Source organism: Cryptomeria japonica, chromosome 9 (genome assembly GCF_030272615.1).
Source record: "Cryptomeria japonica chromosome 9, Sugi_1.0, whole genome shotgun sequence".
Classification (NCBI taxonomy): Eukaryota; Viridiplantae; Streptophyta; class Pinopsida; order Cupressales; family Cupressaceae; genus Cryptomeria; species Cryptomeria japonica.
In genome coordinates this window covers 171,065,287-171,209,465 of record NC_081413.1, presented here as the reverse complement: position 1 = coordinate 171,209,465, position 144,179 = coordinate 171,065,287, and the positions used below count along the sequence as shown (strand labels likewise).

The 144,179-nt window shown below is 37.3% G+C and overlaps 2 protein-coding genes across 2 annotated transcripts; both read right to left on the bottom strand.

The window, feature by feature from the left end:
• Positions 1–27,835: 27,835 nt before the first annotated feature.
• On the bottom strand, positions 27,836–117,578 carry LOC131038005 (protein TIC 100). The gene is made up of 12 exons (XM_057970272.2): positions 117,360–117,578; positions 116,312–117,117; positions 115,099–115,170; positions 107,926–108,015; positions 107,624–107,791; positions 30,480–30,570; positions 30,177–30,239; positions 29,966–30,032; positions 29,755–29,858; positions 29,551–29,677; positions 28,755–29,428; positions 27,836–28,518 (listed from the first exon to the last, which is right to left on the bottom strand). Exons 2-12 carry the CDS (start codon positions 117,103–117,105, stop codon positions 28,066–28,068), a joined length of 2,703 nt encoding a protein of 900 aa, XP_057826255.2. The 5' UTR covers positions 117,106–117,117; positions 117,360–117,578; the 3' UTR covers positions 27,836–28,065.
• LOC131858069 (uncharacterized) lies at positions 53,902–56,945 on the bottom strand. Its single transcript, XM_059210995.1, has 2 exons — positions 56,674–56,945; positions 53,902–56,403 (listed from the first exon to the last, which is right to left on the bottom strand). Exon 2 carries the CDS (start codon positions 56,380–56,382, stop codon positions 54,064–54,066), a length of 2,319 nt encoding a protein of 772 aa, XP_059066978.1. The 5' UTR covers positions 56,383–56,403; positions 56,674–56,945; the 3' UTR covers positions 53,902–54,063.
• Positions 117,579–144,179: the final 26,601 nt, after the last annotated feature.

The window sequence follows — 144,179 nt, the reverse complement described above, 5'->3', positions numbered from 1 at the left end:
TGTAGATGAGTCTGCTTATATAGGCAAGGCTAGGGATATGTGAGCACACAAACATGACATGTGGCTCAATAAGAAACAAGGGTGGGTAGGAAATAGGTGTGGGTAGGTAGGCGAAACAATATAATAGTCCACATGAGGTGGATCACCCACTGAATGTGGAGTGTAACAACAAGATCAACACCATAAAAGGTGGAAATTCTCCTACACACACTATCCCAATGTGGCACAAACACCCAAGTGTCTCATACCCAAACTACTATGAAATGCATTTCCTAAGTAAACTTAAGTAAAGTGTAATAATATCCAATATGAATAATTATTTACACCAATAATTTGGAGATCGCTTGGTTATGTTGAAGACATGGTTTGGACACTTGGTTTTGGTATTTTGGGTATTGGTCTAATTGGGTTGACATATTTGTTGTTACCGGCAAATTGGTCTAGGTTATGGACCGACATGCATTATCTCTTCCAGATCAAAATGACACATTATGGAGATGATTAATTAATTGGATATTGTTGTAAATGTATTGAGCCGACATGATGCATCGCATCTTGACTTATTTGTAAATGGTTTAATTGTAATATTCTTGGCAAGCCGACCTACACATTTGGTCCTAGGTTTTTGTATATATGTAAGATCTCATTTGTGAGATAATGTAATAGGTTGAAGGAAGATAATAGTATATGGTATATGGTTTTGTAACATGGTATGTGTGAATATTGAAGATAAAATGAGCAGACCATAGAGAAGGTTCAAGGAAGGTTTGAAGGTGATTATCAGAGCTTAACCGATACTGAATCCAGCATTGGAAATGCTACTTTGAGCAGTACATTATCATTGGATTTAACCATCCAATTGTAGTCAGTGTGACTCTTATTTTATGATTGAGCAGTGAACTCTAGGTGGTTGGTCTTTCTGCATGTGCAGACCCCATTTGTATACACATACTATCTGCAGTAGTATCATTTGATTGTGGGTAAGGTTTCCCACTGTGGGTTTTCCCCTTACAGGGTTTCCACGTACAAATCTTTGTGTTATGTGTTGTGGATATTGTTTCTCTTTCTGTTTTATGCATTGAGTTTCACCGGTATTAATATTAACTGATTGGTTTACAGGTATTAAGTATCAAGTTTGATTAAGTTATATTTGGGTTGAAATTAATTGACAACTAATTCAACCCTCCCCCCCTCTCAGTTGCGTTCGGGTCCTAACAATTGGTATCAGAGCCAAATCCTCTTTTTGCAGAAGTTTAACAGCTTGACGAGATTCTATGGCAACTAACTTTTTTAGGAAGGACAGTCTGAAACTTGATGGAACTAACTATGGTATATGGAAGATCAGAATGCAGACACATTTGAATTGCATTGGAAGAGACATATAGGATGTTACAAAGAATGGCTATGTTGGTCCTACACCGAATCAACTTAATCCACCAACATTGGGTAATGATCAAGAGAATGATTGCAAAGCAAGAGAAGCACTTTTGAGCGCATTGTAAGATCAGCAAATCATGGGATTATCAGACTGATCTACTGCTAAAGATATTTGAGATAAATTGGAGGCATTGAATGAAGGAGACACCACTGTCAAAATTGCAAAACTGGAATGCTTCCAAGTCAGGTATGAAAATCTGAAAATGGAAGAAGATGAAAGATTTTTCGCTTTTATGGAAAGGGTAAATGAAATTGTTTTGGGAATACAATGTTGTGGAGGTTCCTTAAGTGAAGATGAGATTGTTTCTAAATTTTTAAGAGCATTTCTACCGGCATACAAAATGAAAGTAACTTCTATTAATGAGTTGAGAACAATGCCTAATACATCAGTATCTAGAGATACCTTGGCTGGAAAACTTTCAACATTTGAGCTTGAGGAATTTGGTCTTGTTGCTACAATTAAGACAGATTTAGCCTTCAAAGCATCATCATCTACAACATCATCATCATCATCTGACAAATCTGATTGGAAAGCACTTTATGCAAGAGAACTAGAAGATATCAGGAAGGAAAATGAAGAACTGGAAGAACTTGAAGCACTGCAAGGAAAATGCCTAAAGGTCCTATTGGAAATAAGTATGAAGATAAAGCACCATTTAAATGTTTTAACTGCAATAAAGTTGGTCATATGTCATCTAGATGTCCTGATAGACATGCAAGATTGAGAGAAAAAGCAAAAAGTACATACAAACCTAACCCTAAATATCAGAGATACAAATTTAAGAAGAATAGAGACAAATCATGTTACTATGTTGGTGAAGGAGTTACTGATGATTCTGATGAAGAATAGGAAAACAATTGATGGGTTTTTGTTGCAATAAAAGAAAATCAATCGACGCCTATTGTTCCATTGGTAGAGTAGGCCCTACCAGCTAAAATTGAAGAAAATGATGAATGGATTATAGATTCTGGATGTTCACATCATATGACTGGTGATAAAAGTAAATTCTTATCTTTTTTAGGAATACAATGGAGGTCTAGTAAGATTTGGGGATGGTAAAGCTTGTTTGATCAAAGGAAAAAGCATTATATCTTTTGATGGTAAGCACAATACTAACAATGTTTATTATGTTGAAAGTTTGAAGCATAATCTTTTGAGTGTTGGTCAATTAATTGAAAAGGGATTTTAGTTATAGTTCAAGAATGGTAAATGCAAAATCATGAATAGAACTAGTTTGGAGATTGCAACCGATAATCAGACTAGAGGTAATATCTTTCATTTGAATCACAATGAAAATACATGCTTGATTGAACATATTGATGAAAGTTGGTTATGGCATAAAAGACTTTGTCATGTGAATTTTGATTGCATTATAAAGATCAGTTCATCTAAGGCAGTAAGGGATTTATGTAAGATTGTAAAACCTCATAATCTGGTATGTAAGGAATGTCAAATGGGAAAGCAAGTTAGAACAACTTTTAAGAGTATTTCTGAGAAATCCAATAATGTTCTTGATTTAATCCATACTGACTTGTGTGGTCCGGAAAGAACAAGAAGTCTACAGGGAGATAGATACTTTATGCTAATCGTTGATGATTATTCTAGAATGTGTTGGGTTACTTTTCTCAGGGAGAAATCAAAAGCTTTTGGGAAATTCAAACTATTCAAGGCAATGGTAGAGAATGAAACCGGTAAGAAAATCAAATGTTTAAGATCAGATCAAGGAGGTGAATTTACTTTTTAGGAGTTTAATACATTTTGTGAAGTGAATGGAATCAAAAGACAACTATCAGCACCCTAGACACCTCAACAAAATGGAGTTGTGGAAAGGAAGAACAAAACTATTTTGGATGCAGCTAGAAGCATGATATTAGAAGCAAATCTACCTCATGTGTACTGGAGAGAAGCAGTGAATACAATGGTTTACACTTTTAACAGAGTTCACATCATAGGTGAAACTGGCAAGACCCCTTATGAACTATGGTTTGGTAATACTCCTACTCTTAAATACTTCAGAATATTTGGAAGCAAATGTTATATTAGGACAGATGAGTATATTGGTAAATTTGATCTTGGAAGTGATGAAGGAATATTTCTTGGTTATTCATCTAAGAGCAAGGCATGTAGATGTTTTAATAAAAGATTGCAAAAAATCATTGAGAGTGCAAATGTGAAGATAGATGAACAATTTAGAGGAAATTCAAGATCTATGGATTCTGAACCGACAATTGAGATGATCATAAATGAACCTATACAGAGTGCACCGATATAGAATATGGATCCAGTCACACCGGCATCATCAGAGAATTCCAGAGTGACTGAAGAACAGCAGCAAGTGAACACACCTAGGTATGTAAGACTGAATCACTCTAAAAGTCAGATAATTGGGTATAAGTATCAAGGTGTTATGACAAGAGGAAGACTGGAAAATGAAGAGGTATGTTTAATTTCTCAAATTGAACCAGCATCTGTTATTGAGGCATGTGAAGATAAACATTGGATTAAAGATATGGAAGATGAATTAGAACAAATTGAAAAGAACAATACATGGACATTGGTCCCCCAGCCTAAAGACAAAAATGTAATTGGAACTAAATGGGTATTCAGAAATAAACTTAATGAAGATGGTAAGGTAATCAGAAACAAAGCAAGATTAGTGTGTAAAGGATATTCACAGAAAGAGGGAATTGATTACAATGAAACCTTTGCACCGGTAGCTAGAATTGAGACAGTCGGACTATTTCTTGCATTTGCAGCTCACAAGAACTATAAAGTATATCAAATGGATGTAAAATGTGCATTTCTGAATGGTGATCTTGAAGAGGAAGTTTACATTGAACAACCTGATGTATTTTCATTGACAAATAATAAAGATATGGTTTGCAGATTAAGGAAAGCTTTGTATGCTAGATTGGACAACTATCTTTTGAAGCTTGGTTACACTAAAGGTAATGCTGACAGAAACTTATATTTCAAAGTGACTAATGAAGATATCTTGGTTATTGAAGTTTTTGTTGATGATATCATTTTTGGAGGATAAGATGGATTGTGTAAAGACTTTGCTAATAAGATGCAGGAAGAATTTGAAATGTCTATGATTGGAGAGATAAAATTATTTTTAGGATTGCAGATTTCACAGACCGATAAAGGTATATTCATATGTCAAACAAAGTACTTGAAGGAACTACTAAAGAAATTTGGTATGGAAAACTCTAAACTTGTAAGTACTCCTATGACTGCAACTGATAAATTGACATTGAAGGATGATTCAGCTCCTGTTAATCCGACAAGATATAAATCTATGATTGGAGGTTTACTGTATTTGACACAAACAAGACCTGATATAATGAATGCAGTATGTATTGTTTCAAGATTTCAGAGTAATCCTAGAGAAAATCATGAATCAGCAGTGAAAAGGATTTTTCGGTATCTACAAGGCACAACAAATCTTAGTTTATGGTATCCTAAAGATGAAAATTTTGATTTATGTGCATACACCGATGCAAATTGGGCAGGAGATGTAGATAACAAAAAGAGCACCACCGATGGGGCATTCTTTCTTAGTAGCAGATTAATTTCATGGTTGAGCAAGAAACAGAGTTGTGCATCATTATCAACAACAGAATCAGAATATGTTGCAGCAACAACTAATTGTACTCAGGTATTATGGATCAAGCAAATGTTGAAGGACATAAAGGTAAAATGCAAAGAACCGATAATTATCTATTGTGATAATTCAGCAGCAATTGATATATCAAAGAAGCTAGTATTTCACTCTAAGACTAAACATGTTTCTATCAAATATAATTTTCAGAAAGAGAATGTTGAAGCAAAAGAAGTGAGATTGGTTTATGTGAATACTAAAGAGCAGATTGCAGATATCTTTACTAAGCCTTTGCCTAAGGGAACCTTTGAATATCTCAAAGAGAGGCTTGGGATAATACCCTCACCAGTAGAGACTTAAGATAGTTGATGATTGGCATCAAACTGGTAGAATTAACAGAGAAAAAAATTTCTGGCTTTGATGGAGGAGAGCTACTTCTTAGGGGGAGTAGTTGGTTAAAACAATTGGTTATTGTAATTGGTTGTATGTTCTGGTATTTGTATTGCTTTGGCATTTGATGTCAAAGGGGTGTGTGGGGAAAAAAGAGAGACTAGGTTATCATGCCCTAATCCTACCTCTTGTCACACACTACGGAATACGAAAGAGCCTAGAGGTATCGCACAATTGGCTACTTCTTTTTGTGAAAGAGAGAGCCACGGGCTACCTATTAGGGTTTCTATTCCTTTGTTGTAATTGAAAGGTAAGATTATGCAAGTTCAATTCCTAACCCTAAAATGCAAGTATGAGCTAACAACAAGATTACAGAATTGAACTTAAACAATGGAAAGCTGTAAATACAAGGATGAAATAAGAATGCAGATGTGTACCCGGAGTCAAAATCAGACTGAAAATGTGCGGGACGAGGGCGCGGGCGCCACTGTCCTGAAAACTGCACCGGAAACTGTCGTTCTGCACTTTGAAACACTGTCGGGAAGCTGTCTGAAAGCTATCTGTCCGGAGGACCAGGGCGCCCAGCGCCTCTGTCCCAGGGACTAGGGCACCCAGTGCCCCTGTCCTGGCAGGACCAGGGCGCCCAGCACTCCTGTCCCAATCTTCTGCTCTGCAATTTGATACAGAGTGCTGTCTCGACCTGTTCTCTCCGGATCTGTATCCTGCGGCGTCATCCGAGTCCCGAAACCTGCACTTATATCTGAAAAAGGGGGTATGGGCGGCTATATAGGGTTTTGCCTTAGTCAAACCCCTGCTTCGGTGATTTCCACCTCCACGAATAGCCAAGTTGTTTTGTAAAATGTATTGTGCGTGCAGACCTAGTGTGTGTGCAAGGTCCTAAAATGCAAGAAAGCAAACTAGAGCAACCTAGAAAGTAAACCCTAATTGCTTGTAAATGATAATGTAAATGCTCTAAATCAAGATGCAAAGTGATCTAAAGCATGAATGAAAGATATATATTGAAGCTTTATGCAAAGACATGAAAACAACATGAAATCATACCCAACCCTCAAGGGAGAGGTACAAGCCAATCTTCAGTCGGTAATCTCCTATTGTTCTTCAATGTCTTCCAAGCCCTCAATGGATGAATGGAATTGATGAATGCTTGATAGAGGGATGTTGTAAGATGTTGAAGTCTTCAAAGATCTGCTCTTTCGCTGCATATGAGGTTCCTGGAAACAAAAATCCGATCCTTTCAAATGAAGAAAGAGAGCTCTTATGTATGAAACCCTAGGTCGCAATTTCATCTTTTGGCCGACCTAGAGATTGAATATCCCGCCAATTTCTTGGGGTTAAGCTTTATTTTATGATTGGATCACACTCCTAAAATTTCGGGAAAAATGTCCGGGACCGTGTGCACTCCGAGCGCCACGGTCCCGACAACTTTTCACCAAATTTTCAGGGCCGTCAGATATGATGATTTTAGAGAGAATCCCGAAGTTACAGGTGATTTCGAGATGTTTTGACCCCCGAAATCAAGCCCCCAAGCTCAGAATAGGGCCTAATTAGGGTTTTTGATTGAGTGATGTATTGGAGGAATAAAATGAAAGGGGCACGCTTTAATGAAAGGGCCCGACTTTGTGATGTGGAAAATGGTGAAATAGAACCTTTAGACCTAATTAATTCGATTAATTAAGTGCTAAAGGGGAAATCCAATGCAAAATGCAACTGCGCCAAGGCGGGTGCTAAACTAGGTGTTAAATTGTACTGCTTTAGCAAGTGCATACAATTTATGACGTTACAAGGGGGAGAGATATCTATGGAAAAAAATTATCCTATGGGGAGAGATTATTCATTGGGGGAGAGGCATATACTCTCTGCATTTGTATTTTGATTTTTGGTATTGATCTATTCTGAAGATTGTTGGTTTTTGGCATTTTGTTTTGGCACTTAGATGTTTTTCCATCTTGTGATGCCATCAATGCCAAAGGGGGAGATTGTTTGTATTATGGATATGTTGCATTTGTTTTGTCATTGATGTCAACACTTATCATTTTGGAGATCTTTGGTTATGTTGAACCGACACATTATGTTCACTGGCAAGTTCAGTGACTTATGCACAGTCATCGGTATATCGTTCACCGACAAGTTATACTGTACGTCAGCACTGAATATGACTTGTTATCATCTGGAGATCACTTGGTTATGTCGAAGACATGGTTTGGACACTTGGTTTTGGTATTTTGGTTATTGGTCTAATCGGGTTGACATATTTGTTGTTACCGGAAATTGGTCTAGGTTATGGACTGACATGCATTATCTATTCCAAATCAGCACGACACGTTATGGAGATGATTTATTAATTGGATGTTGTTGTAAATGTATTGAGCCGACATGATGCATCGCATCTTGACTTATTTGTAATTGGTTTAATTGTAATATTCTTGGCAAGCCGACTTACACATTTGGTCCTAGGTTTTGGTATATATGTAAGATCTCATTTGTGAGATAATGTAATAGGTAGAAGGAAGATAACGGTATATGGTATATGGTTTTGTAACATGGTATGTGCGAATATTGAAGATCATATGAGCAGACCATAGAGAAGGTTCAAGGAAGGTTTGAAGGTGATTATCAGAGCTTAACCGGTACTGAATCCAGCATTGGAGATGCTACTTTGAGCAGTACATTATCATTGGATTTAACCATCCAATTGTAGTCATTGTGACTCCTATTTTGTGATTGAGCAGTGAGCTCTAGGCGGTTGGCCTTTATGCATGTGCAGACCCCATTTGTATACACATACTATATGTAGTAGTATCATCTGATTGTGGGTAAGGTTTCCCACTGTGGTTTTTGCCCTTACAGGGTTTCCACGTACAAATCTTTGTGTTGTGTGTTGTGGATGTTGTTTCTCTTTCTGTTTTATGCATTGAGTTTCACTAGTATCAATATTAACTGCTAAATTTTTCGGATTTGCTTACATTTCTGGAAATTTATCAGGAATTATAAAGGGGATCTGTTCTTTGTAATTTTAATTTGGGTGCAAAATAATTCGTGAATAAACAGATCTTTAAAAATTAGGGTTTTGAAATGTTTTGATCATATCTCACAAATTGCTTGGATTTTTTGCAGGATTTTTTTTTTTGCAGGTGGGGAATGGTATCAAGAATTTCCAGTAAAAAATTCAGATTTTTTGGATCAAGTTTGAATTTTTTATGATTTTTCATAAAAAATTAATTTTGGGAGCAAATTAGCAAATTTTTTGGATTTTCTTACATTTCTAGAAATGGTTTGAAATTCTATAGGTGGTATGTTCTTTACGGATTTAATTTTGATGCAAAAGAACTTGTGGAAAATTAGATCTTTGGATTTGTCAAAAAACGTATTGTCGAAGGCCCTATTTCACAAAGTCATTTGGGATTTCTAAAAATCTACCTAACTTGTGTGCTTGCAGGAGGGGTATTATTTCACAACTACTAACAAGTTTGGTTCAGTACCTTTGGAAAAGATTTGTTTTTGAAATTGTTTGCTTTGTCTTCTTTAGTCTAGCAAAATACTTCAATTGGTGCTCTAAAATTAACAAGTGTCTTTTGTGTCTTGAGCAATAGGCTCTTTTTGTTTTACCTTTTAGAGGGCCTCCTCCCAGGTAGCCCATAAGGCCAAGTGAGAGGGAACGACCCAAGTGGTAACGGGCTAAAGCCAAGCTCTTCCAAGCCACTATAAATAAAAGTGTTTGTGACGAAAGTTGTGAGCAATGGGTGTTACATGCTACTATCACGATGTTATGACTCCCCATAAACCCTATAGAGTGCAACCTCTATAGGTTGGGAGGCCTTTCCATTTAACAGAGCATAACATGTTGTTGATTATAGCCACCCAAATAATTGCCCTTACTAGACACCTTTTGTGTTAGAATCCAAAAACCTTCTAGCTGTTGGTGCAGGAGGTCAGACCTCTGAAGCAACACACATTCTTACGGTTCTTAGTAGAAGTACAAAGTTTGCCACCGGGAGTTTTTCGTGGGGACTAGTGAGTGGATACCCCGGAGAAGTAAGTGCTGAGGGTAGAGCCAGTGGGGTCAAGCATCTAAGTATCTACTCTGAATTGTGTAGCTCGGGGTAATCCCCCGAGTGAGATTCAACAACTATTGTCCCGGCCAACCCTAGGATTTGTGCTTGCATGATCAAAACACTCAATTATTTTCAAACAAAACAAAGAAACATTGTGCCTGTCTTGTCTTCCAAGTGTATGCAAAACAAACAAGGACATTTTACAATCACACTTCAAAGTAAAACATTTTATCATTTGTGGACAAAAACACATTCACACATTGGGTCTTCACTATTTTGCTATGTTTTCTTGCCACTAAAAGTCAAAACATTGAGATTTGGTCACATTCAAAAACCTCACAATTGGACAGAATTGCAAAACATTTTCAAAATCACGTTTGGGTTTACTTAAACTGTGTATGTGTTCAGAACTAAGAAATTGCAAAAGATTTGTCAACAGAAAAAGGACTTAAGTTTTCAGATTCAAAGAGCTTCTAAGGTTGCTTCCTATAGGGCTTCATTCTTCAGTCAACCTATCTTGGTCGCACATAGTCAACCATTTTCCTTCATTTGCATTTCCCTCATACATATCTTCTAAATTTGAATCAAAAGGTTACTTTGCTTGACCTCGTCAAAATTTGCAAACATACTACAACACAACACTAGGTGATTCCCATATCAAGATCTATCATCTTAGGATCTTATTTGGTCTTCTTGAGTCAAGGTAAACTTACCTCATCAAGAGATCCATCATCTCTTTGGAAGCCACACCTTACTCTAAAAACATACATACTTTGGTATTACACTCTTGGACATTGCAAGTTTACCCTAGATTCATCTACACTTCAGACACCTCTTTGTATTCCATAGTCTTTGCATTTTCATACTACCTTTCATTTTGATCAAGACTTTAGTCCATGGTTGAAACCCGTTCACAAAGGTATAGAAGGGAAGTCAAAGAATCCTTAAGGTCTTTAAATGTGAGTACTTATGAGTTTGATGGAGATGAATTTTACAGTCCATTTGACAGTCGCAGTAATATACCAAACAATGACAATGACAACAATGAGAGCAACGATGGAAATGATAATGACAATGACAATGAATATGTGGATTCTGCAAAAGTTGAGGAAACTATCATGGATCCCCATTTTAACAAATTGGTTCAAGAGATCATGAAAAGAGATAGGCAATACTTATTCCAAGTCATGGCACAAAGTGGAACAAGACTACCCCATGATTTTGATATGTCAAAAATTTTGGAGGATGATCCAAATCAAGCAAATCAAGCTAATACAAGGCTTAGGAGGCCCAATAATGGTGGTAATAGGAGAGAGTGTCTCATGCTTGAGTCACCTTCCTCCCTATTTCAAAAACCTGAAGTTCCACACACATTCACTCATTCTCATGCCAATTATGATCGAACCTCTCATGAACAACCCCGCAGTCGTCCTTTCCCATGGAGGAGAACTACCACTATGCATGACCATGATGATACCCAAGATCATACCAATGCATACAATTACACTCAATCAAACATTCAAAATCATGACATGAGGAGACCCTGTGTCAGATTTGGGGGCAATACTCAAGATCACTCTTATGGCACCTCCTATCCTCATGGTCATGACATGTATCGACCTAGACCTAGTACTCCTCATTACAACACTATACCAAGTGGTCCATATACAAGCTATAATTTTGTTCCTCCTCCATACAAACACAGCTATGATCAATACCATCCATACATGCATTATATCCCTCCTCCGCCCAGTGCCTTAGGCATGGGACTAGCTCAAAGAGAAAAGAAACCACCCAAGAATGACTTGCAAAAACAAATCAAGGATTTGCAAAAGAAAATGGCATACATGAATACACCAAAGCAATAGTACACGATGAAAGATATATGTCCTTACCCATTTGATAGAACCATTCCAATGCCTCCACACTTTGTGACACCAAAATTTGATAAGTACAAAGGCAAAGGAGACCCTAAGGCACACATAAGACAATTTTTCACAGCTTGCATTGAGGTAGAAGGAGAAGAAACATACTTGATGAGATTGTTTCCACAAAGCTTAGGTGAACAAGCAATGGAATGGTTCTCCCAAATTCTACTTGTAATTAGGTCATGGGGTGATTTAGCATAGGCTTTCATACAACACTTCTCATATAACATTGAAACAGGTGTGTCAGTAACTACCTTGTGAAATACTAAGTAGAAAAATGGGGAATCCTTCTCTTCATTCTTACAACGATGGAGAGCAATTGCTTGTCGATGCTCTTGTGATATACCACAAAAACAAATGGTGGAGATGTTCACTCAAAACGTCAACAAGAATATTGGATATGAGCTAAGAAAAGCTTGTTTGTCTACCTTCAAAGAGGTCATTGAGAGAGGAATGGCAACAGAAAAAGTCCTTATTGAACAAGGTGTCATCAAGATATTTAAAGAAAACAAAGATCAATCAAATGGGAAAGACAAAACCCGCTTTTGGAACAAGAATAAGAACATAGTCAATGACAAGGTAGTAGATGCAAATGTTGTGAAACCTAAGATAACTTTCCTCGATGCAATTCTTCTAATATGAACAATCAAGTGAACACTCAAAGACCATCAAAGTGTCGAAGAAAATACACTCCATTGGGAGAGCCACTTAATACAACATTCAAGAAATCAGTTGCAAACAAGCTCATAACACTACCAAATAATCCACCTTATGAACCAAAAGTAAAACCTATGTGGTGGAATGATGATGAGTATTGTGAGTATCACAAGAGCAAAGGACACACAACTGGAAATTATCACAGATTGAAAGATGTTATACAAGATCTCATTGACAAGGGTGACATATAAGTTGATGGTCACACCTCCAATGAAGAGCATGAGATGTTCAAGGAGCCATTTCCTAAACATGACAAAGGAAAAGCCAAAACTACAGATAATCAAGCTAATTATACCAAGACGCCCTATGATTATGATTCTACTATTAATCACATTTCAATGGACAATCATGTTTCGGCCATTATCATAAAGGACAAAACTCTTGAAGGTTCTACCCAAAGGAGTAAAGTTGTTTTGAAAGGGATTGGACCATCTTTCTCATCTTCCAAAAATGAAACCTCTGAATGTAATGTCACAACCCGTCAAGGTAAAGTCACCTTGCAATGCATTCATACAAGACCACAGCCTCTTCATCTACGAAAAATGAGTATGACCTTGTAGATCAGTTAAGGAAGACACCCACCCTCATTTCTATCCTTGAGATTTTGCGCATATCCCCTTCACATAAGGCCATTCTTGACAAAACATTGAGAGAGACCTACGTACCGATTTATCTGAAAGTGGACTAGTTTCAATCCATGGTGAGATACCTTTATGTTCCACATAGCCTTGCAATTCATAGAAGTCGATGATGCATCCATAACCCAACCTCATAATGTACCTCTACATATTGAAGCCTTTCTCCATAAAAATTGAATAAAATGAGTCTTGAAAGATGGAGGAGCAGGTCTGAAAAATTTGTACATTGAATACTATTAAGAAATTGAGATATTCAGAAAAGGTTGTGAATTCTACACATGCGGTCACCATTAAAGCATATGATGACGAACAACGCTCATCCAAAGGAACAGTCACCTTACCTTTGAGAATTGGGCTAGTCATGAAGGATGTGGTTTGTCAAGTCCTTGATCTAGATCTCATATATAACATACTCTTGGTATGTCCATGGATTCACGAAATGAGAGCCATTCCCTCAACATATCACCAATGTATCAAGTTCCCACACAATGGAGTTGAAGTGACCGTCAAAGGCGATTTGAATCCATTCATAAATTGCAATAACCTACAACCTAGATCAGAAATAACAATCCTAGTCAATCGAGAAGCTATTCCATCTTCAGCATATGTTGATCCTGAATCATTGAAAGGTTCTACATTCAAACAAACAGAGATCAAAGAAAAATTCAAGGTTAAAGACATGAGATATGGTGAGTATATCTTTCATGTTGATCAACTCTCACTATCTCCTAAGACATTTGGTTAACATGAACAACCTACAAACAAACTACAATATCAAGGAATTGGGTATGAACCTTCTAGTGTTGTGGCTACTACGTTTGAATGCAATCTCCTCTAGTGGTGCAAGCAACTCTTGACATCAATAATCCTAAGAGTGGTTCCAGCGAAGAATCTATTCAATATATCACCATCCCTCTTGAGAAATCATATATCCTTGCCATTTCATCCACTCATTCCATTTCCACTCCTCTCCCAGACTTGGATCAACAAGAATTACAAAAGCCCTTACTTATTGGGGATCAAAAATCAAGCTTTGAAAATAAAAATCTAAAAGTCAAAAATAAAGAGAAGTCCTTCAGTCCAAATAAAAATCAAAAGCTACTAGACTCTGCAAAAATCAAAGTCAAGGATAAAAATCGTATGAAGAAAAAAGAACAAGAGTTGATCTCTCCTAATACCAAAATAACTGGGGGCAAAAGTTCTAAAATTTCAAGTCAAAAAGAATACTTGTTAATCCTAAGTCTCCATAATGTCATCATACTTTCACTTCTTTTCGCAATCATAAGCCTTCATAACTCATCCACTTGTTACACACATCCATTCCCTTTTGGTGATACATCACATCAATGTAACTTTAATGGAACTTTCTTGAGGGACTTTGTTATCAGGGATGCCCAAACTTCTTTAGGTGACACGTATATGGGCCTACGTAGTTCACACATTAGTAATTCTACCTTTGTTCTTTCATTAAGGAAGACAATCAAGGGAGAAACACATCATTCAGTCAAGTAACGTCAAAGCTACAATCATAAGGTGAAGCCTCGCACATTTGAGGTGGGTGGCTTAGTTCTTAGAGAAAATCCTAAGAATCAGCATGAGAGAGAGAAGAAAGGAAAATTTGAGCCCAATTGGCTTGGTCCTTATGTCATCACAGAAGTCTATGGATCAGGTGCATATCATTTCTCAACACCAGATGGAGAACCTCTGGAGGATCCTATCAACAACATGCACCTTCACAGGTTTTACACATAGTTTTTCAGAATATCCCAATATCAAAAATACAAAAAATAAAAAATATCAAAAATACAAAAAATAAAAAAAAATCATAAAAATAAAAAAATCGTTACTTGGTGAAAACCTAGCAAATAGGCACCTTCTGACACAAAAAAATTGAAAAATAAAAAAAAGTAAAGAGAAATAAATTCGTCCAACGGTGAAAACCACTTCGGTGGCGCCCTGGGCAAGTACCATGGTGAAAACTAGGCTACTGGTGCCATGTGTAGAGACATTGCTCCTCCCTCCTTCAAGATTCAATCTTATCCTTTCACTTTGCACACACTTGCATCTTATCCATCCATAATAAACTTACCCATTTGCATCATGTGATCTACCTAAGATTGGTTAACCGTTCATAATAAACCTCTCTTTTCACCCCTTTCTTCCATAATAAATCAGGTCCAATCTATAACTAGGGAAAAATCCTAAATCTAGTGATGGAAGTGGTACCCTGAGCATTGCATGTTTTGAGGAGCATCGTCTTTTTGTTCCTCCTTTTCATGCACAATCCGCAATAAGAAGTCATTTGCATCGCCAATCCACAATAAAGTTCCATTCTTCTTCGCAATAAAGTATCGATTTCATGGATTCAGTCAGTTTTAGATGAGACACAAACAACAGTGGGCTTTCAACAAATCAAATCTTTCAGTAGACTTTGGCAACAACATGGTTTCCAGCATGATCTGTCCTTTATCAGGATAACAACATTGTGACCAAATCAGACATGTTAACATATGTGGCAAGAAACACAAATAACTTGAAGACTTGATTGTGTGTTGGTGTCAAGTCTTGGTTTTCTTTTGATTTTATCTTTTTGGTGACATGTTTTTTAGCTTTTTTGAGATACCTCTGACTAGAGATTATATCTCCAAGATGTCTTTGACTAGAAAGGCGAGGATGGGATATGTTTACCTTTTTTTTCGTTTGTGGATTGTCTCTTAGTAATGCTATGCCTTGTCCAAGGATATGAGGACATTGTGAGTCTAGTGTGAACTGGGGCATTCCTTGTTTGCGACTGTTTGATCTCCATGCAAATGGGTACAATGAATTTCTGGGTTGAACCTATGCCTTGATTGTCATAACCTATTTGCCATAATAAAGCTCAATCATGATAAAGCACAATAATCTCTTTCACTTCCATATCTTCTACCTTCCATCCCCTTTTTTTGATTGACCTCCATCATCCTTTCCTGAGTTCGTGTAGCCCGCTATCACATGATTGAGTATAATGACATGCCAAAAAAATATGCATTTCATGTAGTTTTCACCCACATCATCACATGTTAGCATATCTCATTTCATACATACATATAGATATCACAATCGCATCGCATCTTGCATATATCATTGGTTAGTATCTGCATTCTCATATAAAACATAAAAGAAAAAAAATATATTGTATTTCATCATGTACATATTTGCATCCATATCATAAGCATCATAAGATCGTCATAAAGCATATAACATCACATAGTAAAATATGCATATAGCTACCGCAAGGATGGATCATCTCATATATAAAAAAATAATAAGTGTCATGATACAATGATGTCAAAATCTCATATGGCTACAAAATTACCCAAAGGTGTCTACATCATCATACAAAAATTGATACAAAATAGGATCCAAGAGATCTATGATGAATACCCTCCCTCAAAGCCAACTAGCATCGAAGGAATCTAAGCTCCCGAAGGACCAGTCCCTGGATCATCTCGTCTATCCCCTCTTGTAGACCCTGTGAGACCATCTTTTCACCAAAGTAGTCAATAGTCTTGTGTTTGCCCAAATCTCAGGCATATACCTAATGTGTCTCAATCCCATCGCCTTGATCATGGCGTGGTCCTCAGCAGTCAAATCTATTTGTAACCATTGTGTCACAGGGAATCGCTCTCTAGACTCAATCTAGGGTAAGTACTCTTGCATCCAATCAAATCAATCATGTCAATCCTAGTGGTACTCATGTCTATCGCATAATGCTACTTCCATCATAGTGCTTATGTTTATCACATGGCACTGCATCCTAGTGTATATGTTTGTCACATTGCAGTATATCCTATCTTGCTAGAGCACTCATCGGATTTTATCAATTCGATAGCTTATCCTATACTCAGATTAGCAAACCTACCTATTTTAGATGCCCTGTTTGAGTCTCTCAATAGTTTATTCAATTGGCAGCGTATGTTTATCATAGAATTGTCAATTCTAGCCTTGTTTTCAGTTTGTCTTCCCTAGGGCACCTGTTTGAGTGAATCCTCTCAACAGCTTGTCCAATTGATAGCGCATGTTCATCACAAAACTATCAATTTTGGCCTTTTAAGGCATAGACACGATTTTGTTGATTCCTCTTGAGTCAGTCTTTTTTCTGCATGACCTTGTCACCCTATCTTATCAGTCCTTTCTAGCCTTTCTTTCTTATCTAGCAATTGTCTGCCATCTTTTCAAACATTTTCATCCAATCTCTCGAGGGGGCATATCATTCCCGTCATGGGGCAACTTTGTATCAGTTTGTCTTATCTTCTTTGAGTCAACACGACAAGCTGCATTGTCTCAAAGAGGGGCAAAATGTAGACACCTAAAATTGTTCTGTCTAATTAAATAATTTTATTTATTTATTTAATTATTGCATCATGTCTTGTATTAATTAAATAGATTCTTATTTATTTAATTATTGTATCTTGTCTTCTATTAGTTAAATAAATTCTTATTTATTAAATTAATTCATTAATCCTCTTCTAAGCCTTTCCTCATTTAAATAAATACTTTTATTTATTTAAATTGTCCTTTTCCTAAATTAAATAAATATTTTATTTATTTACTTATCCCACATCCTTTATTAATTAAATAAATAAAGATTTATTTAATTAATTCATTAGCCTTTTCTACCCATGACACATGTCATTCATCTTTTAATTCTTCTCTTACCTACCCCCTTTATCATTTAATTATTTCCTCCACCTACCCTTTAATCCTAGCCGACCATTTATCTTTACAGCTCTTAATCTTATTCCTCCATTTCTTACTGTGTTCTCTATATAAGAGGATGTCATCTTCCTTTTCAACCCTAATCAATGCGTCTAATCAATCCAGCTAGATAACAACTGCTTCAATTAAGCCTTCTTGTGATCAAGCTATCAACCATAATCTGTTCTTTGTTGATCTCTTGTGCACACATAAAATCTGAGAGAAAATATATCAAACAAGATCAATGGAGATAGGAGACAATGGAGATTGAAACCCTACTTTACATGTGAATGGTAATATTATTTTATTTTGTTGATTTGCATGATCTTAGGTATCTCTATTGGTATTGGTGAATGTTTCATTGTAGGACCTAGATTGTTTGTGGTTGGATATTTATGGTTTTACAATAGTTTTCATCATCACTTTTCACCATATACAGAATCATATGAATGTGAAAAACAATCAATGCAAAGAAAGAAATTATCTCTCAGCAATCTCCCTCAAAATCACAAGGATCAGCTCCCCCTTAGACAAACAACTCAAATTACAAATCTCAAAATTCTCTAGGGTTTTTCACATGCTTCTCTGTGAAGTTCACCGGACTGATGAAAATCCATGCATCTTAGTTCCCATAAGGAGGGGCAATTACCCCTAACTTCTCTCTGAGATACTCTAAAGTATCTTTAGGCAAAGGCTTCGTAAAGATATCTGCAATCTGTTCCTTTGTAGATACATACTCCAGTCTGACTTCTTTCTCATTCACCTTCCCTCTCCAAAAATGAAACTTGATTGATATATGCTTTGTTTTGGAATGCAACACCAGATTCTTTGAAATATTGATAGCACTTGAATTATCACAATATATAGCAATAGGCTCATCATAAATAATTCCTATATCTTTCGAGATCTGATTCATCCAAATTACCTTAGTACAATTGCTAGCAGCAACAATGTATTTGACCTCTACAGTAGATAAAGAAATAACATTCTTCTTCTTACTTGTCCAAGAGACCAACTTCTTACCCAAAAAGAATACACCACCTATAGTACTCTTCTGGTCATCAACATCACCTGTCCAATCAGCATTTGTAAAAGCACTCAAGGTAAAGTCATCATTCTTAGGATACCACAAACCAAAATCAACTATCCCTTTCAAATATCTGAATATCCTTTTTATAGCAGTAACATGAGATTCCTTAGGATCGGCTTGAAATCTAGCAACATGACACACAACATTCATTATATTAGGTCTACTCTAAGTCAAATACAACAAACCACAAATCATAGATTTATATCTAGTCTGATTAGCTTTTGGAGAATCGTCATTCTTTGTCAACTTACATTCGGTTACCATATATGTACCAATTGGTTTTGAGTCCTCAAAACCAAATTTCTTCAACAATTCCTTCACATACTTAGACTGAGATATGAAAATACATTTATCCAACTGAGTAATTTGCAATCCCAGAAAGAATTTCATTTCACCAATCATAGACATCTCAAATTCATTATGCATCTCTTCAGCAAATTTCTTACATAGGCAATCATTTCCTCCAAAGATAATGTCATCAACAAAAACTTCAACAATCAAAATGTTATTTTGAATAATCTTGAAATAAAAATTATTGTCAGCAGTACCTTTATTGAATCCAAGCTTCATCAAATACTTATCCAATCTAGCATACCAGGCTCTAGGGGCTTGCTTCAATCCATACAATGCTTTCTTCAATCGACAAACCATGTCACTTTCATCTGTCAGCTAAAATCCATCTGGTTGCTCAATGTAGACTTCTTCTTCCAACTCACCATTAAGAAAGGCTGATTTGACATCCATCTAATAAATCGTGAAATCTTTGTGAGCGGCATAGGCAAGAAATAATCTAAAAGCTTCAATTCTAGCTACCGAAGAAAAGGTCTCCTCATAATCAATTCCTTCCATCTGTGAATAACCTTTACAAACAAGTCTAACTTTATTTCAAACAACTTCACCTTGTTCATTCAACTTATTTTGGAATACCCATTTAATTCCAATTACATTTTTATCCTTAGGTCTAGGAACAAAAATCCATGTATCATTTTTCTCAATCCGATTCAATTCTTCTTCCACAGCTTAAATCCAATTTTCATCTTTACATGTTTATCAACATTTTTAGGCTCAATCTTAGAAATCAAACAAATTTCTTCAGCAAGTCTTCTCCTAGTCATCACACCTTTATTCTTATGACCAATAATCTGATTTTTTGAATGATTCAACCTTACATACCTGGGAGTTTTAGAATTTCATTTAATTTCAAGCTCTTGAACTCTTTCTTCTGCATTAGCATGTACACCTTCATTCTTAGGCTTTTCCGGAGCAATCTGAACTTCTTTTCTTTTATCTAAACTAACATCCTAATCATCAAAATCATATCTGCAAGATCTAATATGTCTTACATTACCTTCATCAACCTTCACATTAGTACTTTCAACAATCTTCCTCAATCTTTTATTATAACACTGGTAGGCCTTACTCTTTGTAGAATAACCAAGAAAGATTCATTCATCACATCTAGCATCAAACTTTCCAAGATCTTCATCTCTTTTGATATAGCATTTATTACCAAAATTTTTGAAATATCTAACAATAGGAGCATGACCAAACTATAACTCATAAGGAGTCTTACCAGTATCACCTTTGACATTTACTCGGTTAAGAGTGTATATTGCGGTACTCACGGCTTCTCTCCAAAATACATGCGGAACATTTCCTTCAATCATCGTGGTTTTAGCAGCTTCTTGAGTTGTTCTATTCTTTCTCTCCACAACACCATTCTGTTGTGGTGTCCTAGGAGCATATAACTGTCTCTTAACTCCATGCTCTTCACAATATGCATTAAACTCACCGGAAGTGAATTCTCCACCTCTATCAAATCTCAAACACTTCAGCTTCAATCTAGTCTTAGTCTCAACTCTAGCTTTAAAAATCTTGAACTTCTCCAACTGTTCAGAATTCTCCCTTACGAAGGTAACCCACATCATCCTTGAATAATCATCAATCAGCAACATGAAATATATGTCACCCTACAAGCTTTTTACTCTAGAAGGACAACACAAATTAGTATGCACAAGATCCAACAATCCATTAGAATTATAATGTTTGCTCATATAAGTAACTCTTGTTGGCTTCCCTAATTGGCATTCATTGCATATCGGATTAGAAGGCTTTATTAGCTTCAATAGATCTCTCACTGCTTGAGTAGAACTTATCTTAACTATGAAATCAAAATTTACATGACACATCCTTTTATGCCATAACCAACTTTCATCAATCTGAGAAATCAAACAACTTTTACCACTAGTATTCAAGTGAAAGATATTACCCTTACTCTTTGTCCCTAATGCAATCTCAGTTTTGGAACTACTCAAGATCTCACATTTGTCATTCTTGAATTGCAAGTTATATCCCTTATCAACCATCTAACCAACACTCAAAAGATTATGCTTTAAACCTTCAACATACAACACACCATCAACATTGTACTTACCATTAAGAGAAATAGAACCTCTACCATGAATTACACAATCTTTGTTATCACCAAATCTTACTATACCACCATCATAATTTTCAAAGTTTACAAATTTACTCTTATCACCTGTCATATGATGAGAGCAACCACTGTTAATTACCCATTCATCTTTCTCCTCAACTTAAGCATCTAAAGATTTCTCCTCATTAATGCAGCTTGTAGAATCTGTAGTTACAAGATCATCTTCCTTGATAGTAATGAACACAAATTCATCTCCTGAATTTGCCTTATTTGACTCATCATCTGTCACACCTTCATCAACAACATAATAACACTTCTTCTGATATTTAGGCTTATATGGCTTAAATGGCTTCTTAGGATTTCTCTCTCTTTTTGGACACCTTGATGCAAAATGTCCTATCTTATTACATGAAAAACATTTAAAAGGTAACTTTCCTTCATACTTACCGACACCTTTAGGCAAACTTCTGGCAATAAGTGCTTCAAGCTCCTCAAGCTCTCTTTCTTCATCTTCCATTTCTTTCAACTCTTTCTCATATCTAGATACTCTTGTAGAAATTTCACCTGAATCATATCTCTGCTTCTCGGAAACAATAGCTTTGAATGCAAATTCAGTCTTAGGAAGAGAGTCTCCAAGCTCACTTAGCTCAAAAGCAACAACTTTACCAATCAGCATGTCTCTTATCACATTTGTCATAGTCTGGATCTCATCAATAGCAACAACTTTATGTTTGTAACCAGGAGGCAAGGATCTCAACACTTTAGCAACAATCTTTGATTCTTCTAATACTCCATCGACACATATGATTCCACATACAAGCTCATTCACTTTCTGCATAAAAGAAGTGATGTTCTCATCTTAACTCATCTTCAAGTTCTCATATTTACCCTTCAAGCTCTACAACTTAGCAATCTTCACATGACTATCACCTTCATGCAAGGTCTCCAATTTTATCGAGATCTCATGAGCAGTCTCTAAGTCCACCACATTCGTCATCTCAGAATCTAACAAGGCATTCAACAATGCTTCCTTAGCTCTAATATTGTATTATGCTTCCTTTATCTCATCTAAAGTAGTAGGACCCTTCTGAGAAACATTATATACATTCTTAGTAATCTTCCAATACTCTTCTCCAATGCATCTCAAATGACATTGCATCCGGACGCTTTTCCAGAGAGTAGTTCATTCCATCAAATCTCGGACTATCCTTCTTGAAAGCAAAGGTTGCCATCCTAGATCTCCTCAAGTGGTCAAGCTTCTTCCAAAGGATCTAGCTCTGATACCAATTGTTGGCAACAATGCAGCAAACTGAGAGGGGGGGTGAATCAGTTTGCTCAAAAACTTACTGCAACTTAAACCATAAATCAGATATGATATTTAACAATTAAAACATGAAACAACACCACATCAATAACACACATAACACCAAGATTTTTGACTTGGAAAGACTAGTTAAAGGAAAAACCACGGTGGGAACCTACCCACAATAAGATAATACCATGTTAGGAGTAAATAAAATATTACAATGGGGAATACACATGCATTCAAGCACACTGCCTAGAGCTCACTGCTCAAATATGAAACCCAGAAAGGCTACAACCTTTAGGGAAGGCTCACTGCCTTACAGGAAGTCTCACTGACTTAAAAAAGCATTCAGACAATAATCCGGATTACATGAACTATGAAAATAGCATCTCCATATGCCCGAGTACAGTTCCGGTTAAGCAGACAGTTAGCTTTGCAACACTTCTCTTCTCTCCTTCACACTTTTCAAAGATCAAATCACTTGTTCGCACATACAACTCTATCATACACACCCTCAAAGATCGCAGACATACATCTTACATTATTATTACATTTATTTATACAAGACATCAACCTATATTTCAAGGTCAGCTAAACCCTCAATATAATTTACAAAATAATAGCTTCACACGCTACAACAATACATGCGGATCAAAAAAATGTCGGCTAAGACATAGTCTGGACCCAAATCAATACGGCAAACACGCAACACCTCCAACAACTATGCCTCGATCATCTGCAACACGCTACAACTATCTAGAATGTCGCATAACACGAAGAACATCACCAGACAAAGAAAATCTTCAATAACGCGCACAATAATCAAAGCGGACCACCAATAGGCATAGAACACAATCTAGAGATATTCACAAGCAACGTGAATTGCACCACAACAACCGCAATAGTTCGAATTACAAAAATCATCATCATCTCACTATCGGAGCTCAAGAACACCATCATAAATGTCTATCAACCTGAAAGATTTGCTTGTGGATTTCCAAATCATGAACCAATCGAACGGAGGACACACGTCAACGTCTAGAACACATCCCATACATCCGCAACTAAAGATATTCTGGAGCAACTCGAAGCACAAACCAGAATGTCGAATAACATGAACAATTGAATATCAACCTCAATACTGGATCTCATAGCTCGATCAAAACATCATGCGGACCTCTGCAAATGGGAATGAACCATCTAAAGACAATATACCAGAAACCCTTTAATCTGCCTTAGCTCATCTGCAATACATAGGCTAAATCAACTCATTCAACCAAACTGCAACACTAGAATACACACAAGAATATGTTGACATCAATAACAACACATCAACCAATGTCCAACAGAGTCGGCTTCTAAAATCTCGGAGGTTGTTTCACATGTCGCATCTAGTCCCACCACACCTGTGAACTTCTCGAACTGCCCCTGAAAATTGGTCAAAGCCGATTTCAGGGATCAACAAAATCCATCCACCTAACTTTCATGTGTCCAAATTATTTACATTTATGCAAATTCCCTTCAACGGTTTTCTATAAATGTGCTTTAGCATAACTTTTGCACAAGGTTACAAGCCTATTAAAGTAAAAGCAAAATATTGAGTCAAAAATTGCATACCTTCTAGACAACTTTCACACTATAGGTTGCACTCACTTGAGTGTCCACTCCCATAACATGTCTTAGGTCACAATAAACCCTTTGCATTAGCCTTGTAGCCAATCCAAACAGTGTCAAATTGTGTTTAACCTTATATTTCTATCAAATCTTTCATTTTAAACATTGATCTTCATTATCTCACATTTCGGTCATAATTTGTAAAATATTAACTAGGGTTGTAGCACACTTATACTTGCATCCTTAAATAAGATAAAATAAGTAAAAATAAAAATATTTGTGTTAACATATTTTGATGACTTCCAAACAATTTGTTGGACATGAATTACTAACTTCCAAATGTGAATTCTCTTCTATTCTCATGTTGGCACCAATCTTTCTCCACTTTAAATTGTTTTTCCTCTCTTTAAACATGAAACTAAGTTTCTCTCAAATGGTTCTAAGAGCCATCTTCCATTTGGATAGATATCTTTGACTAGTAAACTAAGTAGAAGGATAAATAACTCAAAAATTTATGAGTGCTTCAAGTAAACTCTTTCACATTTGATTACTATGAAATTCTAGAATATATAATTGAAAAAAAATTACCCTATTTAAATTAAGTTGGGTATTTTTTTTCACCACATTGCAACTACCAAAGTCAAGTATATAGTTGGTAGCATGCTTGTAAGGAGACAATAGAATTACAAAGACTACATTCAAGAATTGGTTTCGATTGCAAGATAGTTAAGATCAAATATGATAGTTAGAGTGTTATTTGTTTGACCAAGAATCCTATTTATTATGCTCATACCAAGCACATTAATTTTCTCACAAGATGGTTGAGAGTGGTAAGGTCATGATCCAAAAAGTTGACGCTTTAGATATATTCTTGATTTACTTAGAAAACCTATGAACAAAAATAGGTTCTCTTAATGCGAGGTCATGGACCTTGTATACTATGCTTAAATTCATTTTATATATTGTCATTGCAAAGTATGATATCAAGAGGAATGTTATGATTAGGTGATTGTTAACCTTGCAACCCTTGGAATCATTGAAGAGCATTGTCATAGAATATTCATGATCATGATAGCATTATCAAAGCACTACATCACCATACAATCAACCCTTAATAAAATTTAATCTCGAGAAAATCGAGGCAAGCGGATTCAAACAATCCACTTTTTCAAATTCATTTCCATGAGTGCAAGTTCAACTTTGTATGCTTATTCATTTCTACAAGCACGAAATTAAAACTAAACAATGCACAATTATTGTGCATACTCTAAGACACTTGTTTGATTAAACCCTAAAGTTACAACATCATGGCAAATCATTTCATGGCACCTTTAACATCATTTTCTTCTCTCTAAATGCTAAGTATCACATTAAATTCTTTTAGATTTTGCAACTAATTCAACATTTATCATTTCCAATCCCAAATCATTTATCCACCCTAGTTATGCAATTACATTAATTATTTAATTACCTTAAATGTAATTGTGAGCATTCTAGATTTCCTCATACTATTTCATTTTTGACATCAATGCATTAGCATCCAATATTATTGAAAGCTTATATTAACTATTTCATATTTTAACTAATAATTTTTTTGCCAATATTTATTATTTCATGTTTTAACTAATAATTTTTTTTTAGTACAAAATTGGTTAAGTCAATTGGTTCTCATTGTGAACCTAGGTTCAAATCCTAAAGTAACATCTAAGTTGATTAGGTTGGATTTGCTAACTCAAATTGAATAAGTTGACCACTCCATGAGGAATAACGAAACAAAAATATCCATAAATTTCATGAGCTCTTACTTTTAGAGATGAGTTAATATTAGAGATTTGAAAATAATATAAAGTGTGATTAATAAGAGATAAAATTCCAACATCTACTAGATTTTCTTAACAATTGGAGAACCCCTTCAACTCTAGAGTTTGATTCCTTTGAGAGTAACTCAAAATACTTCACTATATGTAAATAGAGTCACTCTCATTATTATGGTTGTTCCTTATTGCCTCTTGAACAACAACATTTATCTCTACACCCTCCCCAACAAGAAGATTAGTTTGCATCTCCACATGTAAAAGTCTCTAAGCCAAAAAAAATTTTAAAAATTATAAAATTATAAAATAAATAAATAAATGTCTCTTGAAAATTAAGATTACATGTCTTTGTTCCCTAGTTGTACAAGATAAGAATATGGTTGAGAAGCATTATAATTGTCTCATGATCTAATGAGCCTCACCTCAAACTTGTGGCACTACAAGCTACCTAAGTTACATAACGTGCATGCCCAATAGATTAATCTCAAGACCTGATGATCCTCCACCACCTCTTACTACTAATATTTGTGCTTAATTTATTTTTGGTGAACTTGTTTGTTTGGGGGGCGTACATCCCAAGAAGCAACTTTTTTATTGTAAACCTTCTCAATTGTACTTGTTAAAAGATGATTAAACGAAATGTCAAAAGAGTTTTCTAATAAAATAAAATGTCAGAATTTTCAAGGTGATAATAGTTTCGTTAAGATTTGAATTGGAAACTAAATGTTCAAGCTTTTATTTTTATTATTTCATTCAAGACTATTCGTTAGGTTGTCACATCAAATGTGCATAGTTGTGCTTCCTATCATCATGAAATTCAGCAGCCATTAATGATGGAGAAACCTGAATTTCCTAATTTCCTCAAAAACAAAATGACAGATCATGGGCTGGGCAAGGTTGATCTCTCCAGATTTCAAAAAAGGAATTTAATCAACTAGAGCAGGAATGCAATTTGATTGGCCAACAGCTATTATAGCTAAATAAATATAAGCAGAAACCTTTCTCAAAATTTCGACCATCTTTTAGTTCCAAAAAAAAGGTTAGAAATGTCAGCCAAGAAACTAAGTTATCTTATCAGATATTCATACTGTTCAATACGAAAACATCCTGGCATATTCTCCTCTAAATTTCTATTCCACACTATGTGATTTGGAGGCCTCACTTCAAAGCACCTAAGCTCACCTGAAACTCGGAAGCATCACCTGGACTGAGCCTAGACCAAAATAATGTCTACTGACTCTTCGATAACACTTGATATATCATATTATTGATGTCTCGGGGTCTTTTTAAATGGAAAGCAACATTAATCCCATTAACAAACGTGCAGTGACAGGGATCATAAATCATAATGGGCAAGCTATAAATTTCAACATATCCACTCACCAATAAGAACGTAAAACTTCACAAATCCATATATTCCAAGTTGAAGACTCCAAACTTTCATAGAAGTAGCGGTCTCTTTCTGTGGGCTTTTACCTTAGGGGTGCATTAAGTTCAAAGCCAGAGACTTATCTAAGTTAGTGAATCCTCCACCCTTAAAATACACATATCATGGTACAGATTTTTAATCGCAATACATTCAATAATAATGCAGACATCACTAATTGAAGACATAAAGCAGACATCACTAATTGAAGACATAAAGCACTTGGAACATTGATGCAGGCCCCTACCAGAACTATATACCATGCCTTTTGGCCTCAAAAGAAACTTTGAATAAACCCTCTTTAGCCAAAACAAAACTTGGTATTCGTCTCACAAATAAAGAAAAGGACCATGATTATCTGTCACCTTCAATAAGATGACAACCCTTTCATAAATTTTGTTTAATCTGGATTTTTTAAGGTAAATGTATGTGTCACACAATACACCATTATAATCTATCCATTTCACTAAGATCACGAAGATAGTTTCACATCCGTAAGATATTATTTTGGCTATCCATGGGTACTAGGTTTTCATAGGAAAGCTAATATATGAAAGCAGTAAATTGAGCGACTGAATTTGTAAGAAGTTTATCATACCCAAGGGATTTAACAATAAGGAACATTTGAAAGAGAAAAAGAAGACCATGTTCGATGTTTTATATGGCTAAAAATCTAATCAGTTAATAATTGGTATGCAGCCCATTCTAATGTATCCGTTGATCATTTTGATCAGATCATTTTATTATCCTTTGTGAGGAACGATGACATTCTGAATCACAGTAACTATTTTGAAATACAATTAATCATATAGATATACCCAGAAAGTTGAGCAGACTAATTAAATTTAGAGCATCACCACCCAAGTTCCTCCACAGGTATGGAAAGAGAAAAGATGTGTGTTATTTTTTCTTGTTTATTAGAATATTTTCTGCTTGGTTTCTGTTCCCTCTTCTCATTTTCTTGGCACTTCTTCCTTCCATAAGACTTATTTGGTTTAGATAAATGATTCCGTGTGTGGGATAAAACATGAAAAGAAAGTCCCAGTTCTGTGCACGGCAATGAAAAATTGGTGTTTCTACAAGAAAGTTTCTGATCTGATTTTCCTGCTTTCAGTCTCACCGCCCTGTTTCTTGACATAGGATAGCTTATGAATTTTGGACAATCTGTTAATGCTAAACTTGAAGAATTCTCTTGCTTCTGAATAGCATAGCCAGGACCTTCCATGTATGGAGAATCTACCTTTGAAGAACTATGCTGTTTGCTTTTAATCCATGATGCTAGGGGATTTAGCTGACGCATTGCAACCTATAATATCAAGATTTAGATTGAGTTAATATTGCTTTCAAACAGAAAGATGGAATAGCTAGCTTTCATTCTACCATAAGAAGTTGGTGGATTGATGCAGTTTTTATGAAACTGTTACATGATCTTTTATAATATTTATAAAAATTAGATCACTTTCATTGCATATTGAAGAAAGCAAAAAGAAAAACAAGATAGCATGGATATCCAAAGAAAAATAGGAAAATGTAGTATTTTACCATAGAAACCATGCTCAAAGATGCAAAAATAGTTGGAGGCGCTGATGGTCCATGTTTATCCATCTTTCCATCAGAATTCCTTTGATAGCATTGCGATTCAGCAGAAGCAACTGTCCCAAAACTCCTTGGTTTCTCATCTTCATCATCCTCTTCCTCTTCTTCTTCATAATCCTGAGAAGGCCCACTCTCAGAATCTTCTGGCCCTGGTGTATCTTTTGGTTCCTTTTCTTGAGCCTTAATTTCCACAGTTTCTTCATACGCATGCTTATTATTAACTTGAGTTTCTACTTCATCCAGTAAACCTTCTGTTTCTTCCTGAGCTTTTAGAAATTGAAATTCTAAATCTACACGATTACGTTTTTCCTCCTCATTGTTTTTTTTCCTGCCCAACTTTTGCTGCAACACTCCAGTCTTTGCTTGAGCCTTCTCTGCCAGAGCTGTTTCAAGCTTGGCTTTTTCAATCCTAGCTTTTGCTTCCTCGTTCTCTCCCATGAATTCATCAAAATCAAGAGGAAGAAATGGCTCATCAGGCCTGTTCTCACCAATCTCTTCCCAAAATAGTCGAACATGTCCCTCAGGGTCCTCAGTCCAATTGACAAGCCGGTTTGTCGGTAGATGGACGAGGAGTTCTCTATCTGGATCCTTGATATCAGGAATAACCAGGAATTCAGGATCTGCAAGAAGATTCAAATTTCAGATAGATTTTATAGCAACTTAAAATTGTGCAAGAACTACCCTAAAAGGAAATCAGTTTATAAAGTTCAGAATCTCCATTTGTGCTATAGGAGCTACATACCATCCCACCACCATTTTTCCAGTTCAGCAGGCATTGGTATTCTCAATGGTGACTTGTAATATGAGTTTAGCCACATTTGTCTTTCCTGATCAACATCATGCACATACCTTTGCCATACTTCTGGAACCTGTAAATCGTGATGTTCTCATTTAACGTTATAAATCAGCAAATGAACAATAAAACTCACTGCTACAATTTGCCTACCTCATAATACTGGTTAATAAAACCTGGTGCCATCCACAAGTCCTCTTCTTCATACATATATGGATGTTGAGGATCAGTGTATGGACCCTTCAATTCCCTGACCACTACATAAACATTATAATTACAATCCCTCCGCTTGTTCTAAATGTTTCTGATGTTAATTGATGATTTAATCTGTATTGCAAACTTTATAGGGAATGAGAAAAATTACTTCCATCAGGCTTGTTAACAAACATCCTTGCTTTTGCTGCTGCAACCTCAGCTAAAGATGCATGCATCTGCAAATTAAATTAGATCAATATTTAATAATGATCACTAAAAAGGACTTCAAGAGAAAAGGAAAATATAACTCTCTACCATGGATCTTGGGGCAAATGGGAAAAAAAAGACAAAACACAAAAGAACGATGAATCTCATCATACAGCTGATATCTCAGCAGTGCATTCTTGAGGATCAGACTCCATGTCACCAAAGTAGAATTTACCCTACAGGCACCATAACCAAAGGCAACCAGTTACCCATCTGATTAATAGCAGCTAATCAAGAGGTCCCTACTGAAGCTTTGCTCCAATTCAAAAGAACAAATTAAAGAAAAACTAGCACATTTCTGCTGTTGTAGATTACTGTAATTGTTAACAGCTCCAACAGTAAAGCTTTTGATTTTCTCTGTGAATGCTTGATTGCATGTAAAAAAATAAAATAAAAGACATCAAATAAGACATTACCCATACTGTACGGCGATTAACTTCATAAATTCCACATCCATGCATTCGGCCATGCTTCCACTGTCCAGCATATCGGTAATGCCCCCTTTCACTTCCATATGCAAAATCAATCAGATTATGAGTTAAAATATAAACAGTTTCATCAACCTACAGAGGACAAAGCATTTCAAGTCAAAACAAAAGCTTAAATTTATGTCCTTCCTGTTCTTGATTAGTTTGGAGTACCAAAAATGTATTAGAAATATAACTAGAGTAGAAATGCCAGTATGATTCTGTTTCTAATGATTCTGTTTCTAAGAGCTTATTTACGTGAGAGAAACTCAGAAACCTATATTTATAGGCTGAAGTTCTTAACAAAAAAATATTTCCAACTCCACAACCAACTTCCAATTGCCTGTAATGTGCAGGCCTGATTTTTCTGTTTTGAATTTTGTAATGTGTTGAGGTAATAGCACTAAACAAGTGCTGGTTAATTCTGTTATAATTTTGTTGTTCCCTCTTGTGCATAGTTATGAGACTCGGACTCAACACGGACTTTGCGAGGGTGACTCGACTTGGGACTTGGCAAAAAAACTCGGACAGACTCGACAAGTGGTAATCCGAAGAAATTTAGAGATTTTTTATTTTTAAGGATTTAAAACTTGTTTCATGCACCCTTTATTAAATAAACATTAAAGACACAATATAATCATCAAATACAAGCTAATTTGATCACATACACAAGTATACATCAATCACATAAGTATAAGCGCAAATTGTAGTTGAAGGAAATAGCACACTGTGATATATAAATATTGTCAAATGTATACAAAACTCATGGAATATAAAATACACGACATCAAATGTTCAAAACAATAAGTCTATGGTCCAAAGGAACCTGCATCCCTCTATAATGTCCCCTCTTTCCTAGTGGTCACTCAGGAGATAGAGATTCACCTGTTACCCATCTCCGCAATTCAGTGGATAGAAGATGTTTGGCTAGAAAAGGGGATTCATACTTAGCCAATTTTGGCCTTCAACAACTTATTTTATAAGCACTTTATGTTATTTTATTTCCTAAGTCACATTTTCTAAAAATAGACATAATTATAAAGTGAATTTATTAAGTTGAAATAAAAGTTCAATGCAAAAACATAAATTGACCCCTTTTGCATGCCTACCTAGGCAAGTTGCATTTCAATTAAAGTGGGCACATTTAATAATGAAATATGACCATCTATTGTGTACGCCCAAGTTGAGGAGAATATGCTTTGGGAATCTTAGCATTTGGAAACCTAAATGTAGCACCTAGGGTTGGAGGTTAATAAAAAAGTGTTGAAGGCTCTCAATTTGGCATTCGATGATTCATATTTTTGCATTCTTTGAGGATTAGAGCTCTGCAAATTTAGAATAGCAGCAGATCTACATTGGGGAACGAAATCTCCTCAATACCAAGTGAAGTTGGACGAAACCCCTAGTCTCAAAACTGAGGAATTCATCCAAAATTCCTGTTTGGGCTACAATAATCAGACTTTATCAGCAATTGCAGACCTATAATAGCAAGGAGATCAGCTTTTGGAAGCAATCAAAAGGCAGCCACAACCTTTATCATGTTACAAGCTAGGGTTGCCGTTGCACGAAAAGATCGACCTGTCAATGCCCGATACAACCACTAGACTTATAGAATTCACAAGAGACTGTTAAACCATGTCGCGAATCCCCATGAGGGATGCTGGCCCATTGAAAACAATCCCCCTCCCAGCGTCACTTGCCACGGCCTGCGTGATTCGAACCTGTGACCAAGCTTTGATACCACTTGTTACAAGCTAGGGTTGTCGTTGCACCAAACGATTGACATGTCAATGCCTGATACAACCACTAGACTTATAGAATCCACAGGAGGCTGTCAAACCATGTCGCGAATACCCGCGAGGGATGCTGGCCCACTGCCAACATATCAGCACCTACGTGACCTCTCCTAGCAGGCTGTACCACTCTGGAGGCAGCTAGGACATCAATTAATTCATACAGCAGTGTTTAGGGTTAGAAAAAAGAAGGGAATTCATTGTTAGCATTAGCAATCATCAAAGAAAGTAATTTATCAGACTTATCCAAGCATATGTGATTGATATGAGCAATTCTTTGAGGAAATTTAGGCAAATCCAGTCATCTTGCCTGGGAGCCTAATAGAACTTGTAGCAGATCTACTTATTTCTTCAATAAAAGTTTTAGATAATTTTAGTAGAAGCAAATAAAGCACATTGGACGAGTTGAAACCACTTGGGCACTCCTAATTTGCAATTTCTTTCAGTTCCATCAATAAAACAAACATTTCCAGGCAGGGCGTTGGACTCCTGGTATGCCTAATGCATTTTTGATGTCTTAAATCTTCCAAATTTGAAATTTATTGTTTGCTGATATAAAAAATCAGAATTCTGAAACTGTTTATCAGTCATTTATTTTCTTATATTTGCATTCAAAATCATTCATTCATTGAAAGCAAAACAAGCATTAAACCTAAACCAAATTTCTGGAAACAAACACAAGTCAAAACATCCCCTAAAACTCCAATCAGCAAGTGGAAAAATCAGAAAATTTCAATTCAGGGCAGAAAGGGGATCTTTCAATGGTATCAGAGCAGTGACCCTGCCAACCTAAGGGTTTGGAGAAATTTTCATGTATCCTGGTAGGACAGGACCATACAGATATTATACACACAAGAGAGCACAAGGTCATTTGGACTTTGACATGGGTGACATACCTGAAGGAAATAGGAGTCCTCGTCGGGAGGAGAGACAAAACCGCCCTGATCTAAATGAGTTGTTGAGGATCTTGGTTAATTCATAGCCAAGGATTGCACAAGCACTTGATAGATTATAGGATACTCTGGATATAATGGATTTGAATCATCATAGAGATAGGCGTGACAGGAATGGTAGGTCACTTTCAGCTGTAGGAAGTTGTGGTAGCAATAGGACCCCTTCATCTTTGGGCAGTGCATCTATTTTCCCTAGGCATGACAAGGCTCACAGTTGGACAGTGGACAAACCAATGCAGCCCCGCTTCCTTCCTAGAGACGAGCCTCCACCAGTGGACCCACAAGAGGGTGTTGCATATCAAGATATGGTTATGGCAGCCAATGAGGAGTGGGCACGTCTCCCGAAACATGTCAGAGATGCATTCCCATTACATTAGTATTGTATGCAACGCAAGGATAATATGAGTAATCGTAATGACAGGACCTAGACAGCAGCAGAATAATGAACTTAATAGGGCTACCAGTAAGATTACCTTATCTCCTTTTGATGACACTAGTAATATTAGTGCACATTCTTGGGTGCACAAATTGGATATTTTCCTGTCCCTTAAACCGATGCCAGAAGATGAGGCCATACAATTTGCAGTACTACACTTGGAGGGTGTTGCCTATGATTGGTGGCACCATGGCTTAGTCACACAAAACCATGCACTCATCCATTCCTACTCCGAGTTCATTGAGCGGTTGATCGCTAGATTTGACCACAATGACGTGGAGAGATATTGCACTATTGAGACAAACAGGACATGTTGAAGCTTTAATCAATGAGTTTCAACGTATTGCAATCATTGTTCCAGAGTAGCCTGATACACGGGTAGATATGTTGCTCATTGAGGGGCTACATGACAAACTACGTGGATTGGTCAAGGCTCTTAAGCCTAAGACCCTACAAGAGGCTATACAGATCACTCTGGATTTAGACACTACTCCCCCATGCACCCCCTATCAGCAGAATAAAAATCTTCCCAAGGACTCCAAACCCTTCCAGAAACCAGCTACACTACAGAAGGGTAATCCACCTCCCCCTATGATGGACCAGGAATCACAGAATGAATTGAGGAAGAAATTGTGCTTTACATGTAAGGAGCCATGGGAACCAAGACACAGATGCCTTGGGAAAGGCAAAGGCCATCTGATTGAGGTGTATTCAGATGTGGAGGGTGAGCATGTACAGGTTACTGATATTGAGGACAACAATGATGAGGTTGTTGATACACATGATGTTGCACATGGCACCATTGCTACTCTTTTCGGTGTTCCTAGGTATCAACCATTCATGTTGGAAGGAATTGTAAAGGATCGAGTGTTATGCTTGGTTGATAGCGATGCTACTCATAGCTTCATCAATGAGGGTTTTGTAATCAACAAGGGATTCAAAGTTGAAGGGTTTGAAGGATTCCAAGTCATGCTAGCAGATGGTTCCAAAGTGAGTTGTACGAGAAGTATACCATAATTATCTATTGCAATGGATAAATACTCTTTCATAGATGACTACTATGTCGTAGGTATTGGTGGAGAGACGGATGTGGTACTTGGCGTGCAATGGTTGAAGTCTTTTGGAAGGTTTGTCCAAGACTTCAACAAGATGGTGTTAGAGTTTACTCACATGGATAATCACATCGTGCTTAAGGCACTTGAATATGAGACTAAAGAAGGGAAGCAAAGAGCATGTTTGTCTGCTCTAACTTTGATGACTCCAAAGGCATGGATACAAGGGAACAATTCATTCCTCATTCACTGATTTATAACAGCAGCGATTCATCCTCTCCTTTTCATGACATTGGTGCTTCTAATCATTGGGAAATGAGTCGTAATAATTCTATTATGGTGGGTACACATGAAGCATGCTTTGGTCATGATAAGTCTCATGGTATATCTAATTTTAGGACTGGGCTTAGACACTTTGGAGCTGCTGATATAACACAGTCCCAAATGATGAATGATGATTGGCTAGAAAGGGCAAGGCAAGCCAAGTTATTGGCTCAACAAGCCAAGATCAATCTTCAACATGTTTGTGATGTTCACCATTCATTTGATGATGAGAGACACGAGTTGCTTAATTTAGAATTTCCAGTTGAGGTATTTGATCATTCTCTCAGTGATGATAGTAATTTGGTTGATGACTTTCTTAGAGGGCCAGCCACTCGAGAGTTGTCTGTGTGGAGTAGTGATGGCATACGTGCTTCATTTCTGAGTTTGTCAACTATTTCACTTGATATGGCAGCGATATCTTTGTTGATTGGCAACTTCATATTCTTTGATTCCTTATGGACTAGTGGCTGTCCTAGTTGGAATCATATGGCATATCCGGACTTTTCATTGTCTACATCAGTTTCCCAGCAATATGGGAATGTTTGGAGGTATACCTTTGAGATAGAGGTGGAGTGTGGAGTGATTTTCGTTGATTGGCATTGGTATGTTGACATGTTTGATATCACATATATTGCTGATCAGAGTTATAACAGCGAAGTTGGGTGGTCGTTTATGTTGGTTCATTGGCATGTGGGGGTTCGCTTTCACATTGTTTTCATATTCTACATGCTTGTATGGTTACTTCATGGTGGTCATTTGACATTCTCCTACTTCATCTCCTACAGCAGATTCTTCATTTTGATATGTGATCCAGGTATTGATTTGCTTGGTACATTATTTCACATGGATTCCAATATGTTGTTTCATGGTTTGTGGTGCTTGAGCATTTTAATCAGAGTGGAGCAGCAGGTTGTTTGGTGTTTGCTTGAGGGCAAGCAATCCCGGAAAGGGAGGAATGTAATGTCCCCTCTTTCCTAGTGGTCACTTCGGAGATAGAGATTTGCTTGTTACCCATTTCCATAGGTGAATTCAGTGGATAGGAAATGTTTGGCTAGCAAAGGGGATTCATACTTAGCCAATTTTGGCCTGAGACAACTTATTTTATAAGCACTTTATGTTATTTATTTCCTAAGTCACATTTTTTAAAAATAGACATAATTATAAAGTGAATTTATCAAGTTGAAATAAAAGTTCAATGCAAAAACATAAAGTGGCCCCTTTTGCACGTTGTTGTGACCTTTTCACACATCGCCCCATTGCTAAAAGGGACCCCCTCTTTTCCTACTTTCTGCGTGTTTAGATTAGGGTTTTGGCAGCTTAGTGGGCAATTTTTTGTTTCCCGTGCCCGAGTCTCGGAGTTTTGGTCATGCCTAGTGTCGTTTAGGGTTTTTGAGGTTATAGGATCAAGCGTGTGAAAGTTGACATTTTTTAAATGATCCTAGTTTTGTCTAAGTGTAGACCTTTCGAGCAGTAACATGTTTTTGAATGTCCACGTCGGTGATTATAAGTGCTGAGGTGTTTTTAGACTTTTTGGAGTTGTTTTATCGCTCCTAGGAAGTTATTCAGATTGATTTCGCACTTCACCCCGATAGATTTCCTTGTGTTACGCTCCAATTTCTGGTAAATTTGCCCAAGTCCAATTGAGTTTTATTGAGTTTTGAAGTTTCCTAGTGATTTTGAATGGAAAAATCATCATTTTCCAGATGAAAATCCATATTCTAAGGGTTAAAAGGTCAAAATTTCATACTAGAGGTGCTTTTCCCCTCATATTCCTAACTACCCATGGTTTTCCCCACTCAAAATCCAAACTGGACATGGATTTCCCTTGAAATCCATACTTGCCTCATTTGTCCACCACTGTGAATCCATGCTAGGATCGATTTTCCCTTAGATGTATTAAATTTTGACTAAGTGTTAGGATTTATCCTGCCTACCCACGTTTTTCCACCAGGGAGTATGGATAGGATTGTGGATGACATTTGTCTTGATTCCACACCTGGGTCGATTTTCCACCAGGTCTTTTGTGACAAGTTTTGAGGATTTTTGTGCAGACACTCAGTCCTGACTCAAGTCTATTTTCCACTAAAAGAGATTTTCAATGTTTTGAGTCTGGATTTTCATCTAGACTAGGGTTGTTTTTCCACTAGAGGGGTATTTTTGTGTGAGTGACGTAATTTTGAGTGGAATTTTCATTCCACACCTAGATTGATTTTCCCCTAGACCCCATTTTGTGCACATTTGATAATGATGATTTTCAATGGGATTTTTTATCCCTACTGGGATCAATTTTTCCCTAAGGAGATGTTTTGATGATTTTACGTGATTTTTGTTAGGATTTTTTAGTCCTTACTTAGATCAATTTTCCCCAATTGGCCCATTTTGGATTTAAATTGAAATATTTTAATAAAGTGAGCCCCATATAATTGTTTTTTAATGAAAGTTAATGATTATTTTAAAAATAAAAAACAATTAATGATTTGCAATGAGCATTTAATGTTTTCAACCTTCTAGAAGCAAATCGGTTTCGACCAAGCAAGTATAAGAACAAGTGTTTTATCCCACATTGCTTGTGTGGTGAGAGTTGATGATGAAAGTGAGTTCAAATAGAGAGAGATCCAGCATTATTTTATTATTGAGTTTGCCAAGTACATCCATACTTGGGCAATTTTCTCTCTAGTTGGCGATTTTGGAGGAAGTGTTCAAGTGAAGTGATTGATTGAAGACCATTCTTGCTGCCATTTTTTCCTCATTGCCATCTTTTTTTTTGTGTGTTTGGGGTTTCTACCTCCAACTTGGGCGATTTTCCTTGATGCCGCTATCCTTGCTTGCTGTTCTCAGACTTGATTTGGCAGATTGGAGTGTACTTTGAAGGCATTTTCAGACTTGTGTGTTTGACGCCATAGCTGGAAAATTTCGATTTTGGTTTTGCAAGGGTTTGGTGCCATATTTTGGTGAATTCCCTTCATGTTTGGTGGCTGCCATTGTTCCTACTTCTTGTGATCATTGCAGATCTGAGTCTTGACGCCATTGTTACAGCTGATGCGACCTCCATTGTTGGCTGATCATCGATTTTCAGACTTATACTTCATTGCCCAGCCAACCACAACTTCAACGATTTACACTTGGAGGCATTTTGGGGATCATTTTCAGTCAATCCTCAGACCATTTGAGAGCTGTCACAGATCTGCAACTTCGTTTTGGCTGCTTGTCCTCAGAAAACTTATCTTATACTAGCCATACCTATGTTCCTGAGTTTGATTGCTTTCGCCATCAAGACTAATTTTTATCAAATTTGTGCATATTTTGAATGATTGCAACATGTTTTGAGAGGTCAATTTGTATAGTTGCAGGTTGTCTTCAGATTTGTTGGCAGCCATTGTTGACTTTGAAAGGCGTCCTCAGACATAATTTTGTGTGAAAACACATCCTTTCACACCTTTCCTTAGTCATTGTTGATCTGGTATACTCCTTTGCACTTTAATTTGCACAAAATTTCTAAGTATAAGGAGGTGTTGATTTCATAAGGGTTTCATACCCTAACCTTGTCACATTTTGTATTTAAATTGTTGAAATCTATCTAGAGTGTGAATTATTTTCCTGATTTCCATACCCTAATTAATCTAAATCATTAAGAAGTCAGGAATTTTATTAAGAATATTTATATTTTCCTAAGTTCTAACTTCAAGCTTCGTACAGGTGCGATGTCGAAGTCCGGACTTAAGGAAAGGAGAGAACAACAGAAGATGCTTGAGACTGGATTCTATCCGGAATCCAGGATGTCATCCAGATGGAAGGAGATAACTAACACGAACATGCATTTCATGAACCTGAACCAGATGCAACAGCGGATGTTCGGAGTTGGAAGCCAGATTGCTTCCTGTTGTGACCTTTTCACACATCGCCCCATTGCTAATGGGGACCCCCTCTTTTCTACGTTGTTAGGTTAGGGTTTTGGCTGCTTAGTGGGCAATTTTGTGTTTCTCGTGCCCGAGTCTCGGAGTTTTGATCATGCCTAGTGACGTTTAGGGTTTTTTGAGGTTATAGGGTCAAGTGCGTGAAAATTGAGATTTTTAAAAGATCCTAGTTTTGTCCAAGTGTAGACCCTTTTTGGAGCGTTCACGTGTTTTTAAATGTCCTTGTTGGTGATTTTAAGTGCTAAGGTGTTTTCAGACCTTTTGGAGTTGTTTTCTCACTCCTAGAGAATTATTCAAGTTGATTTTGCACTTTATCCCGATAGTTTTCCTTGTGTTACGCTCCATTTTTTGATGAATTTGCCTAAGACCAGTTGAGTTTTATTAAGTTTCAAAGTTTCAAAGTGATTCTGAGTGAAAAAATCATCATTTTTCGAAGTAAAATCCATATTCTAAGGGTTAAAAGGTCAAAAATCCATGCTAGATGTGCTTTTCCCCTCATATTCCTGACTACCCATGGTTTTCCCCACTCAAAATCCAGACTGGACATGGATTTCCCCTGAAATCCATACTTGTCTCATTTTTCCACCACTATTATTCCATACTAAAGTCGTTTTTCCCCTGGAAGCATTAAATTTTGTCTAAGTGTCAGGATTTATCCTGACTACATACTTTTTTCCACCAGGGAGGTATGGACAAGGTTGTTGATGATGTTTGCATTCATTCCACACCTGGATCGGTTTTCCACCAGGTATTTGTGACAAGTTTTTGAGTATTTTTGTCCCGATTTTTATCCAGACTCATATCGATTTTCCCCTGGCCCATTTTATGTGAGTTTTGATGAGGATTTTTGTCCACACTGAAATCGATATTTCCTTGTGGGGAAAATTTTGACATTTTAAATGATTTCAATGGAATTTTTTAATCCCTTCTCAAATCGATTTTCCCTTATGGCTCAATTTTTGACTTGAATTGAAATATTTTAATAAATGAGCCCTATTTTAATTGTTTTTAAATGATGATTGACGATTATTTAAAATTTAAAAACAAAATTAAATAATTTGCAATGAGCATTTAATGTTTTTACCCTTCTAGAAGCAAGTTGGAGTCTCCAACATTATTTTATTATTAAGTTTGCCAAGTGTCTCCATGTTTGGTGATTTTCTCTCTTATTGGCGAGTTTTGGCGAAGTGTTGAAGTGAAGTGTTTGATTGAAGGCCTCCATTTTTTCCAGCTTGGCAATCCTCTCCATTGCTGCCATTGAGGCTTATTGCCTCCATTGTTTTCAGATTTTCGATTTTGGTGAAGTCCGCCATTTTTCGTGAAAATCACGATTTTGTGAAGGATGGCGATTTTTGGTGATTGAAGAACTTTGGCGATTTTCCTTATCTCCACCATTAATGCTTGTTGTTCCCAGATCTTAGTTGCAGATTGTTGGCAGGTTAAGGTGCATTGAAGAAATTTTTCAGATTTTTCAAAGATGGCGTCATAGCTGGAAATTACAATTTTGATTTGGCAAGTGTTTGTGCCATTATTTTGGTGAATTCCCGTCACACTTGGTGGCTGCCATCACTCCCTACTTGCTGATGTGTTGCAGACCTGGGTTTATCGTCCATTGTTGCAGCTGGTTCGACCTCCATAGCTGGCTGGAAAATCAATTTTCAGACTTATATCTTGTTCCCAGCTATTTTGTGCCTTAGGCGATTTTATCCGAAGGGCTGATTGAAGGCATTCTCAATCATTTTTCAGAGTTATCTTCCATTGTTGAAGATCTGAAACTCCATTGTAGGGGGCTGTCCTCAGAAAACAAATTTTTCCAGCCATCTACCTACCTTGCGATTTCACTTGGGAAGCATTCTTGCTTCATTCCGGAGTTTAATTCTAAGTCTTTTATCATTCCTAAGGGTGCTGGTAAGTCTGAAAACTTTATTTCCAGATTTGTCTTCAGACTAAGTTTTCATTTCCAGCCCTACATCCATGCTTAGATTTTCTTGTGTTTGCCTTGGAAGGTTTATTCTCATCAAATTTGTGCATATTTAGGTGATTGCAACATGTTTTAAAGGTTTAATTTTCAGGTTGTCTTCAGATTTTGTTGACCTCCATTGTTGACTGCGGAAGGTGTCCTCAGTGTATAAGGAGGTATACTCCTTTGCACTTTAGTTTACACAATTTCTGAGTATAAGGAGGTGTTAATGAATTTCATTAGGGTTTCATACCCTAACGTTGTCACATTTCGAATCTAATTGTTAAGATTTACCAAGAGTGTGGACTATTTTCCTGACTTCATGCTCTAATTAGCTTAAAATCTTTAGGAAGTCAGGAATTCTATTAAGAACATTATTTATTTTCCTAAGTTCTAACTTCAAGCTTCGTACAGGTGCGATGTCGAAGTCTGGATTTAAGGAAAGGAAAGAACAACAGAAGATATTGGAGACTGGATTCTATCCAGAGCCCAAGATGTCATCCAGATGGAAGGAGATTACAGATACAAACATGCATTTCCTAAACCTGAACCTAATGCGACAGCGGATGTTCGAAGTCGGAAATCAAATTCCTTCCCCAGCATATGTAAACATTATGAAGAGTGGTATTTTTCATGCCGCTGGATTTCCACAATCCATACAATGCAGTGAGCTTATCCTGGAGTGTGCACGATGTTATGATCCTCGCTCACGAATGATCAAAACTCCTAAGCGCGTTGTTATTGCCTACCTTGCTAAGGATGCGATTGTTGAGGTGTTCGGAATTCCACGCAGAACAGATATGAAGGATGCAACTAAGGATGAATATAAAGAGCGGTACACGAAGAAGATGGATGCGTGTAAGAGTATGATAAACAAAGAGTGGACTATCATTCCTTCACCTATCATTCCTTCACCACCTCTCAGTGTCTCATCAATTAAGGTGATTGAAATAACAAAGCAAAATAGGGAAACCCAACAATGTTCCAACACAGTGATACTACCAGAAAATATTCAGGAGTTACATGCCACAGCGACATCTGCACCACCAAATGAGAATGATGATCAGTCGGGATCCCCTATTGTCCTTTTTAAGGTTAGTTTGGGAAATGAGGTATACGATTTGACCAAGAATAATCCTGGTAATGATGATGATGTTATCTCGGCATTGAGGGTGTTTACCCTGTGGGGTGTGTTATTAATATTGCATATCAACAGTCAGATGATAACCATAGGATAGAATAGTAACCAGAAAGTCAGAGCAATGCTTTCATTAATGCGAAAATGTCTAGTACAATAATTATTCTCTGCATCAGTGTCTCCAACAACAAGTACAAGAGCATATATAAAGACAAGGTCGAGGGTTGCGGTTACCACCCGTGGGGAACCGTCATGCAACGGACAACTACCCTCGACGACACTAACATACTTAACCAACGTAGCTTAAAAAGTAGTAGAAAGCCCATTTTACAACCAACATCACCCCCCCCCTAAGAAAAGTCGTCTTCGGACGACAAGGACAAAAATTTGGGACTAACACAACAAAATGGGGATGAAGTACACTGTATACAATAAGAAAATCACTGAGAAGAAGGGGCTGAGGGGGCGTCCCTGAAGGAGGTAGTTGCACCACCGATGAAGAAGATGCAGGAACTGCTGACACCAGTTGAGCCCGAAACTCATACACCTGCTGCGTCCTCGCCTGAAAACCCTTTTCTGCTACCATCCGATGCTCAAGTGCGGATTTCACCATTATTGCTTCCGCAAGGAGTTCTTTTTTCCTTGACATCACAGTCCTCTAGTGCATAAACCAAACTTGTCTACAAAACACGCTTTTCAGTCTCAGCCTCCACCAACTCCTACTCAAATGATACTGTCTCCCTAGCCAATTTGTCCTCGATAGCCACCCGCGCTGCCCTCTCGGCATCCAACTCCTAGGTACGCTAAGCTAAGTCTCACGCTACAACTGCCTCCAACCTGGTGGTCAGCTCCTCCTGAGCCCTCTGTGCATCTACCAAGGCAGCCTCACGTCCAGTCGAGACATACTCCGAGTTCCTCAAAGCGTACCATTCATGCCTGGAAGTGGACACAACCCTCTGGCACAAAGGCTAGGAGACGCCTCAAATCCTCCATCACACTCCCCAAAGGTTGATAACTGAACTGAATAACTCCCTGGTGTCGTACGACTTCACGTGCTTGCAATGCCTTCCCTCAAACTCTGTTTGTTCGCAACCTCCAAATTCGTCTCCCTCTACGGCTTATGGCTTCCCCGCCAATGCTTAGCTTCAGGCTTCTTTCTCACAGTACAGAACAACCCCAACACTTACCGTGACTTCTCTGATGCCCTTCACCCAGCTCAAAAGTGTATTGTAGCTCAAAAATAAACTGGGGGTCTGGGGGCAATACCCCCAGCGAGGTCGAGGGGCAGCGCCCTCGCGGGGTCCAAATTTAGGACCACAGGGAAGTCCATGGAGCACATCATTTTTGTGATATTTTAAGATGCCAAAAACCTTCTTCTCCACTCTAATTTTTTCAGCGTCCTAGCTCCAGACTCCATCGAATGATTTTTCAATCTGGTCGTCGTTTTTTTTTATAAAATGCTTGTTTAAATGTCGGTGCATTTTTCTTTTCACGTGCCATCACCACCGTTTATCCCTGCCATGCCGTGGTATTTTTCCTTTCACCCCTTTTTAAACCGCCACCGCCGCCACCGTCGCCGTGCTCCTTCAGGCCTATGGTGGTATTCCACCGCCGGTGACCTTTGTCGACGGTGGTTCCACCGCACAATGGTCTCACAGTGGTGGTTCCACCGTACGGTGCCCCCCCCCGACACGGGACCCCCAACAGTGGTCCCACCGCACGGCGGTTCCACCGTGGCAACCGATTTTATTTTATTTTTTTAAAATTTAATTTCCTAATCTAATTGTCCAGAGAGTCTTCGGCTCGGGTCCCGTGCCTCTGGGATCGCCCTTCATCCTTCTCGGTTTGCCTCGCCTGAGAGTCTCCCGCTTTGGTCTGTGCCTCTCAAGTCGCCTGCCCGGCCTCTCAGGTCCCCTGCGCGCTTCTCGTGGTAGGGTTTCAATATGGACCCGTTGATGGCAAGTCTATTTTCAATGGCCATTTGAAGACCTGGAACCATAAATTCTATAGGAACCACGGTCTCCTTCCCGTACATAAGAAGAAGAAGAAGAAGAATAAAGATTTTGAAGGCTGCGGCCTTCCACACAGGGTTCCAATCGTTGCCGACACGAATGATCTTGGGATTATCTACGTCACCGAGGTTTGTCTCCTTCAATTTTACCTCTTGATACTTGATGGGTTCTTCCTTCGGGAACTGGTGTGTGGTGGTGTCACTCACACGGGCGTCTCCCTTCCAATATTCTCTGTATTCCAGCAGGTACACCTCCTCTGTTACTTGCTCTGGTTCCTCTACTTCGAGCCTGTAGCTCTGGAACATTTCGTAATCCTCCATCTGCCAGTGGAAGAGCCCGTTCAATGACCTTGTCTCATCCTCGGAGAACTCTCCTAGTTTGGGAATCCCTTCGTCGTTGGGCTCCATGCAGCCCCGTCCTTCGTCCCTCAGGTCGCCTTCTCCTTCACCCTCCGATTCCGAAGATGATGTCAGTTCCTCACTAACCAACTGCGTCCCAAGGTCTATGATAAACTTCCTTCCTCCATTCTCCATAGACAGAGTGTTCTTCTTCCAATTGTGGGTGGCCTTGGCTGCCACCAACCACCCTCTCCCTAAGATCGCATCATACCCTTTTTTCTTTAGTGGGATTACCACAAAGTCTAGTATGAAGGGTTGCACCCCGATGGTAACTTGTTGGCCCATCAATGTCCCAATGGGTTTGATTCCATGTTGACCTGCTCCCAGCAAATTGAATGTAGATGGCCACAGCGTCGGCTTCCCCAGCTTCCGCTAGGTTTCTTCTGGAAGAACATTCACTCCCGATCCATCATCAACGATGGAATCGGTTAGAATGGTGCCAAGGATACCCATCTCCACAATGGTCGGGTTCCTTCCAGTGTTAACTGCCAGCAGCTTGGGGTCTATTGCAGACCCCCTAGGAACATCCGTGTGGTGGTTGGTATTGGTGCGTGGTTGGGAGAGATTATTCAGCAACGCCGTTCGTAATTGAGGCATCATCTGGAGGAGGTCATGTACCTTCACAGCCACTTCCAGTTTTAAAATTTCATTTAGTATAGCCTCCTCCGCCTCCGGTCGGCTGGAAGTACCCGTCGTACCCTTCGCCTTCACCCTCTCTTGTATCTCTTTCTCAATTTCTTCCTGTGCTTCCCGTACCCTTCGCTTCTCCATCTCCGAGTATGGGCACGTTGCTTGTCTGGCTTGGGCGCGGGTTACAGCCAGCACTTCCTCTTCTTTGGTTTCCTCGATATTGAGCAAATTGACGCCGGACTTCGTGCAGGTGGCGTCTTCGTGGTCTCCCGGTCCACACCATTTGCACAAATATTGTGTGGCCTCTCCCTTCAAGCAGTCTCGAGCGAAGTGCCCCCACTGGTTGCACGCTCTGCATTGTATCATCGGTCAGCCTTTGGAGTCGTATTGGATCCGGCTCCTTGTATTATTATTGTTGTTATTGTTGTTTCGTCCTCCCCACCGGTTATCTCGATAGCCTCCCGATGTTGCATTGTTGTTCGCCTGGGAGCTGCCGGTACCGCCCGATGTAGTTGGTTGTTCCTGCCCATCAACTGGCATATATCACAATAGGCCTTCTTTGGGCAGGAGCCTTTCGTGTGGTCGTTTGTCTTACATTTCGTGCACCAAAGCTCCCCTTCGTCGGTCTTGCTCGGACCTCCCTTCATAACCTTCAGCTCTTTCATCATCCTCAGCATGTCCTTCTGCAGGGATTGCACCTTTTTGCCGGACTCGCCATCGCTGTTGCTTCCCTCCGAAGAGTAATCATCCTCAGATGAGCTATCCTTCTTGTTTTTCTTCTTGGATGTCTTGGTCTCGCTCTCAAGATCCATCGCTCTATTATATGCATCTTTGTACGAGGTTGGTGGAACAATTTTCATCTTCTTTCGGAGGGAGTGTTTCAGTCCCTCCACAAACCATCTCTTTTTCAACCCATCCGCTGGTTGACTCTCCTTTTTCCCCAACAGTTCCTTGAGTTGCCGAATATAGGCATGGACCGTCTCGTTCTTGTTTTGCTTTGTGCCATAGATTTTGGCTACTATTTCATTGTCGTCTCTAAGGAGGCGGAACTCTATCTCGAACTCCTTCTTCAGGTTGGGCCATGTGTCGACTTTGGCCTTATCTGTATCGGAGTACCAGTCGATGGCCACTCCCCTTAAGGTTGTTGGAAATTGTGTTACCCATTCGTCCTGGTCGGTAACACCGTTCGCTGACCATATGGTTTCGCAAGTGCGGCAATGGCTGACGGGATCTTCCTTCCCATCACCGTTGAACTTTGGCAGCTTTTGTTTACTGGCCATTGATGGGGGTCGTGTCGCCTGTCGTGCACCTACACCACTCCCACCCACGTCGGTGGTGTTTGCTATTTGAGTGATTGGGGGTACGCTGGTTTGTACCCACGTGCTTGGTGTGATGGGTCCCAAGAGGGGGTCTTGCTTGTCGTGTGCCTGTGCCTCCTCCGCACCTACGGTCGTACAGTTGCCCTCCCCTCTATTCTCACCCTTGTCATCTATTCGCTCCCTTCGGTGGTCCTCCGTGCGAAGTGTAAGGGATAAATTCCTGAACTGATCCGAGATCTCTTCGACTAGATTTCTTCGTAGCCTTGTTTCCTCCAAAAATTCTTCGTAGCTTCTCACCCTATGGTGTTCTGGTGACACGTAGAAATCTCCTTCAGCTTCTGCTCCTGCACCCTCCGTGACACCTCCTTGGTTCCCTTCAGGCAACCCTTCGGTAGGTCGTCCTTCGACAAGTTGCCTCAGCCTCCATCTATGTTCTGCTGCTTGTTCCAGAATCAGGGCTCTCTATGCGGCCTCCCACTCCTCACTTTGTGCCTTCTTATTTCTATCCTTATTTAATAAGTTGGGCATTAATTCCCGTACATAATGTAGGAGTGTTCTTTATTCTGCCCCTGAGGCTCAAGGTTCAAGTTTCCCGTCGTCGCTTGCCATTACGCTCCTCTTCCCAGCGACGATTGTTTTCTTCGTACTCCCGAAGGACCTATTAGCGTCACTCCTCACGCTGGGTTTCCACCCTTCGGTGTTGGTGGGCAAGGGTTGCTTGGGCTAGGAGACGCGAGAGTTGGTGCAATAACCTATTTGTCGCTGGACTGACGTTGAGAGCGTCCCAGACTACACCCTCGGGTACCTCTTCCTATGTAGCCTCCCCTCGTAAGAAAGTCTCTATAGTCGCCTGGAACCGGATCACGAAGTCACCTGTCAATGCGTTCTCCCCTTCGTAAAGTTCTCTCAGTCGGCTATCATCCCCCTCGATCTATTGCCAATGGGCTGGCCCATTATTCTCCGTATGCCATTCACGCTCCGTGGCTACCCAGATTCAGACGGCAACAGCGCCAGATGTTTACCTCATGGGGTGTGTTATTAATATTGCATATCAACAGTCAAATGATAACCATAGGATAGAACAGTAACCAGAAACTCAGAGCAATGCTTTCATTAATGCCAAAATGTCTAGTACAATAATCATTCTCTGCATCAGTGTCTCCAACAAGTACAAGAGCATATATAAAGACACGGTCGAGTGTTGCGGTTACCACCAGTGGGGAACTGTCGTCCAACGAACAAATACCCTCGACGACACTAACATACTTAACCAACGTAGCTTAACAAGTAGTACAAAGCCCATTTACAACCAACAGAGGGGGCTTGATCGAGAGATGTGTCTCGATGATGGTATGGAGATGGCCGCTATTCCTGATTGGCTGATGAGAAGTATGGAGAAAAGTAAGAAAATGATAGAGGTACAGCCTATTGATAACATTGATGATTACCTAGCTAGGAGTGCTAAGGAGAAGGAACCCAAGAGAGCTGAGATTTTGTCGCACATAGTTAGAGATGAGACAGGAATGCCGATTGCGATGTTGTTGTTCCTATTGCAGGCATGACAGCGGACATTGCTACTCCTATGGATTTCTAGATTACTTCAGTTGCCCTTGGCCGTACATCAAGAGAGCAAGAGTTTCAGGAGGTTGGTGATAACCTTAAGGCGATCGACGCAAGGTTAGACAGAGAAATTGAAGAGAAATAAAAGTACAGAGAAGAGAATATTAGACTTAGAGAGTATATTGCGGGGATAAGGCGTGAGAATCCCACCCTTATTTCCCCTATTGCAGTTGATCATGGACTACATTCACACTATGAGGCAACGAGAGATACACTCTCGGAGGTGGAAAAGTGGATTGAGAGTGCAAGAAAACAGGCGGATGATTTCCTAACTCAGTTTGTCCAAGCATATGATAGGACAACAGGGCTCATGTTTAGAATCCAATATTTGGAGGGAGTTTGGGAAGAATTCCGGCCTATTCAGAAGAAGACTATTCCACGCCTCAAGGCTTGGAAGAAGATTCCTAATTCCACATTGGTCAGCGAGAACATTGTGCACAATGGAGACAAATACGATTTCCATGGCTAGTATTGTTCATTGGCCCTGAAGAGATCAACTTATGAAAACGCCCAGTTGAGTTGTATGGAGATGGAGGGATTGATTCAGGAGTTGAGATGGAGGGATTGAAAAAGGCAAAACTCCAAACCCAAAGGAGACAATTTGAAAGTTTGAAGATGAAGGACGAAGAGAATGTTGCCGCCTATTTTCCCTGAGTGGATGAGATCATAAATACTATCCATGGTCTCGGAGAAAAGATTGAGGATGAAATCATCGTGCCCAAGGTATTAAGATCTCTTACCATGAGATTTGATGCAAAAGTTTCCGCCATCGAAGAAATGAAGAATCTAGACACTTTAAAGATGGGCGTGTTGCATGGCATCCTCACTGCATACGAATGAGGACCAAGAGAGGAACAACATCAAAATGAGAAGTCGTCTTCAAAGCATCAAGAAGGATAAAGAACGAAGGATTGGTATCAAGTGAAAATTCAAGTGATGAGGAAGAAGCTAACTTTGGAAAGAAATTCAAGAAAGGATCTATCAAGCACAAAAGTAAGTAGGCTTCTTAAATGCTTTAATTGTGGCAATATAGATCATTTTGCTGCCAAATGTCCACAAGTTGGAAGTGATAGCAGCAAAGAGGAAGAAGACTACAGCAAGGGAAAAGGAAAGAAGCATTGATATAACAAGAAAATGCACACACGGGCGAAGCATTAGATAAAGAAGAATTTCCAAAGACATAAGAAGAGCCTATATGTTCAAGAAAGTAATAGTTCATCTTGCTGGTGTTGGAAATAAGCCACACCCGGACCAACGATGGATTGGTCCAAGAGGGGCCAGTAGCTCAGTGGTAGAGCACTCCAGCAGCGTATGGAAGGTGCTAGGTTCGAGTCCTAGCTAGTCCATGTCTCAACATGGTATCAGAGCCAGGTCCAGGCTAGGAGCCCCAAGCACACGAGAGGTGTGGCTTAAGGGGGGGGGTTGGTGTTGGAAATAAGCCACACCCGGACCAACGATGGATTGGTCCAAGAGGGGCCAGTAGCTCAGTGGTAGAGCACTCCAGCAGCGTATGGAAGGTCCTAGGTTCGAGTCCTAGCTGGTCCATGTCTCAACACATCCGAGGAAAATGACTAAAAACTTCTTTGAAAGTGATAGAGAAGAAAATCGGTTTATGGCCATAGAAACAAAAGAAGATGCACCGGAAGGAAAAGATGAAGAAACGGAAGACAAGAAGCTCAAAGGAGAGAAGGAAACAATAGTAGATCTAGAGGAAGAACTTATTGTTGCCATAGATGAAATCAAAAGACTCAAGAAGCGGAATTCAAAGTTAAAAACTCAAATTAAAGAAGAGGACAAATCGAAAACAAAGCTACTTGAAGAATCAGAAAAGATGTTTGTGGATCTAAAGACTCAAGTTGAGGAGGCGAGGTGAATTAAAAAGTTTTAAGAGATTAGCTGAAAGTAAGGGAATTGGATTGTGAGAAGTTAGAACTTGAAATCGTTTCCTTAAGAAAGGAATTGGAGAAGACAAAATAACAGCTAAATCAAAGTATGAAGTTTGATAAAAGTACTGAAATGTTGGATGATCTTATCAATGCGCAAAGATCGCCATTCATCAAAACTGGTCTTGGATTTGAAGAAAATCAAAAGAAGACAAAGGATGCTTCAAGCTCTAATGCTGCGGATCTACCAAGGAAGATGGATAAAGAAAAGCCAAAAAGCTATACTGAGACTCAAAAAGGAAGAGAACAAAAAGGAAAATAAAAAGGAGTACAAAGTCACATAGAAAAATAATCCACCTCCAAAGGCAAACATAGACAACTACAAAAGGTCATTTTCTCAAAGATAGCCGCCACACACAACCAAGTTTCAATATTCTTTCCATGGTTATTGCTTTTCATGTAATCAATTTAAGCATAAGGCAATAAATTGTAGAGTTCATACAAGGAATGTTTTTGAATTCAACTAGAGGAACTATAATTCATTTGCTCCTCTTATGGGTTATAACGTCATATGCTATAAGTGTAACAATTTTTGGCACGTTTTGTTGAGCCTCCAAGACAAAATAAAGAAGATGTTCATGACAAGAAAAAGGATGAATCATACAAGGTTTGGAAAGAGCGAAAAATGAAGGAAAGATCCATGCTTGTATAAGTTGCACTACATGCTCAAGATGAGAAAGATCAATGGTATGTTGATAGTGGCTGTTCAACTCACATGACGAATGACAAGCAAATTTCTCTCCCTAAAGAAAGTGAGTGAACGAATAGTGAAATCTGAGGACAATGCTATGGCAAACATAAAAGGTAAAGGCACACTTAGCCTAGATAATGGTAGAACAAAAACTAAGAATGTCCTATATGTTGAAGGGTTGAAGCATAATCTTCAAGTGTGAGTCAAATGTGTGACCAAGGGCACACCCTCACATTTCATTCTAGAGGATGTAAAATCAAGAAGACTGGAAAATTGAATACTCCTTAAATTTGAAGCTTGTCCTTATTTGTTTACCATATTGACATTATTTCCAGATAATATTTGAAGGCTTAGCTATCTTCAGCATGTCCCTTACGGCTTTCTTTTTGCTGATCTTCACAATGTGGAAGTTAAAATGTAGAGAGAAAACCAAAGCAATAATGTGGACAAAACAACTTAGGCAAAAAAGAGAATATTATGTCAAGCAATTTGATCCTACATGTGACCATGAGCAAAAGCACTCTATAGGAGCAAACATAAAATGAAAAAGTTAAAATACTAATAAATTAAGACATAACCCACACCATCTTGGGTACAAAATAGGGAGGCGCAAAACACCCAAAAAGGAATGAGCGAATAGGGTTTTCCATCTTTGCATGTCAAGGTCAATGGAAATAGAATGTCATTACATCATGGAGTGTATGGCAAACAAGGGCATTTGGATCAAATATGCAAATACTCTAAAAGTTGAATCTTTAACAGCTCTGTTTGAAGAGAAGCAAATACCACAAACAGCAGGTTACTTGATCAAAATTCACAACAGAAGATCCATGATCGGAAAAGAAATATGGGACAGTCAAAAGTAGGTGTTGTGGGTGATTGGGTGTGGCTTTTGTTTCTTGCTAAACAGTTCAACTCTCGGGTCCCATAGACTACCTAGTTTGTGGACATCATTAAAATCTTTCATTTCATCCAACATGTAAAAGCAGTTTTGCATCACCAAAAAATATTTTCTTTTGTACTTGTTTTGTTTTGCAGGTTTCCAAATAAAGTTCCAATTATTATTATTTTTTTACAAAAGATTACTCATAAGGCATATTCTTTCTTCCAATCATCATATCAACACATAAGAGTTTTAGACAGTAATCTTAATGTGTGGAATGGCATATTTACCCCAAAGATTTCAATTTGATATCAAAGTATCATAAGTTCATGTCCCACCACACCACATTATCGGTAAGGGTTTTCCATTTACTTAATGCAATGTGACTTGTCAAATTTCTTAAAGAAGAAACAATTGACCCATGCAGCAAACATTTGAACCTTGCACAAACATTTGAAGACAAATACAAACTTTTTGTTCCCAATGAGGTTCATGACTAGGACCACATTGAGTTCTTCTCAAACAAGCATGTCACGTCCTCTCATTCAGCTCTTCATGGGGTAGACCAACACCCCATTTTCTAACTCAATCATCACTCTTGATTCCATTTTATGCATATATCTGCAACTCCATCTCCCATGTGTCCACCTTTGACCCTTAAAATTTTTGAGCATGGAAGCATATTAGATTCACCAAGCATGTGTAAGACACCAGAGTTATGAGGTTCCCATTCCTAGCATGCCCACTCCTTCACCTCCATCAACTCGAACTCCACCCTACTACAATGCCTCTAAGCCATCCCTTGCTTTCACTTATATCCTCATTGGAATTTCAAAGTTTTGCATGTAGCCATCCCTCGCCACCAATCCTCTACCCTCCACACAACAAAACCAAGACATCAAGATCCTTCCCTTCAACATATCTCACATTCAAGCCTTGATTCAACTAAAGGCAAAAACCATGAGTCAACCCTAACATTCCCACCATTTTCCATTATCCGTTTCCACTTAGCACCTTACACATTAGGAGTACCATTAATACACAAAGTGACAACATGGCTACCCTTGGTATTCCACCTAGCACTTACATTTGACCAAGTCCTTTTGAAATCGAACCATATGGACTTCTAGCAAGGCATGCCACACGAACAGCAACAACTGCCATTAATGTGGTTGGTAGGGTTTCAAACCTAAAGGGTTCCTCACCATACTTGTTGAGAACAATTGAAGTCACAAGGGGCCCTCCACACCTTCCTAGCTTGTTACCACACAAGAGGACACCATTTCCAGCTTAAAGTGAAGGGAAACAACACTCAATAGGTATAGGAAGCCATTTTTGCATACTAGGCCCAAGAAAGAGAACAATGTGCAGTTCCTAATGCTCTACCCAAGTGTCTTAAGTTTACAAAGATGAGATCAAGAGGCCATCATGAACAAACGAACAAACATCCCAACAAAAAATTGTAGCAAACACTAGCTATTCAAACATTCAAATTCAAGGACAAAAACCTAGGGGTATATGGCGATCAAAGGACAAAACCCTTGTAGATCTCATGTTGAAGGACGAAAACCCTTCAACGGAAGCAGTGGTCACACACAGAGGTCATGTTTGCAGTTTGAGCCTTAATGGCAACATTCACCCAACGCAGCAAGTTACTCGACACTTCCAATTGTCGAGGGTAAAATTCCTACCCTCACCATTGCCATGGTCTACTATTGTCATGGGTGGTTCATTGTGCTAACAAGTTTTGAAAGAAATATTTGTAAATTTCCCTTGCTATCATGAAAGCTTGTAAACATTTTAATTCTCTAATAATATAAAATGGTGGTTGAATCCTTTTTGGCTAATACTAGTGAATGTATTCAAGGATATGTTTTACCTTATGCTATGTAAGTTGTCTCGCAATATTAGGATTTTAATCAGTGTTCCACGGGTGTTCGGGACGGGGGGACGGGGGGGCGAGGGGGACGCGTCTCGGGGACGGGGGGACCAAGGGCCTAAATTTGGGGACGGTGGGGGGACGGCGGCGGGGGGGGTGGCGGGGTGGTGGTGCTCATATATATACATATAGTACTTGAAAAACTAGTTTTGAAAAGATGTATAACAGTATAACAGTATAAGAATTAGATTTCAAATGAAACTATAGGAAATACCAAGATTACTTAGATTAGTGATACGTAACTAATTGCTAATTGCTAAAACTAAAAGTAAATAAAATTTGACAAATGAAATTGTCGAATTGGAGATTTCTCATTTCTATCATATGAATATCGAAAAAGGAAAACGAAAAATATGAATATCTGATGCCATTGCAAAGTCTATAATAATAAAGATGATTACATGATTCATCATTACAATGAGTAGCCAAATACAAATACGTGTAGCAATAGCATTACAAAAGAGACGAGTCAAATACAAAATGACAAAACTGAAAAGTGAAAACTCAAACTGTAGCTAATGGAGGCCTCTAATCATCTGCAAACTCCTCCTCACTGGAACTGCTGGACTCCTGAGGATCAAGGTCCCTCAAGCTCACACCAACTAGCCCTGCATCTGAAGTGGTAGGATCATCCTCATCAATCTGTGAAGGCTCCTCTGGCTCTACATCCCATCGTGCCGCTGGACTCTCCTTGTACATAAGTGTCTTGCGGTCAATAAGACGCAAAGCACTGTGTACAGCCACAAGCTTCTCTGCTCTCTTAGAGGTAAGTCTGTTCCTCTTAAGAGAGTGGATGAAGCTATATGTAGACCAGTTCCTCTCAGCAGCTGAAGAACTGGAAACCTGGGATAGCAGACGGATGGCTAGAGTGGTGGTCAAAGATTTCGGGCCATGACATTTCCACCACAAAAGTGGGTCCTCCTGTGCCATAATGTCTATATCCATCTTTGCTGCATCTGAATAACCTCTAAGAGTGGCAAATCTTCCCCACTCAGTGCGCATTGTGCCGGCATCTCTGGAATCAAACATCTTCTCTATGCACCTAAAGAAACCTGCCTTCACCTCATCATCCTCAATCGGTGTCGTTCTACCCGGTCTAGCCTTGTACCACTTAGGATTCAAGGCAAAGGCAGCCATATGCAAAGGAGTGTTCAACTTGTCCCATCTACTCTGAATGATAGGCCGGATTTGCTCATTGTAGAATGCTAGAGAGGGGTCCTTCACTCGCACAGCAGCCCTCATCTGGCCAAGCATAGAGTCAATGCAATCATACACCTCTCCAAGGTTAGGTGCATCCCCATCCCCATATCTGATCACCTGGAATACTGGAGAAATGATGGAGACAATGTATTTCGCATCAGTCCAAAACACATCACTCTTCACTATCTCCTTCACCCTTCTCCCCTGCTCTGTCTTGGCCTCAGCCCACCTATTCCACTCATTAGTCATAACCATGAGTTGCAATGCCTCTTGCAACTCAATCATTCTCTCCAAGAGAATGAAATAGGATGCATATCTAGTCTCAACTGGTTTCAAGAACTCCTTCTTCGCGAAGGTCCTGAAGAGTGCATGTGAAATGTGGTGGTTGCAGATAAACATCTGCACATCTCTCGCATCGGTGACCACTCCTCTAATCCAGTCAATCTTCCCCATGTCCTTGAGTGCATTGTTCATGGCATGCACACAACATGGGGTCCACCAAATGTGTCTATAGGCTGCCTCAACGAGTCTCCCTGCTGCTCTACACACATAGGCTGCATCTGTCACTACTTGGACCACATTTTGTGGCCCAACCTCCTCAATAGCCTCCCTGAGGACCTGAAACTGGAAATCAGCATCTTTACGATGCCCTGTACAATCAACTGCTCTAAGGAAGTATGGGCCCTCTGCACATGTGACCATGACGTTGATGAGTGGACAATGGCTAATGTTCGTCCACCCATCCATAACTATGCTGCACCCCGATGCCACCCAACATGCCTTCATCTTCTCCATCAAAATATTGATCTTGGAATAGCTTTTATCCAAGATCGAGGTCCTCATTTTCGTCTCCCCTGGTGGCACATAAGATGGTCCTCCCTTGGCCACCATATCTATCATCTTCCTATAATAAGGAGACCGTGAAACATGAAATGGAATGCCATTGGCAAAGAAGAAATTGCCAATGGATTCATCTATCTCATCTCTCAGCTGCACATTAAACATATCAACAATGGGGTTGCTCTGTGGTGTATGCAACTTACGTTTCCCAGCCCTGGCAGCAGTAGAAGTGGAAGTAGATGGAGATCCAAACATCATTCCTCCCGCCTGCGAAGCATGATAAGTATGTGGCACTGGCACATTCTGGCTGTCGTGAAGTGATGCCCTAGCAGACAAAGTAGTAGGCATTGAAATATTTGTGTCATCTGGAACCCCCCAAAGCCTGTTAAACTCAATTCTGTAATGTATATTTTTGGGTTCCTCCAAAAACTTACAATGTTTCACGCCTTTTCCTCTCCAAAATAGAAAGTGTGCATTCACCCTGCTAATGCTACCGAACCATTCTCTGTCACAAATATTGCACTTCCACTTCCTTGTTCCCCCACTTGAATGTGATGCAGTGCCTTGTACTGATATTTGTGAAGCAAACTGTTTTAGAGGAGACTTAGGATCAAAATGACCCCTAGCATATGGTGCCAACAACTCTGAAGGGCAACCTGTACTAGCTGCTGCACTTGCCATAGAACTAGATTGGGCTTCAGGATCAGCCCCATGGTCACCCCCCTCATTTTCAGGTTCAAATTCTGAATCATTCTCACTATGAGAATGGATTTCCATGTTATCTTCACTCGTGCCTTGGGAGCTCATTGTGAAATTTTCAAATTGACACTGCATTTCACAAAATAAAAATAAAAATAAAAATAAAATCAGCCTTGTTTAACAATATATTTTTAAATTTTTTTCCTATTCATCTCAAAATGAGATTTGATGTTGAATCTTGAGGGCAAAATCATTTTGCCCTCAAGATTCAACATCAAATCTCATTTTGAGTCTTAAGATGAATAGGGAAAAAAAATTAAAAAAACCGAAAATGACATAGAACAATGAAAATCAGAAACTAAAACAAAAAAAAAACAAGAAGAAGTTGAAAAACCCTACCTTGTGCTTGAAAAATCTCTCCAAAATGTAGAAGAATCTTCTTCTTCCTCTTCTTCTTGCTTCTTCTAGCTCCTATCACGCTTGTAGTCACTTTTTTCACCCCTTCAATCAATCTTCTTCAAGCTGTTCCTCCTCTTCAAGCTGCTGGAAAAAAAATCAGTTTTGCATAATGAGAGTGAAATCCAAACTAAATATGTTTTTGTGTTGTTTTGGGGGGTAGGGTGGGGCCCACGTCCAATTAGGGTTACCCCTTAACCCCCCCCAAAAAGCACATGTCATAAAAAACTTAAAAAAAAAATAAAAAATGCGCTTTATTCGTGTGGGAATGCAGGAGACGCCTGGGCGTCCCCCCGTCCCTCGAGAGACGCCTGGACGTCTCTTGAGGGACAGGGAGACGCCCAGACGTCTCCGCGTCGGGGACGTCTCCTCGTCCCGGCGGAGTTTGGGTGGCGGTGGCAGGACGGCGGGGGACGTCGCGTCCCCGTCCCCGCGTCCCCGAGACGTCTCTGACGGGGGGACGCGCCCAAAAATGGGGGGGACGCGTCCCCGTGGTTCACTAGGATTTTTTGTTATTTGCATAACCTTTAAAAAAATATTTTCGATTTTTTTTAGTCAACTAAATCGATTAGGGTTCAACACTTTAGGGTTTAAAAGGCTACATTCTATGAATTTTCTGGGTTGTAAAATGTCTCTATAACCTAGGGTTCTGTTGTGACCATTTCACACATCGCCCCATCGCAAATGGGGACCCCCTCTTTTTGCCTGTTTTTTCGCTTGTTTTCGCTTTCGTTTTTAGGGTTTTGTTAGTCCGTTAGTCGTCTGGATTTAGGGCCAAGCCTTAGGGTTTTAAATATTGCCTTTTCAAGCCAAAATCCAGTCACTTTTGAGAGCTTTTTGAGCTTCTTGTCTAGAATGCAAATTTTGAATGCAATGAATTCGCCAAAATGGTCTAATTTTCAATTGGAATGTTCATGTAGAGCTTAAACTTGTCTAAATGATGACCGTCAATATGAATTTTTGTCTGACTGAATATTTTGACCAAATTTTGACTTTTTTGAAGTTTGATCCTGGGCATTGGAATTGATTTGTTTTCGCCTCGTGAAGTGTTAAAATGTGAAAAATCTTGTTATTTTGGCCTATAGGAGCAAAATCGCTCCTGTCCCTCAGTGAAGGACGGGAGCTCAATTTCAAATATCTCATTGTCCTTGCAGAGTCCAGACAAATTTTACGTTTGAAGTGATAGAGAACGACAAGATCTTTCATTTGAATATAAATTGAAGATTTTCATGAACACAGAAATGCCTCCAGGAGCAAAATCGCCCCTGTCCCTCAGTGAAGGACCGGAGCTACAATTCAAATTTCGCCTTGTCCTTGCAAGATTTTGAAAACTTAATGATTTGAGGACGTCCGAAGGAAGATACTTTGCCAAATGAATATAATTTGAGATGCAAAAAACGAAGGAAAATGACCTATATTGACTAAATCGCTCCTGTCCCTCTCCAAGGGACCAGGGCGAGGTACCTTGTAGCTCTCGTCCCTCTCCTAGGGACCAGAGCGATTTCCTCCATTTTGCAAAATCCAGACAAGGGTCAAGGCAAGTTTACGTTCAAAAACGAAGGAGAACATGAGATGAATGCATTGAATATAAATTGAAGATTTTTGGGACGTCCATACCAATGCTAAATGCCTAGTTCGCTCCTGTCCCTCAGGAAGGGACCAGAGCGATTTTTGATATAATTGCCTTTTTTTGCAAAATTCCAAATGATGTCAAGGCATGGGCGTATAGAGTAAAGAAGGACAAATCCGTTGAATATAAACTTAGCGCATGGCAAAGAGAGATGAAAGCCACAAAGGAAGGATCGCTCCTGTCCCTCTCCAAGGGACCAGGGCGATACAATGGTGATGATGCGTCCCTCCAAAGTTCAAGGGCGTCCCTCCAAGGTTCAAGGCCGATCCAAGTCAGGACGAAGGGTGGCGAGGACATTTCAAGGCATTTCCATCAAGCGCAACGTTGCAAAGGTCATCACATGGAAGGATTTGCACTCTAAAGACCTAGATCGCTCCTGTCCCTCTCCAAGGGACCAGAGCGATATTTCTATTAAAGCATCGATTTCAAAAGACAAGCAAGTTTCAAGCTACCAAGAGGGTCGAAAGGACATCATTCCACGCAATAAAGATGATTGCAAGTCGGTACAAACAAGAACAAGCATGTTATGATGAACTTCGCTCCTGTCCCTCAGGAAGGGACTAGAGCGATATTGATATATTAGATTAATCCATGCAAGATTTACGTAAAGACAAAGATACACAAGGTTATATATGCTCCAGGACATCGTTTGAAGACAATTTGCAAGAGTTTTTAACGTCCAAACATTGCTAATCGAGGTAAAAGTCCCCCATCGCTCCTGTCCTTTGGACAAGGACCAAGGCGATCCTATCAAAACACTCACGTTCCTTCAAAGATCAAGGCGAAATGAGGATAGGAAATGCGAAGGACGACATTTGGAGGACATTGCAAAGAGGATCGAAGTTTAAAAGTTGCCAAGATCAAGGAGAAATAATGGATCGCTCCTGTCCCTCTCCAAGGGACAAGGGCGATGGTCCCTTTAATGCATCCAAACACATAATGAAAGCCAATGGAAATAAGCGCAAAGGACACGAGCAATGATATTTCGAAGGTCAAAGATACAAGATGAACATAAAACATGGAGATCGCTCCTGTCCCTCTCCAGGGGACCAGGGCGATAATGGTCATGGGATGCACTTGCTCGCACAAGGAAGAAATTCAAGTTCAAAGGACCACCAGATGATCGATTTGGGACGTGGAAGTGAAGGAGTTGAACGTTAAAAACGCAAGAATCATGCCAAAATCATGGATCGCTCCTGTCCCTCTCCAAGGGACCAGAGCGATGAGGTACGTCCCTTTATTTTCTTATTTTGGCGCCAAATTAAAACAATTCAAATTTTCTTTAAATGCTAAATCAATTTAAAAAATTGAAAATCCATTTGTTATTGGCATTTAATATGGCGTTAACATTTATTAATTATTTTTGCCTTATTTAAAAATCGAAATTTGCAATTAAAAAACGCAAGGCATTAGTAATTAATTAATTAATTAATAAGAAAATCGATTTGAGCGCTCATATATAGAGGTCGGCCTTGTTATGTCATTGCAAATCATTTAAAAATCGTTTGAAATTTTTATTTTTTATTAAGTCGGCCTAAGGGGGTAAAGGATGCAAGCGCTATATAAAGGGGTAAAAGTTATCATTTCTACATCATTATTTTACCTTCCTTTATGCGAGTTGACAAGAGGCGAATATAGTGCGAGTTTCATTTATCCAAGGTGGCGAAGACACTCCAAAGGTGGTGCGAATTGCATTGAAGACCAAGGGTGGCGCGCTTAGACATTCCAAAGGTGGTGCGACTTCAAACCAAAGGTGGCGTAGACATTCCCAAGGTGGTGTGAGGCGTGCGAGGTGTGTTTAAAGAGGTGCGAATTGCATTGAAGATCAAAGGTGGTGCGAATTCGAAGACCACACCAAGAGCGAATTTGAAGATCCATCCAAGACCACGCCTAAGGCTAATTTGCTAAGGACTTGGTGATTTATTTGTGCGAAATTGAAGATCACATTCTCTCCAGAGGTGGCGAAATCAAATTTGAGGGGATCATATTGAAGATTATCTTTATACCTCAATTTTGCCTAGGCAAATTTTGTTTTTGCATTCTAGAGTTAGCTCTCTATCGAGGTATGGCGATTTAATTATTATTGTTTTATTCATTCATCGTCATATTTCAAATTTTGAATTTTAAATCTCTTAGCTCAATCGTTGTATTTTAGGAAATGATAACTCTAGGGACTTATCATGAGGTTTCCTAAAATCTATCTCTCTTATCTACGTTATTTATTGCAAAATCTATTTCTTATAATGAAATGTTGTGTAGGTATGGCGACCCCAAAGGCGGGAGCATCCACCAGTCGCTCGGCTCTCATGAAAGAAGATCAGAAGACTGAAGAAGTGGAGACCAAGATCGTGTCCAAGTGGAGCAACATTGGAGATACAAACTTGGGGAACTTTAGCACGAAGAAGTTCCGAGAGGTCCCTTACATCGGCAAGCCATCACCTGTCGCCCGGAGAATAATAGAAAGTGGCATCATTAAGGCGGCCGGTTTTCCTCCAGCCATTCAGTGTCACGAGTTGATGATCGAGTGTGCCCGTCATTACAATCCACAGTCCAGGACAATTGTGTCCAATGAGGGAAACATTTCGGCGTACCTTTCAGAGGAGGCCATAAGTGAAGCCTTCCATCTTCCAGAACACAGGGACATGATATACAAGAGTATTGAAGGAGCTAGATCAGTGTACGATGATGATCCAGATGCTTGCTTAAGCATAATCAACAAGAACTGGCTACTCAAGAGTCGTCCCCGTCTGAGCAAAGTACCGAACACACCACACCGGATCGATTTCCAAGAGGAGTACAGAGATTTGATTACCATGCTCAACAGAGTTACAGGAGCACCTCATGCCTTCTATTTTGAGAAATGGATGTTTTATTTCATCCAGGTAATTGTTCAAGGAAAGGGTACAATACATTGGGCTAGAATAATTAGCCATTGCTTAGACGTACAGTTGAGAAGACTCAGGGCTACTAAGTCCTTCCACATGAGTTCATATGTCATCTATGCCTTAATCAGGAGCGTTGAGTACGCAGGACTACCTCACAGAGGAGTGATTGGAAGAGGACCCGGCGAGGTCAGAGTATGTGAATCCTATACTCACTTGCATCATCCACCAGGGAAGAACTACAAGTTAATCAATGATACTTTCACAATGAACATCACCAGGACGTTGCAAGGAGGGATTCACAACAGATTATCTCAGGATGCCCAGGAGTTAATCAAGAGGTACGGTGCTTGGTTCATTCAGTTTCCCAAGTTCACTTACATTAGAGTATATGGATGTCCTTTACCCCCATACATGTTGCCAAGGTACCCTACAGATAGAATTGTGTTACTTGAAGTAACAAGGCAGTTGGCAGCATATGTGAAGGCATTCAGACACAGACATCAGAATGGAGTTCAGGTACCTATTATTTTGGGTAATTCAGTTGAGGTATGTCCCAATGTCTCAGCCATGGATGACGCAGAGAGGGAGTTAGCCTTGTATCCTTTTTCATCTTTTGCTTGGAGGAATAGTTTTGATCCACATGGACATTTAGAGGAGACGGTCGGTAGAAGATTTAGACATGAGTACCAGATTGAAGATTTTATGATGAATCTCCTAGATGATCTCGAAGTGAAACGTAAGATACATTCTAGATTGCCTTTGGATTTCATCAGGAAATGTAAGATTTACAGAGTAGCTGACCAAGCTCAGGACAACGGCAGGCACATCCAATCTTCATATGATAGAGAGAGCAAAACAATTAGTTTGAATTGGAATGAGCCCGAGGCCGTGGATTTAGATGAATTGATGGCACCAGTCTTGTCTTGTACTCGCAGATGGGTAGACATTCAACATCAGAAGTTGAGAGAACAAGGCATAGCCATGTCTTTTACTTTGGAAGAAAAGCCAACCGAAGGTGGAGCCAGTGTTAGTGAAGGCAATCCTAATCCTAGGAATTCAGGAGAAGGTAACCTTCGATGTGCCAGTGAGGGCAATCTCCATTCGAGAGGTTCAAAGAGAAAGGAAAGATCAGAAAAGAAAGAGCCTTCCAAGAAAAAGCAAGGTGCTAACAAAGATCAAACACCAGGTACTTCTTCCAGGCCAGAAGATAGAACAGTTCGAGTGGAAGAATCCATGGAATCGATGGTACAGAATGACAGACAGGAGGAAGAACAGGCACAGCATGTTTCATCCGATGGATCTCTTTAAGACTATGATTTAGATAATGATAATGAAGTAACATCTCCTCCCAGACAAGAAGAAGTAGTACACAAAGAAATTCAAGTTCAAGAGACAAGATCAAATATCCCAGATTGGTTGAAGGAAAGATTGACTAAGGTGATTGTAATTGAGGATGAAGACAGTGCAATTGATTTAGAGAGCCTTGTAGGACGTTCACATATGACAACAGAGAAGAAGAAGGCTACAAAGATGTCCAAGATGATTCGAGATGAGACTGGATCTAGAAAACTGCAGATAGCTACACCGGCAGCAGACAAATATGAGGGTGAGATCCTAGCAGAAGACTATCATATACAGACTATTGAGTTAGGACCATCCACAGCAGAGCAGACTTTAGATGATGCCACCAACACATTTGAGGCATTGAAGGATAAATTTAGAGAAGAAGTAGAAAAGAATAGAAAGCTTGAGAAAGAGGTCGGTGCATGGAGGACATATTTCAGTCACATCAATGAACCTTTGGGACATCAGGATCCAGTTAGATCACCATTGCAGGCATTGCCCCTTCAATCAATCAATGAAGCAGAAAGATTCAGGGATATGGTCCAGCGTACATGTAATTGGATGGATAGATCTCACACGGTGGCCATTGAGTTTATTACAAGGATGTCGAAGATCACCCACCAGGCTATCCAAGTTCTTGAGATAATCCACAGATTGATGGCAACAGTAGCTGCATTTGCACATACCAAGGACGTTGTCATTCCTGTCTTGAAAGTTATAAGAAATACATCCAGAAGAATTTTAGCACAAGAGAAGATCTTGGAAGGCGATTCTCACAGTTTGTTTCAGTGGTCAACCTTACTCCATATAAAGAGTGTTCTCTTTGAGGACATCAGTATTAGATGTAGTCAAGTTGAGGAGGTGATCAATCCGATCCAGGACGGAGTATTTGAGGTACTTCGTACCATTCTTGGCAGAAGGATCGAGGTCGAGACAGATGTGGATTTACAAGAATTTGAAGATAGAATCAAGATCATCTTTCGCAAGGACGCAGATGTTACAGATGAGCAGTATGATCAGATGTATGCCACCATGCTCCTAATTGATAGAACTAAGGAACTTGAACCCACTTGGGACACAGCTCTTCTAGATGCATTTGATCAGGTTATCCACTTAGAAGAGAGTATCAAGAATCTTCCCGAGATTCCAAGCACAGAAATCGAAGGAATCGTGACAAAATTCATTGCATATGCTAAGAAAGAGAATTGGAAAGGGAATAAGATTCTAGATGAAAGGTTGTTACAGATGACATGACATCTTATTTCTCATTGGCTAATACCTCCTAGATTTTTGTGCCAAATTTAATATTTGGTTATGTATTTAATGTTGTTCAGTAAAAAGGAGGTCATTTGTAACAAACCCTAATTAGGGTTTAGGTGTCATGATCTTGTCCATTGATTTACTTTCAATCTGGACCTTTCATTGTAATTGGGGATGCTATTTATACCCCCATTTTTTCATTTCATTTGTAATAGAATAGTCAATAGAAAATAGAGAATAGAGTTGAGAGATTAGAGTTGTAAGCAATTTTTATTTTGTAGCAAGATTGAGTCTTGAAGAGAGAAGTTCAAGCAATTGTTGTATATGATGACTTGGAAATCAATAAAATATTGAAGTTATGGTGTTTTGTTGCAAATTTCTTAAGTTATCTTCATGGTTGTTGGATGTACTTGAATCTCGCTCAATCAAAGTAGTTTGTTAATTTGAAAGGCTAAGTGTGAGATTTGATATTTGGTAGGATTCGCAATCCAAACCACTAGCTTCTTGCTGATTGTAGGAACGCCTTGCGTGGTCGACTGGAAAACACTTTGAGTCCTTAACCTTCAAGCATTTTCGCATCTAGGATATGTACCTTCGTGGTAGTGTCCTTGGTCTTTGATGCATTGAATACCATTATTACCTTAGAAGATCGCACTAATTTCAATTGAGTTGTTATCTTATGGCAAAATTGAAATTGGTTGAGTCTTGCCAAATCTCATTCATGCTAAGTCGTTCATAGGGCTAGATTAGACTTCCTTAAACCCTGTCCTTTTTCCCATTTTTTTTTGAAAGTTCCTTTTAGATTAGTAAAACCTTTGAACTTTTGAATCCGTAAGAAGCCTTGAAGGAAACAGCAAATCACATCATACCACTAAAAGCTTGTCCACACGTGGAGACCCCACTAAAAGAACCTTGGAGTCCACCTAACTGATCCTTTTTGCAGATCTTCAGCAGTTAGAGACTATTTTCTCAAGAGAGGATAAGATGCCTGTCGGTATTTTATTCTGTGTATGATTGTGTACAAAATACACGTCAACAGGTTCCAAGGTCGGGATTGGACTAATTAAATAAAATATGGGGAAACCAATAAATTTATCTTAATGCTTAAGATTTCTAAGGTTTTTGTTTAAATGTATTTAAATATTGTTCCAAGACACTGATGTTGATTTTAGAAGGGACATTATAGTAGTATTAGAGTTGGTTTTTCTACCACCTTGATTCCTTTGCAAAATTGATTGATTGCATGTTGAACTTTTATACATTCTAGTGATAGATCAAGTATCGTATGAGAGAAATCAAAAAGCAAAAACACCCTTTAGGTATTCCAAAGGGTGAAACCCTTCCAACAAGTACTATCCCATAACAAAGCAGGATGGAAAAAAAGGAAAAGAACAGGAGTCATAAGTTTAGGGTAGAAAATATATTTGATAAGATGATGGATATGTTGACATAAATGCTTTCACAAAATGCACAATAACATGAACATGCCTAGGCAACATAAATGTGAGGAAAGCACTTTATAAGTAGCAATCATAATGCCACTCTCAGCAACAGTCAAAAGACTATACTAGTTTCACCAACTAGGCCTTTCAAGTCTATGTTCCTCTCTAAGGAAGAAGAGGTACATGAAAAGGTTCCCAAGGGTGAAGTTCAAAGCAAATTATATATGACATTACAATGTCATGCAAAGTACCAAGTCCTCCCAAAGGAGATCTGAGCTGAAATATCTCTTAACAACTTGTTGTCATTTTATGACACCCTTGGTCCATCAATGAGAACTAATTAGAGATATGTTCCATGAACCAAGGCTGCCCCAATTGATCAAGCGTCAAGAAACCAAGAAAATGTTTAAGTGTTCTCTTGTCATGAGGCGGACTTCGGGCCTTCTCCCTTCCCCCTTGCATCTTGCATTCATACCCTGGAGTCCATTGGTCCATTCTCCTTCCCTTTTCCTTCTTGGGAATTCTAGATTCAAGGAACCGGTCTATCCCTTTCCTTTTTGGGAAGAGATATCTTGTCTAAGCCGACCTTTCCTTCCTTTTCGAATTTCAAGATTTGGGGAACTAGTCTACCCCTTCCCTTTTTGGGAAGAGGTATCTCGTCTCCCTGAACCCTAAAACCCAGCCTTCCCTTCCTTTCTGAATTTTGAGATTTAGGGAACTGATCTACTGCTTCCCTTTTCGAGAAGAGGTATCCCATCTCCTCAAACCCCGAAATCTAGCCTTCCCTTCCTTTCCGGATTTCAGGATTTGGGGAACTCGTCTAACCCTTCCCTTTTTGGGAAGAGGAATCCACGAACCTTGAAACCCAGCCTTCCCTTCCTTTCCGAATTTCGAGATTTGGGGAACCGGTCTACCCCTTCACTTTTTGGGAAGAGGCATCCCCGAACCCTGAAACCTGACCTTCCCTTCCTTTCTGGATTTCGAGATTTAGGGAACCCGTCTACCCTTTCCCTTTTTGGGAAGAGGTATCCCATCTCCTCGAACCCCAAAACCTGGCTTTCCCTTCCTTTCCAGATTTCAGGATTTGGGGAACCGGTCTAGCCCTTTGTAGAGGAGGGGATTTGTCACCTCCAAGATGATGAATCTCAAAGGACAAATCGATCTGTTGCTACCTCACTCAAACTAGCGCTAAGGTGAGCCAGGGGATAAAAGTGAAAAGCTAAGCTAATAAATTGCAGACGAGACTCCCGGACGACTCTGTTGAGTCTCAGTCCTCAGGACAACGGCGCGGAGCTGCGACACCAGCGCGACATGATGTCGTCCAGTACGGACTAAACACAGAGACCATACGGGGGTTGCAGATACAATTATAATATTAAATGAACGTAGAAAAACAACAAGATAGACTAATAACGCAGAATGAGAAATATTAGAATGACTTGAGAAGAGGGAAAAGAAGGAAGCTCACAACCGATCCACGATATGAAGCCTCCAGCTAAGATCTTCTTCCTATGATTATAAACTTGCACACAAGCAAGAAGGAAAATGTTGGGGGTTGTGTTTTGGAGTTTGCCTCAGTCAAACCCCCATTTTAGTGTTTCCACCTCCACGGACAACCCAGATAGATTGATAGAATAAAAGATAAATGCAAGATAAAATAAATGATAGATGATAAATGATAAAAGAGGGATGTGATAAATCCCAAGATGCTCAAAGATGGGATATATAGAATGATAGAAATATATTACCAAAGAGGCTTGAAAAAGCCAAGAGAGTTGCAAGAGATATTATGAGAGCTTGAGAGTGTTGTAGCAAACTAGAGACTGTTGTAGCAACAGCAAGGACAAGAGAAAGTTGTGAGAGCTCAACGAACAAGAGATCTTTCTTGAGAGAACCAAGGGAGCTTGAATGGAGAGAAAAGATAGATTTAAAAGAGAGAAGAGGAGGGAAAGAGGGTTGGCGAGCCGTTTGAAGGGTTCGGAGCCGTTTCTACTGACACATGCAGGTGACAAGTGGAAAGACGCGCTCAAAACCAACATTTGAACGTTAAGATGTCGCGAGACGAATGTGCTGCGCGCAGACGTCCACGTGGCGCGCTAGTGTCCTGTTTATGTGTTTTTTATGCACATAACAATACAGAATAAATTACCAAAGTAATTTACCCTCTCTTGAACAAAATCACCTCAGATGCTAAGGATGAGATCAACTAATGTGATTCCAAGGTTTCTACATGTCAGGTCTTGACGAGTGGGTAAGTTCAGTGGTTGATGTGAATTGTTGTGTTTCACTTTGGGGACTTACGCAAATGTTTGGATTATCATGAATGATGTGGAATAGGTGTGCTGACAACTTAAGATTTATCAATAAGGCTCTGGATTTACTTCTTACTAAAAAAGGGGGAAAAAGAATAGGGTTCAGGAAATCTATTCTAATCCTAGGAATGTAGGAAATGGTGAATGGATTTAGTGGAATCAAACCAGGCAAGGTCTCACAATCAGGTATTGACACAAGCTTAGTGCAATCATCTAAGGTATACTTAATGATTTTCAAACTATTACCATCAAACGAAGACACCATCCAAGTTGATGCTTGTCAACGGACGCGTAATAGTTGAAGTTATGCTTACTCAAACTCCAGTTGACCACACAAGGCGCACTTACCAGCGGAAAGAGGCTAGTGGTATGGATTAAGGATTCCACACAAATATACTCAACAAATCTTCCATTCAATCTAACATACATGAAAATAAATTCTAATCTAAATTCTAATCTAACTTGGAGGAATTGAGAACCATGAATGCAAATACAACACTTGAAGAGCAAAATCACCAACAATTGAACAATGATTAGGATTCAAATAGCTGTAGCATATACCAACAATTCTACAAAAACTCTCTCTTACAAATGAGAGACAAAGGGGCATATATAGAGTCTCTTACAAAATGGATGGCCCAGATTGATCTAAGATCAACGACCGAGATCATGCCAACAAAACCCTAGAATTGCCCTAATTAGGGTTACATCAAAAATGGTGCCACCAACATATGGCCCAATAGAAAGATACCTAGTCATCATATAGAGAATCTTCTAGAAGATTCCTCCCTGCATCTCTCTCTCTCCTAGCATACTCCAAGAATCTAGCCAAAACTGAATCTAACTCCTCCATGGAAACGCTAGGCAAGGTATCCAGCTGTAAATCAATCACATCCAATGAATCCGAGCAAGCATTCAAAGTGTTCTCCCATTCAGGTATGAGCTTTTGCGAATTATGAACATGAATCAACAAAGAGACCAAGTCATCTATCTGACTCTTCTGCAAAGGGTCCAACTGGCAAAAATACATAATTTTATCTTGTCTCTTAACTCGGCTAAGTGTAAACCACTAGCATCACTAACATCAACACCCAATAATTCCTCAATCGAGGCAAGGATTTTCATCTGAATGCCCTGAATTAATCCTTCCATCTCCATACAACTCGATTGGGCGTTCTCATAAGCTGATTTCTTCAAAGCTAGTGCACAATACCAGCCATGGAAATTATATATGTCTCCACTGTGCACAATGTTCTCGCTAACCAAAATGGAATTAGGAACCTTCTTCAATGCCAGGAGGCATGGAATAGTCTTCTCTTGGATAGGCCGGAATTCTTCCCAAACTCCCTCCAAATACTGGATTCTGAATACAAGCGTTGTTGTCTTATCATATGCTTGGACAAACTAAGTAAGGAAATCATCTGCCTGCCTTCTTGTGGTTTCAATCCACTTTTCCACCTCTGAGTGTGTACCTCTCGCTACCTCACAGTGTGAATGTATTCCATGGTCAACTGCAATAGGGGAAATAAGGGTGGGATCCCCACGCCTTGTCCCTGCAATATACTCTCTGAGTCTAATATTTTCTTCTTTGTACCTTTCATTCTCCGCAATCGTTGTGTCTAACTTGGCATTGATTGCTTGGAGGTTGTCACCAATCTCCTGAAATTCCTGCCCTGCGGATGGACGACCAAGGGCAACTGAAGTGATCTGGAAATCCATGGGAGTAGCAGTGTCCACTGTCACGCCTGCTCTAGGAACAGCAATCTGCGCAATCCGCATTCCTGTCTCATCTCTAGCTATGTGCGACAAAATCTCCACTCTCTTGGGCTCTTTCTTCTTAGCACTCCTAGCTAGGTAGTCATCAATATCCTCAATAGGCTGTACTTCTATCATTCGTTTACTTTTTTCCATACTCTTCCTCAACCATTCAGGAATAGCGGTCATCTCCATACCATCATCAAGACATATTTCTTGATCAAGGTCCTTCAGTGCCGAGATAACTTCATCATTATCATCAGGATTATTCCTGGTCCAATCATATACATCATTTCCCAAACTAACTTCCAAAAGGGCAGTAGGGGATCCCGGCCGGTCATCATTCTCATTAGGAGGTGCAGATGTTGCTGTGGCATGAAATTCTTGAGTATTCTCTGGTAGTATCACTGTGTTGGAACACTGCTGAGTCTCCTTATTCTGTTCTGTTACTTCAATCACTTCGATTGATGAGACACTGGGAGGGGGTGAAGGAATGATAGTCTTCTGTTTCTTCTTCACATCCTCAATCTTCTTCTCTCTAGCCTTGACTTCTCCATGCATGTTCTTCCTTCTTTTGGGAGCTTGACTCTCTTCGTCTGCATGAATCCTGACATCACTAACAGTCCTCTGATTATCCTCGGAAGTAGACTCTTTCGTCTTCATCCTCTCATAAGTGAAGGGAACACCCATGCCAACTAATCTGTTCATCTGCATATCTACCCATGTGCGGGAGAAATTCAAGACTTCTCTCATTAATATATTCAGATCAGTCTCCTCTGACTCTGACCAATTTGGCAATAGGATTGCCTTCTTCATTTCATTCTCATAATGTGGGTGTGTATGATCTCTATCATCTAATACCTGATCAGGGATGAGGAAAAGTCCACACTTCCTCATGAAATCCACTGACATTTTGGACCACATTCTTCTCTTTACTGCTTGTTCGTCCATTAAGTTAGCCCAATAATCCTCTATGTCAACCTTGTGAGTGAACTTCTCTCCTCTGATCCTTCCGACCTTCTTGTCTGGATCAAATCTTTCTCTTTTCTTGTAGGTAGCGAATCTGTAGAATGCAATCTCCACACCTGCAGCGCTGGCAGCTATGGCGGATTGGCAGACCTTTGACGTCTTCCCAACTGAAATAGGGAATGTCATTCCTGTCCTATGCTTCTCTCTCTGGATAACATCGAACTCTAGAAGTTGTCTTACCACTTCCAACAATATCATTCTGTCAGTAGGATACCTAGGAAGTCTATAGGGTTCAGATTGAAACCCATGAATCGTGAGGTATGTGAAAGTGGGAAACTGTATATACCACGATCCATATTTCTCTATTAACTCTGTTGCCTCCTTGGACAATCTTCTGTAGATTCCGCCCTGCAGCATCCGTGTGATGTACATAGTGAATGCATCATTCACTCTTTTATAGTCTTCAATTATGTGCATACTCAACTGGGGGTAGCATTCATAACTCTTAAACTGTCCTTGCCCATTCCCGACTTCACCTTTGCATATTAATCCTCTGTATGAAACAAGCCGTGCAAGCAAGTACACCAGGTAAGAAGTCATGGCGAATGACTTGGACCTCTCTACATTCCTCAACTGAAAATCCAGATTGTCGCTTATGATCTTAGACCAATTCACTAGTGTCCCTTTAAGACAATCCTGGATGAAGTAGAACATCCATCCATGAAATATTGCTCCCTGTAGCATTCCCATCACTCTGTTGAGTAGGAATATCAAATCACTATATTCCTCCTTAAAATCTACGCACATAAGTGTCTTGGGAGCCTTGGAATGATGATTTCTAGGTTCAATCATCCATTCTTTATTAATTAAACTCTTGCATACACCCATCTTCTTCGTGTATCTGTCTGCATAATCTTCCTTGGTCACATCCTTCATGTTTGTACTGTGTGGAATTCCGAATACCTCAGCAATGGCATCCTCAACAAGGTAGGCGATGACAACACCCTTCGGACTCTTGATCATTCTTGTGAGCGGATCGTAACATCGTGCACACTCCAGAATCAACTCACTGCACTGTATGGATTGTGGAAACCCAGCGGCATGGAAAATGCCACTCTTCATAATATTCGCATATGCTAGAGAAGGAACCTGATCTCTGGATCCGAACATCCGACGCTGCATCTGGTCGAAGTCCAGGAAATGCATGTTGGTATCAGTGATCTCCCTCCATCTGGATGAAATCTTGAACTCTGGATAAAATCCAATCTCCAACGTCTTCAGCAGCTCTTTCCTTTCCTTGTATCCTGACTTCGACATCGCACCTGTACGAAACTGGAAGTTAGTCCTAGGATAAAAATAAATACTTGTAATAAAATTCCTGACTTTCTAGAGATTTAACTAGTTTAGAGCATGAAGTCAAGAAAATAATCCATACACTTGGTAAATTTTAGCAATTACGTTCAATGTGTGACAACACTAAGGCATGGAAGCCTTCCATAAAAATTCATTTATACCTCCTTACGGTTAGAAAATATGCAAGCAAAGAATGCAAAGGAGTATACCGGATTGATGATGACTTAGGAAAGGTGTGAAAGGTTGTGTTTTCACACAATGAATGTCTGAAGACACCTTCCGCAGTCAACAATGGAGGTCAAAATTCTGAAGACAACCTGAAAATTCAGACTTTTAAAATATGTTGTAATCTTCAAAATGTGCATAAAATCAATAGAAATCAGTTTTATTGATGAAAACAATCATTTTCTGGAATGTAAGTATGGCTGGTAAAAATTAGTTTTCTGAGGACAAGTCTGAAAATCGAACACTTCAAACTTACCAACACCTTGCAAAGTGGTTTAAATAACTGAAAATGATGAAAAAAGGCTTAGGAAACAGCCCCAAGCAAATTCGCCAAAATTGGTTAGGTGGCTGGAAATGAAATTTCTGAGGACAACCGCCTAACAATGGAGTTTCAGACCTGCAACAGCGATAAAATGGTCTAAAAAGTGCACAGAAAACTCCACAAAATGTCTCCAAATGCTAAATATTTAAGTTAGAATTGGCTGGGCAATAAAAACTTAAGTCTGAAAATTAATGGCAGCCATTAATGGAGGTCAAAATCTGAAGCAAACCTCAGATCTGAAGCGAATCAGCAGGCTGGAAATCATGACAGCCAACAAACATGCATGAAAAATCCACCAAAATGTGGCCTCCAAGCAAAATCGAAATTTTCCCAAGTCTAGCGCTAAAATGGAAATCTGAAAATCGATGCCAATGGTAGCTCGGATCTGCAATAATGGAGGATGGCAGTAATCTGGAAAAATCGCCCAAGTTGGGATTGAAAACCCCAAACACAAAAATTTGCCTTAGCAAAAAATCGAAATTTTCAAAATTCTGAAAATTGTTGTTAATGGCAGTAATCTGCAGAAATGAAGGTCTGAACAGCAAGCAACAATGGTGGAGGAAAAATCGCCCAAGGTCTCCAAACACAAATTCGCCAACTTTCACCAAAAATTGCTAAATTTGGAAAAAATCGCCAAACTTAGCAAAATCGAAAATCTGAAACTGGTCTTTAATGGCAGCCAAGAGGAATAAATCAGCAAGCTGGAAAAAAAATGGAGGAAAATAAATCCTCAATCCCACACTTCACAAAAATGCCTTGCTAAAAAAATTCGCCCAACTTGAAAAAAATCGCTCTCATGGAGACACCTAGCAGAAATAATAATAAAATAATGCTGAAGTTCCTCTCATATACTTGCTTTCAGCTCCAACTTTCACCACACAAGCAATGTGGGATAAAAAAACACTTGTATAAATACTTGCTTGGTGAAACCCTAACTTGCTTCTAGAAGATTCAAACTTTTAATAATTATTGCAAGTGATTAAATTTGCTTTTAAATTTTAAATAATCATTTAATAATTATTTAAAAGCAATCAAAATGGGGCTTTTATTTAAAATATTGCAATTTAAATCCAAAATAAAGCCTCCAGGGGAAAATCGCCATAGGTTGGGATTAAAAAAAAATCCCTTCAAAAATCGCGTAAGTGTCAAAATTTGCCCCATAGGGGAAATTCGACCCATGCTTGGATAAAAATCCATGCTCAAAATCATCAAAATGCACATAAATCACCCTCCAAAGGAAAATCGATAGGAGTTTGGACAAAAATCCAGACAAAATTGCACTCAATTTGCAAAAATCACCCCCCAGGGGAAATTCGATGGGTGTCTGGACAAAAATCCACACTCAAAATTCTTCATAATGTTCCCAGTGGAAAATCGATCCCTGTCTGGACAAAAATCCGAACAAAAATCTTTACAAAAAAGCTCAGGAGAAAATCGATCCCTGTCTGGATAAAAATCCAGACAAAAATCCTAACTTAGTTGTCACAAAAATCCTGGTGGAAAAACGACCTAGGCATGGAATTATCCTTGCACTCCAGTCCGCACTCCTAGGGGAAATTCAATGGGTGTCTGGATAAATCCTGACACTTAGCCAAATTTTAGCATCTCTAGGGGAAAATCGCTCCAGGTGTGGATAAACAGTGGAGGAAATTAGTGGCCAATATGGATTCCAGGGGAAACCCATGTGTAGTATGGATTTTGAGTGGGGGAATGGGTTGGGTAGTCTGGAATGTGAGGGGAAAATCACCTCTAGCATGGATTTTGACCCTTTAACCCTTAGAATATGGATTTCCCTTAGGATTTTAACATTTTAACCACTCAAAATTACTCAGCGACTTTAAATTTAACTGGACTTAGACTAATTTTCCAAAAATATGAGCGAAACGCCAGGAAAATGTTGGAATAAAGTGCGAAACCAACTTAAATATTACCTTAGGAGCGAGAAAACAACTTCAAAAGGTTTGTGAATATCTTAGCACTTTAAAATTATTGATGCGTGTGTTTAAAAACACGTTAACGTTCAAATGCTCAAACACTTAGCAAAACTTAGGATCATTAAAAAATATCATCTTTTGCAACTTGATCCTAACACTTCAAAAACCCTAGACGCCACTAGGCATGATCAAAACTCTGAGACTCGGGCACGGAAAACACAAAATTGTCCACTAAGCACCCAAAACCCTAACCTAACGACGCAGGAAGCTAGCAAAGAGGGGGTCCCCGTTAGCAATGGGGCGATGTGTGAAAAGGTCACAACATGTCCAAATGAATCACGCTCAAAAACAACAGGAGACAAGGGAGACGCGTGGCTAACAATACTGACACCACGAGGGGGCTACTGAAAAGGGGGTCTTGAGCATCCTGAGAGGGAAAAGGCTGAAGCAAGGGCTGAAATGAGCCTACTCAGGTGCTAGGGGAATGGACACCAAAGTGGTTACAAAAGATGTAGGTCAAATTACAAAGAGGTATGCAATTTTCGACACTACACCCTTCCCTTTTTGGGAAGAGATATCCCATCTCCCCAAAACCCGAAACCCGACCTTCCCTTCCTTTCCAGATTTTGAGATTCGGGGAACCGGTCTACCCCTTCCCTTTTTGCGGAAGAGGTATTCCGTCTCCTTGAACCCCAAAATCCGAAGTCCTCCTATCTCCTCCCTCTCATCCCTTTGGACTCTGTGTTCCCGACTCCTCTCCCTTTGTAGCAGTTTCCTAGGGGCCTAATGCTTGACCTCCAATGACTTGTAACACTTCCAGATTGTGTGATCAAACATTCAAGGCTTTTAATGCTCCACCAAAACCTGTGACTTGTTTACTTCCATTCATGGAGCTACAGGGGCACATTTAATGTTTTTGTAGGATTGCCATCAAGTAGAGTCCAAGGCCATGCTTATTTATGGGTACTTTATGGCCCTCATGTCAGGTCTTCATGCTCTAACTTTGGAATGTCAGGCAATCTACCTTCTAGAAGTACTTCTCTTCTTGGGATTGCCTTGTCAAGGTGTGGATGGGTTTCTTGCACGCACAACTATGTCAAACCCGTGCACTTCCCTACCTTCCTGGACTAACATTCTCCTGTATACGCCAAGGTCAAGGCTTCCGCTTCTTGACCATTGGTCTCTTCTCTGCGACCAGTTTTCTATATATAGGTTGTTAAGCCTCATTGTAAGGGGTTCACTCCCTCCTAGCTTGAGCTACTTTATGCTTTTTCACTTCTCTTGAAGATTTGTATATTTCCTTGCATTTCTGCAACTGTAATTTTGGTCATTGACCTGAGAATGAATTGAAATCATCATTCTTGCCTCTCTTCGACTTATGTATGTTGTGTATGTTTTCTTACCTTCATAATAAGTGTTTGTTTTGTGGCTCTCTCTCACATATGTTGTGTTAACTTGTTTTTTGAGTATGACTTGTGGGAAACTTTCTTCCCTTTTGACATTCAACAAATTCTAACCTCCATACATGCATTGGAGTCATTCATGCAACTAAAGTTTGTGCATCCCCAAGGTATTTCAATTGTTTCTTTGTGTCATTTCGGGTGGGGAGAGGAATATCTCTTATCTTGGTGCATCACCTCCTTACATTTTAGCATTTTCTTCTTCCCTTTTCCCTCTACAAGCTGTTAGGATAGGTTTAGAAGTAGAATTTGGAGTGTTGAGTTGGTTCAACACCTACACTTGGATTCAAAAGGAAGTCAGCCTTCTTTAGAGATTCAACCCCTTTACGCAAGGTCCCACACTTCGGGGTTGTTTCCATGTTTCATGACTTTGCTGAGTTGATAGCTCAGCAAGGGTGCAAACTTTTGTGACAACACAACTTTATGATGATGGTACCATGGACTACACACTCAAGATCACAACTCCATCAACTCATATAACAAGTTCTATAGATAACTAATTGAAAGTTTTGATAGGAGGGATCCTAAAGTGCACTTTAGTGAGCTAGCTCAGCTCAACCAATTTGGTTTGTTGGAGAACCATGTGATAGAATTCTAGAAGCTATCTATGATGGTGCTTGACATTTTGAAGAAGAGGTAAATGATGCTTTTCATTGAAGGACTTACTAAATCTCTCAAGGGTTTGGTCAAATCCTTCAAACCGCCTTCTCTCCAAGAGGATATCAAGAGGACCTTAGCTATTGTTGTTGGATAGAGTACGTTAAGGGGAAAACAAATATTGTTGTTGATGCTTTATCTAGGAGACCAACTTTGAGTTCAACGCCTAACATCTCTACAAATTGGAAAGCTGATATCATAATAGAATATGTTAAGAATGTGTTTGCTATTGATGTTTTGCAAGGGAAGTTGCTAGAAGATAGGTACTCAACATCTAACGAACTAATCCTTTACAAGATCAAAATTTATTTAGTTCCAGAATCCAAGATGAAAGACAGGATTATTTGGGCAGCCTATGAATCACCCTTAGCAGACCACCAAGGGCATTTCAAAACCTACAACTAAGTTTGAGAGAGATTCACTTAAAAAGAACTCAAAGATGACATCTTCCACCATGTTAGTGAATGTCATTTGAAAAAAAAAAAAAAAAGCAGTCATTTCCACCAAGACTCTTACAACCCCTACCAATCTCAAAGCACAAATGGGAGAGTGTCTTGATGGACTTTATCATGGAACTCCCTAAAGTCCAAGGCACGGACTGTATATATGTGGTTGCATATAGACTCACAAAATATGCAAAATTTTCCATTTCCTCAAGTTATAAGGCACCACAAGTTGCTGAATTTTTTAAGTGTTTAAGCTTCATGAATTGCCTAAGAGCATTGTTAACAACAAAGGTAGTTGGTTCTTGAGCTTATTTTGGCAAGACCTCTTCAATCTAGTAGAAACCAAACTCACACCTATCACTGGCTACCACCCCCAAACAAACAAAAAAACCAAAATAGTAAATAAATGGGTGGAAGGCTATCTAGGGAACTATATGGTGGGCCATCCGAAGGCGTGGATAAAATAGCTTCATCTAGGGGAGCACTCTTATAATACTATTCATCACCTGTCCATTGGGAGGACACCCTCCATGGCATTATATGGGTATGAAAACAAAAAATTTGTTGACCTCGTTTTGTCTAATAGCAAGGTTTTGAGACCAAATGATTTGATCCAATACGACCAAGACATCTTGACGTCACTCAAAAACAATCTCCAAAAGGAGCAAAATCAAAAAAAGATGCATGTAGATGGCCATAAAGTGGAGTGAACAATTTTAGTAGGAGAATTGGGGTTCGGTGTGAATGCATCCTTACAAGCAATCCTCCTTAAAGGCAAGTGGATCTGAAAAACTCAAGCCTCATTTTTACAAGCCTTACAAGATCCTCAAGCAAGTAAGTGTGGTAGCTTACAAGTTGGAATTGCTTAAGGAAAGTAAGATTCATAATATGTTCCATGTATCTTGCTTGAAGAGGAAATTAAGGAAACATATTGAAGCTACCTCCACTTGATGACGAAGGCAAGTTTATGTTAATCCCTAAGGCAATTATGCAAACCAAAACGAGGAAGTTGAGAGGTCAATCCATAACAATGTAGTTGTGTAGTTGATCAAATGAAATAATCTCCTCATTGAAGATGCAACATGGAAAGTCCCACAAGTTCTAAAACATCCAAGCTTGTGATTGCTTGAGGGCAAGCGAATTCAAGCAAGGCAAACTTGTCATGTCGCCACATTCGACTCTTCATGGGGTAAACCAACACACCCATTTCCTAGCTCCATCGTAACTCCTGATTCCACTTCATGCATAGATTCAACTCCATCTCCCATCCATCCACATATGACCCTTAAATTTTTTGAGTATGGCAGCATATCAAATTCACCAAGCCTATGTAGGTCACCGAAGTTATGCAGTTCCCCTTCCCGGCATGCTCTCTCCTATACCTTCATAGGAGTATTGGACTCCCCCTTACTCCCATGCCTCTAAACCGTCCTCTGCTCTCACTTCTCTCACCATCAAGATTTTGAAGCATCCCATGCAATCATCCCTCACTTCCAAATCTTCGATCCTCCACACACCACGGTTGAGATGTTGAGCTCCTTCCCTCTAGCTTGCCTCACCTTCAAACTCAAATTTCCAACTAAAGGCACAAACCAATAATCAACCCCAACATTCAAAACATTTTCTATTATCCATCTCCACCTACCACACTACATGTTGGGAGTGCCATTAATGTGCAAAGAGATGCAACTCTATGTGAGTTTCCACCTAGCACTAACATTCGACCCAATCATTTTGAATTTGAACCACATGGACTTCTAGTAAGGCACATCATGAGGACACCAATGACCACCATTGATATAGCAAATAGGGTTTCAAACTCAAAGGAGCTCCTCAATATATTTGTTGAGGACAATTGCAAGTTGCAAGGGACTCTCCTCCACACCTTCCAAGCCCATTTCCACACAAGAGGTCACTATTTTCGACTCAATCCAAAGAAAACAGCCCTCAAAAGTTAAAGGAATCCATTTATGTATAGTGAGCCTAGGATGGAGATCATTGTGAAATTTTTGATGCTCTTCCTAAGTGTCTTAAGATTATAAAAATGGGCTTGAGAGGTTGTGAAGGCCCTTTGTATTCTTCACCAAAATGTGTTTCTACTCAACACAGTTTAGCTAGCACTTGGCAAGTTTCTGAAAACTAAGTTAATTTGCATAATTTTGGTGTTTAAGAGTTTTCTATGGTTTCAATCACGTATTCAACATGTATCATTCACAATGAGATAAACTATAACAATGCATAGAACTGAAACTTGTATTTCAAAAAGAAATATTCGCATTTAGTTGAAACCTTTCAAATATAAATTCTAATGATACTTTTAGAGAGAAATGAACAAGTTTCTGCCCTTAATGTAGCAGTTCAATGAATGATAACAGAGCATACAGCTAATTTCAGAGCTTCTCAAATCCTTAAGAAGCAATCTACAATACTTCCTTTGAAGATTTATGCACATGAATTTGTCAATGTTCAACTTGAGATAGATTCAGACTTGCCCAGAGGTTTTGGTTGTTCAGAAAACGTGATGACTTCCAATCTCTCTTATCAGCACAGCAGTATTCAGTGAAGGATTTAAACACTGATATAAACATTGATGCATTCAACACCAATCAACAGACATATGTAGACCTTCAGCCTTTAGCTTGGTTTCCCACACACAACAAGAAATTGGCTGGCCTGATAATTAATCTTCATGATCCATGTCAAAGAAGGATATATGATAATCTTATAACTCCTTTTTCCTCTGCATTTTGACAACAGATATCAGCTCTGTATAAATACTATGATACAGGAGGTTTCACATGTTCCACTTTCACTTAATGTTAATGTTCTGCACAATATCTTCAGCATTGTGAGTCTTCACAGAATGGCTCTAAAGAGCATTGCCAACTATTTTAACAATTATTATTTGTTCACGTCAGCATAGCTTCACACCCAAAGAAGTTGCACTCAATACTGAGAGCCACACAATGGGTGCAACTTACCCAAACGAATGCCCATGCTATCACTTAGAAACATATATTCCCCTATACGCCTAATGGAAACTGCCAATAGTTGAGAAGTTACCAGGAAATCGGTGGGGTGTTTGCATCCAAAATCACACTTCATGCCAAAATCAAAGTTGCCACGGAAATAACAATTTAAAAAAATGCCTGATAACTATATATTTCTCCTTAATGGCATCGATTTATTTCATGAGAATAATGTATGCGGTGTTCCCCGACACTACACTTTATTTCCAATCAAATAAATCTCCATCAATATATATTCCATCCCAATCCTCAGTCAATGTAAGCTTAATAAATTAATTCTCAATCAAAACCACAACACCAATTAGCTCCAATTACGGCAAAGGAATAAAATATCACAAAATACATTAACTTTTCGAAAATACCTCTGTCAACAACATTAAAATAATCATCCTTAGTATTTCAATTCAACTCATTAATATTTCCCTTCAAAAACATTATTTCTGTATATAGATATTTTCCAACCAGAATACAATTATACTGAATATTTCCTAAAGATAAAACCATCTCTGGAAATTAATAAAATACCTTTATTCTGCAATTTTACTGTTAATCCAACTGATTAATCTGGATGATCACTCCAAGTCCATCTAGAGCAGGTCTTCCACTGCTGAAAACGGATTACTAGGCATATCTCGAGAAGAATTAATCTGAGAAAACTCTCAAATTAATGTTGAGGACAAAAATATTCATTCCATAACTTTCCCAATTCCCACAGCCTTCTTTATAAAATTGATAGTCAATTACCTTCAATTTCCCGTATGGTTACATTTTAAAAGTGACTTTAATAGTTAATTATTCAATATTTCCTTTAATTTCAACTTTAAGGAAATATATTAAATAATAAATTTCATTTCCCTTCTATGCATTTAAAAGCACGGGAAAAGGGAATATTACAAGTCCTCCCGCCTGTTGATGTGTTTTTTACGCACATAACTTTACAGAATAAAATACCAAAGGTAATTTACCCTCTCTTGAACAAAATCACCTCAGATGCTAAGGATAAGATCAACTAAAATGATTCCAAGGTTTCTACATGTCAGGTCTTGATGAGTGGATAACTCAATGGTCGATGTGAATTGTTGTGTTCACTTGGGGACTTACGCAAATGTTTGAATTATCTTCTTCGATCATGAAGATGCGGAATAGGTGTACTAACAACTTAAGATTTATCAATGAAGCTCCGGACTTAATTCTTACTAAAAAAATGGGCAAAAGGAATAGGGTTCAGGAAATCTATTCTAAGCCTAGGAATGTAGGAAATGATGAATAGATCCAATGGAATCAAACAAGGCAAGGTCTCACAAACAGGTATTGACACAAGCTTAGTGCAATCGTCTAAGGTATACTTAAAGATTTTCAGGCTATCACCATCAAACATTGACACCATCCAAGTTGATGCGTGTCAAGGGACGCATAATAGTTGAAGTTAAGCTTACTCAAATCTCCAGTTGACCACACAAGGCGCACTTACTGGCGACAAGAGGCTAGTGGTATGGATTAAGGATTCCACACAAATACATTCAACAAATCTTTCACTAAATCTAACATACATGAAAATAAATTCTAAACTAAAATTCTAATCTAACTTGGAGGAATTGAGAACCACGAATGCAAATACAACACTTGAAGAGCAAAATCACCAACAATTGAACAATGATTATGATTCAAATAGCTACAGCATATACCAACAATTCTACAAAAACTCTCTCTTACAAATGAGAAACAAGGAGGTATATATAGAGTCTCTTACAAAATGGATGGCCAAGACTGATACAAGATCAACGGCCAAGATCATGCCAACAAAACCCTAGAATTGCCCTAATTAGGGTTTACATCAAAAATGGAGCCACCAACATATGGCCCAATAAAAAGATACCTAGTCATCAAATAGGAAATCTTCTAGAAGATTCCTCCATGCATCTCTCCAAGAATCTAGCCAATACTGAATCTAACTCCTCCATGGAAATGCTAGGCAAGGTATCCTGTTGTAAATCAATCACATCCAGTGAATCCGAGCAAGCGTCCAAAGTGTTCTCCCAATCTGGCATGAGCTTTTGCGAACTATGAACATGAATCAACAAAGAGACCAAGTCGTCTATCTGACTCTTCTTCAAAGAGTCCAACTGGCAAAAATACATAAATTTCATCTTGTCTCTTAATTCGGCTAAGTGTAAACCACTAGCATCACTAACATCAACACCCAATAACTCCTCAATTGAGGCAAGGATCTTCATCTGAATGTCTTGAATCAATCCCTCCATCTCCATACAACTTGACTAAGCGTTCTCATAAGTTGATCTCTTCACGGCTAATGAACAACACCAGCCATGGAAATCGTATATGTCTCCACTGTGCACAATGTTCTCGCTAACCAAGGTGGAATTAGGAATCTTCTTCAAAGCCTGGAGGCATGGAATAGTCTAACTCCTGAATAGGCCGGAATTCTTCCCAAACTCCTTCCAAATACTGGATTCTAAATACGAGCCCTGTTGTCCTATCATATGCCTGGACAAACAGAGTAAGGAAATCATCTGCCTGCTTTCTTGTACTCTCAATCCACTTTTCCACCTCCGAGAGTGTACCTCTCGCTGCCTCATTGTGTGAATGTATTCCATGGTCAACTGCAATAGGGGATATAAGGGTGGGATTTTCACGCCTTATCCCTGCAATATACTCTCTAAGTTTGATATTCTCTTCTTTGTACCTTTCCTTCTCTGCAATCTCTCTGTCTAACCTTGCGTCGATCGCCTTGAGGTTTTCACCAACCTCCCGAAACTCTTGCTCTCTTGATGTATGGCCAAGGGCAACTGAAGTGATCTGGAAATCCATAGGAGTAGCAATGTCCACTGGCATGCTTGCAATAGGAACAACAACCTACGCAATCCGCATTCCTGTCTCATCTCTAGCTATGTGCGACAAAATCTCCGCTCTCTTGGGTTCCTTCTACTTAGTACTCCTAGCTAGGTAGTCATCAATGTCATCAATAGGCTGTACCTCTATCATTTTCTTACTTTTCTCCATACTTCTCATTAGCCAATCAGGAATAGCGGCCATCTCCATACCATCATCGAGACACATTTCTCAATCAAGTCCTCTCAATGCCGAGATAGCATCATCATCATCAGGATTATTCCTGGTCAAATCGTATATCTCATTTCCCAAACTAACTTCCAAAAGGACAATAGGGGATCCCGATTGATCATCATTCTCATTTGGAGGTGCAGATGTCGTTGTGGCATGTAACTCCTGAATATTCTCTGGTAGTATCACTACGTTGGAACTTGGGTTTCGTTGTTCTGCTCTGTTATTTCAATCACCTTAATTGATGAGACACTGAGAGGTGGTGAAGGAGTGATAGTTGGAGGAATGATAGTCTTTTGTTTCTTCTTCTTCACCTCCTCAATCTTCTTCCCTCGGGCCTTGACTTCTCCTAGCGTGTTTTTTCTTCTCTTGGGAGCTTGACTCTCTTCGTCTGCATGAATCCTGACATCACTGATAGTCCTCTGATCATCTTCGAAAGTAGACTCTTCCAGCTTCATCTTTTCATAAGTGAAGGGAACACCCATATCAACTAACTTATTCATCTGTATATCTACCCATGCACGGGAGAAACTCAAGACCTCTCTCATCAATACATTTAAATCAATCTCTTCTGACTCTAACCAATTTGGCAATAAGATTGTCTTCTTCATTTCATTCTCATATTGTGGATGCGTATGATCTCTGTCATCTAACACTTGATCAGGAATGAGGAAAAATCCACACTTCCTCATGAAATCCACTGACATTCTGGACCACATTCTTTTCTTCACTGCTTTCTCGTCCATCAGAATGGCCCAATAATCTTCTATGCCAACTTTGTGGATGAACTTCTCTCCCCTGATCCTTCCAACTTTCTTATCTGGATCAAATCTTCCTCTTTTCTTGAAGGTTGCAAATCAATAGAATGCAAGCTCCTCACTCGCAGTGTTGGCGGCTAAGGCAGACTGGCAAACCTCTGATGTCTTCCCAACTGAAATAGGGAATGTCATGCATGTCCTATGCTTCTCTCTTTGAATGGCATCAAATTCTAGAAGTTGTCTCAGCACTTCCAACAAGATCATTATGTCGGACGGATACCTAGGAAGCCTGTAGGGTTCGGATTGAAACCCATGAATCCTAAGGTACGTGAAAGTGGGAAACTGAATATACCACGATCCATATTTCTCTATTAGTTGTGTTGCCTCCTTGGACAGTCTTCTGTTGATTCCGCCTTGCAGCATCCGCATGATGTACATGGTGAATATATCATTCACTCTCTTATAGTCTTCAATTCTATACATGCTCAGCTGGGGATAGCACTCATGACTCCTGAATTGTCTTTGCCCATTCCCGACTTCACCTTTGCATATCAATCCTCTGTATGAAACGAACCGTGCAAGAAGGTATATCAAGTAGGAAGTCATGGCGAATGACTTGGACCGCTCTACATTCCTCAACTGAAAGTCCAGATTGTCATTTATAATCTTAGACCAATTTACCAATGTCCCTCTAAGACAATCCTGGATGAAATAGAACATCCATCCATCGAATATCCATCACTCTGTTGAGTAGGAATATTAAGTCACTATACTCCTCTTTGAAGTCTATGGGCATGAGTGTCTTGGGAGCCGTGGAATGATGAAGCCTAGGCTCAATCATCCACTCTTTGTTTATCATATTCTTGCATGAACCCATCTTCGTGTACCACTCTTTATATTCATCCTTGGTCGCATCCTTCATATCTGTTCCGCGTGGAATTCTGAACACCTCAGCAACAGCATCCTCAGCAAGGTAGGCAATGACAACGCCCTTAGGAGTTTTGATCATTCGCGTGAGAGAATCATAACATCGTGCACACTCCAAGATAAGCTCACTGCACTGTATGGACTATGGAAATCCAACGGCATGAAAAATACCACTCTTCTTAATGTTCACATATGTTGGGGAACGAATCTGATTTCCGACTCCGAACATCCGTTGTCGCATCTGGTTCATGTCCAGGAAATGCATGTTTGTATCTGTGATCTCCTTCCATCTGGATGAAATCTTAGGCTCTAGATAGAATCCAGCCTCCAGTATCTTTTGTAGTTCTTTCCTTTCCTTAAATTCGGACTTCGACATTGCACCTGTACGAAGCTTGAAGTTATAACTTAGGAAAATAAAGTTCCAAACTTTCTAAAGATTTTAAGCTAATTAGAGCATAAAGTCAAGAAAATAGTTCACTCTACGTAGATCTTGACAATTAGATTCAAAATGTGACAACGTTAGGGTATGGAAACCCTCTATGAAATTCATTAATACCTCCTTATACTTAGAAATTGTTGAAACTAAAGTGCAAAGGAGTATACCGGATCAGCGGTGACTAAGGAAAGGTGTGAAAGGTTATGTTTTCACACAAAGTATGTTTGAGGACACCTTCTGCAATCAACAATGGAGGTCAACAAAATCTGAAGACAAACAGAAAATTAGACTTTTAAAACATGTTGTAATCATCTAGATATGCATAAATTGATGAGAATCAACCTTCCAAGGCAAACACAAGAAAATCTGAGCATGAATGTAGGGCTGGAAATGAAAACTAAATCTGAAGACAAATCTAAAAATGAAGTTTTCAGACTTACCAGAACCCTTAGGAATGATAAAATACTCAGAAATAAACTCCGGAATGAAGTAAAAATGCTTCCCAAGTGAAATTGCCAGGTAGGTAGGTGGCTGAAAAATTTTGTTTTCTGAGGACACCTGTAATGTCCCCTTCTCAGACCTGATCTTTATGTTGTTTTGAAAAGTGGGCTTTTTGAGGGTGGCGCCTTCATTAAAGATTATTTTATTAATTTCCAAAGTCAAAGCAAGCTTAATGTGGGCGCATTTATCAAGGTATTGAATTTAATTAAAATATCAATATTAAGCTTGAAAGGAAAAGGACGCCATCTTGGAGAAAGGATTAGGGTTTGGATATTGAAGTGGATTTTAGGGTTTCGTGAAGTCAACAGGAAGTTATAAAAGGAAGACTTTGAGCATCATTTCACATCTTTGGACTACAGTACTGTTATGTTGCCGACGTGGCTCTGGGTTTGCTTCGAGGAATGAAGGCCTCCTAGCTCGGGCATCGCTTCTTGTTTGTGAGACAACAACTAGTGGTGATTCTTAGTCAAGTTTGTGAGTTTATTGGAATTAGTGCATTGTAATCTGCATTTGTCTAATTAGGTTCAGATTTTGCATATTAGAGATTTCTGGTTTTCACATTCTAGCTTCAGTAGATTTAATGTTTTATTCATAAATCCAAAAAGACAAAAAAATTGGTTGTGGGTATTGTTTATTTCCTTTCATCTAGTTAAGGCGCCCAAGTATGCAAACTTGTAGATTTTTTAGAAAAGGATTTGATTTTTAAAAGCAAAATCGCCCCTGTGCTGGGCCATACCATTCTTGGTTTCATTGGGAATTGTGCATTTCTTGTAATCTGCATTTTAAGTCTGTTTTATGGTTCTTAGTTGAGCGCCTCCTTTTCATTAGAGTTTTGCAATTGATATCAAGCATTTTGGATGAGTAAAGAGTGAGTTTTGAGCATTTCAAGAAATCTTCTGTTGCTGGTTATTCATTGAAAGTTGCAGGTCTGTTATACAGTCTTGAGAAATCTGCTAAGTTCTTCATTGGATAGTGGTGAGAAATCTTCAAAAGCATTGCGGAGACTTCAGTGAAGATTGCCCAAGTCTGGAGAACAAGGTTGGATCTAGTTATTGCCATTTCCGTTGATCTTTACTTCTCAGCAACTAAATTCACGAATATTGTACAACTCTATTATAGGCTGATTTATATTGTTAGCAAGATTTCATCTCTTGAATTGTAAGCTGGCAGTAGTACTGACAGCCATTAGATTCTTGCTTTATCAGATTGTAATAGTCTTTTTACCTTCAGCATTTGATATTGTATTTAATTCACCTCCGCCCTATGGTAGCTACTTTCCCACTCTGGGTTAGCAAGCACATTCTGGGTGTTGAGAATTTCCAGTTTTCAGCATTTCCCTTCAAGCATTGAATTTTGTAATCACTCCGCCATATGGTCGCCCCTCACTCCAGTCTGGATTGGGTAGCACATACTTGGTGTCGAGTTCCCTTCCAGTATTTAGAGTAAGAGATCCTCTAACCATATGCTCGCCATCATCGGCGCCATCCTTGGTTAGAGTTACAGCATAAGCAATTTGTTTTAGATCCTCTGACCAATGCTCACACCTTGCCCACATCGGGATCCTGGTGTACATTCTGGTTAGAGTTGCTTTTGCACGTTTTGGTTTATCCTCTAACCTTAACGGGTGCATTGATTGTAATTTGCAATTCGTAAAAATCGAAAAAAATTGGCTCGGAATATTTCAACAGCACCCCTACAATGGAGTTTCAGGTCTGCAACAATGGAAGACAACTCTAAAAATTGATTGAAAATGCCTCAAATCAGCTCCTTGGATAAAATCTCTAAAGGCACAAAATAGCTAGGAACAAGGTATAAGTCTGAAAATTGATTTTCCAGCCAGCTATGGAGGTCAAACAAGCTGCAATAATGGAGGACAAACTCAGATCTGCAACATATCAGCAAGCTGGGAATGATGGCAGCCACCAAGTGTGAAAGGAATCCACCCCAAACAATGGCACAAACACTTGCCAAAATTCGCCAATAAGAGAGAAAAATCGCCAAACATGGAGACACCTGGCAAACTTAATAATAAAATATTGCTGGAGACTCCTCTCTTATACTTGCTTTTGCCTCTCACTTTCACCACACAAGCAATGTGGGATAAAACACTTGCTTATATACTTGTTTGGTAAAACTAACTTGCTTCTAGAAGAGCAAAAAACATTAAATGCTCATTGCAAGTTATTTAGTTTTGTTTTTAAAATTTTAAATAATCATCAATCATCATTTAAAAACAATTAAAATAGGGTTCATTTATTAAATATTTCAATTTAAAGTCAAAATTGAGCCTCTGGGGGAAAATCGATATAGGTAGGGATTAAGAAATCCCATTAAAAATCATTTAAAACACCAAAATATTCCCCACAAGGGAAAATCGATATTAGTATGGATAAAAATCCATGCTAAAATTCATCAAAATGCACACAAAACAGGCCAAGGGAAAATCGATATTAGTATGGATAAAAATCCATACAAAAATTCACTGCATTTGCCCAAAAAAACACTCCCTGGTGGAATTCGGACCTCAGTCTGGATGAAAATCCGGACTCAAAACTCATCACATTGCTCTCAATGGAAAATCGACTTGGATATGAACTGAGAATCTGCACAAAAATCCGCCTTTGCTTGTCACAAAACAGCCTGGTGGAAAATCGATATAGGTATGGAATCATCCTCAACTTCATCTGCACTATAGTTCACACTCCCGGTGGAAAAACGAAGGCAGTCCGGAAAAATCCTGACACTTAGTCAAATTCTAATGCTTCCAGGGCAAAAATGACCCAAGCATGGATAAACAGTGGTGGAAAATCATAGCCAGTATGGATTTCAGGGGAAACCCATGTGTAGTCCGGATTTTGAGTGGGGGAAAAGGATGGGTAGTCTGGAATATGAGGGGAAAAACACCTCTAGCATGGAAGTTTGACCTTTCAACCCTTGGAATATGGATTTCCTTTAGGAATTTGACATTTTAACCACTCAATGTCGCTAGAAAACTTTAAAACTTGATAAAACTCAACTGGACTTAGGCAAATTTTCCAAAAATTTGAGCGAAGCACAAGGAAATTTATTGGGATAAAGTGCGAAATCAACTTGAATAATAACTTAGGAGCGAGAAAACAACTCCAAAAGGTCTGAAAGTACCTTGGCACTTTAAAATCACCGATGTGCGTGTTTAAAAACACGTTAATGCTCAAGAAGGTCAACACTTAGACAAAAATTAGGATCATTAAAATTCCAACGTTTGCAACTTGATCCTATAACCTCAAAAACCCTAAATGGCACTAGGCATGATCAAAACTCCGAGACTCGAGCACAGGAAACACAAAATTGCCCACTAAGCAGCCAAAACCCTAACCTAACAACGCAGAAAAACCGGAAAAGAGGGGGTCCCCGTTAGCAATCTAACACCAAAACCCCATATCAATCTAGGAAGCTGGTATGAACATTTGTTGGAAACACTACACTACAAGATACTTGCAACTGCTATCCACCTATCCCTCCTAGAAATCAGTTGAATAAGCATCTGTATCAAATGGCCAAACTCACCATCCCGTCTCTTGTCCTTATTCGATGTCTATTGTGCTACTCCAATTCCCACATTCCTCAATTCTTCACTAAAGTTAGACAATATAGAACCATCATACATTCTAGCAAAATGACATACCTTAGGAACAACTTCAAAATGTGCACACAATGCTTCCGACCTCTTCACTGTCACTACCTTTGGAGGACCATCATTTCATGCCTTCAACACTATCGTTCTTCTGTCAAAAGTGAACTCCAACTCTTTTGTTTGGAAATCCTAATTATAATTACCAAGAGAGTGCAACCACGGAATTCCCAATATCATATCTATATGACAATCCCAATCACATAGAAATCATGGTGAGTGTGCATCCATCCAACAAGATGCTCAGCTGTGAAATCATCTTAGTGCAACTTGCTTTGAATTTGTTGGCCATCATGACTCTAAATCTTGAAAAAATCCTTGATTTGTATTCCTCATTTCATCACAAGTCCCTCATAAATGACATTATGAGATGTTGCACTATCTACCAAACAAATCACTCTTTGTCCTCATGCTCGCTTCCCAAACAAGTGTCTATTACCTTGTCCTCTAGTAAGAAGTGACCTCAATGTAGTATGCTTTGTCTTTCCCAAGGCACTTGTGCCCAGGTTCCCATGGTTTGTGGCAAGCGAAAGACAGTTTCTTCTTCCACAACTTACTCCTTGACTAGAAATCGAACTTTGGTAGTGTAGGCCTAGGCGGATTAGGAGTTCTCATATCTATTTTGTCGGATTAGGCGGATTAGGAGGTGGGATTCCTCTTGATGGATTTTTGCATTTTGAAGTAGAAGATTCCATATATCTTGCCCTTTTAATTGCATATTGCAATGTGAGTGAGTTAAGAGCCTTAATCCAACCCTTCAATGGATTAGACAATCCATCCATGAATAGTAAAATCAACCTTCACTCTAAAATGTCAATCACCAATACTAATAACTGCTGAAAATCTGCAATGTAAGCATCTATAGAACCCCATCGTTTGAGTTGTGCTAACCCCTTGAAATGCAACTCAGGATCTTTCCTGTCAAAACGATCGTTCAGCTATTCTGTGAATTTGGCATAAGAATTAATCTGGTCATGGCCTAATGTGACCATCCCATGATGCCACCATTAGTGAGCGATACCGTCCAAATGAAGTGCTGCATATTTGATGGCATCATCCTCAAGAATAGGATTTAATTGAAAATATGTATCTAGCTTTTGTACCCATCCTATTGCTAATGTTTCGCCTGACCTCTCATAATATGGAATCGACAGTTTTCCAACCTTCTTCCGCAACTCCTAATTGTGTGATCTTCTATGTGGCATATGTTTCATTCGCAAGACCATGCATTCCTGGAAAGACATCTCGGCCTGAATCTCCAAACCCGAATTCCTCCAATCTTGTAAGATTTGATCCTACAACTCCCCCTACGTTGGTTTATTTTCCACCTAAGGATGCCTCGGTAAAAATTGAGGCATTAAAGGCCTAGTACTGGCTAATGCAGTTCTATCCCATTGATTCACTGATCCATCCCCACATCCATTATTTCCTCCGTTGTTCCCTCCATTATTCTTATTGTTATTATTATTCATCATGAGTTCAGCCATCATATTGCACATTTGGGCAAAATTTTGTTGAATCTCACGCTGGCCTCTGGCTATGTCATTCAAAATATCCCTTGTGCTAGGAGTTTGTTGTTCTTGATCCCCCATATTTATACTGTTTCCTCCTTCCCAGATTAGGTCTGGATTTGACTTATTTCTCCTAAGGTAGTAATGATGAGTATGTTGTTTGCTCATACTATATTGATTCCCCAACACCCTCAGGCTGGGAGGATGCACGGCTCTGATACCACAGAAAAGAACCTTTGTATTCTTCACTGAAATTTGTGTTTCCACTCAACACATTTTAGCTAACACTTGGCAAGTTTCTGAAGAGTGAGTTAATTTGCTAATTTTGGTGTTTAAGAGTTTTCTATGGTTTCAATCACCTAATCAACATGTATCATTCACAATGAAATGAACTATAACAATGCATATAACTGAAACTTGTATTTCAAAAAGAAATCTTTGCATATAGTTGAAACCTTTCAAATATAAATTCTGATATAACTTTTAGAGAGAAATGAACAGGTTTCTGACCTTAATGCAGCATCTCAATGAATAATTACAGGGCATACAGCTAATTTCAGAACTTCTCAAATCCTTTAGAAGCAATCTACAGTACTTCCTTTGAAGATTTATGCACATGAATTTGTCAATGTTCAACTTAATATAGATTCAGACCTGCCCAGAGGTGCTTGTTGTTCAGAAAACGTCATGACCTCCAATCTCTCTTATCAGCACCGCAGTCTTCAGTAAAGGGTTTAAACACTGATATAAACATTGATACATTCAACACCAATCAACAGAAATATGTAGACCTTCGGGCTTCAGCTTGGTTTCCCACACATAGCAACAAGGAGTAGGCTGGCCCAATAATTGATCTTCACGATCCATGTCAAAGAAGTATATATGATGATCCCGTAACTCCTTTTTCCCCTGCATTTTGACAACAGATATCTGCTTTGTACAAATACTATAATGGCAAGAGGTTTCACACGTTCCACTTTCACTTAATGTTAATGTTCTGCACGATATCTTTAGTGCTGATAGTCTTCCCAGAATGGCTCTAAAGAGTGTTGCCAACTATTTTAATAATTATTATTTGTTCATGTCAGCATAGCTTCACACTCAATACTGAGAACCGCACAATGAATGCAAGTTACCCAAATGAATACCCGTGCTATCACTTCAAAACATATATTTCCCTATACGCCTTTATTCTGCAATTTGACTGTTAATCCAACTGAGTAATGTAAATGATCACTCCAAGTCCATCTAGAGTAGGTCTTTCACTGCTGAAAACAGATTCTCAAGCACATCACAAGAAGAATTAATCTGAGAAAATTCTCAAAGCAATGTTGAGGATAAAAATAATCATTCCATAACTTTTCCAATTCCCACAACCTTCTTTATAATATTCATATTCAGTTACCTTCAGTTTCCCGCATGGTTACATTTTATAAGTGACTTAAATTAAATTTAAGCCTAAGTCACTTATTAATTAATTATTTAACATTTCCTTTGATTTCCACTTTACAGAAAAATGTTAAATAATTAATTTACTTCCCATTTACGCATTTAAACCCACGAGAAAAAGGGACATTACAGAGGCCATCATGAACAAACCAACAGACACCCCAACAAGAATTCGTAGATAACACTAGTTGTCCAAGGGTCCAAATCCAAGGACGAAAGTCACGAAACCACTTCAATTGAAGGAGCAATCTCACACATACTCATGTTCGAGCTCTAATGGCAGGAAACACCGATAACACTAAGTTAGTCAACACTTGTAGTTGTTGAGGGCAAAATTCTTGCCCTCACCATTGCCATGGTCTGCTATTGCAATCAATGGGTCGCTATGCCGACCCGTTTTGTAGGAAATATCTATAATTTTCCTTTGCAATTGTGAAAGCTTGTTAAATTTTAAATTCTCTATTGATGTAAAAGGGTGGTTGATTCCTATTTCACTAATATTGGTGGAATGTATTTGAGGCTATGTTTCATCCTATGTTATGTAAGTCGTTCCACAATATTAGGGTTTTCTATTAGTAGCATGAGCATTAAAAAAAATTCTAGATTTTTTTACAACCAAGTTGAATAGCTTAGGGTTTGTCATTTTAGAGTTTGAAAGGCTAGATTATATGAATTTTTTGGGTTGTATTGCAGTGAGTATATATCTCTATAACCTAGGGTTCCAAGGTCAGATATAGATTAAGTAAATCGAATATGGGGAAATTTATCTTAATGTTTAGGATTTCTAAGGTTATTGTTTAAATATATTTAAACACTTATCCAAGACATCAGTGTTCATTTTAGAAGCTAAATTACAAAAAACCTATAATATCTTCAAGTAACTTGAATACAGTAGTCTTCAAACAAGCAATTAAAAGCATAATTTAGACTTGCTGAATGCCAACCCTTGCGTTGTTTACTACTTGTTTGAAGTTTGAAACAATTGAAATTACAGCTTCTTTTAGTTTGTTTAAGTTGTTTTTAATTTTTCACTTTTTTGTATGTTGAAACTTCAAATATTAACTCATGTTCAAACATCCCCAAAACTTGGAGATATCCAAATTAAAAGTATTGCCATGATACTAGAGCTGATCAAAGTCCCAAATCCTATTAGATCAATTTAGGAAGCTAAAGTACGTATCTTCTTGGTTCCTAAGACTCTGACTTCCGGGGAATTTTGAAATGATTTTTTCAACAGTTATACTAGGGTGTGATTTGAGAGTAACCCTAAGTCACTAGCATAGTGTCTAGGAAAGACAAAGCAAGCATGCCAAAACTCTTTGTAATGGATGGGATGAAATTGAGCTCCATGTGTCAATTCTTGGTTGTAGTGTCACCTCCAATAGTTGAATGTGAGACTGCCACTTAGTGAGCTAAGTTACCAGTTTGGGTTCGGGACCGGGTTTGAGGACACAAACCCGGTTCGTGGGTTCAGGCAATTTTTTTTTGCCTTTTGGGTTCATGGGTTGGGTTTGTCCGTACATATATATATATAGACTAGTAGGCCATTGTGTGCTTCTTTGTTTGAAATCAGAAAGCAGTACAGCTTTTTAGTTTATGCTATATTTCCATCCTTATCCTAGGCAGAAAGCAGTTCTGATAGGACACCCACTACAAATGTGGTGCTTTGGGTCCTTTCTGCCTTGGTAGTGATAGTGAACTGCTGTTATTTTCATGATTATATTCAGTGTCTCTTAGTTAAAATCTCACACTGTATTTGTTAATCCTAGTCTCTCAAAATGAGGTTGTGGTCACTAATTTATATAACAAAGGATAACAATCGACATTTAGGATTCTTGTGATTTTAAATTTAGCTACATGAGTTTGAGAATAAAAAGCATATCATTGCAGTTGCACAGAGCTGAAAGCTCTGATGCTTTAATTGGTTAAAAGTTTTTCTAGATTTTTCATTTTTAACATTAAGAAAATTTTACAAATTTTACCTCATTTAGTGCCTGGTTCGTGCCTAGGTTCGCCCAGGTCCGGACAGGGTTCACCCCAGGGGCCCTGGGTTCCCTGTGGGTTTGTGAACACGAACGCACAAGGAACCCAGGGCCCCTAGGGTGAACCCTGGCCGAACTAGGCACGGACCCAACACGAACCAGGATCCATGTGGACCCAGTCCGTGTTAGGGGCCTCAAACAGGCGAACCCGACAACTTAGCTAGTGAGGGCTCAATAGTTCATATTCACCTTGTCTCTCATGACTTGTTGTGGCTCTATGAGATTTGACTATGTCCAAAAACACACCACCATTATGTGAATCAAGGAATATAGCTTGTCACCATCAGCTGTGCAACTGAAAATGGGAATCGTTGTGCCCCAGCCAAACTGCTACCAATCACAACATACATATCTGCCCATTTCCAGTGACTAAGCAAGAGGCACCAAATAAAATACTAAGAAGTAGCGCTAGCAATATTTAGATAGTGATAGCAAAATAATTAATTAAAATTATATTATATTTTCAAGAGCAGCAATGATGTAAGAAAGGTTTTGACTATTTTAAAAAGAAGATATAAATGGGAGACCATTCCATGAGAAGAAGGGATCAATTGGAAGAAAATATTATGTGCCTTACAAATAGATATTACAGCCAAAGAGAATGCACCCTCCAAGGAAAAATTAAGAATTTTAATGACAAAAACCCTTAATTTCTCCTATCAAGTTATTGAACGAAAACCCATAATTCGTCTAGATATCAAGTACAAACAAATAACAAAAAAAATAGCTGCAAATTGGAAGAAGAAACAAAGCACATAATCAAGATAAGATTATTTTCAGCATTATTTGAAATTGAATATTGTAATATAATTCATGATTTTTATTTAAGTTATATTTATATATATAAATGCAATTATCATTTTATAACTAGTAATATTGTATTTAAGGCAAGAATAAGAAATATTCTAGAAAAGGGTCATTACAAAGGGTATCAGAGCAGCAATCCTGTGGCCTACGTGGTGAACCATAAATGACTGATGTATTCTAATCAAAGAGATTTGAAGGTCTATGAAAGGTAGAGGACATAGATCCTATTCAAGAATTATTGTACAAACTTGGGCCACAAAAATCATTGACAAGTACCAAAGGTTGTCAAAAGATTTCAAAGCTAGTTCCCCCTGATGAGTACTTGGAGGCACTCAAGAACCATTATCCCAACAAAAGAGATCTATATGAATACATAAGAAAAATGGTCAAAGAGAAGATGAAGGAGCAAGATCCAAGAAAATCATTAATTACATAGGAAAAGTTAAAATCAGAATCACAAGAAGTTGCTAAAACAAAAGAAGAAGAGTCAATATTATGGGGCAAAAGCATGTCAATTATTGTAAATGATGTCCAAAAAACATCTATCCAATTTTCAGGTATGGCAGTAAAGGATCCATAAATATGATTTAAAAGGTATGGAAATGACTGGACCACATGATGATGATGTGCAAGATATTAGTTATGTTGTTGTGAAGATTAGTTTGTCTAGGATTAACCCCCATGAGGAGGAATTGCAAGTTTATGAAGAAAACTCTATGAGAATACATACTGACTACATGGAAGCTGACCAGAAGGCATTTGAACTCCCTTGTTCCAAGACCAATGAGTTTGTTGATGGGTTAGTTTGTAGTCATGAAAATGAGATTTTGGTTTACATCTTGGAGAGACCAACATAGTCATTGAATAACAATGGACACATTCATCACGTTGTCATCCCATAACGCTTAAATTTAAAATGGATAGTCACCTTGAGGAGCTTGATGCTAATTGAAGTGAAAGATATAACCTATAGTGAAGAACACCTAGATCCCTTTACTCAAATACAAAATCGTCTTTGCACAAAGGAGTGGGATCCTAGTATTCACAACACTCCCATAATTCATCATGACGGAAGATGCAACATTTAGCAATAATTTTGGATGTAAGCAATGACAATCAAGAGTTTGTATTCATTGCCCAGGATCTTTGATAAAAATAAATTGAGAAAATGCACAAAGAGGCTAAATTAAAAGCAAAGATGGTCAAGGATAAGCAAATATAGGACTCTAACAGGCTGGATTTAGAAGGAAAAATTGTGGAACTACAAACTAAGCTTAATAAAACAAGAGTATTGAGCCAGGGACAAGATATGCACAAAGCTAAGACAAGAAAAAAAAATTGGAAAACACATTGAAAGAGTTTAATGATATAGATAAGGAATTACAAGAGAAAATGATTGGAAATGGTCTTTTGTTCAATGTTTGTAAGGTGAAGTTGGAAGGAAGAATTGTAGACCTGCAAATGTCTTTTTGTTTCTTCTCTTAGAGGATGAGAGAAAACTTTTATTAAATTACAAACCTTGTCAGCTACCAACACTTGGTTTTGTTGTTAAGAGTTATTGGGAAATACCAATACATAAGCCCAAAGAATATTGGACAATAAATTGTCTTCACACTTAAGCTGATGCTATAAACCTCTTGCAATACATTAACAACTCTTCAAGGACATCATTGTACTACAGAGTTGGACATAACCAAGACAATGAGAAAAAATCACTTGGTGTAGAATTTCCAGTTCCTAATTATATGGAAGTATCGTAGCAGAAGCTAATTACATCCCAAGGAGGATCTGTGGATTACAAATCTCCAAAGTTGACCTGGGATCCTGGTATTTGTTGATACATGATAGCCTCGGTAAGATAAATGATTGAATAAGAGATAAATGAAGTCTCTCATTCAATCATCTATCTCATCGATAGACTATGATAAGACTTCAGTTATCTTATATATACACATGAGATTATGATCATGATTCAGTTATTATATATTTATCATCGATTGTATGCATGATATACGATCTAGTTGTGATCGTATCCTTCGATTCATATATATAACCTTGCATATAAATCCCAATTAACAATCGGGTTCTTAACTAATGTCTATATACCGATTAACATCGGTTACTAATCATAATGCACAAGATACCAATTAGTATCGGGTTTATTGTTAATGCTAACACACCGATTGGTATCGGGTTTAATGTTAAATGCTTACACACCGATTGGTATCGGGTTTAATGTTAAATGCTTACACACCGATTGGTATCGGGTTAATTCGATTATGGTTTGATGAGGCACGATCAAGTAATATCTTGATCGGTCATGTCTAATAGACATGACCGGTCAAGGTATTGCTTGATCTCCTATGTTTGCATATATATATCGATCAGTGAAATGTAGGAAGGACATCAAAATTTATAAATGCTCTTTCTCCATCTGCAACATACCATATAAATCAGATTTATTATATTGCGAATTAACATATACTTGAAAGGAAGAATAACTTGAATATAACTTGCACCTTGAATTGAAAATTGAATAACATTTACATGGTATCAGAGCTATAGTTAAATTGAACCTGAGGCTATTCAATTTTGTGGAAAATTCAAGACAAGCATATATTCAACATCACATTTCTCCAAATGGCTAGCACTATCAGATTCGAAGATAGACTCGGAGGAGGCGATGACTTCTCAGCATGGAAGTTCAGAATTAAGATGATTCTAAGAGAAAATAAAGTTGAATCATTTGTAAAAACTGAAACTATAGAACTTGAGACTGAACCTGACAAAGCAACTTGGATAGAGGGAAATGAAAAGGCCATCAAAGTCATAGTTGATGGGGTGAGGAATAATATTATGCCCATCATAAAGAAACATGAAACGGCCTACAACATGTTCAAAGCACTTGAAGATGCATTTGAGATATCCAATGCTAGTAGAACCTTGGCCTTAAAGAGAGAAATAAATCATATAGCTATGATCAAAGGGGAGTCAGTCAATGCCTACTTCATGCGGATATCAGCCCTAAGGGATGAGCTAGCAACCCTTGGATATGAGATCCAAAGCAAAGAATTAACACTCATTGCTCTAGATGGGTTGCCTAGTATATGCGAAACATTCGTCCAAGGCATCAATGCAAGGGATAAATTTCCAAAGTTTGAAAGGCTAAAGGTAGACTGTCTCCAAGAAGAATCAAGGTTAAATAAGAAAGGGATCAAACAAAAGAATATAGATGAAAATCTTCAAGTCCTAAATACAAACTCCAATAAGAAAAGCAAGCAGAAACAATTTAGGAAGAGGAAAGGTCGTCATGGCAAGAATACTTTCAAGAAGGATCTTTCACGGATTCAATGTTACAGATGTGACAAATTCGGACACTATGTTGCCAAATGTCCGAAAAAAGCGAAACAACAAGCCACATTTGCCAAAGCAGGAAAATCTAAAGGGGAAGATGACTCCGAGAAGTATGTACTCTACTCAACACTTACAAACCAAGCATCAAACAAGGTTAACTATTGGGTGATCGACAGTGGCTCATCCAGACACATTACAGGGTTTAGAGAAGGGCTAGACTCCATGATAGAGGAGAATGATGAGGAAGTGACTATCGAAGATGACTCCACACATCCAGTCAGAGGAGTTGGAACCTGCACCATCAAACTGAAGTCAGGCGTATCATTGCAACTTAAAGGAGTACTATATGTCCCAGGCATCAAGAGAAATCTAGTCTCCATATCAGCACTAGAGGATAATGGGTACAGAGTGACCTTCATGGACAACAAAGTGTTGGCTTGGCCAAAGAATTCATCTATCAAGAAAGCTAAAACCATTGGTCAAAGACAAGGCTACTTGTATGAGCTGTGCACAAAGCCCAACCTAGCCCTAATCCATGAAGCTATAGATGCTAATGAAGTTTGGCATAGAAGACTAGGTCACCTGAATTTTAGAGCTTTATCATCAATGGGAAACCTTGTCACAGGTCTACCTAAATTAAAGCAATATCATTTAGGGGCATGCAAGGGATGTGCCCTAGGTAAAAATACTAAGGGTGTTTTTCAAAATGGTACTAGGAAAACAAGCAAAGTTCTAGAGTTAGTTCATTCTGATGTATGTGGACCTATGTTCGTACTTTCTTTAGGGGGCTTTTTGTATTATGTAATATTTGTTGATGACTACTCTAGGAAAACTTGGATCTACTTTCTGAAATGTAAAGAACCAGAAGAGATCCTTAATAAGTTTAAGGAATTTAAGTCACTAACAGCAAACTACTCTGGAAATAAAATTAAAACCCTAAGAACTGACAAGGGGGGGGAATACACCTTAGATTTGTTTAAAGATTTTTGTAAAAATGTTGGGATTAAGAGGGAGCTTACTATACCTTATTATCCTCAACAAAATGGGGTAGCTGAGAGGAAAAATAGGACAATTGTAGAAGCTGCCAAAGCCATGATTCTTGATCAGAAACTAAATACCAATCTTTGGGCAGAAGCAACCAGCACTGTTGTATATATACAAAATAGATGTCCTCACTCCCATCTTGAAGATAAAACCCCTGAGGAAGTCTTTACTAAAACAAAGCCAAATATCAGCCACCTTAGGATATTTGGGTGCCCTGTCTATATTCATGTACCTAAGGAGAAAAGATTAAAATTAGAGCCTTCTGGAAAAAGGGGAATACTTGTAGGATATAGTGAAACCTCCAAGGCCTACAAAATCTATATACCTAGTCAGAGGAATATTGAATTGAGTAGGGATGTAATCTTTGAAGAAGACTTAGCCTTCAAAAGAGCCCAAAGCTCAATAGAACCTGAAGTCTATATCCCTACCCCTAGCATAGAGGAAGACCCTGCTCCTGAGCTTCAGAGGGAGAGTCTTGAGGAAAATGAAGGTGAAACTCAAAACCCACCTAGAGAAAATTTCAATAAAAAACCACTATGGGCCACCAAAACTGTAGAAGAAGCTCAAAAGTATGTTGCTCCTTTAGGAACCTTCAGAGAAAGCAAAAGGCCTAACAAACTTACCAACTACGTTGCCCTCATGAATGATCTTTCAAAAGCTGAACCTACTAATGTATCAGATGCACTTAAACATCAAGTATGGAAGAATGCCATGTCTGAGGAATACTAGTCCATTATGAAAAATGATGTTTGGGAGATTGTTCCTAGACCAGCTGGAAAATCTGTTGTCACCTCCAAATGGCTCTTCAAAATCAAACATGCTGCAGATGGCAGCATTGAGAAACACAAGGCTAGATTTGTAGCCAGAGGGTTCTCACAAAAGGAAGGAATTGACTATGAAGAAACCTTTGCACTTGTAGCCAGATATACCTCAGTAAGAACAGTCTTAGCCATTGCAGCAGCAAAAGGATGGAAAGTACATCAAATGGATGTAAAGACAGCATTTCTTAATGGAGAGATTGCACAAGAAGTATACCTAGAGCAACCTGAAGGGTTTGAGATTCATGATGTAGAATCTCATGTATGTAAACTCAAGAAAGCTCTTTATGGGCTTAAACAGGCTCCCAGGGCCTAGTATGAAAGAATTGACACTTATCTCTCAGGGCTAGGCTTCTCAAAGAATGATGCAGATCCAAATCTCTATTATAAGCAAAACAAAGGTGATATGTTGATATTGATTTGATATGTTGATGATTTTTTAATCACAGGAAAAGATCACCTCATAGATCAGTGTAAGAAAGACCTTGCTAAAGAATTTGATATGAAGGACTTGGGACTCCTTCGTTACTTCCTAGGTTTGGAAGTATGGCAGAATACTGATAGCATTATACTAAACCAGGGTAAATATACCTTGGACATTTTGAAGAGATTTGGAATGCTAAACTGCAGACCCATGACCTCTCCAATGGAAACAAACCTTCATAAACTTAAGGAAGCAGCAGCAAAATCACAATCCTCGGATCCTACTCTATACAGGCAAATGATTGAGTCCCTGATGTATCTTGTAAATACGAGACCAGATATCTATTATGCAGTTAATGCCTTGAGTCAGTTTATGTGTGAACCAAAGAAGATACACCTAGTAGCAGTAAAACATATCATGAGATATCTACAAGGTACCCTAAAACTTGGTCTCAAATATAAGAGAGTTGAACTAGATCTACACGGATTCACAGATTCAGATTGGGCTCGAAGTGTAACTAACAGGAAAAGCACCTCAGGATGCTGTTTCAGTTTAGGTTCAGCCATGATATCCTGGATTAGCAGAAAACAGTCATCAGTAGCACAGAGTTCCACTGAGGCCGAATACAGTGCAACCTCCATGGCTGCTCGAGAGGCAGTATGGCTTAGGAAGCTGCTTGTGGGGTTATTTGGTGAACCAATGAAGCCTACAGTTATTCATTGCGACAACCAAAGTTGTATAAAACTTTCAATGAATCCGGTGTTTCATGACAGATCCAAACATATTGAGATTCCATATCATTATGTACAAGACATGGTAGATAGGAATGTGATCCAGTTGGAATACATTTGTACAGGAGATCAGACAGCAGATATTCTTACCAAACCACTTTCAAGGGTGAAAGTTGAGCACTTCAAAAAAGGTCTTGGTATGATTGAAATTTAATTTGCTTTGTACTCCTATACTTATTAAGATGTTTTATGTATAAACTTATTTGTCATGTTAGGACTTTTATGGGTTTAACCCCCTGTGTTCATGTCTAAGAGGTGACAATCTCTCTGATAATGAACACTTGTATGTAGACATTATAAGGTGACGATCTTATGATGTTCAAACCAGTTATCATGTTGGATCTCTGGTATGCCATGGATGTGCCATGATTGTGTTGTGGTAAAACATTTGGATAAAATGTTAGTGCACATACCACAACTTGGATAAGTTGAGAATTTAACTATTCTCATGTATTTATTCGTAAGCATTGCATGTTTAGGCAATACTGATATCACATGATTAGGTGATTTCTTGTCATCACAAGTTGATGTGATGAACTTTTGTATCACGCGTTTAGGTGATACTTCATGTAACGTGCTTAGGTGATGTGATTTCCTGTATCATATGATTGATGATACTTCATGTCACATGTCTAGGTGATATGATTCCTTAAAGAGTAAGATTATAAGACCATAATGAGAAATGTGATACTAGATATGTTGTCTTCCATTTATCTTCCCTAGCTAAGAGGGAGTGTTGATACATGATAGCCTCGGTAAGATAAATGATTGAATGAGAGATAAATGAAGTCTCTCATTCAATCATCTATCTCATCGATAGACTATGATAAGACTTCAGTTATCTTATATATACACATGAGATTATGATCATGATTCAGTTATTATATATTTATCATCGATTGTATGCATGATATACGATCTAGTTGTGATCGTATCCTTCAATTCATATATATAACCTTGCATATAAATCCTGATTAACAATCGGGTTCTTAACTAATGCCTATATATCGATTAACATCGGTTACTAATCATAATGCACAGGATACCGATTAGTATCGGGTTTATTGTTAATGCTAACACACCGATTGGTATCCGGTTTAACAACGATTGGTATCGGGTTTAATGGTAAAAGCTTACACACCGATTGGTATCGGGTTTAATGTTAAATGCTTACACACCGATTGGTATCGGGTTTAATGTTAAATGCATACACACCGATTATCAGTTTAATTCGATTATGGTTTGAAGAGGCACGATCAAGTAATATCTTGATCGGTCATGTCTAATAGACATGACCGGTCAAGGTATTGCTTGATCTCCTATGTTTGCATATATATATCGATCGGTGAAATGTAGGAAGGACATCGAAATTTATAAATGCTCTTTCTCCATCTGCAACATACCATATAAATCAGATTTATTATATTGCGAATTAACATATACTTGAAAGGAAGAATAACTTGAATATAACTTGCACCTTGAATTGAAAATTGAATAACATTTACAGTATTGACAAAAATGATTCAGTTTGACAGACTAAAACCAGCATTGCTTTAAAACAAGCAATCTTGGGAAGGGTGGACTGTCATGCCCTTGCCAAATTTCTAACAATTGCAGCATACATAGCTGCCCATTTTGAGGGATGCAATTACAGAGAGGCACCAAATAAAATACTTAAAAAGTAGCGCTAGCAAAAATAATTGATTATTACTAAATTTTGTTTTCAAAAGCAGCAATGATGTAAGAAATGTTGTCTCTTTTAAAAAGAAGATATACATGGGAGATCACTTCATGAGAAGAAGGGATCAGTTGGAAGAAAATATTATGTGCCTTTCAAATAAATATTACAACTAAAGAGGAGGAAAACCCTTCAAGGAAAAACTAAGAGATTCGAGGACAAAAGCCCTTAATTTCACCTATCAAGTTATTGGACGAAAAACCCACAATTTGACTAGATATCAAGAACAAACATTTAAGGAAAAATAGCAGCAAATTGGAAGAAGAAACATAGCAGAAAATCATTGACTATTATTTGAATATTATAATAAAAATCATGATTTTTATTTAAGTTATATTTATAAATATAAATTCAATTTATCCTTTTAGAATTAGAAATATTTTTTAAGTCAAGAATAAGAAATGTTCTACAAAGACATTACAGGAATGGATATCAAGTCCAAGTTGAAAGCAAATGCGCAACCGTGCTTGTCAGGGAAACTGCATTGGGAGCTCTATGGTGTCCCATTGCAGCTGCTGCAAAATCGCTAAAAACATATAGGTTGAAATAAAATACATTTTCCTCTTGACTCTGTTAATGAAATTCATGAGTGAGTATATATACCAGGTCTTGGTTCTACGTGTTGCTTGGGGGGACTGTTGGAAGCATCAATTATTATTTTTCAAATAAGAACAAAAATGCAAAGACAAGGGCCTCTTTTGCCTTGAATTTTCTCCTTTGTCTAATAAATACAACCAAAGATCACAATCAAAGTGCAGTAAAAAAGAAACTCTTTAAAAAATGAAAACTATTATATAAACTTTATAGAAAATATTAATGACTCCTAACTAAACACAACCTCATAGCCTATTAATGTCTTCCTCGAACTTAAAGAATTTGAAATAAATTAACTTGATATTGAAAAAAGTTCTAAGCATGATCCCTCTATTTATTTATAAATTGACTATCGATTACAAATATCTTTCTCATACAAGCATCAACATTAGACCAATACAAGCTCCTTACGAGTATTAGTAAACACATTAGTAATCACCTATTGAAGACCACGAGTCACCACTTAGGAATCCACTTTTATTTAGAAACCATCTCCATATTAGAAGCCAACTATGGAAGATTAAGAGTCACAACTTAATAAGGCCCGTTCATGGGCCTAATTGGGTGAATCCGATCTTAATTGAAAGGCCCCCAGTAAAGTGGGAAGTACCACAACATGAATGGTATAAGGCAAATTTTGATGGTGCCTCAAAAGGCAATCTGGGTGTATCAGGAGCAGGGTTTGTAATCAAAGATTGGATGGGGTATATTTTAGTGATGGGAGCTCAAAAGCTAGCGCATGGTAAAAATAATGAGGCAGAGGTTCAAGCGGCCCTATTGGCTGTTCAATGGGGGATTAAAGTTTAAACTGGGTGTGCAAAATTTACACCTAGAAGAGGATTCACAAATTATTACCAATGCAATCATGAAAGGTGAAGCAAATGCATGGTTTTTAAATAAATTTATTTGCAAAATCAAAAATGATTTAAATTTGTTTAGAAATTACATCATTTCACATGTGCGAAGGGGAGGCAATGAAGTTGTTGATGCATTGTCCAAATGGGCAACATCATTTGAGGAAGTGCATGAAATGCATGTTGAAGATTTCAGAAATCTAAAGGAGGAGGATGTGGATGGCGGAGTACGATGAGACATTTAAATGCATTCATTATTTGGTACGGCCGAAAATGTGGGGATGTGATGGGGCATTATTTATAAGGGTTTGGGCACAATTTGGATGTATCCGGTGAAGGTTGTATTGAGGTGTTGATAGGTATGGAGGCTACATTTACATTGTATACCACAAGGCAGCAGCTGGCGTTTGTGGGAGACGTCTCTGCAAAGAGAATTAAGTGCATTTTTAAGTTCTATGATGACGCCTTTGTCTAGTTAATGGAGACGTTGTTGGGGGGGTGCTTCCTCAAGACATGCATAAATATAGAGTGAACATGGATGTGGTGTCGATGGTTTTGGCTTGGGGCTTAAAACTAAGTGAACAGAAGGACATTGTGGTCTAGGTCTTGCGGCAGTGTGTGGAGGATGAATGGCTTTGTGGATTGGAGCTGCTCGATATGGCTATGCCTGAGGCTGGGTTTGATGCGGGTGAAGGGCTTGATATTGACGAAATCCATGAACTGAGGGAATTGGATCCCTTTATCCGTTGGCCCTTTGGGTTGGACAAGGACGAGTGCAGAGCGGAAGCGGCCATTGGATGGGACTCTCTCAAGCTCTACTTGAAAGAGAAAGAGCTGGAATCCTGGGGCTCTATAATTGGTGTTTCTATAATGAAGGATGACAGGGGTAAGGGCAAGTGGAAGTTGACGGGTGTGCGGAGGGTAAAGCAGGAAAAAAGGGTGAAAGTGTACAATGAAGCTGATGCAAGAGGTGGTGTATGGAACAATGTGGGTGAAGGGCCAAGCGGAAACGCCTCAAATGTGCCCTAGTTTTGGAAGGGATGGCGCCGTGGAGGATCTGAGCATTTGTTTCTCTCTTTTTGCTTACAAAATGATGTAAATTTCGCTATGGTATACTCTGTTTTTATGTAAATTTCTCATGGCTTAATAGTCGTAGACTCATATGTAATGAAGTCTCTAAAGTCTAGAGTTCAGACAGTTTGTAGTTTTGGGTTGCATTGGTAGTTCGGGTTTCAATTTTGGTAAATATTATATGAAACCCGTTGAATAGATGTATTGTTAGCAATTTTTAAAGAATGCCAACCAGTGGTAGGACTGTGCTAGTGGTATGGTGGATGTAGGGGGAGGGGTTTGTAAGTGATCCCCTGCATAATTCAGGATTTTTTGAACATCTGATATGTATTTCAAACTTTATTTTTAATATTATATAAAAAATTATTACCGACCAAAAAAAAAAAGTCACAACTTAATATTCCACTTTAATTTCCTTATGGGGAATTGAACTTGGGTCTCCACATTGAAAATCCAACATTTTAACCAATTAAGCTCAACCCCCTGGACAAATCCCTCTATTTAAAAAAAGGACATTTCTTTTAAGAAGAAGGAGGATTCCCCAAAATAATTACAGTACTTGATATTTTTTACAGAAGTCGAAAACATATTTTAGGTTGTGTTTAATGCTTATCTCCATGGATTAATTTGTGAATGGTGAACCAGGAGAGTAACCATGATTTCTTCACAAGTTGCCTATTTTGCAGGCTGGAGAGCAGAAACTTAGCTTCCAAAGATTAACTAAAGAACTACCCTGCAGCTGCAGTCCAAGCTTATGTGTCTCCATTTGTTGTCTTTTAAATTTATTTCATGGGGGGAAGGAGGGGGGGAAGTCAAAGTCTTGTCCATTTTATGAGAAAGCAGAGGGTGAGGTCAAACAAACTGTAAGCAAGGAACAGACCCAATTAAGACACAGTGGCAATGGCATATAGGAAAGGAGCTGGGAAAAAGATACAGATGGATCTCTATTGAGGCAAAGGGGGTATAATTCAGCCAGCAGAATTTATGCACCACAAAATCAGCTGTTCAAACAGTAGTCAAATTCCATCTGATGATATGGTCACATGAAGCAAGGCATCGTTTGAGATGTAGAATCCAAGAATACAAGGGTATGTAAAGGTGGAAACATCAAAAATACGGCCTCATCATCACACTTTGATACCAATTGATATGATTATATTTCTGAATTCTCATTTGCATAGGAGAAGACTATCATAGGCTAAAAATCTTACAACGACATCTATTATTTTCTCTGTCCCACTTCCAACTTTCAATTGTCTACTCCCTTATAAAGTATTTCCATCTACCCTAGACTTTGGGGACCTTGCTGCAAACTTCTACTTATGATATCAAGCAAGGGCATCATTGGAGACACGGAATCCAAGAATAGAAGGGTATGTAAACATAGAAACATGGAATATACGGTCTGATCATCACACTTTGATACCAACTAATATGATTATAATTCTGAATTCTTATTTGCATAAGAGAAACCTAAGATAGGCTAAAAATCTTACAAAGACACCTATTATTTTCAAAGTCCCACTTCCAACTTTAAATGGTCTACTCTCTTCTAAATTATTTCTATCTACCCTTGACATAAGGGGCATCAAGAACTTTGACTGAAGTAAAGAAAAAAATAATATATACAACTAAGAAAGAATCTCATGGGGCCCATCTTATGCAAGATTTCTCAGGAAATGCTTAAAAAAGAGCTTGTCTTCAACAAATTGAGTACACATTATGATCGCTTTCCATATATGTTTATTTTTTCATATTTCATTATTTTGAATATGAATAATTTCAGTTACATTGCCATAAATAGAAGTATATTGCATTTATGACTTAAGGATTAACTGCTAAAATTCTGAAGTATATAAAACGCATCTAACACAACCGTTCAATGAATGGTATCAGTGAAATGACATAAAAAAAGTGTCACAGAAGCCAATAATAATTGCATAAATAGCTGAAAATTCAATCAATGAAAAATTACAAGCTTGGCAAAAATGGAAACTCACGGCATCTCTCCAAAACATTCTATCCATTCTGGATTATCATAAATTTGATGCCTCCGTGGTTCTTTTAACTTGCTATCATTTATATCCATTATCAACCATTCCCTGTCTTCTGGGCTCATATAATCTGCCTTTAATATTTTCCCTTGTTCTCGCATCTCTTCTGCAAGTCTAATTGAAATCCAGAGACCAAACACAATTCTCAGATCAAAAATATTTTGTGAGTAAGACCTGAAATATAGGAAAAATGATAGGAGTGACTAAACTATATTCAAGAAGTGTATAAGAACTATTGATTTACATACTTTGAATCTGGTGCGGGTTCCACATCAGGAATGTCCACCTCTAGCACACCATGGCCTTCCATCATATTCTGATGCCACTCTCCTTCATATCTAGATATTGAATACTTCTACATCAAATTGGACTATCATGACATTTCAAAATAAGAATTTCAACTCCTACATAAACCTAGTTCATTATTGCTGTTCCACATGCATCAAAAATTGTTCTGCTACTTATTGTTTGAAAATAACAAAAGATGATGTTCTCAATAAAACCTGCATCATTGATCCTTACCGAGAGTTTAGTTTGTATAGATTCAACCTTTTATTAATCTGAAATGGATCAGTTTGCATTGGTCCAGAGGACTACCAATCTAATTTAAGTTGCTTGATAGATCCGTCCTGATACAACACCTTACTTTTTTTATTACCTTTTTGAGAAAGAAATTCCTCAAGCTTGTGGATTCTAGATATGCTAAGTACTTTATTTTGTTACAAAGGTGTTAACATTATTTGTAATTTTTGCCAAGTATGTCCTCTAGAAAGTCTAAAGGTTTTCAATAGTTTTACAAGTCTCTTTCAAAAGATTTTAATGAAGACTTAGGCACCCAGAGGGGAAAAAGAAATTTTCTTCTTTGGATATGTTTCAATGCGAAGAGGAGAAAAGGTCAAGTTATGTTTTCTTTTGAAAGATCTTAGCCACATTTCATGGAGGAATTTAGGGTTTTTGCTGTCCATCATTGAAGAACTCCAAAGTTTTGTTGTTTGGCATTGAGGAAAGGTCGCAACTGTTTGTTCCAGTGTTTGCACATGTTGCATAAGGCATACATTGTAGATCTGTCATCTCTACCATTGCATCTTGACAGGTATGTCAACTACTCTTGAGATCCCTGCACGTTATTCTTTATCTCTGCTCAAAATAAAGTCACTTGTAAACACCCAAATGGAGATAGAAGCGCCAAGAGTGAAGCCCTCCTTGTGCATGGTTTTTAGGTCAAGTCATTTACCTCTCACCTGTGCCTTATTAATTTTCCATCTCCAAGTTTTCAAAATAAACAGAGCTCCTTGAGACTTTATTTATTCCTCCAACCCTAAGATCCTAGCTTATCATAGTCTCACGACTGTTGAAAAGAGAAACTGTGGTGACAATGACTGAATGATTGAGGGCAGATAGTTTTGTTTTGCATTCTCCAAATAATATTGCTAATTACAGAAATGAAGACTCTGATGAAGTTGTTGACAGTGAGATATGACTGTTAATGATACTGAAGTAAAAGAGCAAACGGATAATAGTTGAAGAAGAAAAGAAGCACGATAGTCTTGGGCAATCAAAGTCAATGGAAAGTGGTCCACAAGCTGCTTGCTTGGGTGTGCAGACTTTGCTGCCTTCTCAGTATTGATTGAGAAATTCTTGGATAGATATACTAAGACAGAAAGGACAGTCCTTAACATCTACTGTAACTGTCACGTAACACAAGGAATTCTTCAACCCTTAAGTGCAGTCACTGAAGACATCTAAAATTATTTCTCTAAAGAGTAAAATACATGAAAGTAGCACAAGCCAATGCATATGGACAGCAACCATGCAATAAAGACATAGGAAGAGATATGAATGACAGTGGAAAAAGATGCAAAGTTCCTTTTGGAGATTAAGATCAAAACCTAAGACAAGGAGTTGATAACAGAAAAACAAAGGAATCTCGTGACAAAAATCTACTGAACAGTGATATCAATTTGACGGGAAGTAAATGGGCATGCATAACAGAAGGGAATGGTCATCACACAATACACATGAAAGACAGTTATCATAAAGATAACCCTTCACAAGGACAGCCAATCAAGCTTGAATGACAGTCATATGTATGACAATGTCTTGTTGATAGGAAGGAAAAGAAATGGTCCAGATAAGGAATCTCAAAGGATAGTCAGTACATTGATGGTAATGGTGTGATAAGAGGGAAGACTTGGTGGCAGTGTCGCTAAAAGAGCATGCATGTATAAGTGGACAAAGGATAGGTGTACTAGCAAGCAACAGGAAATCACAGATTTTCTTGGCAAACAAGTGACAGTCATCTAAAGATATGTTTAATCTTTCAAGGGCAGAGTATAGAAGATGACAGTGAAAACATGTTTGAAGACCTCCTTTTAAGTTAAAATGCTTTATTGGCAAAGAAATTTAAGAGCACCACATTAGTGACAGTCAACCATGTAAGTGGATGTAAATGTTGATGAAAGAGGGCATTCAAATATGGTATGATTGAGATAAGATTTCAAGTCTCCATTACACTTTGTAGTCACATGTCATGTAAAGTAAATAAATATTGTCCAAAGCTCTATGAAAGTGGTTCATGAATGCAGGTGCAAAGGTACTAAGAATAGAGTATGATGATAGGTATATGCCAATAAATGATGTAAAGGCATTCATGAGCAGCAAAGGGACAATCTAGAGATGAAACATTTAAGAGTGGCTTCATGAGAAAAGTAGCAGCAACAGTATCATGAGTAAATGTGAGAAACAAGTACATTAGGATAGTTATCAAAAAGCATATAGAAAGGTGTGATGGGTCTCAAAGAGAACAAGACAACAACAATACTAAAGCATGACAGTCATGATATGCACAGGAATGTACAGCAAACAGTCACATAATCAGAGTCTTCTAGCATTGGACAGTCCTTTCATCAAGATGGGAGATGATCCTTCTCAAATTTGGACAGCAAAGGAAATATGATCCTAAAACAAGCCTTCAAGCGTAGAGAAGTCAAGAAACGATAGGGGCTGAAAATATACCTAGCACATGACAGTCCAAGGAACAGTTGAAGAGGGCCCATCATGATAAATGGCAGATTGAGCATTGGACAGAGAATTTGGCATGGACAGTCCAATGGTTGATAAGGGTTTTGAAGTCATGAAGAAAGGCAAAGATGGTAAAGGACAGCTATGGTTTGGAAGACTTTGTGCAGGACCATAACAGAATGCAACAAGGTTCAACATGAGAGTGATAAGCATGAAAAAAGGCTGTCCTATATGCTTGTAAATAGATTCCCAAGTCAAAGAAGCTTAAGAGAAATAGCCCATACTGTCATGAGTTGCACTTGATCTCTTAATCGAAAATATGTACACCAACCTGATTCAATCTTGGTAATAATATAGTTGTTTACATTCATAATTTATTATTATCTCTTAATCGAATCTTTGTTTAGATTAATGATTGATTAGCAAACATCGGCTTTGTACTAACTGTGATTGTGATCCCCATATGCGAACACCAAAAGGACGTCGCTACAGATTGAAGAAATAAACCCACGTGGATGAAATCTTATCCATATTTCTATCATCTTTGGTGCTAACGTGAAGCTGACTGATGTATGTAAATATGCGGAAGGAGATATATATTTTGCGGAATGTGCTTCCTGTCAATACAATCAAGTCGAACAAATATTAAATCGATGTTAAAAGGAGTCAACACCATTTCGTGGCTAAGGAGCATGACATGATTGGAGCATTGAGGCATGCCACTAGTGCCTATTATCAAAGTGTCTTTGCAGTGGGAGGCTGTCACTGGGTGAATACAAAATAGATTGTGATGCATAAGAAAAGAGCATTAATTACGATCCCTCAGCAAGAGTAACCTTAGCTAACAATTAAGTGAACGGTCAAGGAATTATATTAATCTTAAGTCAAAAGGGTGCGATAATGCATCACCAAGGTAGCGATATAGAGTATTTATTTGAAAGTTAGTTTAAAAGCCAAAGAGGTGCGATATTAATAATAAAGATTAATCAATCATTGACAACGGATATGTATATTCCCCATTAGATACAACCACTCAGTGCCAAGGGTATTTAGTGAAGAGGGAAATCATTTCTTTAATCATGGATGGTCTTTTATTTTTATCTACATCCAATATTGAATCGCTCTATTGAGCAGTAGCTTTCATAAGGCCAATCAGGCTGCATACATTCAAAGATAGAATTCAGGAACAGCACCATAACCTTTGCATATTTTCATAGCAAAATCTGAACAGCAATCTATATCGCCATAGGCAATAACATCTATCTACGTTTTTTGTCGCTCCCAATTAGAAACATTAACCCTAAATAGAAAATGGTGAAATTTTCTGAAAATGACATTCATAATGAAGGTTTGTGAGGTTTTGCTCCGCCCCCCGACCCCACCCTGTATCGCGACAAGGAGAGTGCCAGGGGCGCTGCCCTCAAACCCCACGAGGGCGCTGCCCCTCAACCCTGTTGGAGGCTCTACCCCTAGACCCCCACAAGGGGCGCTGCCTCTTGAGCCTGCTAGAGGCTCTACCCCCAAACCCCCACAAGGGGCACTGCCCCTTGACCCCATTGGGGGCTCTACCCCTAACCCCCACAAGGGGCACTAACCCTTGACCCCAAACCTCCACTAACCATTCTAATTGTTAATGCAATCATTGCCATGTTTTTAACGTTTATTAGTTTAACTTTAAACTTTACTTAGTATGCCAAAGTTTCATTTCCACTTCTTATACTTATTCTTGGTTCACTCCCAAAGTTCCAAAACTCTGTCCACCATTGTTAATGTTCAAGTTTCAATGCAATCATTCTCGTGTTTGTAACGTTTATTAGTTTAAACTTTACATAGTGTGGCAAAGTTTCATTTATAGTTCTTATACTTATTCGTTAAACATCTTTTTATGACTAATTTTTCAAGTACTATATGCTATGTCACAAGGTTCGAGTTCGAATTCGTGTTTGACAACAATAAAATTCGGATGAAGTTCGGCTAGGTCAAAAATTCGAAAAAATAAATCATCATTAAATTCCCCTTATATAAATTTAATTTTTTTTAATTAAATCATAAATCCGTAAAGATAATATTATCTTTTGAATACAAATAATAACTATATCAAATTTGATATACTAAATAATACATATATTATAGTTTAATATATTTAATGAAAAAAATAAATAACAAATCTACATTATTTAAAACATAAAATAAAGAGATTAAATTTTATTTAAAAAACTAATATTTAAAATAAAAACAAGTCTTAAAAATTAAATCTAAATATTTAAAATTAAAAGAGAAGTCAACCCTTCTCCAAACGTAAATCATAAAAAGTTGTGCTATTTCTAATTTTCTATAATCGGTGATCATAAAAAGTTGTGCTATTTCTATAATCAGCGACCCTATTTCTGTATTCTAATTTTTTTCTGAAGCTTTCGGCCAGTTGGAGTATAAGGTTTCGCTCCTGTTTTTCGACATTGAAAAACACTGAATGAAACTTTATCCCGTTCAGCCGTGGATATGCTTATTCACGCTGTTTGATATTGGAAAGCGTTAAAAAATCTTTCGCAGGTGAACACAGTCACGTTGCTCAACATGAAAAACCCTAAAAAAATGTTTCTATAAATATATTTTATTAAACAAAAACTATGCCCTTAACTCGAACGAACACAGAGCAAATTTTAACGAATTTTTACTCGCGTTTTGGAGTTCGTCGAATTTCGAACTCCATGGCTGAAATTCGGCGAACCCTGTGACAAAAACTATATGTATATGTGCCACCCCTTGCCACTGTCTCCAAACTTAGGCCCTTGGTCCCCCCATCCCGAAAACTCATCCCCCCATCCCCGCATCAAGAAACTTTGTGGAACATTGATATGGGTATATGGATGTAAGAAGATTTTTTGTGTTGGACATAATTTTATATCTAAATTCTAGAATAAATTCTTTGTATTTGTCCTCTGTATACTAGCTAAGTGACTATTCCTAGCCACACCTTTACTAGAGGTGATTATTAGCCTTCAAAACCAGCCGAACTTCCTAAGAAGCTGGCCACAACAACAGAAATGCAGTGATGGTTGTTCTTATTTGGTTATGACTTGCTTGACTTGGCCACACCTGATAAAAGGAGTCATGGAAGTTCAAATAGGCTACTTCCTTTCACAAAAAAATTCACAGATTTGAAATGAACATGGGAATTTATAAGGAGCATCGCTTAGTTGGAGGAGAAGATTGGTGGGCCTATCCTTGCCACACCCCTATTGGTTGATAATAAGCTTCAAACAAAGAATTTGCAGCATACAAAGGAAGTCACATCCCTTGGGTGGAGGTATTGGAATTTAATGTGGGACGAACTTGGAGAGGGATGTGAGGGTCTTGAGTTGGTTGCTGCACATATTTGAGGGATTAAAAGGTGCCAAACTTCCAGCCGCCTAGTGCAAACAGGCTATTCAAGCTAAACACTGTTAACTCAGAAATCTAATGCAGTTTATAGGAGCATTTGGCTAGCTTTCCAACCTACAGTGATAGAGCAGCAGTTTGGCTATATTGCAGCAGAACTTGGAGGGATTTCAATTCTGAGAAGCGAGAGATAAATAAGTGCATCTGTTGAGAGCAACAACCCACCACAGTTTATTGTATGGCTTTACCATTCAAAGGTCAGGTTCCTTTCTGCTAATCTGTATATGTAATGCTCCCATACTCAATAATGATGAAATAAATTATGTGTAATTCATTGTACTAAATTTTGTCAAACGTTTATTAAATTTCATCCCAAATCAGAACTTTCGGGTGCTGGTATTTTGTAAAACAATTGTAAAAATCCAAGAAATCATAATCCAGCACTTCACACATACTAATTAAACTTTCTCGTGCTGCAACCGTAGTGGCTCATGTTTCTTGCCCCAAAACAGATCTAACATTGAGAATGGGTATTTCTCATTACAGGTGTTTTTTCATTTCTTACATGTTTTTGAGACAACCATGTTTTCTTCAGTGTTTGCCGGCTGCTAGTTGACTCGCCCTTTCTCATGTTGAAACAAATTCCAAGTCCAACTTTTTACTTTTACAACATTTGAGCCATTAACATGCAAGATTGATGAATCTATTAAAAATTCATGTAAATATGAAACCTCCCCAAATCTCCCATTCCATTTGTCTGTTGTGTTCCATTTTTATCATTTATGGCAACTGCGGCTGCAACTTAAACAAATATCTATCCATAGAAAAAACAATATTTAAGTTCCATCAATCATGTCTTCCAAACAGTATATAATTTCTTTTAAGTAAAATCTTGGGCAAATTTTTTATTCCATGATACTGCACATGCAAAACACACTTCAATTCATCAGATGCTGTCAACAATGCGTTTCTTCTCCTTGTCTATTAGCATAGGCCATTGGAGTTTTCAGTTTTTAACAAACCTGCAAATTTCCAAAGGAGTGGTAAATACACCTTTCCCTTGAGCAAGATCATCCCAAATGGTTCCTTCATACCTGGTACAAAATAGAGGAAACAGTATGAAAAACAATCATCAGATACAGGCTTCAAATTTGCTCTTCCAAATAAAAAATTGAAATTGAAAATGGAGTATTTTAATGGCAATACACAACCAAATTACTCTTATTATGTACAGAAATCATCACAACTAAACTGTAACAAAAAGGAAATAAATTCAAATAGCAAAGCAGTTTATTTAATGTTGAAATAATTTACCTGCACTGTCTTTGTGCATATGGACACAAAAATAACATTTTTATCAGTAATTACAAACATCAAATAAAAGAAATTAAGATGAAACAAATGCTGCAATTATTTATAACACTCAAACATGATAGCAAGGGTAACAGCCATGAATTGGGAGATTAGAGTATTGGTGCAGAGTTATTGATGAAATCGCTAAGATTGTAAGTTTACCAACAAAGAACATAGCCCTTATGCTAATACAAGCTCCTCCACTTCAAGAGTAGAAAGTACTTGAAAACCAATAAGCAAAGTAAAAAGGGAAAGTAAAGTAAGAAATCACGTCAAACAAAATACAAGGAATTAAGAAAATCACAAGCTAAGGAATGAATGGAAAAGGGAAAAAATGCCACAGTGAACCATAATAGGCTTAGCTACTTTGGGCTAATTTGATTATATATTAATATTACAATGCAGCATACTGTTAAGCACAAAGCATAAGCTCTGTCATTTAATGCATTTTGTATGACATCACAGAAGATAAAGCCCCCTCACCATGCAATCGACATGAAACATAAGTAGGAATAGTACAGTTACCTTTCATGAAAACTGAAACCTTTTTAGAAAAATTAAAATTATCTCCCTAAAGCACAAAATCTCACAAATAGCGCAAGAATGGAGAAAATACATGGAATACCTCAAGTAGATGAATTATTTATATAGGAATATTAATATATTATAGTTTGTGAGTGTTTCTATTTGATTAAAAAGAAACATAACTATTCTATTTCAATATGTCAACTTAGGTATATTTAATAAAAAAATGTGGCTTCCTTCTCATCGCAAATTTTACAAATTAGACGATTTAATCTTCAAAAAATGATCTAGATAGCCACTAGCAAAAGAATATCTAAGTAAGTTTCCGTGAAATTCAATGCATCTAGAAAAACTTACGTGCATCCATCATCAAAAACAAAGCTAAACCATTTCAGAGATTCTTCAATACGATCCAATTCCTCCACCACTTCATGCTCATCGCTAATTTCAAACCAATTTTCTGGAACACAAGGAAACGTTCTATGATATGGCACATAATTAAGTACTTTATCGTAGTCTTCTTCTTCTTCATCTTCAAATTCTACTTCTTCTTCATCGCTGGAATAGTATCCCCTTAGTTGATTTTTTTCCATAATCCTTTTTACCTTCTTTGATTCTTTGCCTACCAAATCAGGGTCCCATCCAAAGCCCGCATTTAAATCTTGCTGTTCATATGGGTCTGTGTTTGAATCAGAATCCGACAATGCGCCTTTTTCTGATGATAGGTCACTTGAAGATGTGTCAGATTTGTCATCGTCTGATATATCTTCTTCTTCTTCTCCTTCTTCTTCTTCTTCTCCTTCTTCTTCTTCTTGTTCTTCTTCTTCTCCTTCTGAAATGTCTGTTGAAAGATCATCAGTATCATCAGTGTCATCTGATGAACTATCTCTGTCATCTAGCATATCATCATCTTCTGTATCCTCAGACTCTGATAGTTTTTCATTAATCCAAGCCTCTCCCAAGTCTTCTACAGTCCATTCCTCCGGATCCTCAGGGAAGTTGTAGTCCTCAAAGCCCGGAGCCGGATTACCATATTCACCTGATGAATCATAATCACTATCCTCTACTTCTTCCTCATCAGCATCCTCTACTTCTTCCTTATCGGCATCCTCTACTTCTGCCTTATCAGCATCCTCATCTGGCTTTGCCATTCTTCAAATGCTCTGCAAATTTGTAAGAAATCTCAAATGAGTTTGCAAAATACAAATTCCGTGCATGCTTTTTCCTACAGCATAAATTATCCTGTTGCTTTCATGTTTTAACTCTACATATTAGATTCAACCGTATTAACACGCGGATTGAAATGAAAAACTCCTTAACAAATCAACTCACGATAATATAACAAAAGAAATCTTTACGAAAGTATAAAAACATAAAATGTAAATAGGAATAAGGATTTAAATACCTTAAGTTTCTCGAAGAAAGAGGGCTTGCTTTGAATTTAGACAGAGAAAAACAGAGTGCAAGAAAATGCGTCCATTGTTCTGGTGGGTGAGCTTTAACCTCCCTCTGAATGAATGAGAGAGGATAAGGCTCGGCTTGCGGAGGGAAGCATGACAAAATTCTCTAAGGTTGTGGGTTTTGTGAGGGCTTTGGATACGTCAATCTGTCTTTTAGCAGATAATTTGCTTTTGCCCTTAATATAAAAAAGCATTTTCAAAAATTCTCCGATAAAGGGCTAAGAGATAATAGTAATAGTTAGCTAGAAAGAATGTATATTTTATGAACCTCTTTGTTTTTTAAAGCTCAATCTCTCACACCTCTCTCTACCGGTATTTTTTTTAGCATAAGAAATTAGGTTTGATAATTAGGTACAATTGAGAGGAGTGCTTTTGTTTATGGGGGTTCACTTTCAGTTTTGGGCGTTTCAATTTTTTAATAAAGAGAAGGTATGTAGGTAGTTAGTTATTTGAATGGTCTTAGTTATCTAAATGTGGTACAATTGAGAGGAGTGATTTTGTTTATGGGGTCACTTTTATTTTTGGGTGTTTCAACTTCTTAATAAAGAGAAGGCACGTTTAGTTAGTTACTTGAATGGTCTTAACTACCTAAATGTGGGACATTGGTAGTGGAGAGAAATTGTTAATCACGATTAATGGTTTTTGTTTGATTAGAATAAATAGTATTTTTTAGAGGAAGTTTTAGTGTTTATAAATTTGTTTGAGGAAGCAATGTTTTTATGATATTTCAAAGAAATTAATTCAGTAGAGAACTGTTAGCAAATGTTGGAGTGGATCAAGAGTCGTTTTCAACTTTCATTAGTGAGTTGATTGAATCTTGGTTAAGATTGGCCGAAATGTTAGCTTTTAAACCCCCTTAAAGAATTGAAGTTGTTTTTCTTTAGGGTCTTGTGGAGATCATTAAGTTGGTGATTGAAGGTAATTATTAGAGCAAATGTTATGGTGTTTATTGGGCATGTGGGTGGCGAGTTAGGTTAAAATCATCCATTCATTAATACTTAAAACATTAAATTTAGATATGCAAAAACAAAGAACAAAATAGAGCATTCATCACACAAGGACACCAAGATTTTTACGTTGAAAACTTAATGAGGGAAAAACCACGGTGGAGATCAACTCACAATATATAAAACAAGTATTACAATGTCTATTTTAGGCTCACTGCCACCTAGACTTGTAGGCTAAGGCCCATTGCCCTAGGGCAAGATATAAAGACGTAGCCTAAAGATCACTTCTTTGAGACAAGATACAACATCACAAAGTTACAATGAATCAAATTAGGTGAACTATTGTAGAAGGAGCATCTCAAATGGTGATGGTGCATTCCTCTTTGTAGCACAAATCTAAATCTATCATACTAACTTTGCACACTTCGTAAACTTCACATCAATTCTCACATCTCTAGGAAGGATTACGCAATCACACTATTCATAATGATTTGCCCTTCACAACATCCAAACATATCAAGTAGGTCAGCTCAATAGGACCTAATAAGTGAAACATGTGACAAGGCACAACCATCCTCAAGCATGATACATCATCAACAAAATAGGATCAAATAAAAAGTTGGGTAATTAAGCCCAATTCATATGCACTTGCAAGATAATTTTGCACATTTGTAGGCTAATGTTGTACATTTTAAGCCCAAACCTACACATTTTCAACCCAGCACTCCATATTTGAAGCTAGAAACTATGTAGTTGCACAAAACCCTGTGCATTTGCATAAGGGTGATTTTGAGTTCTTGATTGAGTAACAAAAAAATTTTGGATTGAAAATCAAAGCACAACCCATTTGAGATGTGTTTGATTACTTTCTTAAACTCAATCAAACTAGCCCCAACACCCATACACAAAGAACAAGACAATAAACCCTCAAACAACCCCCAATTTGCAGAATGAAAGCGAGTGCTTTTCAAAACAAAAACTATCAATTTTAAATCAAAAATATAAGCAACTTTCAAATTGATAAAAATGATATTAAATGTGCCACATTTTTATTTCAAAGCAATAACTTCAAATAAAATACAAGGAATAAGAAGAAACCTACTTTGAAATTTGAAAAATAAAAGAAATGGAGAAGCTTGAAAAGAAATGAAGAAGCCTCCACCAAAATGTTCCAGTCAAAAACCTCTTTGAACAACAGAAAATTCAATCAATTCCCAGAAAATCCCTCTCACAATCCAAGCCTCAAACAAATCCAAGAAATCACCAACCAAAATCTCCACAAAAAATATAGTCCAAAATTGCAAGAGTTTCACCCAATTTTCACACCAAAACCTTCCTCCAAAATTTCCAACAAAATGTTGCAGCCAAAACTCTCCAAAAACCAATAGTAAAACAAATGAATTTCCCTCACAAAACTTGTAAGGGAATGTAACCATCCCAACCAAAACTATAACCCAAAAACATAGCAAAACATAAATCATTTATTAAGTAATTCATTAATTAATTTCACAAATTACAACCTGTGGAGGAGGAAATTTGACACCCTCAAAATGATGAAATCCCAGAGAAGCAAATAAGTCTACTACACCTCACTAAACTGGCGCTTTGGTGATCCAAGACATACAGACTACTTAACTGCCCAAACCTAAAATGGAGTTTTAATGGATAAAAGGTTTGTCAAATTATCAAATTGAAAAGACAAGTCATAGAGACTCTCTGGGGGTCTCTGCACAAATTCTCCTCGAGGACACATACATGGATTCAAGAGGATAATGTGATGCACTAATGTCTCATACAGACAAAATACAGAGACATGCATAGAAAGTACAGAGTGATACACAGGTATATCAAATGAACTTTTGAGCTAAATAAAAGAATGACATAGAGCACAAATGAGTGTAACGCTAAATATAAACTAAAAGAAGAGAAGAAGGATGCCTCATAGTTGGTCCAAGATTAAAGCCTCTTACTATCTCCTAAGCTTACTTCGAAAACCTGTACACACAATAAAGAGAAAAAATTGGGGTTGTGTATAAAGGTCTATCATAGTCAGACCCCTGTTTTGGTGTTTCCACCTCAATGGACAACCAAAAGCATATAAGATTGGCTAAAGAAATGAACAAAAATAATACAAAACAGATAATAGGCTATTGGAGATACAATGTTTCAATGGAAAATAAGGAGGAAGAAACTACCCTTTAACACCAAGAAAACAAGAGCATGTCGGTGCGAAGGTGAGCACCAAGAACTCCTTCGATATATAGTTGCAAAGATAGTGGTGAGATAAATGGCATGCAATAATGGTGTAATGGAAGAACTGTGATCAAGAAGTTGCAGACTAGTGTTGAGAGCTCAAAGAGTGTCTAAGAAGTTTGAATCTATTGCTAGAGACAAAAATAAAGCTCTCAAGTCCAAATAAACACATTAGGCTCAAATCAGATGTCGGTGGGTGCACATAGAGGTGTTAGAAACCCTACCAATCACAAACATAATGCTCAAATGACCACGTTTAGTTTATATATTCCCAGGACGCTAGCACAACACATGGAAATCTATGTGACACACTAGTGTCCATGAGTCAACAGTCAATCAAGTCGGGAAAAAGCCAAGGTGAATGTTGACTAGGCCAGCCATGCGAATGAAAATGATAAGAAGGTGAAGATGTTCTCCAATCAGTGTAAGAGAAGATATTTGTGTAGCATGGAATTGCACAGGGTGTAATTTACGACGTTACACAACCAACTCCCACCAAAAAAACATTTTATTTATTTAATAATTATTTACCCCTGCCAAACATAAAATATAGTTGCACTATAATTGTGCTCACATAAATATACATAAAAATATGGCAATACTAACAATAACAATTATATCGTGCATAAGGGTGATAATAATTATAATAAAGGTAAGAATTATTTACATTATAAATAATATTATTAATAACATAAATATTACTAATAAAAATATGGCATAAATGATAATAATTATCACCAAGATAAATCCAAAAAAATTCATACAATCAAAGATCACTGACATAGGGTACACAAAAGTTGCCTTCACGACAACCTAAGAAGGTAGACTCCAAGACCAAGATTATTGCCCTAATTTAGGTCGATGGCTAGGGTTAGGTCAGATGGGCCTTAATGCTATCTCCATATAAACCGCCATCAGAAATTGTATAGACACGCTCAGACCTACAAAGCTAGGTGAATTCGATGCCTTGTACTCACTTCAACCAAAACACACAACACCTGCACAACATACATATACACCTAATCATGATATATACATAAGAGTGTCAAAAATCATAATTGATTCTCCAATAAGATCACCTAAAACACATGTTAGAACATCATGAACTATTATAATCATAATACAAAACCATAAGAAATAAACCCTAATATCATCAACATATCCTCATATGCATAAATCATCAACATCATTAAGTCCTAAAATATAGAGTTCGTGAATAGTCCACCATCACAAATCAAATGAGTATGTTCACGCGCACACACACACACCTAATAGAATCTCACACACATATAGAGCCATTATGCATTAACTATTGGCATTTGGCATAACTAATGCAGAATGAGATGATGCAATTAAAAATTGATGATTGCACCGGTAAAGATAGAAGACTATTTGTGATGAAGAGATTGAGATTTTGTGATTAGATGACTTGATCAGTTATTTGTGTTGCCATTGATGGCAATTGATGGCAACTAATGTCAAATGATTATTACTAATGTTCCTGATGTTTTGTTTTGTCATCTAAGTGATTTGGTTTACCAGAAGACAGGGTTTACAGGCAATGAACTGAAGTTTGTGAAATAGGAATTTTATTGGTAAAGTAGAGATGTTTTGATTGAATTGGAAGATTGGCGATGATTGGTGATTTGCGGTTTGGAATGTGATCTTGTATCATGGAAAGAAGTATCTGACAAGAACCAAAACTTGTGATGACTACCGGAAGGCTTGTTTCAAATTTTTGATGAAGTTTTGCTAAGGTTTTAGTAGGGTTTAAGGACCGGTGAAGAAATCATCAAACCGGTAATGATTTTTGTCATGGCAGTGATCAACGACGAGTCTACATGAAGGTGGTAACATGACACAACCCGCGTGAATGATTTGATTATTGTTTTGGCGTGATTTAAGGAAGAATTTCTTGGGAAACAGTGAAACGCTTAGTGGAGTGTTTTGAGGTTTTGACTTTTGTACAGATCGGATTTTCGTGATAGGTTTCGATCAACCAACAGTTGATATTGCATTGTAATTTGATGTAATGATCTGTATATTGAACTGAGATGATCCCTTATGATTTGTATTGTAATTTCATGATGTAATTAGGGTTTAGTGGTCGACCTAGTTGAGATGGCTATTTAAGATGGCACAGTTGATGTTTATTGTGTTGGTGGTCTTAGGAGAATGTGTTGAGCCATCCAAGAGAAGTGTGAGATCTTCCTGAGAGTTGCAAAGTGTTGAGCATAACTGGATTTGATTTAGCAAGAAGAGAAGTGCAAGTAACAAATCACTTTTTCACTGTCGTTCCCTAACAGTTGCAGCAGGTTAAATCCCTTAACCGGGTAGGTCCTAACTAGCCTTAAACATTTAAGTCCCCTAACAAGGCAGCTCTCAAAAAGAGTGGTAAATCCTCTCACAAGGTTGATCCTAACATATCATCAAGCTCCTAATCGGGCTGCTAGGCAAATCCCTTAACTGGGTGACTCCTAACAAGGTCTGCTCCTAACAGGGCATATTGTAAGCTCCTAACAGGGCGTACTTCAAAAGAGTACAAATATTTGTGGGTGCCAACTCCCACTGTGGTTTTTCCCTATTTGGGTTTCTACGTCAAAAAATTATGGTGTTCATGTGTAGAATGCTTTTCTTGTGATGTCCTTGTTTATGTTACATTTCATGCATTATTTATGAGTACACTTGTTATGATGTTTTATCAGAGGTTTATCAAAGGTTACCAGTACTAATAAGATTTGGTAGAGAAAGTGTTTGATCTGATAGATAAGGATTATGAGTTGGTAAATGATCAAATTTATATGATTGCTTGAGTGGTGAAAGAATTGATAGATGTGGTAAATGATCTGATTAATGTGTTAGAAAATCTGATAAAGAGGTTGTTAGATCTGATAAAAGAAGTTGAGATATTTGTTAAATGATTTCAGATCCGATATAAGTTTAATTTTGGTTTAAAGTTTCAATTGGTGTTAATACTGATTCACCCCCCCCTCTCACTATTAACCGAATCCTCATAGGATTAACATGAACAACCTCCAATAGATCAACTGAGTGCGTCTACTCCTAACATACAACATGCAACTAAAGTCAACATAAGTCCAAAAGAAACACAATCAAGAAACGAATGTGGAAAGTGTTACCAAAGATCATTATTCATTTCCCAAACAAAAATCAAATAGTAAACATTGTTAGAAAACCCACTTGTCAACTACACATTACATCATTATCAGAGTATCATCAAATTACCACCTCTTAACTAACAAAATTAGGATATTTACACATTATTTCTAGACATCCTCATATACATATATAAAAAACCAAAATATTAATTTTTCTGGAAGGGGATTTTTAATATCACATCCATTCTCATCTATTCAAATGATGTGATGCCATACCTTTCCCATCTAACATCCATAGAAACATAGCCATGCTACTTTCAATAATTAACTATATTAGTAGAAACATTGTCTTTATAGCAACCACTCGATCTAACAATTTTCTCCATCTACCTTGATTATCATTTCAATATTTACTTCATTTGCAAGTGTAGGTTCAATATCATAATACCTACTTTATTGTGTTAGGGTTAGAGAGGTGTTACATCCTTGCCCCCTTTGACTCGACTTACTCCTGGAAGTCACAAAAGATAAAATAGAAATGTAGCACACGTTAGTCTTGAAACTTCTTTAACCAACATCGAGTATGCATCCTTTTCTTGGATACATGAAACAACATAGGTAAATTTCTCATAGCTAAATATCTATATAATCTCCCCCTTTGACATCAAGGACAAAGGGCATGATATTTACAACAATCAAAAATAAAATTATACATACTTTCCCAAAGAATGTGCCCTTCAAAAATTCTCCCCTTGATTGTGTTATTTCTCCATTGTCTAAACAAAATTTTGAGAACCAAAAAAAATGTACCATGACACTCATATAGATCTCTAAACATACACAGACAAATTGTCTTACTGAAAATATAATATAACTCTAGTAGATAACTCTAAGTTGTATCACAATTGATTTCTACTCTTCTTTTATCAAGGCAAGAATACGATTCTAACATTCAATTTTCAACAAAAGGTTCTCTTCTTCATCCAAGGAACCTAAAGTTGTCATCTCCTGATCAACCTTCTCTAATGCATCAAGTAACTTAGAGAGGGAGATAAACTTTATCTCAACAATGTCTTGAAGTTGGTTGTACTAATTTTTATTTGTTCTTTTTGGTTCACAAGAAGTGACAACTACAAGTAAAGATTTTCAATTTGCACTCTAGTTAATCCGTCCTTATCCTTTTTCAAGGCATATACATTGGTTTACTGCAATCTGAGACTCGAGAGAGTTTATTTGATCCTTTATGTGCTTTGTAGGATTCGACCATCTCTGACGAAATTGATATAGCACAATGGCTTCATCTACACACCCCTTATAATCTTTCAAGTTGTCATGCAACTGTACATTTGTCAGAGACATCAACTAATCTCTTGTCATCACCTTTTTCTCAGTATCCTTGTCTATTTTTGCCTCCAAATTAGATACATGATCCTTGAACAAACTAGTCAGCAACTTCAACTATTATATTCTTGGCAGTGATGCATCAGTGGTTACTTTCAGAAGGCCTTCCTACAAGACTTTTAATATCTCATTAACCAACCACTTTAAATTATATTTTATATTCTTTGTCCTCTATAGGTTTTCCAGTAGTTGCACCCTCTATAACTCACATAAGTAAAATGTCACTCCTTCCTTCACTGTTAGATATGTCGTTTGAATGGTAGTATTAGTCGTGGATCCTTCTTTACTTGAATAGTAGATTTTACATGTGATTCCATTTGATGCATACCAAACACCCGAGCCCCACGATGTCTTCAATTGTCATACTTTTATTGTCAATCTACGAGCCAATAAATTTTGTAATAGTTGTATTCTTTACTGCCTTCATCACTGGAAGAGGTTGTTTCATGGCACAAAGTCCAATCAATGCCCTAATAACATCATTTGTAATCATGTAAGACTTGTCCAAATACATGTAATCATCACGAATCTTAATCAATATTGTTGGTTGACATATTTGCCACCTAACTCTATATTCTTTCACTCATGGAAGTGGCAATTCAAAACCAATAGCCGAGACAAATGTAATGATGTTTTACACCCACTCTATGCTTATTTTATAAGGCGCAACTACCTTCTAATAATATACAAAGAATAGATTCCAAATATGCTTTTAACCAAAAAAACAAATAAGGTAGAGCCTTTAACTATAAATATCTAAAAGGCAAGAAATCATAACAAAATTATAACTAAATAGAATACTAAGATTCTACCTGAAAATACTAAGATTGATCATATTCAAAACATCATTGTTCCATTTTATTCAAAGCCAAAACATCTATAGTAATGTGTATATAATAGTTTACATAAACCATATAATAGATATCCAGAAGAGATAATCCAAATGACAAATAATTCAACATAAGAAGAATGACTAATTCATCAACCATAATTCAAATTTTACAATCTATGAATCTGCATCCAGATTTTTGTCCTTCATATCCATTCAAAAGTAGTCTAAGTATATGAAAAGTAGTAAAAATAAAGATCCATTTCACAAGCATCCATCTAACATATAAAGATAGCCTTCTAGCTGTCTTGAAACTAATGGTCTCTCCAAGATGACCATTTTTAAAAGCAACTAAAAAGCTCTAATATAAATTAAACAAGATAACAACCCTCTAGAGCCAATAGTTTTTTAGCACCCCCATCAGGGAAGAAATAAAGAAAAGTAATAAAACAAGATTTATGAAATGACAATGGGCTCTCCATCTTCAACTCCTCCACATGGTGCTTCTTTTGCAGCATTATTCATAAATCCCTCTTGTGTCACTCATCCTTGCACCTTTGTTTTGTATGCCTTATATTTATAAATGATCGATGTAATTGTTTTGGTGTTTGGGTTGCCTATAATATTCACCCTTAGCTTATACCTTCTCAACTTTTGATCTACCTCTACAACCTTTGGACATACATCATCAATCTGGTTTTTAAATCCTAGGAGGTAGGTTGCTAGGTTCTTTAGAGTTTTCATTGTCCTCTCACTCACTTTTTCAACAATCAATTCTTCATTTATTCTCTCCCTGAAGCTTTGAATCACATTTGTATTCTTTTGTATCTTATCTCCATCTTCCTCGAATATGTTTATCTCGAGAAATGACAAGTGATTCTTTAAATCCCTCATGTCTAGTTGAAATTGCATTATGGTTGACCTTATTTGGGTATCCAATTCATCAATTATAAATATTTTCCACTCTAGCATATTTACCCATGAGTCTGATTCATTATTGCCTTAATTATTGATTATTCCTTCATTGATAAAAAGGGCCAGGGTAACTTCGAAACTTCCTACAACTCGTGAAGGATCATGGAGAAATTATTTTTCTCTCTTTTCACATTTTGTAACTCATTGTTCCAAGCCTCAATTTTCTTCGATATTAGAGCATAAGCTTTGAAAGATTCTTCTATGCATACCATTCCATCTAATATAACTTTGTTGGCCCAATTATCTATGGTTAAAGCGATAGACTAATTTCTTTTAATTTGCTTCTACTTATTGGGGTCCAACCCCTCAATAGGAAGATTTGCAAAATAGATTGGATGAAGTCAAAGTACTCACCTAATTTTGTAGCACTAGATTCTTTTGTACTTCAAGCTTGACCCTTTTTATAGAGCTCCTACAGAGAATTTAGTGTGATAAATGCCTCCTTTGATTGTAGTCGGACCCATATCTACTCTACTCAAGTTGAAGCCCAATTCAGTGACTTCATGTTCATTTTTGTCACCAATGGGTTCTTCAATCTCCAAAAGTATATGGCCTAAAATGGGATTGGAACTCATTCTAGACATTCTTCTAGCCTTTTTAGGCATGAGACTTCCTTGCAATAATTTAGCCACTGTGTCTATTTATGTATCTAGCATAGATGTATATCTCTTTTTCTTTTCCATGACTTTCTTTAGCCATGGAGGCAAGGCGAGAGCAAAAAAACTAGGAACATTGGTTATTGCATTTGTTGGTGTTAGAGGTACATGATCAATAGGGGTATAATCACCAAGGAGAAATCATAACTATCAAAAAAATTATTGGTAATGTTATCTCCACTGATTTGGTTGAAGATAAGAGAAACATTTTCTTTGGCATTGCTCGCAATAGTTGACTGATTGTCATAAGTGAGGGTAGCAGGAACAAAAGCTTCTTTGTTCACCTTTCCCTTAGAAGAGGTTGGTTCAACCTCTTCAAACACATATTTTAGCTTTGCATTACCCTCTGATTGTTCTCCATCTCCTTCGGATTGAGAATTACTCCTCTGGGGCATAGGAGTTGAGATGGTTAGAGTTTCAAAGGTGGCAAGATATTGAGATGTACTATATTCTTGATTTGGTGCCCCTTTCTACATGGAGGAATTGACACATTATTGTGCTTTCTGGAGAAAAGAGGAATTATAGATCATCTACAATAGCTACCACCTATAGATTACAAAAGGAGAATGTTTTTCCTTGTCAAAAAATCCAAAAAGTTATTTATCTTATTTTGTCAAGCGGTCACCTAACACTTTTTGGAAATGTAAAAGGCCCAAAGCTTGTTGCATCATTATTTTTTTATAAAAGGATATTCAAGGCCTTGTGTCGAGTCTCTAGGTTCATATTAGAAGTATTATTTGAGCATTGTATAAGTTTTTTCACTAAGAGCAAATCTGCACTCAAAAAGTTCCTAGGTTTTGCAATATAGTACTATTACCAGTTTTATGTCCTAATTGCAGTCTCTTTGCAAATGGATATGTATTACTTTGCAGTTAGAAAGCATCTTGAAATCAAATTCAATTATTTCCAAGTTATTCTCTTCATCTTTTGCTCCAGAATCTTGTCTAAATCAACAAGTCAAGGATTTTTTGGTTTTACTGAATTGCATTGTATTGTTGAATTTGTGTCAATATGAGCTTCTTCTAAAGTAGAAGATTAATGTGCTTTATTAATTTAGAAGGATTATGTAGAGATCAAATTTGATTGAGTTGCAATTGGGAAATTCATGTATGCTATGATTAATATCAAATGTTAGTTGTATAAGGCAAAAGATGTTGCAGTGCTTGCAAATTTCATATTGTAATAATGGTTCATCTAGCTCCCAATGGATAAACACTAGTCATAGGATTGTATTGCTAACCGTGGCACTTAAAATCAAGAAGATCTATCAATATTTATATTCAGTTTTTGTTTTGTGAATTTGATTTTTGAGTAGTAGGATAAATTGGCTCTCACAGTGACTCGAAATATATAAGTTATTGATAAAAGCTATATCTAGTAAATTCAAGAATTTATCTGATTCACTTTGTATATTGAGAGAATATATGTTGTAGTACTTCAAAAGAGAGAATTAGGATTATTAAAGTATTGTTGAAGGGATACCCACCTAGGTCTAATAGAGCTTAAAGTGTAGAGGATATAACTAGTACCTTATCCCTGGTTATTATCCTATTAATTTCCATTGATCCAAACCCTTGAGCATTGAGGTTGGCTTCTCATAGAGGATATTTGGAACCATTAATTTATAACACCAACACAATTAATCACCCAAAGAAATCTCCAAAGGAGTCCAATGAAAAACTCTTCCAAAACCCTCTCTCAACATGTCCCCCAAACAATCTCTCCCAAAAACTCTAGAAAATAACCAACCCTCTTCCCTCAAAAAACCCAAGATAAACTATTAAAATTTCCTCACAAAAACATGTATGGGTATTCCAACCAACCCACCAAATAAAACTTACCAAATAAGACATAAAACAAAGATTAAACTCCTAAATGGACAACCAATTCCCACCAACAAAAATAACATATAATAATCAATTACCAAAGTATAAAATCATTCACCACTCAAATATAATTACATCATTAAAACTATATGTATGTATGTATGTATGTGTGTGTGTGTGTGTGTGTGTGTGTGTGTGTGTGTGTGTACACACACACACACATACACACACACACACACACACACACACATATACATATACATACATACATACATACATATCTATGTACACACACACACACACATACATATATATATACACACACATATATGTATACACACACACACATATGTATGTATATATATACATACATACATATGTGTGTGTGTATAGATATATATATGTATGTATGTATATGTATATGTGTGTATGTGTATATGTGTGTGTGTATACATATATATGTATATGTATATATGTATGTATGTATATACATGTATATGTATATATATGTGTATATGTATATATATGTGTATATGCATGTATATGTACATATATATGTATATGTATATATGTACATGTATATGTATATGTATATCGCTCGAACTACCCAGGGGGGTTTGAACAAACTTGATTTCGGGTTGGGGTTCCAATGAACCCAAACCCGAAATTAGGTTCGTTTGAACCTAAAAAAATATTATATTTTAAGGGGTTCACTCAAACCCCCCCTTCAAGTGAACCGCTATTAATTTTTTTTTTAATGACTTCTATATAAGTCCAAAATGATAGTTTAGATGTCATTCTAAATTGTCAATCTAGGCTCCACTAAGGTAGTTAGAGTGAACCCCCTTGTACTTTTCATCAGTGACTCCCATCAGCACTCGCCATTCGACCTACATTGTTCCAGACACACAAAATTACCCTTTTTCTTGTTTAATTATGTTATTTTTTTGTATACATGTACGTATATGCATTGTATATATGTATGTATATATATATATATATACACACACACACATGTATATACATATATACATACATATATGTATATATATATATATATGTATGTATGTAACATATATACATACATATATATACACATATATACATATATGTATATATGTATGTATATACATGTATATATGTATGTATATGTATATATATACACATGTATGTATATGTATGTATATATATATGTATGTTATATATACATATACATATACATGTATGTATACATATATATGTATGTATATGTATATATAACATACATATACATGTATGTATACATACATATACATGTATGTATACATACATGTATATGTATGTTATATATACATATACATACATATATATGTATACATGTATGTATATGTATATATGTATGTTATATTTATATATACATGTACGTATACATATATATACATATATGTATGCATATATATGTACACACACACACACACACACATATATATGTATATGTATATGTATATGTATATGTATATGGATATATATATACACACATAAATATATACATACACACACACACACATATATATACACATATATATATGTACACATGTATATATATGTACATATACATACACATATATGTGTATGTACATATATATATATATATACACATTTGTGTATATATATATATATACATGTGTATATATATATGTACATACACATATATGTATATGTATATATATATGTGTGTGTGTGTATGAGTGTGTATATATATATGTACATATATATATATACATGTGTATATATATACATGTACATATACACATATGTGTATATATATGTGTGTATATATACATATATCTACATATACATACACACATATATATACACATATGTGTATATATCTATACACACATACATATATATACACATGTGTGTATATTTCCATGTATATATATATACACATATGTGTATATATATATATATGTATGTACATATATATATACACATGCATATATATATATACATATGTGTACATATATATGTGTGTATATGTATATGTATATACACATATATGTATGTACATATATAGATACACATATATGTGTGTACATATATATGTGTGTATATGTATATGTATATACACATATATGTATGTACATATATAGATACACATATATGTGTGTACATATATATATATATATACACATATATGTGTATGTACATATATATATACACATTTGTGTGTGTATATAAATATGTGTATATATATATGTACATACACATATGTGTATATATGTACATGTGTATATATATACACACACATATATATACACATATATGTGTATATATATACACATGTACATATATACACATATGTGTATGTACATATATATATATACACATATGTGTATATATGTATATATATGCATATATATATGTATGTATATGTCTATGTATATATGTATATGTATATATATATATACACACACACATATAAATATCTCTATATATATACACATATGTGTATATATATCTCTACACACATACATATATATGTACATATATATACACATATGTGTATATATATGTGTGTATGTATATATATATACATATATATTTGTGTGTGTGTGTATACATGTATATATAAACATATACATGTATATACACATAAATATATATGTGTATATATGTATATATATATATACACTGATGATATGATGAAAGAATAAGGATCCGGTAGAATACTGAGAGGGGGGGGTGAATCGGTATACTCAAAAACTAATACAAACTCCCAAACTCAAAATAAACTTATCAACAAAATAGTTCTATCAAGATAATGTCTCAAAGATTATCAACATCAACCGGTTTGACTATTATACCAACTTGACAGTAAACAACTTCAATCTTGTAAACATCAACAATGCTTAATCAAATATCAACATATTCATCTCTCAATGCTTCCAGTTATCGTGCCTTATCAAAATAGTTAAGTAGTTAATCAAATCAACAAATAAGATCATAACCACAAAAGCATTCACCACTTGACACAAATATTTATACGTGGTAAAACCCAAATAGGTAAAAACCACGGTGAGATGAGACTCACAAGGATAGCTATCTGAACTCTTCTGAAGTTTGCCCTGTTAGGAGCCAAGCCTATTAAAGCTTTACAATAAGTCCTGTTAAGAATTGATTCTGTTAGGAATCACTTGGTTAAGGGATTTACAAATATGCCTTGATGAAAGGCACAATACCTTGTTAGGAGTAACCTCGTTGGAGGATTTGAGGATCCAAACTAATGGACCACCTTGTTAGAGGATTTAAGAAGTAACCAAGCTTGTTAGAGCTTACCCAGTTAGAGGATTTTGATTTCTGCTGTAATTGTGAGAAAATAACAGGTTTTCTTGATCTGTCTAAATAGCACTACATCTACTTGATCAGATCCTTCTCAAGCTTCAATCTGCTTCTACACAAATTGCAGATCCATCCACCGGTTTGTCAACCACACACTCAACTAGTTTCTACCAACTTTGCCAACTCCTTTACAAACAACTTCATCGACCTTAAATACAAATCAACCAGGTCGGTAACACAACAAAAACCCAATTCTCATCATCAAGATTACAAACAAGTTGGTACAATCTTGACCGTTAGAAATCATAACAATCTCTTCACATTCTTCAAGAAAATTCCAACCGCTCCATGATCACTGCTTCATCGGACTTGTAACTCATCACGCGCTATGCTTTTGATGCAATCCACTTTGCTCCTTCCCAAGACAATCAAACAAATGTGCCAAAACAATATGAACTTTATCCTCATACAATGATCACATGTGTCTCTATCATTACCGCTCAACATCAGATCTTAAATCATCAAACTTGATCGGTTAGGGTTTAACAACTGGTAGGGTTTACCGGTTAACAAAACATGTTTAACCCTTTACACCGGTTCAACTTACAAACTACCATATACCGGTTTACAACATCTTCCTCAAAGTTTATCATACCGGTTACAAGACAATAGCAATAACAACAATAACATCAGCAATATCATGAATACCATTCACCGGTTCAATTGACATCAATGACAACATATCATTAATGCAATCTATATGCAAAATGCCAACAATCTAAAAATGCCAACAATACACACATATGTGTGCGTGGGTGTGTATGTATATGTTATGCCTATTAAATAATCATATAATTATCATGAATACTTACACCTAAAATGATAAACATAATTAAAATACCACACATGACTTAGAGATATGTATATGTTATGCCAAGATATAGAACATCATTCAACACAAAAGACAATTGACTTAGGGATATGAATATTGTTTTTATGTCAATTCGAATAGGTAAACTCAAGACCAAATGTGATTTTCCTAATACGGGACAATAGTTGGGGCTAAGTCAACTTGGGATTTTATGCTATCTCTATTACCACCATTAGGGATTGTTAGGCACACTCAAATATGTGAAGCTAGGTGGAGTCAATGTCTAGTACCTGCATCAAAACAAAACACAAAACACTTGCACACATACACATCCATATATATACATTTGACAAATAACATTAGTAACCATAAGCATTCCTCATATAAAATCATCTAAAAATATGTTAGTACATCATAAACCATCATAAAAATATTACATTATCTAACATATAATCATCAAGGTATCATAAACATGAAACCCTAATATATCATAAGTACTCCTGAGCATAAAACATCATAGTCAACAATAATTACTGGAACATAGAAATGTCAAGAATAATCCATCAGTGTGAATCAAATAAATATGTTGATACACTGAACCAAAACATAACCACACACACAAATAGTCACCAAGAGTCCAATAGAAGCAAGATAAAGATGAAACATGGAAGGGTACTACGTACTCCCCCTAGAACTAGGCTTACTCCTAGAAGCCTATAAATGTATAGGGGTACAACTCTCTCAATCTCGATGCATCCTCCCATGTGGCTAAAGCCTCATCATTAGGGTCCCATTGGACCCTTTCTTTCTCTATGTCTTAACCCTTGAGGGTCAGCCTCTGATGTTGTAGTATGTGTATGACCTCCAAAGAAATTTTCCTCTCCTCGACCTACAAGGCATTCCAATCAAACACATGGGTCACATTTGGAATATATTGTCTAAGCACAAAAACATGGAAAACATCATGGATGAAAGATAGAGGACCTATCCTCTCCAAAATATCAAAAGTCCTAACAAACTAAGGCACCAATTTAAAACCCTTTCCATTATAATGGGTGGAAAATTAGGGTTTCCACCATTAAATGTAAGAAGACCACTAATTATTGCGTAGAGACCATTGCATTAGGGAAAGATGGAATTTGATAGATCTAAGCCTAAAAGATCAAGATTCTAATCAAATTTTAGGAGTTTTAGATGTGCCTCTTATTTCCCTTTAAATTGAATTGATTTAAATAATAATGTTGAAATTAGGTTAAATATGTGTAAATTGAAGCAATTATGCATAAACAGTGAGCTATAGTGATCAAACAGGTCCACAAACCTGAATTTGAGCAATATGTGAGTGTTCGGATCTATTCCTAGAAATTTGACCTGAATTGTTGGGACCAGAGTGTTGGTCGCTTTGGTCCTCCAAACTTTTCGACATCCAAAAGGGAACCTATTCATCTCTGTGAATAATGTCAATCCTGAAAAATTATTACTTTGCACTTGTTCCTGCACACAGTAGAGAAGGGAAAATGGTTGGGAATAGTGGGTTAGTAGAGAGTTTGTTTTTTTATCTTCGCAATGATATATAGTGGGCCATCAAGTACAACAATAGTCTCACTAGGATCAAAGGTGATGCATAGTTCCTTAGGAGGTGTAGGTTTAAACAACAGACACCAAGTTTCCACAATCCATGAAATAGTAATCAGCTGCTTCCGGAGTAGATTGTGTGTAAATTTTTGCATTAATATTTCGGATCACACTTTGTGATCCATCATCAGGATGTAGAGCTAGAGAGCATGCAAAGTGAAAAATGATCAAGAAGCAGACCAAGGGAGCTAAAAATAGGGAGGGAGGAGGCACAAAAATCAAGGGAGGAGGGATGACAACAAGATTCACCACATTATTGGACTCAACACCAAACTCATTGGGAGAATATATAAGAGGCTCAGACTCAACCACATTAGTAGAATGGGAAGGCAAAGGATTAGTAAATATTTGAAGGTTTTGATTAGGAGGATCTAAGGATTTATTTCCTTTTTCATTCGCACAAGCTATATATATGGTATTGTTATCAGTATCATGACCAGGTTGATGATAAAATTGGCAAAAGGCTTTGGGATCATGATAGGGTGGCAAAGGTTTGGAGGTATCAATTGGCTTGATGGGAAGAAGTTTCAACACATTTTTATTTATCAAATGTGTCATTATTCTATGCAAAGACTCAAAAAGAGGAGTAATTTTTTCTAAAGTATTTGGATAAAGGGGCCACACCAGATGTCGTGGCTACCACTTGAGTAATTATTTTGTCATTGATCTTTATGTATCCTTTGTTTGGTTTAAATTTCACAAATGATTGTTGAGCACTCTCATTCTTATCAATCAGAGCCATTGAAGAAGATAATTCAAATTGACTCACTTGAAGCTGATAATTATGAAGCACTACGCACAACTACATAAAGGAAGTAAACTCAGAAAAGAGAAGCTTATCCCTAATCTCTTTTTGTAAATTAGCAATAAAAATATGTTGAACATATTGATCAAGCATAGGTTAAGCAATTTGAGAATACAAATGTTTATATTTATTAATAAAATCAGTCACTTTTTCTTTTACACCTTGCTTCCAATAAATCAAATCAGTCAAAGTAATCTTAGGACCGATATTATTGTGAACTTGTTGAATGAAAGCATTAGCTAATTGTTGAAATAATATGATAGAATACGGAGGTAAATAACAATACCATTGCAAAGCTTTATCCCTAAAGGTTCGAGTAAATAATCTAGCCATAAGTCTTTGATCATGATAAAAGGCACTACACAAAGTCTAAAATGTTTTCACATGAGTCAAGGGATCACTTTTTCCATAATAAATCTCCAATAGAGGGACTTCCATATGTTTAGGAGGGACAACATGGACAATATCATCAGATAATGGGCAAGTAAAAGTACAAAGTTGTGTCACATTTTTATAAAGGAAATGGTCAATGTTGATTCAAATTTTTAAAGTAAATCAATAGAAACTAAAATATATGTTTTGAATTTTGAAATGATGTAAACTAATAAAATTTATATTCTTTTGTCTATTTTATGTTTGTAATTTTAACAAAATTTTAAAAAATTATTTGAATGTAGTTTTTTATAAAGTAAACACCATAATTTAGTTGCTGATAAAATGTTGAAATTGAAGTTACACAAGTCACCACACTTTAATTAGTAAATTTTACTTTTTTTTAATCAATTTTTTTGTGTATATTGATAACTTGAAACTTTAGTGCATGGATATATTTTTTACTATTTTTTATAAATATATATTTTTCAATAAATTTGAAAAGTTGTGTGTGTTGAAATATAACTCTTTCCAATTCCCACTAGTTTTCTCTTAATTATTTATCCAAATTAGAAAAGAATTATATCATCTTGACATAGATTCCTTTCTCTACTGCATCATATTTTTTTTCAAAAATTTTAAATAAATTTTAGTATTTTTCCTTAACAAGATAATCAACTTTATATTTTAGTGCTGATGACCTACTTTCAATAAAAATAAAATATAAAATATAAAATGCAATTAAAATATTAAAAGATATATATTTTTGAAAACTCACTTATAGATCTATAAAAGGGTATTTTTACATTTAAAAAAAAAAAAAATTTATAAGAGCAGGAGTTGTTAAAACATTGAGTTTTTTTATTTTTTATTTTTACGCCGAGAGGCGTAACCTACAATGGCATCAATAGGAGGTCATCGGGATGGAATATTCCATGTAAGAAAATAGAAATGTTTGACATTCCCGATAGTTACAATCGCAGAGTATGAAATTCCAAGAGCCTTGCATCGATAGGAGCATCCATTTCTTCTTGCATGTAACTGACCAAAGGCACACTAAGCATTTCAATTTCCATGAGTCAAGTTCTGCTGGATAACTAATATAGTCCGAAACACACTTTCAAACTTCATTTGCTCAACATAAGTTTTAATGGTCTTTACCCCTACCTTAGCTTCATCAGGGAAAAGTACATATATCTGCAAAGGGAGGATGAGTCCTTCATATGTCAAAATCCCTCCAACTGAAAACCCATGTCACAACAAAACAGAGGAAAAAGAATGGTTGACGACGGAGCTCAACACCACTAATTAAAAAAAAACTGAGGATGGTAGTAATCCAATCGCCTGATCACCAGGTTCGTTGCGCTTAGTTTTATTGATAACAAGATCATATTTCTTGGGATCTTCCCCAAACTTATCAAGAAACTGTTCTTTGGACATGTTGATTTCCAATTCAGCCACAAGATAACTCCTGTCATGGAGCATCTACAAAACAGTGCGCTGGATTCTGAAAAGCCTATTAGTTTGTTCATTCATTGACATGGCTCCCTCCTCTCTTCTCTCTCCAAACTTTCTGTGAGTGTAGAGGCTTCGTGAGCTAACAAAATTTTGGATTTCTCTGTCAAATGCTTCGAAACTTAAATGTGAACGAAAACCTAAATTTAAAATAAATGTTTTATCTCTGCGTGTAACACAATATAGAGGCTTTGGTTTCCAGAAACCCTTATCAGAATTTTATATTTCTTCTCATGGTAGGACTGTTTTCCTCCACTGTTTTCCGCCCACGTCGAATTTTCTATTACTGCAGGCTTTTAACCCCATTCCCTTATTTTTTGACATATGGAAATATTAATTTAAAAACTAATTTGTATCGTTGTCTTTTTCAATCTATACGGTCCATTTGGAACTTAGCAGTCTCAGTCGAAGAGCTTATTTTTGGGGTTTGTTTGGTAGGTAATGTACCTATTTTTGTTCAAAAATGCATTTTTGATCCGTGCACAAGTTGGGATGTTTTTTTGGCAAAAATTATTTGTAGCAGTTTTTACAATCCTTCAGCGACTTTTTCAGATTTTATGCAGATAAAAATCATGCTTGTGTTTTGATTTGATTCACTTCATATGAACTTTATTCTATTATATTTGTTGGAATATGAAAACATTAACATCCTTTATTTTGACAACATATAGGGTTGGAAACATGGAGTATTCACTTTTACGATTAATGATTACGATGAGAGGCATTCCTATACAGTCTCAGCACATTGATAAAAGAAAAAAAATATTAAGCAGTTACAATCGCATTGACTTATTAAATTTTTATGAGTATGGAATTTGAAAGGTCAGTCGTTTCATATATGTCATAGCTATGTATGTGTTTTGCTATTATGTTTTCTTTACAAATTCCATGATTGCTTGCAGATTGGAGAAATTGAGAGAGTAAATTGCTGAATTAGATGTTTTGAAGTTTTATTTCTACAACTTATTTACTGATTTAGGGAAAGCGAAAGACTTCTTTGTTCTACTGTGAAATTTTTGGAGATAAATGAGTTTATGCCTAATCTCTGATGAGTTTATGAGTTTATGTTCATCGTCTTCTTGTTGTTTCAAAGCCTCTTCCTCCATTATATGTCCTCAGTCATTTTGAAAATATTGCATTTCCATGCTAATGTATTCACAATTTCAATGAGTGATTAAATATTTACATTAGTATGATCCAAGTTCCATTTTCCAAAATATCAAGCAAATAGAAATTAATTGTGGCTTAAAAGCTTTAAGCTCAAATTTTCACAATTTTCTCAAGAATCAGGGTTATGTTCAAGGAGATAAAAATTAGTTGTGCTTCTTTTGAAGTTTGATAATTTGTAAAAGTTTTTTTTTATTCAAGTTAGTTATGATTCATAAGGTTATGTTATTCATGTGAGAAGAATATTTTATGCATTCTCTGTATTCTTTGAGAATACAAATGTTTGATAGACGTAGGGCAACATCCATTCTTTTCAATACTAATATAACTCACGAACAAATAAATAGAAGTGAAATACAATGGCTATTGATCCATCATTTCAACCAAAAAATAAGGTGGTCAAATAAGTGAAATCAAATAGATTATGAATCATAAAAAAAATGAATGTAAGCTTAGATCAATTTATTTATTTAATTTTTTTTAAATATTATTTGTAAATCTCGAAAATCAATTGTAAAATTAATTTATTCTAAAATTGATTGGTGATTCAATTAAAAATTAAAAATAAATAGGATTTAGTTTAACTGGAGAACATGAAATGATTTGCATGGAGAGAGCAAAAATATAAAAGAAATATTATTTATATATCTACAAAAAAATTCCAAAAGATTCTATTTATATTTTAATTTCTTAAGTTTACAATGGCTACATAGAATGTTTAATAGAAATATTAAAAAGAAAGGAAAGAATCTAATATCCAATTTAGAAAGGTTAAAAAGGCTTGGAATACTGAATAGAAGCAATATTTTTATGAGAAAAAAAAAAAGAAAAAATCTTAATTTTCAATTTGGAAAGATCAAAAAGAATTTATATGTTTCTAAATTTCAATCATAAAAATATAATTTTTCTATATTCAAAAAATCAAAGTTATGTGCATGCACAAATATTTTAAAAATACTATATAATATTTAAGATATAAAAATATTTATTATTAAAAGTTTCTTATTTATCATATAGATGTGATTTTTCTATTTTAGTTGAGTTCAAAATATTTCAAAAATAATATATGATGATTGATTTAGAAATCTCAAAAATAATTTATCAAAAATTTAAAAGGTTAAAAGAAAATAATTTTAATTAAAAAAAAGCTTTAAGCTATTTACAAATGTCTTAATTTTATTAGAAAAAGTTTAAAGTTATTCATTTTATAGAATTATTGAATAAATGTACATAATAATAAAGATTTTATTAATATTTCATAAAAAATAGATAGTAAGTTTTATGAATGCATAATCCTACAATATTAACCCTAATTGTAGCATAATCTTAACCCTAAACTTAATCTTACCCTAATTTAGCCATAAGCCTAAAGTAATTGAATCATAATTGTAATTCTAACCCTAATTGAAATTTAATACTAATCAAAACTATGATCAATCACTTATCATAACCAAACCTTGACCTTGCCAATATTCTTAATCTAGACTCAATTCCCTGACCATAACCTAACCCTAAACTAACCTAGGTAATTCTAATAATGATGTAAACCCTAACTATTATCCTAATCCTAATCTTAAACTCTATCCTAAACCATTACCCTAACCCTAACCATGATTCAAACCCTAAACCTAACCATAGTCCTAGGCCCTAACTCTATCCATAATCCCAACAATAACACTAATAATGGTGTGCGCTAACCATAATCCTAACCATAACCATGATGTAAATATTACCATTAATCCTAACACTAACCCTTAACCCCAACCATGATGTAAAACATAACCGTAGAGCTATAATACTAATGTTAACCCTAACCCTTACCCAAGCCATGATGTAAACCATAACCTTTACCACAGTCCTAACCACAACTCTAAACCATTACCTTAATCATAACCTTAACCCTAACCCTTACCCTAACACTAACCCTAACCTAAACTAATCATAACCCTAAACCCTAACTCTAAAAATAGGGAATGGCTCTACTGCCCTTAGGATGCACCAATCATATATTACAATTTATTAATAATATATGAAGAGTATTGATATCTTGATACATCCTAAGGGTTGGATAGTTGTTTCCCTAAAATTAACCCTAAACCTAATGATGATGTACACCCTAAGCCTATTCATAATTCTAAGCAAGATGTAAACCCTAATCCTAACCATGATGTAAATTCTAATCATAACCATAACAATAATTATAACCCTAAACCTAACAATAACCCAAACCCTGAACCCTAACCCAAGCAATAAACCTAATGCTAACCATGATGTAAATCCTAACCCTAACAATAACCATGATATAAACATGGATATTAATCCTAACTATGACCCTTAACCCTAAACCTAACCATGAAGTAAACCTTAACCCTAGCTATAATCCTAACCATAAATGTAACCCTAAGCCTAACCATAAACCTAACCCTAAATCCAACCCCAACCATGATGTAAACCATAACCCTAACCATAATCCTTACCACAACTCTAAACATTAAACCTAATCTAACCATAAAAATAAACCCTAACCCTAACAATAATCCTTAGCCCCAACTCTAAACCTAATCCTAATTGTCATGCTCTATGAAGTGTACTTGTACCTGCAACCACAATGCACTCAATAAATCATTACAAGCAATGGTTAGTGAATTAAAACAATGAAATGTAAAACCATAGATAATCGACTTATTGCCTCCTAGTAAATGCGAGTATGAAAAATGCTCTCAGATCTGATTATGCATATTCCAGTGACTTGACTACACTTAGATGGAGGATTTGAATAATGAAAATGCATGATCTAGCAAGAATAGCATGATTAAGCTATATGAGTTCATGATTGATCTAGAAAATAAGCTAGAATGAAGATGCAATTAAGCTAAAATTGAGCATGATAACATTGCTAAGAATGATAATGTAAGGCCTTCCCCAAAACAAGCTTTGATTAACTTAGTTGACCATGTTTGACCCTATTAAATGCTATATAATTCAATAGAATGGACTGTGTTCGACAGATAGATTTGGTGAGAAAAGTAATTGAACCAAGTTATAGAGTTATTTCACCTTGAGGTGTACATTTTGATGCATTATGAATTTGAAATCCTAAAAGATCCACTGATTGGATAATCTTGGACTAACGTATGTCAGCTGTATCTGGATTTGCAGAACTTTATTATGATGTTGGAAATATGATGCGTATCTTATGAATGAATAAAATTATGAGGATTATGATAACTGCGTATGTGGATTTATTTGGATGTAAGATGTATTGATTTGTTTAAATGTATATGGTATGCAGAGTGTTTGACGTGCATTCTTGTTCATGTGTTTAAATGTTATATGAGGTTATTTGAAATTACTAATGTGTAATTGAGATGTGCAGGAAAATTATCCATGTGACCATGGAAATATTATGGAGAACCAAACCTAGACCTATGTGCGTTCTTAAAACCAGGGTTTGTCTATTTGGAGAGACAACACCCCGTTTGTATCGTATTTTATTCATAAAAGTGATCGTTGCATGAATGTTAAATTGAATTTTGTTTATTTGTGTAAATCCAACAAGAGACAAGATTTCATGTATAATTTCGTAAAAGTATTTTTATTGTGTCGCTTGACACATGTGATTGATTTAGGTTTTGGATTTTAAATTTGTCTCTTGGAGGGAGTTGTTTAACCATAGCTTTTTCAATTAATTTAATGTAAATCCATAATTGCCTTGGGAAAAGAATCTTTGGGATGGTCAACTTAAGTTTGACCCGAAAATTAACTTCAGATGGGTTTAAAAAGGGTTAAATGGACACCTAGGGGTAGTTTAATAGGTTTTCCTAAAGCCCATAAGGTATACCTAAGGGTTAGGAGTAATTTTAGGCATGTTTCAACACCCATGTGACCATTTAGACACCCTAAAAAGTAGGTTTCCTAAGTTGAGCGAAAATTGGAAAATTAGAAGGATCATCTAAGTTGTTAACCTTCCTCTTTGAATGTGAGATCCCTTTCCCATTCTACCCTACCTTTCCTTTTCAGTTTTAGAAACTTGTGAGAACTCTCACTAAGGCCTTCTTAAGCAAGAATGAGAAAATTAGTGGGTAATCACCCACTCTCCATTTTTGGAGACAAAGAATTTTGAAAGGAAAAAGATAGATTTGGGAATTAAGAATTTGGCTAAGTGTAGAAAGGAAAGTCTGGTGGAATTGGGCTGCTCATCCTCAACAAAACTAGCATACCTGTGGGCAATTTAAGGTTGGTTCTACCTTTCTTGTAATGTTTTCTTATTGCATGTTGTATTAAAAGAATTGCTTGTGTTAAAGGCTAGTTCCCCTTGGATGTATTCCTTGGAAATTTATTTGGTGTTTTGTGCTTATGCAATTTATGTGTTTTGGGAGTAATCAAGACCTCCTACTCTTGGGAGAGAGGATGGTCTGGTGGGTGGTAGAAGTAACAGCCCTCGAGTGAGAGGCTCTCATTATGAGAGTGATCACAAGAGATTTTATGTGACCCTTGCTGCATGGCTTGTTTATGCATTGGGGCTCATAAGGAGGGAAATAAGGCATGAATGCCTTAGGGGGGGCATAAGGAATGTGGGGTTGTTATACTTGATGTATTTGGTTTGCCATGAGGTGGCTATATGTTTTGGCTTAATTAAAGGGGATTATTGAAATGAACCTATTAAATAAATCCTTAGATTTATTAATAAGTAGATGAAAAGGGGAAATTTAATCAAATTGCTTAGTGAATTCAATTAAATTGGGGAGGAGATTAATTAAATAATTGCTTATTTAATTAATTATCTTCAGACCATTTTTAGGTGTATACATTATGCCCCTCTTTGAAACGAGATGTGATGACACGTTGATTCAAAGAATAATCTCATTTTGATGCTGATATTGGTTTGATAGGATGCCCCAGCTCTTGATTGCTAAATTCTAGTATGATGATGCCCCTCGGGAGATCAATTGAGATAATTGATCTTTGGAGTTTTGTGAGATTGATATCCCAATAGATTTGATTTGATTTCTGCAACTGTGGTTTGATGAAAGTGTGAGTTCTTCGATTAGCTTGATTGCTTAGATTGAT

Coding starts and splice junctions, on each gene's coding strand:
- LOC131038005 (XM_057970272.2), bottom strand. CDS start 117,105: ATGGCAAAGCCAGATGAGGATGCTGATAAGGCAGAAGTAGAGGATGCC. Junction 108,016..115,098: donor ACTCCTTTGGAAATTTGCAG/GTTTGTTAAAAA, acceptor TTCAATATCTAG/ATATGAAGGAGAGTGGCATC. Junction 29,859..29,965: donor TGTTAACAAGCCTGATGGAA/GTAATTTTTCTC, acceptor ATGTTTATGTAG/TGGTCAGGGAATTGAAGGGT.
- LOC131858069 (XM_059210995.1), bottom strand. CDS start 56,382: ATGAGCTCCCAAGGCACGAGTGAAGATAACATGGAAATCCATTCTCAT.